Consider the following 127,612-nt stretch of genomic DNA (forward strand, 5'->3'; position numbering starts at 1 on the left):
GAGCAAGGAGGACATAAAAAGCAGATTATCACAGACAAAGAATGCATTCAAGGTCAAAAATATTCTACTACTATCGAACAGGATTTAATCTGAGGAAGAAATTTCCGAGAATGCACGTTTTGGGCACAGAATTGTATGGTAGCGAGTCGTGGACCTTGGGAAAACCGGGGAAAAAGAGAATCAGTGATTTTGAAATGTGTCGCTATAGAAGGATGATGAAAAGTAGACAGAGCGATAAAATAAGAAATGGGGAGGTTCCCTGTAGAATCAGCGAAGAATTTTTTTTGGAAATTTGTAGTAAGTTCCTATGGGACCAAACTGCTGAGATCACTGATCTCTAGGCTTACACACTACTTAAACGAACTTACGCTAAGGACACACACACACACACACACACACACACACACACACACACACACACACACACACACACACACATACACCACACATGTGCGAGTCGAACCTCCGACGGGGTGGGAGGGGGGAGGCGGTAGGGGGGAGGGGGGGGGAGCGGCTCGAACCGTGGCAAGGCGCCCCAGCCCGCTCAGCTATTGCGCGCAGACAGCTATTTCATAAAACACTGACAAGAAGAAGGGACAAGATGGTATGACACGCACTGAGACATCAGGGAATAACGTACATGGCACTGAAGGTAGATGTAGAGGTTAAAAACTGTAGGGGAACACAGAGATTGGAATACATCTAGCAGATAACTGAGGATGTAGGATGCAAGTGCTACTCTGAGATGTAAAGACTGGCACAAAAGAGGGATTGCTGACGGCTCACATCGAACCAGTAAGAAGACTAGTGACTCAAAAGACACTGATCATTATAGCACTAACACAGGTCACCCATAGAATCTCACACAGCAGAGAAACTGGATCTTTCTTGTACTAATTACTGTAAACCTGTCATGTAGCTAATTGTAAGGTACAATATTCAGATGACTACGGAGAGGGACATCAATCGTTTTCTTGTGATTCTTTTGCAAGCCAGACTTCAGTATTATTTTTACAAACATAAATATTTTATTTTGACAATAGTCTATTAGTGAAAGAAGACTATATTATGTAGAATATAACTACTGTGGTTTGCACAAACTAAGATAAATCACAAAATGAACAGTGGTTTTAAGCGACAATACATCTCCTTAGTTCATCCTAAACATGTTATGTGTGTCATACCCACCATACTTGCTCCGGACACTGCGAGAGGGCTGTATAAGCAATGATCACACGCATGGCACAGCGGACACACCAGGAACCGCGGTGTTGGCCGTCGAATGGCGCTAGCTGCGCAGCATTTGTGCACCGCCGCCGTCAGTGTCAGCCAGTTTGCCGTGGCATACGGAGCTCAATCGCAGTCTTTAACACTGGCAGCATGCCGCGACAGCGTGGACGTGAACCGTATGAGCAGTTGACTGACTTTGAGCGAGGGCGTATAGTGGGCATGCGGGAGGCCGGGTGGACGTACCGCCGAATTGCTCAACACGTGGGGCGTGAGGTCTCCACAGTACATCGATGTTGTCGCCAGTGGTCGGCGGAAGGTGCACGTGCCCGTCGACCTGGGACCGGACCGCAGCGACGCACGGATGCACGCCAAGACCGTAGGATCCTACGCAGTGCCGTAGGGGACCGCACCGCCACTTCCCAGCAAATTAGGGACACTGTTGCTCCTGGGGTATCGGCGAGGACCATTCGCAACCGTCTCCATGAAGCTGGGCTACGGTCCCGCACACCGTTAGGCCGTCTTCCGCTCACGCCCCAACATCGTGCAGCCCGCCTCCAGCGGTGTCGCGACAGGCGTGAATGGAAGGACGAATGGAGACGTGTCGTCTTCAGCGATGAGAGTCGCTTCTGCCTTGGTGCCAATGATGGTCGTATGCGTGTTTGGTGCCGTGCAGGTGAGCGCCACAATCAGGACTGCATACGACCGAGGCACACAGGGCCAACACCCGGCATCATGGTGTGGGGAGCGATCTCCTACACTGGCCGTACACCTCTGGTGATCGTCGAGGGGACACTGAATAGTGCACGGTACATCCAAACCGTCATCGAACCCATCGTTCTACCATTCCTAGACAGGCAAGGGAACTTGCTGTTCCAACAGGACAATGCACGTCCGCATGTATCCCGTGCCACCCAACGTGCTCTAGAAGGTGTAAGTCAACTACCCTGGCCAGCAAGATCTCCGGATCTGTCCCCCATTGAGCATGTTGGGACTGGATGAAGCGTCGTCTCACGCGGTCTGCACGTCCAGCACGAACGCTGGTCCAACTGAGGCGCCAGGTGGAAATGGCACGCAAGCCGTTCCACAGGACTACATCCAGCATCTCTACGATCGTCTCCATGGGAGAATAGCAGCCTGCATTGCTGAAAGGTGGATATACACTGTACTAGTGCCGACATTGTGCATGCTCTGTTGCCTGTGTCTATGTGCCTGTGGTTCTGTCAGTGTGATCATGTGATGTATCTGACCCCAGGAATGTGTCAATAAAGTTTCCTTCTTCCTGGTACAATGAATTCACGGTGTTCTTATTTCAATTTCCAGGAGTGTAACTGCCCCCGGTCTACATAGTTGGTGCGGTGCAAGTTTCGTGCAGTTATCGGCCTGGATGACGGTGTATCTGAAGACGACATTCGACGTGTTAGGAACGAGATTTATTCGATGTGGTGATAACGTTTCCTTGATACACGGTCCATTCTTGATGGTCCTGTGCCCCGCCCAATCCTAAATAACTATGTCGTTGAATGAAGACGGGAACAGTAAGAGCTCGTCTGTTGAGGAGTTCCATGGTCAATAACGCTGAACAATTTTACCGAAACACTTAGCCTGCATCAACATTACACTCTGTCGCCCAATCTGCCACAAACCCTGCTTTACAGAATGGGAAAGCCTTTACCTCCACATTCCACGATAAGGGGAGGACGTCCAAATATTGTCACCCACATGTGGTATCGCCGTCCTTCAACCACTTTTTATGTATGTTCACGACAGTAGCACGCCAACATCTCACTAGGTTCTACGTTTCAGAACTATACAATCCCAGCCGCCGGACCATAACAACCCGCCCTTTGTCAAAGTCGCTTATCTCTGCGGATTTCTCCCTTCGCAGCCCGTCTAGTCGCTACAATGGTTCCCATCCGAAACCACCTGTCAAGTCAAAATTGTGTGCCGGACCGGGACTGAAACCTGCGACCTTTGCCTTCCGCGGGCAAATGCTCTACTGGCTGAGCTGCTGAAGGACGACTCACGACCCGTTATCGCAGCTACGCTTTCGACAGTACCTCTCCAGTCTCCAACCTTGCAAACTTTACAGACGTTCTCCTGTTTATCTTGTGGAACTAGGGCACCAGTGAGTTGATTATTGCTTCAACAGCTGGTGTACCGTCGCCGGATTCGGAGGGTACTATATCCCTCTACCAGAAGCAGCTGCCTAGGGCGGTGGATTTTAAGGGGTGGCTTATAAGCTGTTCTTCATAAAACATTTTTTTCACAAATCTTGAAAAGAGAAAGTGAACTTAACTCATAGTGAAACAGATATGAATAACACTGTAAACAATCAGCTCAAATTTCATGAACAGTCTGGTCAGGCAACAGAAAGACAGGTCTTGTTTTAGCAATGACGTTACGTCGTAACAATGCTTTATTCAATGTCGTGCCTTCTCATGTGATACATGCTAGGAACGCAAATGTCGTAGCTTCCAATAAAACTTTGTGACCGGAGACGCCCCTATCACTGCCATAGGAGTAGCCAGTGTCGTCACTCAAGAATGACCACTCAAAACTTCAAATTCAAAGAAAATATTACCGCTCATTCTAACAACCGGCCGACTGGCTGGCCGTTCAGTTTAGTTTGAAATGGTAAAGAGTGCAGTTATCTAGTGTTTAGTTGTGTTTTGTATTTTAGTAATAATTAAAGTCTTTGACAAAAAAAATGGCTCTGAGCACTATGGGACTTATGTTGCGAGGTCATCAGTCCCCTAGAGAACTCAGAACTACTTAAACCCAACTAACCTAAGGACATCATACACACCCGTGCCCGAGGCAGGATTCGAACCTGCGACCGTAGCGGCCGCGCTGTTCCAGACTGTAGCGCCTAGAACCGCTGGGCCACCCCGAAAGTCAGTGACAGTCGGAGAAGAGTAAGAGGTTCTCGGTCCCGGAAAACTCGCGAAAGATAAGGCAATAAATAAATTGCAAGGAAGAGTGGAAAAATGGATGTGCTGTTTAAAAATCAAACACAACCAGCTAGCTCGAGTTCGAGTCTGGAAACGTCAGAGTGTAATAATGTGGAGTAGTAAATAGTATCAAATATTAAAAACAATAATAATGGCTCGGAAACAATCATTTCAGTTGACCTAAATGACACATATAAAGCGAATCACAATAGTGATTCAGTTTCTGACGATTCTGCGAACAGGATAATAAACGAATACAGTTACTACGGGTTTGGTTCAATACCCTGCGGAAATTTCGAGACGGCACTACAGCTAATAGCAGAATTAGATCCTATTCTAGCTAAACATATAAAACATTACGGAAACAACGGAAATGAGAGTACAACATATCTTCTTTTCAAACGTGTGAAGAGTATATCAGTTCTGGCAGAAAGGGCGGTGTATTATATCGTAGATTAAGTGAAGGAAAGTAAATACACGCATGAAAAAAAAATCAGTACGCCGTTTTAGATGTTTCCAATTCACTCAACATTTGTTTTTAGATTTATTGTTGCAACAGTTCACAAGGAGAAGACGAAACGATTACATTTGCAGATCAAGAACACACGCGATGCTGAGGTACCAGGTATCGACCCGAGCTGAAACTCCCGTGTTAGTACGTAATGTAGCGGACAGAAATGCAGAGGTTGACTCTGGCATCCAGTCAATCGTATAGATGACGAATACTGTCCTGTGATACGTTATTCCACACCTGTTGGACTTGTTTACGTAGTTCTGTAAGAACTGTTGGTTTACGAGTTGCACGAATCACTTCTCATCCTATCCTACCCCTCACTTGCTCGATTGGAGACGGGCCTGGTGATCGCGGTGGCCAGGAGTTTTGTTGCACATCCTGCACAGCACCTTGAGTTTCACAGGCAGTGCGTGAGCGTGCATTATCCCGTTGGAACAACACGTCACCGTCCTGTTGCAAGAAGGGTTGAAGAAAGGAAAATGCTATATATACTTTCACTAATGAAATATTAAATTCTCTGAGTATTGGGAATTTTGTGATCTATCAAAGGCTTTTGATTGTGTAAATCATGACTTACTTCTAGACAAGTTCAAGTTCTGTGGTATGAATGGGACAGTGCTCAAATGGTTTAAATCATACCTAACTGGAAGAGTGCAGAAAGTTGAAATAAGCAGTTCACATAATATTCAAAAACCTGGCGATCGCTCAAACTGGGGAACAATCAAGAATGGGGTGCCGCAAGGTTCGGTGTTGGGTCCTCTGCTGTTCTTAATATACACTCCTGGAATCTGAAATAAGAACACCGTGAATTCATTGTCCCAGGAAGGGGAAACTTCATTGACACATTCCTGGGGTCAGATACATCACATGATCACACTGACAGAACCACAGGCACATAGACACAGGCAACAGAGCATGCACAATGTCGGCAATAGTACAGTGTATATCCACCTTTTCGCAGCAATGCAGGCTGCTATTCTCCCATGGAGACGATCGTAGAGATGCTGGATGTAGTCCTGTGGAACGTCTTGCCATGCCATTTCCACCTGGCGCCTCAGTTGGACCAGCGTTCGTGCTGGACGTGCAGACCACGTGAGATGACGCTTCATCCAGTCCCAAACATGCTCAATGGGGGACAGATCCGGAGATCTTGCTGGCCAGAGTAGTTGACTTACACCTTCTAGAGCACGTTGGGTGGCACGGGATACATGCAGACGTGCATTGTCCTGTTGGAACAGCAAGTTCCCTTGCCGGTCTAGGAATGGTAGAACGATGGGTTCGATGACTGTATGGATGTACCGTGCACTATTCAGTGTCCCCTCGACGATCACCAGAGGTGTACCGCCAGTGGGGAGATCGCTCCCCACACCATGATGCCGGGTGTTGGCCCTGTGTGCCTCGGTCGTATGCAGTCCTGAATGTGGCGCTCACCTGCACGGCGCCAAACACGCATACGACCATCATTGGCACAAAGGCAGAAGCGACTCTCATTGCTGAAGACGACACGTCTCCTTTCGTCCCTCCATCCACGCCTGTCGCGACACCACTGGAGGCGGGCTGCACGATGTTGGGGCGTGAGCGGAAGACGGCCTAACGGTGTGCGGGACCGTAGCCCAGCTTCATGGAGACGGTTGGGAATGGTCCTCGCCGATACCCCAGGAGCAACAGTGTCCCTAATTTGCTGGGAAGTGGCGGTGCGGTCCCCTACGGCACTGCGTAGGATCCTACGGTCTTGGCGTGCATCCGTGCGTCGCTGCGGTCCGGTCCCAGGTCGACGGGCACGTGCACCTTCCGCCGACCACTGGCGACAACATCGATGTACTGTGGAGACCTCACGCCCCACGTGTTGAGCAATTCGGCGGTACGTCCACCCGGCCTCCCGCATGCCCACTATACGCCCTCGCTCAAAGTCCGTCAACTGCACATACGGTTCACGTCCACGCTGTCGCGGCATGCTACCAGTGTTAAAGACTGCGATTGAGCTCCGAATGCCACGGCAAACTGGCTGACACTGTCGGCGGCGGTGCACAAATGCTGCGCAGCTAGCGCCATTCGACGGCCAACACCGCGGTTCCTGGTGTGTCCGCTGTGCCGTGCGTGTGATAATTGCTTGTACAGCCCTCTCGCAGTGTCCGGAGCAAGTATGGTGGGTCTGACACACCGGTGTCAATGTGTTCTTTTTTCCATTTCCAGGAGTGTATATTAATAACTTGCCATTCTATATTGACAAAGATGCAAAGCTGGTACTTTTTGCCGATGATGCAAGTATAGCTATCATATCCAACAGACAAGAATTAACTGGTGAAATTGTAAACGATGTTTTTTAGAAAATCATTAAGTGGTTCTCTGCAAATGGGCTCTCATTAAACTTTGACAAAACTCAGTATACACAGTTCCACACAGTCAATGGAATGACATCATTAATAAATATAGGCTTCGATCATAAATCGGTAGCTAAGGTAGAATATTCAATATTTCTAGGTGTATGCATTGATGAGTGGTTGAACCGGAAAAACACACTGAGGATCTGCTGCAACGTTTGGGTTCAGCTACTTATACTATTAGGGTCATTGCAAATTTTGGCTATATACATCTCAGTAAATTAGCTTACCGCGCCTATTTTCATTCTCTGCTTTCGTATGGCATCATATTCTGGGGTAACTCATAATTGAGTAAAAGAGTGTTCATTTCATAAAAACGTGTAATCAGAATAATTGCTGGAGCTCATCGAAGATCATCCTGCAGATACATATTTGAAGAGCTAGAGATCTTCACTGTAGCCTCACAATAAATATATATATATATATATATATATATATATATATATATATATATATATATATATATATATATATATATATATATTCACTTTTGAAATACGTTATTAACAATCCGAACGAATTCAAAAGTGATAGCAGTGTACATGGCTACAAGACTAGGAGAAAGGATGATCTTCACTACTCAAGGTTAAATCTAACTTGGGCTCAGAAGGGGGTAAATTATGCTGTCACAAAAGTCTTTGGTCACTTACTTAATAGCATCAAAAGTCTGACAGGTAACCATATAGCATTTAAAAGTAAATTAAAAGAATTTCTTAATGGCAACTTCTTCTACTCATTAGATTAATTTTTGGGTATAGTAAGTGGGTAATTTCCCCAACACCCCACAAAAAATTAAAAATATTTAGTGTCATGTAATATTTTGTGTAATGTAATATCTTGTGTAGACACCTTTTATTAACCTGACACGTTCCACATCATTACGAAGTGTCGTATTCATGATCTATGGATCAAGTAATAATCTAATCTAATCTGATTCAACAACATTCTGCGTGTACCGACCGAGCACTAGTTAGCATCCGTTCCAAAAACACCAAAGGGGAACGAGACTTGCAGCTTATCACATCGCAAACCATAAGGCCTCGGATATGGCCACTGTGTCTTGGACGAAAGCACTCTCCAAGACAGCACTTACCAGGTCTACGTTGTACCTGTAAACGTACGTTACTTGCGTGCAGGCAGAATTTAATTTCATCGCTGAATATCAAGTCACGCCAGTCCATCTTCCAAGTAATCCTCTGACGGCAACAGTCGAGCTGCGCACGACTATGTAGTGGCGTGAGTGGAAGACAGGCTAGAGGTGTGCACGACCGTAGACCCATTGCTAACAACCAGTTTTCAACAGCTCTTGTTGACAAGTCTGGGCTCAAAAACTCTCCTATCTTTGCTGTGGTATCCTTACGATCTGACACCGCTCCCTCTTACAATACGTCGATCCTGGCGAGCGTCTCTGCTGAGTGGACGTCTAGAACCTCGTCTACGGGTATGAGACAGTTCACGTGACCACTGATACCAGCATCGTTGCACAACTGACGCAGCACGTCCAATTCGTGTAGCAGTTCTCCGAAAGGAGCATCCTGCCACTCGGAAGGCCACAATTTGATCCCTTTCAAACTCGCACAGTTGGCTGTAGGAAACACGAATGAGTCTGTGGCATGGTTGCTTGCTTGCTTCACACATTTCCACCACTCTGAGTCTTCTGGCTTGGAGCATTCTCAATTAAAGGGTAAACAAAGACGGCGCTCTGGTAGCAATGCCACTACACTATCTGTTGGCGGACGACACTGAAACCATTATCAGTACATCTACTACACTCAGGTGGCATATGCCGTCATTAAATCAAAATCGACGTCATCTACCAGGAGTGCTAATTTTTGTCTGGTAGTGTAATTTTAAACCATATTACACTCCAATATTATATATGTGGATACCCCATCTTTTGTTGTATGGTATTTATCAAAAGATGGGTTTCCTGCGGAAAGATTTATCTGTTTTGTCCTCAATTCAAGGAACAACACGTAAGAATTAACTGATTCATTAATAAATTGATTAAGTAAATATGATTTGGACATTCACTTATGCAGGAGCCAGTCTTATGTCAATGCAAACAGTATGAGTGGTACTTAAACTGGTCTCCTAGCTAGAATTAACCAAATCAATCCTCTTGCTGTGTGTACTCGTTTGCTTCACACTCCCTTAATAGGATGAGTGCGTATGATGTCTTCAAGCGCCTTAAGTTTTATGTTTGTTGCAAAAATTTACACTTCCTTCTCTGCTTCGACGAGCCGCTGAAATATTTTGCTGTCAAAATTAAAGAGTTCAGTCTCCGTAAAGTGACCTTCAGAAACACGCTGCTCAGGGCTTCACCGCGTCTCAGTGTTACCGAACTTAGTAGAAACAGGCCCGGATCAAGAGGGCGGGGTGGGAGAGGGGAGGGGCGGCAAACCGGGGGGGGGGGGGGGCAAATTTGTATTTTTGGAGGAAAAAAAACTTGTTTCACAAAGCGCCTAGCATCGAGCGCACGTTGGTCTATCGATTATTCATATGATTTTGAGACGCAACCCAGTTGGTTTTTGAACATTTCTGAACACATTCGAAGTTGATTTCTGAACGAATGATAATTTGATTTTTGAATGCGTGCATAGCGTACGTAATTTCTCAGCCAGCTAAATGCCCGTCCATCTAGAAATAAAAAAAATTTTCCAACAGACGAAACAGGACGGGACTATACAAGCTGAGCCGAATAATCCTGAACGCGTGAATGCCAATCACTGTTTGCTTATGTGGATGACTGGGTGTGCGACTGATAAGTGTTGTTATAGTTACTAGTGAAATCCATAAATTCACACTATCAGAGTGGAAATAAGCGACTAACAAGAATAACAGGTAGGAAAGATTACATATTCTCGGTGTATCCAGGAAAATGATATTTTAACAGAAAATTTTTGCCAGATCGCTACACTACTAGCTGTACAGTCTCCGGTTAGCAGCTGCTTTAAGTTCTGTTCTCGGAATAGCACAGAAACACCGTTGTATGAACACGTAGTAACGCGTGAATAAGCGACGGATAACTGAATCGGTGGTTCTGGCAGGGTTAGTGAAGTTAACCGGAGAATAAGAGTTGACCGTGGCAGGAACAGTTACAGAATTAGTGATGACAGGATTGTTTTTTAGAATGAGGAAGGAGAAGAAACGGGGACATCAAACAAATTATACGGAAGAATATGACGATTCCAAATTTATATAAATTTCGTACTGCTATTTTTCGATCTCATGCTTGAGTAACTGGAGCATATGAATAAAATGTGAAACTGTTTCCTAACATAAAACGTTTCACTTGTGGTAGGCCTAATAGGCATTTGGTATTGGTTCTTCGTGGACTATGTTCTGTCGTGTTATTTATGTAAACGAGGTTGATAGAAATGACAGTTTGTGACAAAACAGTCGTTGTTGCAATAGCGACAATAGTAGCAAGGCCTGTTTCGTTTTATATCAGCTGACAGTGACAAAATAGAACGTCATCAAATCGAGAAACCGCATCAGTCTGAGGTGCTATTCGTATTAATAGCTTTTTCAGTATTAGACAACGACATTTTGGCTTTTCGTGTAGCAAAACGCATGCTGGACTTTGATGAGATAATACATTCTCTCCAGAAAGATCTCCAGTACTAATTGTGAGCTTTCCTTAAAGGGTGGGGGGGGGGGGGGGGTAAAATGTCAAACCGATCGACTGGGAGCAGGAGAGGCACCACAGGAGGACATTTTAATTTCCAGTGCCTTGAATATAGATTTGATGGCTTCCATTACAAAATTACACTTTTGAATTCCACAGACCAAAATACAGTGCCGTGCGACAGAAGAATGATGTATGAAAGAGGCGTGGCACTGCACTTTGGCACACTTAAGACCGAATAACATGTCTTACATTTCCTCGGACATATATGTTTTATATATCAAACTCTTCAGAAAGATGTGCGCTACTAAATTAACATATATTTGAAAAATCGATTCTCTTAAAATAAAGGGGGGGGGGGGGGGGGGAGCACTACCAAGTTTTTGCTCCGGTTCGGAAACATCCTAGATCCGGAGCTGGGTAGCAATATCAGCTTTGGAGGATGTTCAGGATGATAAAACTCAAAAGGCTTCACTAAAATACGTGGCGACTGGAATACTGAAGAGTCTGCAGAGTCTGGAGACTTCGATACTAACAACTTTTTGGACAGCGACGTGCAATAGAATAATACTGCAAATAAATTGTTGATACAGTAAAGTCAATAGAGATAACTTTGTACCACTTTTAGCATTTTTTAAATACCAGTACTGGACACAATGATTTACACATCACAATATACATTGTAACGTTTTACATGTATAGTTACAGAGTGCTTGGAAAGTGAAAATGGTGCTAACTATGCCCTATTAGAGCAAAATTTCAATTTTAATGCTAGTACAAAATTAGACTGTCATTCACGACAGCTTTAGAACAGGCTTAAGAAACAAAGAATTATCAGGATCAACGAAACGAGCAATAAAATAAAAATAATAATATCCTGGGTAAATTTAGATCGTGCCAGAAGGTAATCACATGTTAATGAGCAATAAAGGCAAACAGTGTTCATTCAGTTGCTGCAAGGCGTCGTTCAACTTAAGCCAATACCGGCAGCAGCAGCTCTCCTCACAGCCATTGCAGTTAAAGGATAATTACAGGCTTAGGAGAATGTAGCAAGTTGGAAAGACGATCGGCGAATTTGCTACAAAGAAAGTACGCCTTAAACAGCTTTGCCTAATTTGAGTGTGCTGAGTTCGATACGCATGTATTTCCTGTTGTTATTATTATTATTAGCAGGAGTAGTCAAGGTATTCAGTTACGAACAAATTAGTAAGTCATTAAGGGGTACGATTATGTTGAAAAGGGGGGAGGAGGGGGGGGGGGTGAAGTATTTTTCTCTGTCCATGGACGGCAAGTAGTAGATTCGTCCTTGTGTTCTCCCGATTTGACAGTAACAACCACAGTCTAACATAACAGTTGCGACCCTCTGTCTCGTTTTGGTTGTCTATAGCGATAGCAGCTCCCTAAGCGGCCAGCAAGCGACACTGCTGAATACGATATCGGATGTGTACGAGTACTAAAGCCTAAACTGATTTTTAACATAGTTTTTGTGGTGTCACCGCCAGACACCACACTTGCTAGGTGGTAGCCTTTAATTTATTTAATTTATTTACTGCACAGAAGAGAGCTGTTAGAATCATGAGTGGTGTTCATCCAAGATATTCTTGCAGAAGTCTGTTTCATAAGTTACAAATATTAACACTTACCTCTCAATTCATATTTTCTTTGATGATTTTTGTTTCTAACAACCTATCTCTTTTTAAAACTAATAGTGAATGTCATGATCATAATACTAGGTCTAAAAATGATCTACATAGGGATCTGAAACATTTAAGTCTTGTTCAGAAAGGTGTTCATTATTCAGCCACAAAAATTTTCAACTCCCTTCCATCAGGTATTAAAGATCACATTAATGTCTTACCTACTTTTAAATGTAAATTGAGAGAATACCTAATGGTAAATTCCTTCTATTCTCTTGATGAGTATCTACAGATAAAGCAATGATTTTTTATACTGATAAAAATTTGTTTGCTATAGATCACATTAACTGTTTAATTTGGAAAATGTACTATATTTCCTTTTTAGGTATTGTTTTATATTACTTGAGCTATACCTTTGATTTGATTTTAACCTACAAACTTATTCATAATCTTATGGTACATTTTTGTCATTTTATATATGTGTATTATATCTGTTGTATGTAATCATGACTCATTCCACATCCTTGTGATTTATCACAATACGGATTAATGGAATACGAAATAAATAAAAATAAAAAATAAAAAATAAAAAAAAATAAAAATCTGCAGCGATCCGGTAGTATACGTCGGACCCGCGTGTCGCCACTGTCAGTGATTGCAGACCGAGCGCCGCCACACGGGAGGTCTAAAAAGACTTCCTAGCACTCGCCCCAGTTGTACAGCCGACTTTGCTAGCGATGGTTCACTGACTTCTACGCTCTCATTTGCCGAGACGATAGTTAGCATAGCATTCAGCTACGTCATTTGCTACCACCTAGCAAGGCGCCAGTATCCGTACTATTGATATTGTGACTCATGTACCATAAACAGCGACGTTCTCCATTAATGATTAAAGTTAAGTATTCCACCAGTTACGTCCGTTTTTCTAAATTCTAATTCCCTTGTCATGTTCTAGACCTCACGCCAGCCTGCGTGAGCTGAGACGCGTGCATTTCGGCCTCCTTTAGCAATACGGTTGGCTCTCCTGCCAACCACAACAGTTTTTATAATAGGGAGTGCATTTAGTGTCATAAAAATCGACAGAAACTGAAAAATGATATCACTTTTGTCCTTCTTACCTTTCCTAAGGACACTGGGAGATACAAAACGGTACATTAATAAATGCGGAATCTACTAGCTTGTTTAGAAACAGTTTACACCATGACCAATGGGTGGAAGTGTGTCACACAGTTACAATGAATGAGAAATTCAATTCATTTCTACATTTATTTCTCAAAAATTTTGAAGCCTGCATCCCCCAAAGACAGATTAAAATGAAATCAATCTGTTGTGAGAGGAAAGGGCGGATAACAGCTGAAATCAAAATATTGTTCTAAAAAGAGAGACCTATATATAGAACAAAAAGCTTTTATAAACCTAACAATGAAACCACGTTACAAAAAATACTGTAAAAGAAGGCCAAACAAATACATTATGCAGAAAAAATCAGCTAGTCAAACAATAACATAAAAACCATATGGAACACCATAAAAGTGAGACAAACAGGAACATAATCTGAACGGGCAGGGACTCTACTGTCTTCTGGTGGATGTTCAGGCAAGAATAATCAAAAAGTTGCAGCCTCAGCTTTTAATCACTTTTTTCTCACTGCAGCTGAAAGAACAGGGAATCATAATAAACGGTCTCTCACAGAAGCCATAGAGCTACTACACTCCTGGAAATGGAAAAAAGAACACATTGACACCGGTGTGTCAGACCCACCATACTTGCTCCGGACAATGCGAGAGGACTGTACAAGCAATGATCACACGCACGGCACAGCGGACACACCAGGAACCGCGGTGCTGGCCGTCGAATGGCGCTAGCTGCGCAGCATTTGTGCACCGCCGCCGTCAGTGTCAGCCAGTTTGCCGTGGCATACGGAGCTCCATCGCAGTCTTTAACACTGGTAGCATGCCGCGACAGCGTGGACGTGAACCGTATGTGCAGTTGACGGACTTTGAGCGAGGGCGTATAGTGGGCCTGCGGGAGGCCGGGTGGACGTACCGCCGAATTGCTCAACACGTGGGGCGTGAGGTCTCCACAGTACATCGATTTTGTCGCCAGTGGTCGGCGGAAGGTGCACGTGCCCGTCGACCTGGGACCGGACCGCAGCGACGCACGGATGCACGCCAAGACCGTAGAATCCTACGCAGTGCCGTAGGGGACCGCACCGCTACTTCCCAGCAAATTAGGGACACTGTTGCTCCTGGGGTATCGGCGAGGACCATTCCCAACCGTCTCCATGAAGCTGGGCTACGGTCCCGCACACCGTTAGGCCGTCTTCCGCTCACGCCCCAACATCGTGCAGCCCGCCTCCAGTGGTGTCACGACAGGCGTGAATGCAGGGACGAGTGGAGACGTGTCGTCTTCAGCGATGAGAGTCGCTTCTGCCTTGGTGCCAATGATGGTCGTATGCGTGTTTGGCGCCGTTTAGGTGAGCGCCACAATCAGGACTGCATACGACCAAGGCACACAGGGCCAACACCCGGCATCATGGTGCGGGGAGCGATCTCCTACACTGGCTGTACACCTCTGGTGATCGTCGAGGGGACACTGAATAGTGCACGGTACATCCAAACCGTCATCGAACCCATCGTTCTACCATTCCTAGACCGGCAAGGGAACTTGCTGTTCCAACAGGACAATGCACGTCCGCATGTATCCCGTGCCACCCAACGTGCTCTAGAACGTGTAAGTCAACTACCCTGGCCAGCAAAATCTCCGGATCTGTCCCCCATTGAGCATGTTTTGGACTGGATGAAGCGTCGTCTCACGTGGTCTGCACGTCCAGCACGAACGCTGGTCCAACTGAGGCGCCAGGTGGAAATGACATGGCAAGCCGTTCCACAGGACTACATCCAGCATCTCTACGATCGTCTCCATGGGAGAATAGCAGCCTGCATTGCTGCGAAAGGTGGATATACACTGTACTATTGCCGACATTGTGCATGCTCTGTTGCCTGTGTCTATGTGCCTGTGGTTCTGTCAGTGTGATCATGTGATGTATCTGACCCCAGGAATGTGTCAATGAAGTTTCCCCTTCCTGGGACAATGAATTCACGGTGTTCTTATTTCAATTTCCAGGAGTGTATATCACATTGCAAATCACACCCAATACAGCACTTAATTTCAAAAGCACAACTCCTAAGAAATTTGAAGAAAATCATAAAATTACTTAAAAGCTCTGGATATGATGGAATATCAAATAGGATTCTAAAATCAAGTGCAGACTTAATCAGTCACATATTATGCTATTTACATTACTTTTCAAGATAGAGTGAAACATGCAGTAGTGATTCCCATCCAGAAAAGTGGGGGCAAGAAATGTACCATCCAATTATCGGCCCATCTCTTTGCTGCCGGTCTTCTCAAAGGTGTTTGAAAGAGTAGTTTATGATAGGATTTATGGCCATATGACACAAAATGGCTTATTGACATGTACACAGTCTGGATTCTCCACAGAGAGAGCTATATTTAACTTAACTAGATGGAAATCGAAGTGAATTAGATCTCAGAAGATATCCAGTGGCATCTTTCGTGACCTTGCTTAAGCTTTTGACTGTATAGATTATAACCCACTGCTAAAAAATCTCCCACACTCTGACGTCAAACACAAACCTTCGATGTGGCTAGAATCTTATCTATACAACAGTAAGCAAAGAGTTATGTTAATGGAGTCGATTGTAAAAGTAAACTCTGACTGGGGAAATGTAAAATGTGGAGCCCTCAGGGCTCAATACTTGGGCCACTGATAATCTACCAGCTACAATTCGTAACAGAGCAAAAAAAGAGTCATGTTTGCAGATGATACGAGTATTCTGATCAAGGGTCAACTCCACGATGCCGAATATAGCCCTGAAAGTCACTAATCAGTACACAAATGGTTCGCAGCAAATAGCTAAACCAGAGCAAATAGATCGACTGATTAAAAAACGTAGCACAGCATGTTTTGTCCTGAGAGCTATTTCTCAACTTGTCAGCAGAGAAATATTGCTTTTGCGATAGTTTGCATATTTCCATTCTATACTCTCCTATGGTACTATCTTCTTGGGAAATGCTACAGGGGTTGAAACAGTCTTCAAACTACAAAAACAAGCAGTGAAGTTGAAAAGTGAGGTCTCTAACTGAACATCGTGCAGAGGTATCTTTAAGACTCTCAGAATATTTACTGTTACAAATCAGTGTATATGATGTTTGTAGCCAGCAACACGAAATTATTCCAGTAAAACTGTGACATTCACAAGCATAACATAAGACCAGGGAAAGATTTCAACCACAGCCCTACAACTCCGTCAAAATTCCATAGGGGAATAATTGAGTCAGGAATAAAAGTGAATAAAAAGCTTCCCATTAGTATAAAAAAGGAAATTGATAACATGCAGGTATTCAAAAGGAAACTAAAAACATACCTCAGAGAACAATTGCAAAATTAATCAATTTTGACAGTATTAAGGCATCCTTTTGAGTAAAAATAAAGGAAATAAAATCTTTACTTATGTCATGATGACAAAATTGTGTACTTCTAACATAAATTATAGTGATGAAATGTAATGTTTTTTAAATCATCGATCAAATGTGTACTACCATTTATTTTACACTATTGAGTATTCATTTGAAATTACTTATGGGATAAAGATAAAAATTTTGTATTTTAATTTAAATCATAATGACAAAAGGTAAATTTCATTATTTTTTGTGACACTGTAATAAAAATGTGTGCTTCCATTCATTATGTTCTTTTAAGCATTCGCTTAAACTTATACCAGTAAAATGCAAATTGTCATGTTGTCCACAATCATTCATTCATAGAAAATAAGTATTGGTATGATATATAAAATACTCACACAATTTTGTATTATTTCATTTGACTTGTCCTACTTTACTAGTACATCCTTTGTGCAATATGTAATCAACAGTATCAAATAAAAAATCAAATCAGGACAGTTTATTCATGATTATTTTGTAATGTACAGAGCTTTTCTGAATAATGTCATTTCCCTTTAATAACAAAAAATTGGTAGTAAACACCAGAAGACCTGATCGTTTGTGGAAAGGCATCATGTATCTAAACAACAAAACAGATTTTTGTTTGCTACACTTTAAGCCAAATCAGTGATTGTGGGATTTAGGAAACCAATGTTGAATGTATTACCTATATTATTTAATGTTCTAAATAAGCCTCCACACTTGTAGATTAATGAAAAACCACACAGATGTGATAATAAATCATCAAAAGCAGTAAAACTGTTTCCCAACACAGACGAAAGCAATTCTACAATTATTGCTAAATTAGAGCTGCAAATGGTGAGAATGATCAAAACATTTGCTTCTGAAGAAAAAAATGGTTCAAATGGCTCTGAGCACTATGGGACTCAACTGCTGTGGTCATCAGTCCCCTAGAACTTAGAACTACTTAAACCTAACTAACCTAAGGACATCACATACATCCATGCCCGAGGCAGGATTCGAACCTGCGACCGTAGCAGTCGCACGGTTCCGGACTGCGCGCCTAGAACCGCGAGACCACCGCGGCTGGCCTTCTGAAGAAAAAGTAATTATGTTCAGAAAAATGTTCATGTATTAGGAAGCCAACTGAAGTTTACGAATGAGTGAATTATTAGACTCCACAAAAAACTTTTTAATGTCAAGGAAAGTGCCTATGATAATAACAACAGACAAAAACAGAAATACATGCTTCCCATGCACGAAATGTGTGTTTATATTCTCTTGCTTTCAGTGGAGTAAGCTGCAAATATACACATGTTAGAAAGTATTTCTTCATGAACAAGTTGTAGCTTATGCTGTTGAATCAGTGTGACTCAGCTGTTTTTAAATGTATTTCATGAGAACTCATGTATCTTGGTAATTGGCTAATGCATGGAATGTAAAAACATAGTAACTATTTCATTAATTAAGTAGAAAATAGTTAAACACAAACACTACACTTCCGAAACTTGTGACAGTCAGCTTTCTCGCCACTTGGAGTGCTAGTGTAGCTCCACTTTCACACCAGAGAGTGCTGTGACTGTATGTTTAGACTATAGTAGCAACTCAGAACAATGTTGGTCCCAAATGCAGCAGATGCCCCTGAGCCCCACAGGCAGTGAATAAATGTGTCAACCGTGAATGTGGTACAGTGCACCTGGGTGAAAATAGGATTGGACCCCTGTGGTCCCAAATAGGAGCGCCAGGGCTGTATCCGCAAGAGCAGCACTGGGCAGCCTAAAGCAGCATCATGCAGAAGTTGGATGTTGTTGTCATTTACTCAGCTGCTCCACAATAGTTGTGTCACTGACTGATGTGGATTTCACAAACAAAGCAAATGGGTCCCACTTCTACTGCCTGAGATATGTGTCCTCTAAAGGTGCACTATAGGTCATCATTTGCAGAGTGGAATAAAACAGAGGCCCTAACAGATATCTGTGTGCTATTTATCATGCAAAAATCTTCATAATATGGAATTGTAAATTGTAGTCTAATATCAGAAACAATATCATAGGAAAAAAAGAACATGATCTGTAAACATCTTTAATAGGGAAGCTGTTGTGATGTTGGCAGTAGAGAAATCCATAGACTCCATGCGTGAACATTTAAAAAATCAAATTAAGCAAGAATTTGAAAAAATTAAGATGTAGGATCTTCCAGGATTCTATCGAAACCAAGAATTTCGAGAAATCATGCAAGAGGGCACTTGCTGAAGGAATTGGCAAAGGTTTTGATATCTCTATATTTTGGTAGGACATGTTCTGAGGCATCAGGGGATCACAAATTTAGCATTGAAGGGCAGCGTGGAGGGAAAGATCGTAGAGGGAGACCAAGAGATGAATACACTAAGCAGATTCAGAAGGATGTGGGTTGCAGTAAGTACTGGGAGATGAAGAAACTTGCACAGGATATAGTAGCGTGGAGTGCTGCATCAAACCAGTCTCATGACTGAATACCACAACAAATAACATATTTAACTTCAACATAAAAGAACTGAGACTGCTAGTAGTACTAAGGAACTATCTATAAGTCATGGGGGATGGTGCATGACTGCTTCTTTAACCTGCACCATGTCCTCCTTCTTCAACAAGTTTCATTAAAATCAATCACCTCAATAGCAGTAAATGAGCAGTTTACCACTATTACGAATGCTGTTTTGCATTGTGCCTGAAATAATGTAAGAGAACACCAGAAGACCCTGATCTGCACAGGCGAAATAAACAAATAACAATAGTGCAAAAGAAAAGGGGACTGATTTCAAAAATGTCTTTAAATACAGAATATGTTTAGTTAGTGGTGGCCATTCTCTAAGTGGAATTCTTTTGCATCTGTAGGCCCATGTGCTGCCAAAGTTGTTTCAATTATGCAGCAGAAGTTTTCCTGGGAAGCCTTTACACATATCCATACAGTCCTACTCTCTCTCTATGTGATTATCATATTTTTAAAAGACACTCATGGTTATCGATTTGCTTCAGATGAAGAGATGCGCATCTGAGTACATCAAGGTTCTGTAGGCAATGGCAATCATTTTTCCATGAAAGCATTGACAATCTTGTGTCTCAGTAGTATAAATGTATTAACTCTTATGGTAATTACTTTTGAAAAAATAAACAGTGTACTTGCCTTTTTCCCTCTGTTCTGTTTACATTTGACTGTCTCTTAGGTATATAAACATTGCATATATTAGAAAACAAAGAAACAAGTTTTACATATGTATAATTTAACTGCAGACAGAGTATAAAACTTAGATTCTGCTGTACAGAAACAATGTGCATACGATAAAAGTGTAAGTCAGGTGGAATTAAAATGTTATGCACCCCATGATACCACATAAATTTCATAATGACTACATAATTTAGTACATTATAATTACTCTTTTGCTTTAAGAGGATTTATGCCTTGATATGTTCAAAAATTTCAAATTGCATATTTTACAAATTAAAGACTAATAATAGTTTTTTAGAATTAATAAAATTGTAAAAATAATAGATGTGGACAGGGATCCAAGACAGTCGAGAATTACATCCTCTAGTGTGCATAAGTTGAACTACAGGAACTGGAGAGGTTGTTAATGTTGCTTGAACACATTTGGGAATGCTTATAGAGAACATTTACAATCTTCCACCTGGAAATACTTTGGGCTGTAAAGGAATATATGAAATTTCCTAACCACATGTGTTACTGTAAGTGCTTCTTTCTCAGTCAGCTAATAGTTTTGTTACTTCTCTTTTTGCATCTTTGCTAAGCTATTGCAAGCTCCAGGCTATTTCCAGTACACATCCTGGGTACTTTGCTTTCTTTCAGGAGCAGCAATGTATGCAGAAGAGCTACTGTGTGAAGTCCGGATAGAAGGAGAGATGTACTGGCAGAACTAAAGCTGTTAGTCATGCTTCGATTGCTCAGTCTGAAAGAGTAATTATTCTTCTGTTGCTTCTTTCATATACAGGTTAATTAAACGGTAGAGTAAAAGGACTTCATACTTGCCTTCCATCAGGGACGCACCAAGAGGGTGACAAGTTCAGAGGTAGAGAGAGGAAAAAGAAAAAAAAGGACAAGAAAGAAAGATGGCACAAGAATTGACTGGGAGCAGTATGTAAGTTCTTCTACCATGCATATTCCTATGTTTCCCCTTGTTCATGACTGGAAAGGCATGCTGTTGTCATAATGTCATTTCATCCAAGTAACACCATAAAGAAGTGACTCCTACCAAACAGATGTCTGTTGCTAACATGGTTTGAGTGGAAACAGTATGTTCAGTGCAAACAACTGCCACCTACACAGCTTTCATGTTTAACAGCAATGTTCTTTCCACTACTTAACTACAGTATTGTAGGATATTGCAAAGGTCTATGTGCAGATGCAGAAGCACAATATGTTATTTGACTGAATGCTTCCAATTTTTGCACTCTGACAGAGAAGTGGAACAAAACACAATGATGGAGAAAGTAAACAAAAAAAAAAGGTTGAGGAGATATATAATTTTCATTCCCCTCTGGGAATTTTTGCTGCTTCCAAGTATTGGTTGGCACAATCTGCAGTATAATTAAAAATAATTCAAGTGTAAGCCCTTTGTGGCTGATTAGTAACATTCTGGGAGTTGTTAGTCATTGTGTCTATAGACAGCTATACTCTGTCAATCTATGTTGAGCAATCATGTAAACTAACATATGATCTCCCAACTGTTGCTATCTCAAGCTGTTAAATTTGACTTTAGTAACATAACCAATAAGTTTGCTTCACTCAGAGCAAAGAAATGCAAAGTAAAAACCATCAGTAAAATGCCATTTCTGGAAACACATACTTTCTCATTTCATTTTTACAGCACTTCTTCTTTTATTTGTAATTAACAGTTTATTCAGTATTAATAAATTTTGATGAGAAATATAATCTGTTATTTGTTGTATATACTTTATACAGTAGCTGCCACAAACAGTAAGATCTAGACTTTATTTTACTTTTAATAGAAATTTCAGCCAATTTGTAATTTATATATTACAACAATACATTGAATTTGTTGTAGATAATATTTTTATCAATATAATTAATGTAGCCAATACTTTTCAATAGAGTAATGCTTCATTTTTCCTTAACATGCAAAATTATAACATCTCTTAATCTATGGAGAAAAAAATGCAGGAAGATAGTTTTATGGGAGAAAATGTTTGGGCGGGAGGGGCATAGGTTTGGCCAGGGGCAAGGATGAATGCCATATGGCTCTTCCTTTAACAGTTGGTAACCAAGCATTCTCTCTTAGTCTTCCATGTTCATTATACCATCTTGTTGTATATTATCTACTCTTTTCTATACTGCACATTTATTTTGAGGGAGTTTTGAACATCTTGCACTACTTGACATCGTCGAACCCTTTGTGTAGGACAATATATTCTTCAAAAGTATGTTCATTATTCAGGAATCTTACTTTCACTATCAAGTGTAACGTCAAAACCATCTCTCTTAATGATTTTGTGTTTGTCAAAGCTAAATTAATTGTCACTTAACAGAATCTTGATTTTATTTTACAGTCATCTGTATATTATTCTCATCAGCAATTTGAAATCATGAGCTGTCATGCAGATTGTGCAGTAGTTCTCACATTTATGTGCTGTTGCTATTTTTATAATTGGATGGATTATATTTTCTTAAAGTCTAACGGCATGTCTCCAATAATATAGATACTACACACTAGGTTGAATAATCATTTAGTTGCCACTTTTCATAATGATTGTAGAAATTTTTAAAGAATATTAACTGTGTCTTCTATCTGATTTGATCAAAAGTCTTCCAAAGCTCTTCCAGTCTGACTCTTAACACTGGATCTCTTGTCCTTCAAATACTGGATCCCTTATGTCCTCCAAATTGACACTCATTTCCTCTTCTGTTATGTCCTCTCATAATTTTTCACCTTCTATGTGTTCTCTTTCCACCTCTCCTCACTTCCCTTTCTGTTGAAGAGTGGAATTTGCTCTGCACTTTTAGTGTTGACAACTTTTCTTTAAATTCTCTGAAAGTTTGTTTGGTTTTCCTATAAGCTGGATCTGTTCTTCTGACTACCATTTCCTTTTAACTTAACAACTTTTCTGCAGCTATTTCACTTTGACTGCCTTGTATTTCTTATTCTTTTTCTTTTTTCCTAAGCAATGCATATTGCTGTATTTGCTTCTTTTCCTGCAAATTTTTTGAATTCCTTCTTTTAATGATCAGTTGCAAAATTTCTTTCATTACTGACATTTTCTTCACTGTTACCACTCATATTCCAGTATTTGTCTGTCTTAAGTTTTTGTGATTAGAAAAAAGGAAGTAAACTGGCAATATACATTAGCTGAACCCAAGGAGGTGAGAATAGAGGCAGACACCCTTACTCCAAAAAGGTGAGGCCTGTCTCCACTATATTGCTGAGTCTTCGTGAAGTGTTTGTATTCCAGTGCTGCTCTTTCATTTTACTTAAAACAGGAATAAAACATTCAGCTGCTTTACCATGATGTACACTATGCTCAGTGAGTGAGAATTGGCATCAAAAAATTAAGTTTTCAACTGTACGATGATGAATATTTATGTACAAAAGTATATGATTTCAAATTACATACTCAGAACTGTCTGTCAGTTCAACACGTTAGTGCTAAGGGGCTAGGTTTAATGCAGGGCTTTAATGGAGAAATAGGAATTTAAGACTTCCCAAAATGATGGACAGGATTCAACTGATGTCTTGCTCAGCGAAGATAATGGTTTCTCCCCTTTGTTTTAACATCCCCAACTGTAACACTCAATGAAAAATGAACCAGTAGAAAAATTTTAGTTATTAGGAAATTTAGCTATTTTACACTGTCATCTCTTGAGATAATGTTACGCAGTTAAAACAGTTGGCTCCTGTGTTATTAATTCTTATTGAATTAGTAAGTATGGAAGTGGATGTTTTGCTGATTTCATTTTATCAGTTTTGTGTGTGTGTATGTGTGTGTTGTAGAGAGAGAGAGAGAGAGAGAGAGAGAGAGAGAGAGAGAGAGAGAGAGAGAGAGGGGGAAAAGGGGGGGGGGGGGTAACTGAAGGTATGCTTTGCTGCTTTACTAGGTTTCATTTCATATGTTCTTTTGGTTTACGTTATGCTGTTACAAAGTTTATTTCACTGGTGCATGAGGGGTTAATTAACCAACCATTTTGAGTGAAGTAGGGTTAACTGTCAGTGGTTCAGTTAAAGCCACAAAAAATGTGCCTTAGAACTCTATATTACAACGTCTAATCTTATTGCAAGTTTAAGAAGATCAGCTTCCACCTAAAATGTTGCTGGATTGGTTGGCAGAGCACTCTTCCTCATTTTCTCCAAACAAAATGCATGCAGTGCTTTTTAGGCGTGTGATTTGATCCCAGACCAGAGAATTGATTTGGATGTAAAGAGTACCTGTTAGCCTATTTGGCTGGGCAAATTTTCTGACTGAAATCTAAGTAAAGTATTTATTTGCCTTCTACTTACACTGCTGATGTTTCTGAGATTTTATTTCCAAGAAGAAAACAATATTAATGATTCTGACAAGCACTCCATCAAAAGCAGTCATGAAGAAGAAGGTCGATTAAAAGAAGCAAACTTATGTAGGAAAAAGTCAAGGGATAAGAAGATCAACAACTTAAAAGTAAGAGCTATTGGACTTGGAATAACACAAAGAGACTGAAAGATCTGATACCTATGAGACTAATGCTGTACTGAAATTTCCTAAACCAGTTCAGTTAAGATTTACTTATTAATTGTTATGTGGTTTTTGTTGATTATGTTATGTACAGAGCAATACATATACAATATGACTGACATATGAGTAGAACTGTAAACTCAACAAGTTTGCATTTTGTGTTCTAACAATATTCTATGAGTGCTCCTTTGCTTACATGACATATATCCAAGTGACATCAAGTTCATTAAAGATATTATGTAGCAACGTCCTGTCAGTGGTCATTTTGCTGCAGCATTAATGCATTCTCTGAATTGTTCCAGTATTCTTAGCAGTGGGGGTATGTGAACACAGTACTTAATGTACCCCCAAAGTAAGATGTCACAAGATAGTACGTTAGGTGACCAAGGGAGGAGAAAGAGCCACATCATCCTCACCACTATGTCCAATTCAGCAATGCAGAAATTCATTGTTTGGATAGCTATGAACAATGATGCTCCAATGAGGGAGTGCTATCAAGTTAAGAGGTACCCATCAGTCTTCTCTCAGAAGAAAAGTGGCCCATACATCTTTATCTGTGACACTGCACAGAAGGCATTAACCTCCAGGAAATCTCATTCATGCACCACAATTTCATTTGGATTTTCAGTGCCCTGTGTTCTCACATTGTGACGATTAACCTTCCCAGATAAGTGGAAGGTTGTTTTATTGTTGAATATCAGCTTGGAGGCAAAATTATGACCCTCAAGTGCTTCCTGCATTGTGAGGTAAAACTGAAGGCACTGGCCATAATCTTCTGATTTTAACTGTTGTGTGGGCCGCAGAGAGTAGGGATTGAAATGTAAATGCTGTCACAAAATCTTCCACACAATTTGCTGTGGTTTTTAAAGTTCTGATTTTTTCAAACTTTCATGTTTTATTGCACAATACAAAGACACATTTAACCTTTATGTACTATGAAAAACATAAATACAAAAAAAAAAAGAAAACATTGGCTCATTTAACTTACTTTACCCTATCCTCTTTAGAGATGTCTATTCCTCCTCAACTGAATAATCTACTGTGGCATTCAGTTTCATAATATCTATAACCACAGAGAGTTTTGGATACACACCATCATTCCTCAGTACTTTCATATACCAGTCCCTCATATGTTTGCTGTTCATAATGATTCTCTTAAACTTCACCCTGCTCTCCATTATTACTAAATTGTAGTCTGCTCTTGGATAAGCCTTACAATCCAATATCTGATTTTTTAATCTCTGCCTTACTATGATGCTGCTATCTTGCAGTGTCTGCTGCCTTTTTCTAAGTATTTATCCAATCAAAATATTCAAATAGGGTATTTATATTTTTCACTGCTATTCATTGTAGAACTCAAGGAATCTTATTCCTGTCTTATTCCTGTCTCATTCCTGTTGCTGAGCTTATTTTCTTCCATAGCTCTTCTTTTTATTCCTTCCTCTGCAACAGCAAAACATCCCCTATGATACTAGACTTTCATCTCACTTTACATATACAGTATTAGTCTCCCATACTAAGACGTGAACTTTGTTTCCAGCATATCCTCTCATTCTGCACTGCTCTCCTCCCTCCCCAGCTTCTATTTGTATCTCTCATACCCAATTTTCGTATGTGGCACTTCTGAAATTCTAATAACTACTTGTTTGTATACTTTTTTCTCTATCTTTTTCAAATTTCTCTTTCCCTTCTCTTTCTTTTCCTCAACTGAATTGCTCTTTTTTTTTTTTTTGTTCTACTTCTTTAAATACAGTTCTGTTTCTCACTCTGTCCCTTCACCTCTGACATGAAGCTAGCATGGAACTTTGTGACTTCAACACCCTCCCCACCTCTAACCTCTCTCTCTCTCTCTCTCTCTCTCTCTCTCTCTCTCTCTCTCTCTCTCTCTGTGTGTGTGTGTGTGTGAGTGTGTGTGTGTGTGTGTGTGTGTGTGTGTGTGTGTGTTTGTTTGTTTGTTTGTTTGTTTCAGACACTTTTTCATTCATCTCTCCCTCACAACTCAGCACCTGAATCATCTGTCCCTGTTCACCTTTTCAGCCTCCCACAATTAACATCTTTTAGTTGTCCGTGAAGAAAGAACAGTTATTCAACTGAAGTGTTTCTATCCATAGTATTGAAAATTTCTCCTCCTGAAGGTAATTTCTTTTTTAAAACTTTTAGCAGATTCAGTTGTAACATATGCACACAGATTTTATCTTTTCAAAATCAGCTGCATACAGTGGAAAGAGTTGTTTTGTAGAAATGTTAAAAAGGTCCATTTATTCTTAGCCATTCAATTTTATTTACATTGGTTAGTGTAGCTAACAATCCAGAACTGTTGATTCTGTATAAATAATTACTACTCTTAGGAAATATTTCACATTTTTTACAACAAAATATTTTTAATTTAAAATGATGCTGATGTTGATCATAGTTTAAGCTCATAGGCATGCATCACATGCACACACCTTATAGTAGTCCTGTGAATTAATTCATTTCCTTTTTTTTCATTTTATTACTGTATGTACTGTTATTTTTCTGCTATTTTGGAGGTAAGCTTCTAACAGGATCACTAACTGATGCTTACAATGAATAGCAGATACCAAAGATTCAGACTATTTGATGATATTACACTTTTTAAATACAGTTGGCTTTTGTGATGAGATGGCACTTAATAAAAACTGAGTAGAGAATGTGCATGTACCTAAGATAATTGAGAAACATCAACACTGTGTCAGCATTAAATTTCACATATTCCTTATCTTAATCTTGTAGCATGCAAGGATCTCTTTAGCAGAAAAGAACAGGTCTTATCTCAAGGACAATGATGCTGCTGGCCTATCAGCAGGCAGTATTTCTACAACTGGGCAGTAGATGCCCAGCTGTCGTGTAGAGAACTCAGTCCAGTAGCTAGCACACAGTGTCCCACTTGTTTCCACCATGGAGTGTACAGTACCACCACCTGACAGACTCCGCAGACCCCTGGTTATCCCATACAAGTACATGATGAGTGCCGGCCCTACAAATGCCTCTGCACGTGTTCTTCATGCTCTTTCCAACCCTATTATTGGTCCACTACATAAGGAAGCATATGAGGTGAGTCTAATTTACAAGACAGTAGAATTAATAAGCACACAAATGGTACATTGCAGCACTTTGAAATATGAGGCTTATTTGCAAGTTAAAACTGCATCACTTGTGCTCAGTACATTTTTAAAATGATAATAATAATAAGAAGAAGAAGAATAACAATAACAATAATAATAATCTTTAGTTTCCTGTAATAACACTTACAGTCTTGAACATCATCATTTTTGTACATTTACATTAGGAAATTAGTAGTAAAAGTAGTAGATGAATTTTGCTATTTGGGCAGAAAATAACTGAAGACAACTGAAGTGGAGAGGATACAAAATCTAGACTGGCAGTGACAAGAAAAACATTCCTGGTAAAAAGAAATCTGTTAACATTGAATATAGATTTAAGCATTAGGAAGTATATTCTGAAGATATTTCTGGAGTGTAGCCTTGTACAGAAATTAAATGTGGATAATAAACTGTTCAGATGAGGATAGAAACTTTTGAAATGTAATGCTACAGAAGAATGATGAAGACTATAAGAGTAGATCATGTAACTAATGAGGAAGTACTTAATATAATTGGGGAGGAAAGAAGTTTGTGGCACAGCATTCAGAGAAATCAAAGGATCACCAATGTAGTTTAGTATTTAGGAGTAGTGTGGAGGGTAAAAATTGTGGAGGGAGGCCAAGAAATGAATATATTAGGTTGGAGTATAATAAGCTCATAGCATTTTTCCAACAATTTAATAATCACAACAAATACACATAACAGAGACTTTAATTATCAATAATATATTCTCCTTCACTATTTACAACATTCTGCTTAGCTGGGGTAACTTTTTGATTCTGTGACTGTGGAAACCATGTGCTTTTAAGATGAAGAACTTGTCAAACCATGTTCAGAACATATTTTCATCCAGTGAGGAAGTTCCTTGAAGGTTGTTCGATAGAGAGCGGAAAGGGTGGTGCAAGATTAGGTGAATAAGGTGGGTGAGGAATGAGTTCTCAACCCAACTCCTCTATAGTGTTTTCTGTCAGTCTAGCAGAATGTAGGTGGACATTTCATGGAGTAGGTGTGGCACTGAGTCAAATGATTTTCAGAAATCAAGAAATACAGTATCTGCTTGACTGCCTTGATCCAAGGGTTTCACTGTGTCATGTGAGAAAAGTAAGAATTGGGTTTCATGTGATCAACATTTTTGAAATCCATGCTGGTTGGCATCAAGGAGGCTATTTTGTTCAAGAACCACATTATGTATGAGCTCAGAATATGTCCTAAGATTCTGTAATAAATTGGTCTACAGGATATTGGACTGCAGTTTTGTGTATCACTTCAAGTACCCTTCTTGTAGACTGGTGTGGCCTGTGCCTTTTTCCAAGAACTGGGCGTGGTTTTTTGTTTGGGGCATCTGCAATAGATTACAGTCAAAAGAAGGCAAGCTCAGCCACAAGTTCAGTATAGAAACTGACAGGGATTCCATCGGGGCCTGGAGCTTTGTTCCATTTTAACAATTTCTGCTGTTTCTCAACTTCACTGACTCAAATACTTATTTCATTCCTCTTTTCAGTGGTACAAGGATTAAATTGGGGCAATTTTCCTGGGGGTTCCCTTTGTAAAGGAACATTTGAAAATGAAGTTAAGCATTTCAGCTTTTGCTTTGCCTCCCTCGATTTGTTCCTGTCTCATTCGCTAGGGACTGGACACTAACTTTGGTACCACTAACAGCCTTTCCATATGACCAGAATTTCTTTGGGTTCTGTGAATGATCAGTTCACTGTATTCTGTTATAGTAGTCATTGAAGGCATCATGCATTGCTCTCTTGACAGTCAAATACGTTTCACTCAGAATCTCTCTACCAATAGGCCTACACTTTGTTTTACACCTATTATGTAGTAATCTCCATTTCTCTAGATATTTCTATGCTATGAATGTTTCTTCCCATCTTGAACTGTTCAACTGCATACACATTTTTTTCCATCCAGTACATGTTAACTATTCTTTTAAACTTCACCCAGTGTTCTTCTACATGCTCCTGACATGTGCTGAGAGTTTCAAGTTCCTCATTGAGGTAAGACAGTATTGATTTTTTATCTATTTTACTGAACATACATATTTTTCTGCTTGTTTTAGTTGTCCTTTGTACTTTGGCACTCATTGGTGCCACAACTGTGTTGTGGTCACTGATACCAGTTTCTATGTGGACATCCTCAAAGATGTCAGGTCTACTTGTTACCATTAGATCCAATATATTTCCATTGTGAGTGGGGTTCATAACTATTTGTTTTAGGTAGTTTTCAGAGAAAGCATTTAGTAAAGTTTTAGAAGATGTCTTATCATGCCCACCACTAACAAAACTATAATTTTCCCAATTAATTGTTGAATGATTAAAGTCTCCACCAATGATTATAGTATGACTGGGGAACTTACGTACAAGTAAACTGAGGTTTTCCCTAAAGTTTTCAGTTACATCGGGAGATGAGTCTGGTGGGCAATATGTGGATCTCATTTTCATTTTATGTCCACCGCGATGCTTTGTCTTGCTCAAACAACCTCACATGCAGTTTCAGTTTCTACCTTGATGGATCTGAGTTTCTTGCCTACTGAGACAAATACATCACCTCCATTTCCCATTTCCCTATCCTTTCCATATACACTTAAATTTTCTCCAAAATTTCAGGTATGACCAGCACATACTTAGTATCTTTCAGTTCTGACTGAACTTCATGCAATGAATATGGTGATAAAACGTTCACTAAAATCGACTCACATTTTGTCCTAGATCATATGAATTTGTTCTCAAATAGGTCTCAGATGAGAAGAGCTGTGCAGTCCACTGAAAGGAAAGAATGATTGTGTTTTGCAGTGCAGAGCACAAACAGCCCTTGTTTCACAGTGATAAGTCTATGTTCCTCTCTTTGTAGTTTATTTGTACTTAAAAAGAAATTTATGCTGTTAGAAACTGCCAACAGGTGCTTCTCTTTCTTAATGTGCTGCATTATATCAGCATGTCCTCCATGTTCAATGGAAAAAAGTGAATGACACACTGTACATTCTAACTTCATAGTCATGGTTTCCTTCAGAAAAGGGAACTCTTCTCTCAAGGTTTTTGAGAAAAACACTTCCTTTTCCCATATTAATGGTCATAAGTTAGTTTCACCCACAGCAAACAACAGACAATGGAGCGCACTAAAGCAGGCTTGCCAAAGCTCGCCAAAGCCAGTGTTGAAACTACTGCCTTCTTCTCATTGTTGTCTGTAACAGTCCAAAGACACTGTGCCAGTTACATCTATTACAAATTCATGTCATCTGACAGTTAACAGCTAACTCGTAACTACAAATACAATTGAGTATTGCTAGCCCTATAAAGTTATTTAATGAAAACTTGTTACATCTGTCCATCATTTTTGCATTAGCAAATAGTTCATATGAATTGCAAAGCTCATGTGTAAGTCACTGACACTGAACATTATGATGAAAACTCATCTGTTCATATCTCTCCTCATCCCCTGACCAAAATAATACTTCTCTATTCGATCATAGCATTCAAGAAAACACAAGACTCAATAAATCTTTAAAAAAACTATGTCTGTGACTCTACATTGACATATAAATAAATAAAATCAAAAAATGAAGCAAAAAATTGAAGTTTATTGGTGATTATGAAGAAACAAGGCTTTTGCATGACACTGGGAAATGGAACAAATAATAGGACAGTCCCGTTAAAAACAGGATGTTTGGTCACCCAAATCTATATTGATACTGACAGGATATTGGTCCCAGGAATTCCAAGACCATATCAACATCTCTACAGTAGTTCCTCAGATTAGAGATAGGCAAATTAGCTCTTTCTATGGAACTATACCTTTTGAGGTAGTTACTGTGCTAGTTCACAGAGCTAGTTCAAAAGAACTGCACAGTTCATTTTTATTGTTAAAGTATCAATAAAGAAGAACAATTAGAAAAATTCTTAAACTAATAAAATGAAAAACAAAATTTTATAATTGTATTGCCTACATTTTTTTTTTTTTTTTTTTTTTTTTTTTTGTCGAAATGGGCAGTGAGATTTCAGTTTCAATTAAAATTTTGTCTTGGGAAGTCTGAAGCACTGAATATTAAAAATAATAATAATAATAATAGTTCACAAAAATTAATTCTTAAGACGGGAAAGAAATATTTAGGTACAGATACTGGAGACTGAACTGAGCTAAGTGAACTAACAGAATTGTTTAAGTCTTCCAATCTGGTGCTGTTTGTACAATTCACTGTTCACAGTACAGAACTATGGATGCTGATCCTAGGAGTGAGGAGTATTCACTATCAAGAGAAGTGAGATTCATCTGTAAGCATTCCAACTTTCAATAGATAGGGGAAGTGAGGAGTACATGACCTGTAGTTCACTAAAGGAAAGACCACTCTGAACAGTTCCTCTTCCAGAATAGTTCATAAACTATACATCTCTACCTCAGGCTAGCTCAGACATACAAGAAGAATCGAGCAGTGGACTTCAGTTTATCTAGAGAGAGAGAGAGAGAGAGAGAGAGAGAGAGAGAGAGAGAGAGAGAGAAGATTTAATAAAATGTTTTTTATTTAGACTAAAACCTAACTATGACTTACGTTTTATGTTTGCAGGCAGTAATGTTCACCTGATGGATGATGAATGCAGTGTACATTCAGATAACAAACTGTTATTTCCTTATGCGATATAATTACAATTTAACAAGTTTCAGATTTGTTACTTGTACTGTGACATTTTACTTTCTGCAAAAAAAAACGCTTTATAGGTTTTGATGAGTGAGTTTGCAAGTATCAAAAAATGTGACATAATGACCACATTTTTCGATTGCATTTTTTTAGAATCTTAAATTACACCATAAAGGGACCATAGACTTTAGTAAGTGACATAAATTTGAACTTGATACACCAACTTGTTCCAGAGGAAAAGTGGTTTTAAAACATGAACAGACAGATGGATGTAAAATGATAAAATAGTTTTTGTGATAATTAATTACAAATTAACAGTATTCGGATTTTTTCCTTTACTTGTAGTGTGAAAATTTGCTTCTTGCCAAATTTCATGATTCTAGGTCAACGGAAAGTATCCTAAACGTTTTCATGAGTGAGTTTACGAGTATTAAAATATGTAACACAAATGGCCATGTCTTTTCCCCCACTGACTTAAGAGTCTCAATGTTTTACACTGGCTTCAATATCGGACATAAATTTTAACTTGATACATCTGCCCATTCCTAAGAAAAAGGGTTCATAACAGTTGTACAGACAGACAGATGGATGGAAAACAAAGTAATCCTACAATGGTTCTGTTTTTACTACTTGAGATATGGAACCCTAAAAGTTAAGTAAACTGTTTATTATTCCGAAAGCTATCACCATAACTGTTAATATATTTATCCCACTGTGAAACAAGATGGTCAATGCCATCATAAAAAAATGTTTGCACTTGCCTACAAAACCATGATTGTACCCAGATGTGCATCTCTTCATCTGAAGCAAATCATCGAATTTACTCGAATCTAAGCCGCACTTTTTTCCGGTTTTTGTAATCCAAAAAACGGCCTGCGGCTTAGAATCGAGTGCAAAGTAAGAGGAAGTTCTGAAAAATGTTGGTAGGTGCCGCCACAACTAACTTCTGCCATCGAATATATGTAGCGCTACACGGGCATGCTTTGCAGGCACAAAGTTACGTACTGGCGCCAAAACCTCTGAGTCAGTAAATAAATTTTTAAAAAAGGTGGAAGACGAGCTTTTTTTCTCCGCCCCAAGTTTTGACTACTGCATTTTCATACATTATCCAACGAAGTAAATACAAATTCCGTATTGTTCATCTTCGAATGTAGCAGCATTTCGATGTACTATGAAAATCCGACTGGCAAGACTGTTTGGGATGTTTGTCAATATGGCCAACTCTATGTTCTGAATTTTTTCCTACCTGTGAGAAGAGATGGTTGCTAATAGGAACTTTTATGAATTGAGAATCACATGCAGTATTCTCTTCACCATGAGAATAATACGAATATAAACATTTTTCCATGTATTCTTTCGTGTTTGCTGCTATCTCATTTATATCCTGTCTGCCTAATAAACTACGAAACTAGTGCGAGACAACAGCAACGCGGAAGAATATACATATCATGTCATATTTATATTCGTATTATTCTTATGCCTAATAGCGATACAGTCAGAAATGAAGCACGGCAATTTACTAGATTTTTAAACCTAAGATGACTAATTTCTGTGCAGAATGTAATGCACAAAAGAGGCGCCTGCAAAGATTTTCAAACGGCGAAAAATTTTCGCTAAACTCTCGTTCAGAACATCGTCTATCATACGCAGTCTATTATTTGGCTCTTATTGATCATTCTCAAAGAAAGCTGCAACAACAAAAATCGTAGTCTCTTGCCATTGTTTCGCTTATGAGACAATTCCTCTCTTTTTTTATATAGTAAGCGGCGGTAGCGCACACAAAAGCAAGCCATGCCGCGAGCGGCAACTGGTCGTGAGCACACATTATCAGAAGGCGACAAACAATGCATGACAGTACAATAATGCATTTTCAGCTTAGAGTGACGTAAACCCCTATAACAAAGAGAGCGGCACTTATGAGATCAAAAAAAATAAGCAATCGATTCAAACCAGACGAAGCACGTGAAAAAGGAAGGAATTCCGTATAAATACGGACGGAGCGCCTGACGCATAGCAATGGCTACCTGGTAAAGCTTACGACTCGAACCAAACTACTGTAGCTGTATCGTCATTCATTCGACCTAAATTGTGTCTCATATTACAATGGACCAACTTTGTTTCGATTTGCAGGTGAAGCCTAAAACTTTTCTCTCTCTTGAATTTCGAGTCTCAAATTTCAGAAGCGGCTTAGATGCGGGAAAATTTTTTTTCCTTGATTTCGAGTCTCATTTTTTAGGTGCGGCTTAGATTCGAGTGTGGCTTAGATTCGAGTAAATACGGCAATTGCCACAAATGTCCTTCTTCAGGACTCCAGAAATGTAAATCACATGGTGGGAGAGTAGGCTTAATGGAGGATGTACATTGGTTTCCAAGTGAAACTTCAGTATCGTATCGGAAACAATTTTGGGAACATATGGGTCTTCCAAAGCTGTTTCGACTTCAATGCAAAAGTTTTGTGGGAAGCCCTTAAAAGCCCTCCATACAGTCCCAATCTCTCTCCATTCAGTAGCCCTTTCTGAAGCCCTGAAGAAAGACATTCATGGCCATTTATTCACTTTGGACATAGAAGTGGATGCCTGGGTGCAATTTTCGTTCTATACATAACTGCAAACATTTCTGCGTGAAGACATAGACTAGCGTGTCTCACAGTGGAGTAAATATAGTAACACATATGGCAGTTACTTTTGTAATAATAAACTTCTTCCTTAGTTTCTTTCCATCTGTCTCATTTTCATTTGGCGGCCACTTATACATCACAAGATACAGCCGGAATGGAAATATCACTGATGCAACAGGGAAGCAGAGCCATTGCAGCTGTAAGGATCCAGTCACTTCACATCCAAGCCATGGACATGTTATGGCTTGTGTGATCAGAACTGATGCAGTAGCAAAACAAGTACACACAAACCAGTGTAAATAACCCTCTTCAGACTCCACAACTGCATGCTGTGACACTGCTGATGGTGTCACGTCCAATGCTGTAGACGTATGTCCTCCAGCTGGCAGGTTACTTCAACTGCTGCCATCTTCCACCCTGGGGGTCTCTAGTTCCCATATGGGGCCACAAAGCCATTCATCCATCATCAACTGTATGGGTGGACTTTGCTGTTGGGAGCTGCCACTTCTGCACAGGTTCATTAATGTGATCATGTCTGCCTTGGCTGTCCTCACCTGGGGCTGCTAATGGCTTCTAACAGGCACAGCTGATCCATAGATCCTCTCCTGGTGGGTCAGAGGCCTTACTGTACCATTGGCATCTGCAATGGCAAGTTGCAGTGCCTTCCCTGCCAGGGCATGTGCGGTTCGTGCCCCATGAGTGTTGGCATCGTAGGGCAACACGACACATGTACTTGGAATAAAAATGATTAGTTCTCCATTCATTCTCATTCATCTAACAGGCACCCATTCACTATGCCACTGCAATCCACACCTGGGTGGACAATTCCAAAAATCCAGCTAGTCCACCACCCACCACAGCAGCTGACCAACTTAGTCATTGTATTGGTATTGGTTTTGGTATAGTATTTATTGGTCCTGTTGTCTACAACAACATCTTTTGCGTAAGACATTGGACAATTCAAGTTATAAGTACAGTTTTGAATGTGATTTCTAGGCATACTTATTTAAGGTTACAGTAAAACACTTCACGCATTAAGTATTTATATAACACACTTTATAAATTTAAATATTCTTCAATAAAGTAAAAGCAGTGGTGTTATAAATATGACTTTGGAGATTTTCCAAAGGTTTTGACCTCAGTAATAGCTTTTATGTTTTCAGAAAGTGTGTTATAAAGCTTAACTCCCATGTTGGAAGTACCTTTTTGACACAGAGATGTGTTGATTTGGTTATATGTAAATTTTTTTTCTGTAAAGTGATCATGTATATACAGTTTTCTTGCAGGCCGCATTCCTTTCCTATTACATTTATTTTAAAGAATATAAGGGTTTCCATAATGTATACAAATGATAATGGGGGAATACCAGATATCTTAAATAGAGGCGTGCAAGAGACTCTGGATTTGTGTCCAAATATGATTTTAATGGGCCTTTTTTGTAGTCTGAAAATGCTGTTAGCCGTTTTAGTGTTTCCCCAGAAGGTGACTCCATATTTAAGGTGAAAATGAATTCGTTACTGTTTTCTCGCTACAGAATGATTTTAGTGTCTTGCTCAGTTCTGCAATAGGGTATTCACTATGATTCCATTTTACATTCATCTGCAGCCAAAGCCCTCCAGATTTAGTTTCAGTACTGTTGCTAACTAGTTCATCATTGTTAGAGACCAATGGGATAAACATGGCATTGTTTGGACCACTGTGAAATTTTACTGCAATGTTTTTTTTCCTATTTATTCTAAGCTGATTATTCTGTGCCCCACTGCTAAGTTGTCCCATAACTGATCCTTAGGGTACACCACATTTAATTTGTTTATAGTCTGATAAGTGTTCAGATATAGTTTTAGGTGGATATTTGTGTGCTTGATGCACACGTCCTGCTTATGATTACTCAGAAAGCAATTTATCCAGTTATTGGACAGACTTGAATACCATATTTTTCAAGATTTGACAGCATAATCTAATTGTTCACCATGCCAAAAGCTTTTGACAGGTCAATAAATACTGTTATTGATCCCCGTTTCTTGTCACTCAGGCTTAATATGGAGCTGATACACTAATAAATAGCAGTTGTTGTTGACCTCTTAGTTCTGAATCCATGTTGTTCATTGCATAGTATATTGGTTTTATTTACAAATTTCATAAGTTCATCCTACATAACATTTTCTAATACTTCACTATGATTCCATTTTACATTCCTCTGCAGCCAAAGTCCTACTAATTTAATTTCAGTACTGTTGCTAACTAGTTCATCATTGATAGAGACCAATGGGATAACACACCCTTGTTTGGACCACTAATAAACTAATACACTAATAAATAGTAGTTGTTGCTGACCTCTTATTTCTGAAACCATGTTGTTCATTGCATAGTATATTGGTTTTATTTACAAATTTCACAAGTTTGTCATACATAACATTTTCTAATACTTTTGAAACGCAAGAGGAAATTGTGATGGACTCTAGTTATTTATGGTATCTTTCTCACTGTTTATATATACTAGAATGACTTTAAATGTCTTCAATAAATCAGAGAAAATGCCTGTCTGAAGTGAGCATTCAAAAAACTGTATAAGTAATGCAATTAGGTTTGACGAACTCTTCTTTAAGATTGTTGAAGGGACACCATGAATGTCTGCAGAGTTGGAAGATTTTTGTCCTTGTATTGCAGTAGCTACTTCATCTTGTGAAAAAGAATTGATGTACATTGGCCCCCTACAAGCACTTGTTTCGTATTCATTGCCTTGGGTACTCCTGTGAAACTTTGATTGTTTCATAATATCAGCAAAACTTGTGAAAAATTGTTTAAAGTACTGGCTACTTTTAAGAGTTTTGTTACTTTTTTATTTTTTTGTGATAGTGCTATATTTCTGCAAGATGATCTGTGTTCTCCAGATTCTTTTTTATAACACTCCACACTTTATTATCTGACCTATAAATGTATTTGTCATTATGCATTATTTTTGCCACTCTTATTTATTTTAGTAGTATTTTCGAGTAATTTTTATAGTATATGTGTCTTTCAAGTGAGGAATTTTTTGATTTACACATTTCATGAAGTAGTCTTTTTTTCTAGCATGAAACCCCTATTCCCCTTGCGATCCAGCTATTTGGTCTAGAATTCCCCCTTATGATTATAGTATTCAGTGAGAAGGTAGTTTGAAAGAAATGGGTTAACGTATCACTGAGTGTTGGATTTTTCATTGATATCATTAATTTTGTAAACCTGTGACCATTTTTCTTTCTGTAATAAGCTGTTGAAGTAATTTACATTATCATGAGTGTACCTTCTGCTTGTAGTTCTTAAAGACATGTTGTTAATAATATTGCCTTTCATTTTTAAGTCTAAAATTTGAGCAAGATGATCACAAGGGCCTCTCCATTTCTACTGTTTGTGAGGAAATAAGTATTGAAGTCACCACAGATCATTAACTCACAATCCATTTTATTTGCCTTGTTTCGCAATAACTCCATTCTGTTTAAGAAAAGTTCAAAATGTACAGATGGTGATCAGTAGACTGTAGCAATAAACAGGTTGAACTGAATAATTTTTATAGCTGGAATTTCACAATCCTTTTCAAAATCTGTTCTATTTAAGTCAGGTAGGTTAGTAAAATCTATATTCCTTTATGTAAATTGCCCCCCCACCCTTCTTGCTGTTTTTCCTGCAGTAGTAGAATGACAAAATGACTCTATTTATTTTCATATTCTAAATTAATTCTGGGGTAAGCCAGTGTTCAGAAACGCATAACAATGACATATCTTTTAATTCATCAGTTAATAGTATGGTAATTTCATTGATATTATTACACAGGGATTGCACATTTTGGTGTTAAATTTTTAGAGTGGGTGTATTCACAACTTGATGGTTGGGAATCATAGTTACAGCATCTCATACCTTTAGTTTAAATTAGGATCACCAGCTGTGTTGTCTTTTCATTTTCCTTTCTTGCTCAGTTGACTTTCCACACTTTTGCCAGTGGCATGTACAGGAAGCTGATAGATTGTTCTGTTCCTTAAAAGTCTTCCATTAATTATTTTGGGAACATGATCACTAACAAACCTTTTCACTTCATAGTTTTATGCATTCCATGCTTCATGCACAGATTTTGATGCAGCTTGCTTACATCCTGTGTATTTCACTTGGCATATTGTGAACACAGTTTCCTTATTTTAAAGTTTGTTTTCTGAATTTCTTTGTTTACACATGAACTATAAATTATATCATGCCTATGAGGCAGTGTGGCCATATTATATTGGGAATCGGCCTTTTTGGAATCTATATTGCAAGTTTTTCACCAGACTGTACTTACAGAAAAAATATTGTATTTGATCAAGAATTACTCTTTAAAATAACTTGCCAAATACTGACAAGAGCAAAATTGATGTATAATTCTTTGTGTCATGTGTTTCTTCCTATTTATACACTGATCATAGGTCAGTAATTTTTGATAGGTCAGCAAACGTTGTCTTGTCAACTGAACTGTAAACATGTTACTGATTTTATTACTCCATTTTTGTATTCTTCATTAAGAAATCTACTTACCAGTGACTAGATTTTTTTAATTTTATTTTTTTTATTTTTGAACTTTGAAATAATTTTCATGGAATTACATTTTATAAAACTCATCAGGACAAATGAACTGAACTGGTTGAGAGTTTTTGTTGGTGTTGATTCATCCATATTTCTCTGTAAGTGTTTTATGCATCCATCCATTCACAGTGTGTCTAATAAATCCTGTCATGAAGAAGCACTAGCTGGGAGGTGAAACAAGTCAAGTTATACATCAAGAAACAGAAGCAGCCACTGCATGCTACTGCTGTAAAGCATACTGACAACAAATTATGCTTATTGCTAATTTAGCAATATTGATAAATGGGAATTACTTAACACATGGTTATGTATATTAGGTGAAAAACAAATACTTTGGGAAGAAAAGGGCACACTGTTCCTCCCCATCTAATACTTAGCTGCTGTTTCCCTCAAATTCTCCAGACGAAGTATTTATGTAACTTTATACGAGACACTATTAGCTGTCTACAAACTGGCGAAATCAAAACCTGTTTAGCATAATCAGAGCTATGCTGAATTTGCATCCCTGAGTCTAAATATTATAATAAATTGGAGGAAGATATGCTAATGATGTATTCTCTTGTACTTTGGTTTTGAATTTCTGTGGATTTTCTGTTTCCTGTCTGTCTGCTAGTTACCTGTATACAACTACATTAACTACTAAATACAGACACTGCTACCTGTTTGTTTAAAGTATGCTAATAATGAATCACAAATAGTGCTAATCTACTAATATTGATAATTATATGGATTTCTTCCAGATTACTTTATCGACATACACAGGCGTTGAACAAAAATATGGAAACACTGCAAGAAACACATGTTTGACCATAAATGCAGAAGCTAGCTAAACTTGCAGGTTGTGCTGTCATATTTGACCATGAATTGCACCTATGCAATGTCCTCTTTGCATTGCATGTGTCATTTGTAGTTATATCAGTGTTCTATGCAGTTGTGATGCATTATATCGGAGATAAGTGAATCCAGTGTGGGCACATTGTTGGTACTCCTACGGTGGGTGCTGCCATAACCAAGATACTAAAGATTTATACTATATGCAGGAAAAGCAGAAAAACATCACCTGCTAAGTTGCAAAGCAGACAACTGTATGTTGAGGGATCATGGCGTATAAGCATTGAAGAGGATTGCAATCCAAAATAAGAGAACAACAACTGCAAAAGTCACTGCAGAACTGAATGTCACACTCTGGAAATCTGTCAGCATCAAAATAATGTGAAGGGAGCTCTCTTTGCTGGAAATGCAGGGTAAGCAAGCATTCCAAAATCACTAAGAAGTGGTGCAAATGTCCATAACAGATAAACTTGGTCCTGCAGCCATAAAACATGTACTGTGGAGCAATGTAAGAAAGTCATTTGGTCAGATGAGCCCTGTTTTATGCTTTTTCAACTTCTAGACGAATTTACATCTCAAGAATGAAATAAAGACAGGGTTTGGTGATGATTTGGACAATTGTATCATGGTATTTCATGGGCCCTATGATTACTCTATAAGACTGCATTACTGCCAAGGATTATGTGACCATTTTGGCTTATCATGTACATCCCATGGTACAATATTTGCTCCCAATGGTGTTGCTGCATTCCAAGACAACAGTGCCTCTGTTGATACACCTTGCATTGTTGAGGACTGCCTTTGTGAGCACAAGGATGAATTTTCATGTCCCATAGCCACCACAATCACCAGATCTCGAAATTGTTGAGACTTTGTGGTATAATTTGGAGAGAAAGGTTCATGATTGCTATCCACTGTCTGTGTAGTTGCTTGAACTTGCCACTGCTGTTTTGGATTAATGGCTAAGAAACCCTTGAAAACCAAACATTACCTGCATTTATCCAATCTGAGACAGTTGGATGCTGTTTTAAATGTCAATGGGTTTCCTGCACTATATTAGGTTTTTGGTGTTTCCATATTTTTGTCCAGCCCCTTGTAAGTTACTTCAATTTTTTTGTAATTTTACATACAAGATGACCAGCTGGCTACATACTGGTAAAGATAAGATCTATTTAACAATAATGGAAATTCCTGGATGGGAAGACACATGAAATGAGATAAGAGTAACCATTCACCTATAGCAGACTGATGTATGCCACATAGAAACATGCAACAGAAAACAGTATTCACACTAGCTTTCAAGCTCTTGCTCTATTTCTAGCAAAAGTACACACATTCACACATACCGAAATGTAAACTCCTACAGCCACAGCATAGAATCTGAAACCAAGATGGGAGCCCACAGTCCATATGGAAATTATATTTTTTATTTCTTGTATTGTGTGTCAGTAAATTTCACAGTTCATCCTAACATCACTCTTGCAGTAGTAAGTACAAATACTATAAGGGAGTAAATGTGTTAGTACATAAACATAAGAACCCCAGTGTCCCAGGAAGCTTCTACAAAATGTTCAGTTATTAACTTAACATAATACACCTTAACTGCACTGTACCAGAAAATTATGCCATAGGACTGTACTGAGTGGAACTATGCAAAATATGCCAACAATTCTGCTTTCAAGTCAATATAATGAGAGAGATATCTAATGTGAGTGCAAAGCAGGCAAAAAGGGCTATTTTGTTAACTTATGTACATTTTGTGTTATCTCTGTTGTCCACCTATCTGGGTGACTAGTAATTTCACATATGGAACCTCATAAAATGTGTACTCCTTTACCTCTACTTCTTATACCTGTAAGTCATTTTTATTTATTTGGAACTGCATAGTATTAGCCATCTTTAAGAACAAGCTTTTAGCTGTTTGATATGAACGAGTTTTAACTCCGATTTCTGGCTGTATCTGGTATGAATTTGTTTAGGTCATTTATCATTCTCTTTCTAGCATCAGATTTTGAAGAACCCTCCAGTTCCTGTGGTAAATCATTTGACTAGCTCAAAAACGAATGTGCGAATTGCCAAAGATTGTGGGCCAACATACTTAATGCTTTCACATTTTGAATTTATTTTTTATTCATCTGGTAACATTGGTAAATGTGTATCTCTGTTTCCTGTTGTTGAGATATGCCATCATCCATGTAGGGGGGAGGGGGTCATTTTAATATCATATTTTCATTTCCCTTGTAGAACTGTATGATCTGCACAAATGAAAGCCTTGACAACTCACATAAAATGCCAACAGGGTAATTTTCTTCTTCTTTAGTTTTATCAGTGTTGAGCTCATGGGATCACATACTGACTTCTCTGAATGCTGACTGTATCGTTTAGTGTCCATGACCCAAACTGAATTTCTGTAGACAATCCTTTACAGAAGCCAAATTGAATACTTGTTATTATTATTGACAGAAAAGTGGTTCAATATTTTGTTATAAGCTACTGTCTCCTAAGATAATGAGAACATTGTAATGAAAGAGATTGGCCTTCATTCACTTGCTTATTTGCACTTTGGTGAATGAATGGTACCACCAAAGACTTCAGTATTTCAGGAAATATAGCTGATTCCAAAATGAACTCAGAGTGGTACTACAAAGTCAGGGCTAGTTTTCAGTACTTTGGTTGAAACAGCTTTGTAGCCAGAAGAGTTACTAATTTAAAGTGACCTGACAGCTTTTGTGGTCTTTCTGACAGTTGACTTGGTGGATCTGCTTTTTATGGCTGTTTTTTTGTCCCTGTGTATCCAGCTAGCTTTTGGAAGAATTAATTGAATGAATGGCTAATTATTTGCATCTAACATTGTCTCACAGGCAGTGTCATCTTGGAATTGAGTCACATTTATGTCTTCTTTTTTTTAAACTTTTTTCCATTGTTCAGCCAATAATTTCTCTCTGAATAGTGTGTGTGAATGCTTTTCCCTTTGCAGCTGATTTGATTGATGAGGATGCTTTATTGCTGCCTTTTGACTATTATGGACACACACCTATTGTATATCGGGCTCATATCTATTTGATGAAAGATAATTGGATTTGGAATAAATTACCAATTGCTGCTGACTATTTCCTGTTCTTTTTTGGGATGTTACTGTGGATTTTAAATCAGAGTTAGACATCACTAGCTATGCATGCCCTGAATCAGTATTATTTGATGTGAAGTATCTGCTTGTAATATCTTTCCAGTAATTTCTACTAAATCTAATTAGTACTGTCTATGGTTGCCTGATGAAGGTGGCATTTACTATTGGAGGTGGTACACTCTCAGATGCCATGTCTTTTATGCTTATAAGTCTATTACTTATGTGGAGCACTTGAAAAGTTGTTGCCGGTCACTGTGGCTGAGTGGTTCTAGGTGCTTCAGTCCGGAACCACGTAACTGCTATGGTCGGAGGTTCGAATCCTGCCTCAGGCATGGATGTGTGTGCTGTCCTTAGGTTAGCTAGGTTTAAGTAATTCTAAGTTCTAGGAGACTGATGACCTCAGGTGTTAAGTCACATAGTGCTCAGAGCCATTTGAACCATTTTGAAAAGTTGTTCAGTGCAGTGGTTCATTATATGTATGGCCTCAAATGTTGCTTTACTTTATATGTACACAGCCAATCCTTTTTTCTTATTTTATGCCTATAGTAATGTGATACTGACTCGTATCAATCTAGGTAGATTTATCCACTTTTTGTCACTGCCAAATGATGATCTGTTATGAATAACACATATGTAGAAATGTGTTCACATTTTCAGGTTCCTAACTAGTCTTCTTATGTTTTGATGAAAAAGTCTAAGTGTATTTTGTTTTGTATGTTTTAAGCTGCAAAAACTGTAGTTTAATTGCTTCTCCAATAATTACTACAACTATGTCTACAGTTATTGGAAATCATGTCTTTTGAAATATGTATCCTGTGAAACTATTGGAATTATGAGGTTTTGACAGACAGTACTCACATTACTCTGAATGCTCTGAGAAATATGTTGTCCAAATAGCTGGATACTGGAAACATTCAGATGCAGAAACACACTTTGTTGTAGACTGTGTGAGGGATGAATCAGTCATGCCCACATGTGATCACTCCAGTTCTGTTGAGCAACTCCTGAAGATCTGCAGTTATGGGTTTCCTAGAACATTTCACTCAGGACTTATTGTATCACTCAAAGAATGATATAATCTTCACCTTAATGTGATGAGCTTTCTTAATTGTGTGCCTGATGTCACCCTCAGAATAATAGATGAGATCATTGAAACCACAGTTCATTTACCCCCTCCCCCTCTCCCTCACCCAAAAGTAATCACTACATGATTTTCTTCACCAAGATCTTGCACCAGGGAACCTAAATGACAGGTGAAATCCCTGAGCCCTACAGTTCACCTTAAAACTACTAGTTACTTGGTGTTCACCTACCAGGCTCTGAGATCTGCACTAACTCTGGCTTTCCCCTGCCTTGACCACTTACCAACAAAAGGACATTCTTTTAGTCCTCTGAGAGTTATTATCTCAAATTTGCACTTTCCCCCCATGTTCTTGGACTGTTCCTGGACTCTTTAGGTTGGAGCAGTTTATGCTCAATGATAATGGGAATATGAATACTGAATTGATCTTATGCACACCCTGGGTCCCATATTGCTAGTATGAAATAAAGAAGATAAGAAAGGTAAACAAAGACTCTTGGGTAAGTAGAAAATTCAGATGAAAGTACCTCCAAAGCTGAACTACTGAGCAATGGTAAAATAACCAGTAGAAAGAATGACATGAACACCTCATCTATAATATAAATGAAGTAAAATCTAAATTTATACTGTTTCAGACATATTAAATGAGTACTTTGCAAAAAATTCCATGGAGTCCAACTGACCCCTCTCCTTCCATTAATGACAAATATTCATTTAAAAATGTGTGCAGAGCATACCCTTTACACTTCCATTGAATTTCTTCACTTTGCATAACAAGATTGGTTCCATCTAGTAGCTGAAAACAAGTCACAAATGTCTCCACACCAGGGTGAGATAGGTCTTAAGAAACTGTTAAAATTTTTTGGAACATTGTTCCAGAAAAAACAGCGATCTATTAATATTATAGCTTATTTCAATACCGTAAGTCATGATCACATTAAAGTTGTTTATTTTTATTTTTAGATGACTAATATTGATCTTCTAAGAGAGAATCTTCAGATAGAGAACACTGCTTGAACAGTGTTCTCCATGCCTGCACAGATGGATCTGCTCCATGCTAACGGTTCCTACAGCCATCAAAGAATGTAAGATTTGGAGTTGATCTCATAGAAGATTGAAACTGATCATTTAAAACTAAAATAAACAACTTAAATGCAATCATGACTGTGTGTATTGAAGTAAGGAGCTGCTGCTCAATACAATATAGTCAGTATATATGTAGACTGAAGCAATAGGTAAATTTATACCAAGGCCGGGATTCGAAACTGGATCTCCTGCTTATTAGGCAGAAATGCTAAACACTACACCACTCTGGTGCAGTGGCTTTGCACAACTGAAGGAACTACCCTGCCATGCCTCCTCCCTCCTCAGTCCAAATTCTCATTCACACCTCAGCCCACTTGGTATTCCCTATAACCTCAAACAACATTGCAGAGGATCTCCAACTATACTGGTATAGCACCTCAGCATCAAACGTAACAGGGAACCCTACCTAAAACCCAGGCATAGATGCTTGAACCAAATAAAACTATGTGGTCCCAGAGACCTTCTCAAGTCTCAAATACCTATGATGTATATCTATAGACTGTCTGTCCCCAGTAGCTGAGTGGTCAGCACGACAGACTGTCAATCCAAAGGGTCCGGGTTCGATTTCCGGCTGGGTCGGAGATTTTCTCCGCTCAGGGACTGGGTGTTTATGTTGTCCTAATCATCATCATTTCATCCCCATCGACGCGCAAGTCACTGAAGTGGCGTCAAATTGAAAGACTTGCACCAGGCGAACGGTCTACCCAACGGGAGACCCTCGTCACACTACATTTCATTTCATCTACAGACTGAAGCAAATGGGTGAAAATTTATACCAAGACTGTGATTCAAATCCTGGTCTTGGTATAAATTTTCATTCATTGTTTCAGTCTGTAAAGATATATTATAGATGTTTGAGGCTTAGAAAGTTCTCTGAAACCATATAGTTTGATTGGACAACTAGTCAGAATCTCCTCATGATTTCCTTTCATAAATCTTCTTCTTCTCCTCCAACCCCCACCCCCTCTGCCCTCCCTCGTCTACTTCATTCTTCCTCTTTCTCTTTTCATTTTTCTTCTTAATTAAAGTTGCTGACTCTCAATCACAGAGCCATGGGTTCAATTCCTGACTGAGTTGTGAATTTTCTCCATTCAGGACTAGATGGATGTGTGTGTTGTCCTCATCATCATTGGTGCACAAATCACCAAAGCTGCAGCAACTAAAATCACTTGAACCAGACTAAACTTCCAAGAAGGAGCTCATGGCCAAAGATGCCATACACACATTTCATATTTCCTATCTCCACCCTCCCCCTCTCCTTGTAACAAAGCTGCACCCACAGAAACAGCCCCTATGGTATACGCCCTAACTGCCATACTCTAGCTAAACCAATGGGTCTAACTGGATTACAAATTTAAATGTAGTCAACTCAAGGACAATGTAATCCACACACAGACGCACGCACACACACACACACACACACACACACACAGCAAGGCATGTTTTGCTTTTAGAATTCTCTGTAATTCTAGTGGCATGAAGGCCACTACATTTTGCTCTCTGTTATCTTATGAAGTTATCTTCTGCAGCAATGTAGCTAAAATAAATAAAAACCAATCATGTAGTTAAGTGAGCATTAAGAATACTGCAAAGTAGACAAGCAGGGCTGTAATCATTCTTCCTGCACTCCATTTGCAAATAAAAGGGAAGAACCCATAATTTATTATACATTGAAAGTACCCTCTGCCATGCTCTGCACAGTGATTTGCAGAATATGGAATCAGATGTACAAACATCCATGTGGTCATGACAGTATTTAGGTGGTCATGACAAATAAACTGCAGCTATTTACTATAACTGTTGATGCAGTAGATTTTTTTCAAGTGAGGAAAAATGTGCTATGTAATATTCAACTTGAGTAAGTGTAATTAGCTTATAGCAGTTTCAAACTCTTTCTCTTTGTTAATGTAGTGCATGGCTTGTTCAGTACCCCTGAAAGTTCTCCTTTATGGTGGGATCTATGGAACAGGGTGAATAAGTGAGTGTGTGAGTCAGTACTGTTAACACATTAAGATTGTGCTATAATGATAGCACTGAAATGTGTCAAAGTCCTATAAAATTATATACCCTAAATTAGGTTCCCTCAGCCCATGAAATACAGAATAAATCAAGAGGAGACATTACAGCAGCACACAGAAGAAAACTGGCAGCAACATGTTGCCATCTCGTGTCTCTTTCTTGGCATGATCAATGAATGGTGTACTTCTGGGTGTTCCATTTTATGGAAACAACAATTCAGCTGTACATCCAGAAGTATAACATTAATGTGGCTATCTTGTTTATTTATTTTTCATGTTATTTCCATGGTCATCAGTGAGTGAAAACTCCTCGTGAGAAACAACTTAAATCACTTAAGAAAGGCAAGTCTTCCGGTCCAGATGGTATACCAATCAGGTTCCTTTCAGAGTATGCAGGCACAATAACGCCTTTCTTAGCAATATGTAGTTATTGTATACGTGTTCAACAGAGCTTAGAGTCACTGTCATGAAGGGAGGATCTCTCCTTGCTGATCATTCTCTACAGCACAAAAGTAATTGCCATGCCTGTTTCCATACATGGGTATGTGGCCTCATCCTCATAGGTGAGGAATATGTTATTTGTTTGCACCACTCACATGGTCATGACTTATATTTATCAGTCCTGTTGTTATCTACTTCCTTTCCATTCTCATTCCCACATTTCATTTCTCCTGTAACTTCACTTTGCACAGTTTCCTATTTCCAACTCCTGCTTATATTTAGTTGCCTCCCTTGTCTTTTCTTTCTTTGGAAGCATTTTCACCAGAACTTTATTCCTTCTTGTGAAACTCAGTTTGCTCTGTTCCTCCATGAGATACATAGCACTGTAGACAACAATGCTCAGATTGACCCCAAGTCCTTTGACTTCAGAGAGGCATTTGACACCCTCCCACGCTACTGTTTAGTGAAAAAAATATGAGCTTATCAAGTATGGGGCCATATTTGCGACTGGATTCAAGACTTCCTTGCAAATAAAATTCATGTTGCCCTGAATGGAATAAAATCAATGTAAGCGTAATTTCTCAAGTACCCAAGGGAAATATCATGCATCAACATCTGCATACATACTCTACAAGCCACTGTATGGTGCATGGTGAAAGATACCTTGTCCACTACCAGTCATTTCCTTTTCTTTTCCACTTGCAAATAGATCAAGAGAAAAACAACTGTCTGTATGCCTCCATATAAGCCCTAATCTCTCTGATCTTATCTTCATGGTCCTTATGTGAAATTTACATTGTTAGTAGTACAATTGTTCTGCAGTCAGCCTCAAATCACAGTTCTCTAATTTTTCTCAATAGTGCTCCTCAAAAAGAACATTACCTTCCCTCCAATGATTCCTATTTGAGTTCCTGAAGTATCTCTGTAATACTTGTGTGTTGTTCAAAACCACCAGTAACAAATCCAGCAGGCCACCTCTGAATTGCTTTGATGTCTTCCTTTAATCTGACCTTGTGCAGATCGCAAACACTCTATCAGTATTAGCAATGGTTAGTATTAGTGTCTTATATGTGGTCTCCTTTACAGAAGAACCATACTTTCCTAAAATTCTCCCAAGAAACTGAAGTAGATCACTCACCTTCCCTATTACAATCCTTACATGCTCATTCAATTTCATATTGCTTTGCAATGTCATGTCTAGAAATTTAATTGATGTAACTGTGTCAAACAGAACACTACTAATACTGTATTTGAATATTATGAATTTGTTTTCCCAACTCATCTGCATTAACTTACATTTTTCTACATTTAGAGCTAGCTGCCATTCATCACACCAACCAGAAATTTTGTCTGTCATCTTGTATACTCCTACAGTCACTCAACAATGACACCTTCCCTTACACCACAGCATCTTCAGCAAACAACTGCAGATTGCTGTTTATCTTTGTCCACCAGAACATTTATGTATATAGAAAATAACAGTGATCGTATCACCCTTCCCTGGGGTACTCCTGATGATACCTTTGCCTCTCCCATTCTGGATTGTGTTACTTAAGAAGTCTCTGGACCACTCACATACCCGAGAAGCTATTCCACATGCTTGTACCTTTGTTAACAGTCAGCAGTGTGGCACCATGTCAAACACTTTATGAATATCTAGGAATATGAGATCTGTCTGTTGCCCTTCATCCATAGTTAGAAGGATCTCATGTGAGAAAAGAGCAAGCTGAGTTTTGCCTAAGTGACACTTTTTAAAACCATACTAATACATGGATAGGAGCTTATTCCTCTCAAAGAAATTTGTTATATTCCAACCAGTATATAGTCAATAATTCTGTAGAAAACCAAAATTAAAGATATTGGTCTGTAATTCTGCATGTGTGTTCTTTTACCTTTATTTATATACAGGAGCCATCTGCCCTTTTTTACAGTTGCTTGGGACTTTACACTGAATGAAATATTTGCAATAAACACAGCCAATTCTGTAGAGTACTCTTTGTAAAAACCAAACTGGGATTCCACCAGGAGCTGGGACTTACTTGGTTTCAACTCTTTCAGTTGTTTCTCTATATCAGTGATGCTTATTACTGTGTCCTCCATGTGGTGGTCTGTGCAATGTTCAAATGCTGGTATGTTTGTATGATCTCCTATATGAATGATTTCTTAAATGAGAAATTTAAAACTTTGACTGTACTTTTGCTGTTGTCTATTGCCACACCAGACTAGTCAATGAGTAACTATACAGGGTGTTACAAAATGGTACGGCCAAACTTTCTGGAAACATTCCTCACACTCAAAGAAAGAAAATATGTTATGAGGACATGTGTCCGGAAACGCTTACTTTCCATGTTAGAGCTCGTTTTATTAATTCCCTTCAAATCACATTAATCATGAAATGGAAACACACAGCAACAGACTGTACCAGCATGACTTCAAAATGAAAGACAAGAGGGTTGAGGTCAGGACAGTATGGAGGCCATGGAATTGGTCTGCCTCTACCAATCCATCGGTCACCGAATCTGTTGTTGAGAAGCGTATGAACACTTCAACTGAAATGTGCAGGAGCTCCATTGTTCATGAACCACATGTTGTGTTGTACTTGTAAAGGCACATGTTCTAGCAGTACAGGTAGAGTATCCCATATGAAATCCTGATAACCTGCTCCATTGAGCATATGTGGAAGAACATGGGGCCAAATAAAGACATCATCAACAATGCCTGCCCAAACGTTTACAGAAAATCTGTGTTGATGACGTGATTGCACAATTGTGTGCGAATTCTTGTTAGCCCACACATGTTGATTGTGAAAATTTACAATTTGATCACGTTGGAATGAAGCCTCATCCGTAAAGAGAACATTTGCACTGAAATGAGTATTGACACATTGTTGGATGAACCATTCACCGTAGTGTACCCGTGGAGGCCAGTCAGCTGCTGATAGTGCCTGCACACACTGTACATGGTACGGAAACAACTGGTTCTCCTGTAGCACTCTCCATACAGTGATGTGGTCAACGTTACCTTGTACAGCAGAAACTTGTCTGATGCTGACATTAGGGTTACCGTCAACTGCACGAAGAATTGCCTCAACCATTGCAGGTCTCCTCGTCATTCTAGGTCTTCCCCAGTCGCGAGTCATAGGCTGGAATGTTCCGTGCTCCCTAAGACAATGATCAATTGCTTCGAATGTCTTCCTGTCGGGACACCTTCATTCTGGAAATCTGTCTCAATATAAATGTACAGCATCACAGCTATTGCCCTGTGCTAATCCATACGTCAAATGGGCATCTGCCAACTCCGCATTTGTTAACACTGCACTGACCGCAAAACCACGTTAGTGATGAACACTAACCTGTTGATGCTATGTACTGATGTGCTTGATGCTAGTACTGTAGAGCAATGAGTCGCATGTCAACACAAGCACCGAAGTCAACATTATCTTCCTTCAATTGGGCCAACTGGCAGTGAATCAAGGAAGTACAGTACATACTGATGAAACTAAAATGAGCTCTAACATGGAAATTAAGCGATTCCAGACACATGTCCAAATAACATCTTTTCTCTCTTTTGTCTGGTACACAAAACATTCTAAAAGTTTATGGCTGTATCAACTTTTGGATGTTATTCTACTTCCTATGACTTTACAAATAGCAATTTATTTCATTTTAGTACTCATTTCTGCATAGATTTTTAGCGAAAATGTGAGAAATAATATGCAGACAACATAATTACTGTCGTTTATTCTCATTTTACACTTACACTGAGGTGACAAAAGTCGCAGCTGGGCACATCAATAAGATTCTCACAATTATAGCTTTCGGCAATTAAGGTCTTTGTCAATAATACACACACACACACACACACACACACACACACACACACAAACGCAACTGCAGCCATGTGTGTGTTTGTGTGAATATATGTGTGTGTGTGTGTGTGTTTATTTTTGACAAAGACCTTAATTGCCGAAAGCTATAATTGTGAGAATCTTTTTGATGTGCCCAGCTGCAACTCGGCGTCTCCGCTCTAATTTTGTTACATTCCTTCCTGAACTTTCCATTGTTTGACTCATACTATAAAAATTTTGATTGTGTCATCTAGAAAATCTTGTAAGTATAGAGCTATTTAAATAACTGAGCATGACAGGTAATTTAACAGATCTGTTGCTGTTCTAATTTAGGTGCTGGATGATATAAAGGCTGGTTTGCAGTATGTCTTCCAGACAAAAAATGAGATGACTTTTGCAATGTGTGGATCAGGTACTCTAGGAACGGAGGCGTCTATAGTGAATCTGTATGAACCAGGAGATACAGTTCTTGTTGCCTGTAATGGAATATGGAGTGAAAGAGCAGCAGATATTGCTGAAAGACTTGGTAAGAATAATAATTATTCCTAGCTTATAAAATAATTCTCAATGTTTTCTTGCAGTCTGCTCATTATTTCTGTAGAAAATGTATTTCATAGCTTTTCTCTTATTAAATCATTACTGCTAAATTAAATTACTTCTAACTGCATCATTCAATAATGTTGTTATTGTTGTTGTTGTTGTTGTTGTTGTTGTTGTCTCCAGTCTGAAGATTGCTTTGATGCAGCTTTCTATACTACTCTATCCTGTGCAAGCCTCTTCATCTCCAAATAACTGCTGCAACCTACACCCTTCTGAATCTGTTTAATGTATTCCTTTCTTGATCTTTTCTTTCAGAAAATACTTCCTGACTTTTGAATCTATTTTGATGTTAACAAACTACTTTTCTTCAGAAACGCTTTTTTTTGCCATTGCCAGTTAACATTTTATGTTCTCTCTGCCACCATCAGTTATTTTGCTACCCAAATAGCAAAACTTGTCTACTACTTTAAGTGTCTTGTTTCCTAATTCAGTTTCCTCAGCATCACCTGATTCACTTCAGCTACATTCCACTACCCTTGTTTTACTCTTGTTAATGTTCATCTTATAACCTCCATTCAAGACACGGTCCATTCCATTCAGTTGCTTTTCCAAGTCCTTTGCTGTCTCTGATAGAATTACTTGGTTTCCTTCACTAGTTGTTCCATGTACAGCCTGAATAACATTGGGGACAGGATAGAATCCTGCCTCGCTCCCTCCTCAAATATTGCTTTCCTTTCTTTTCCCTCGACTCTTATAACTGCCATCTGGCTTCTGTACAAATTGCAAATACCCTTCCACTTTCTGTATTTCACCTCTGCTGCCTTCAGAAATTCAGAGTATTCCAGTCAACACTGCCAAAAGCTTTCTCTGCACCTACAAGTGCTATAAACATAGATTTGCCTTTCCTTAACCCATTGCAGAATCAGTATTGCATCATGTACTCCTACATTTCTCCATAATCCAGATTGATCTGCTCCAAGGTTGGCTTCTGCCAGCTTTTCCATTCTGCTGTTAAAAATTTATGTTAGTGTTTTGTAACCATGTATTATTAAAGTGAAAGTTAGGTAATATTCACACCTGTCCACACTTGTTTTCTTTGGACTTGGTATTATTTTATTCTTCGTTAAATCTGAGAGTATTTCACCTGTCTCATACATCTTGTACACCAGACAGAAGAGCTTCTTCATGGCTGGTTCTCCCAAGGCTTTCAGTAATTCTAGTGGAACACTGTCTTCTCCTGAGCCTTGTTTTGATGTAGGTCTTTCAATGCTCTATCAAAATCTTCTCACAGTATCATATCTCCCAAATCATCTTCATCTATATCCTCTTCCATTTCTATAATATTGCCTTCATGTTCATCCCCCTTGTATAGACCCTCTATGAGCCATTAGGCTACAGAGTCAAAGAACTTGCAATGATGGAGATATGTCATTCGTACTTGTCGATGCCACACAGACACACCCCTGCAGCATGTAGCACAGTCTGAGCACAGTGGAAGGAGGGCATTTTGGGCAGTGAAGGCAGTGAGGGAGATGGCAGTGATGTGATGGGGATGTCAATCTCTGGAGGTTATCATGGCAGGGACCATGGTGGGATGTCGACATGGAACTCCCGTAGGTGGTGTGGGCAGATAAGGCATCGGCCCCTGTGTGAGGATGGAGTGGTGTGGAGAGGGACCGTGTCCCCCATGAGATTGACTGGCAGCATTTGAACACCCTCCCTGTGGGGGTGACTGTAGCTTGGAGGAGCATGGGGTCGACCCTGGGTGGGAATGGGTGAGAGCCAGCGATTAACTGATGAACTGGGTCCCCAGTTAGGTGGGGCGAGTTGTCTTGTATTTGATTTGATTTTAGCAGGGAAGCTAAAACAGTTTTGGTCTAACCTGCCACTGCCTCCACCAAAACCAAGTTTATTGTGCAGTATCACTTCCTGTATGTCTAGTAAAGCCAACCAATGCCCTTAAATAGTGCAAGGAGTCCCTTTACCAGTTTCTTCAGGTCTAATTGTCCTGAAAATTATGTGTCTCTTGCTCTCCAGTGCAGTGCATTCTAAGATTACGTGTGATGCAGTTTCTTCATTCTCATCACAGATCCTACATTTAGAGCCTTCTTCTGTTATACCCATTGCATGTAGGTGTGTTTTGAAATTCCTATGGCTGGTCATCAGTCCAACCATGAGTTTCATCTCTTTCCAGTTCAAGCCCAGGATTACAGAGCTACTTTTTACAACATGGCTTAGGCATCAGTATCTTGCAGTGTTGTAAGACCTTGGTTCAGTATTCGACAAGCTGTCTTCTGAGCTAGTTTTGTAGTTCTAGCTTAATCATAGCCTTGGTGATTGTCAGGACAGGTTCCAGTCCAATGAATGGATTCTTTGCCCCCATCCTGGCCAATCTGTCAGTTTATTCATTGCAACTGATCCCTGAGTAGCCACGGACCCACACTAGGTTCACCCTGTTGCCTCCCCCCTAGCTGCACCAGAACGCTGTGTCATTCTACAACAATCTTAGATCTTGTTGCAGGAGCTGTCAATGATTTCAGGACTGTCCGAATAGATGCAGATGCTACGACCCTTGTAGCACCTATGCACATTCTCCTGCGCACACATCCTGATGTCAGCTTGGAGTACCGAGGCCAATTTTCCTACAGAGCTGATGCCCTCCAGTCTTGGCTGAACTCTGTACACCCTGGCCCCAGTGCATCGGTCTGATTTTGACCCATCAGTGAACCAGACATTGTACCCTGTACAGTGTTGAACTTTTTTTTTTTTTTTTTTTTTTTTAAATGCTCGCTGCTTACAATTATTACATCGTAAGGCTTGTTGAAGCAGTTGGGAGCTACTATATAGTCAGGCAGCATTTCACCAACCATTCCTATATTTGCCTCACTCACTATTTTAGTGTGTGGTTCTGGATACCCAATGAGATCCAGTTTTTACCAGTTTTGAGTCTGCATACACCACCTGCTGCCTGCATCTAGGCCCAAAGGTGTAATGGAGGGATGTCCAGCATGGTTTCCATCCCAGCAGTTGGTGTTTTGCTAATCCCACCTGTTATGGCTAAGCAGGCCAGTCTCTGCACCTTAACAAGCTCCTTAGCTGCAACCTGCTGTTCTACTTCTTCCACCACACTACAGCCCCATAGAAGATCCTAGGTCTAACCGCTGTGGTGTATATCCAGTGCATACGTCTGGGGCTTAGGCCCCAGTTTTAGCCAGAAGCTCTTCTGGTACATGCTACTTTCACCCTGGTGCATATGCTCTTAATGTGAGGGTCCATGTTAGTTTCTCATCTAAGGTTACCCCTAGATATTTCACTGTCCCCTTCATAGGTAGAGTTTCATTGAAAATCTTTAGATTCAAACTTTGAGTGTTGGATATGCTTCTTTGTGAATGGTACCTCAACAGCTTTGTGAATGGTATCACAACAGTCTGCTTAGAATTAATCCTTAGATCCTGTTTCCTGCATCAATCTTGCACAATGTCCAGCACACTTTGTGCCATATTCCTGACTGTGTCAGTAAATTTGCCAAGTTTTACTATGAGCAGGTCATCTGCGTATCCTTGGCAAAAGCATTGTCTGGAATTTAGTTTCTCAATGAGTGACTTCACCAGTAGATTCCACAATAAAGGTGACAAAACTCCTCCCCTCCTTGTGGACAACCTCTAATGGTGTTAATTACCATCTTTTCAATCATGATGGTGGCCTCTACCTTCCTTCCACTAAGTATGGCCCCAGTCCACCTACATATAGTGGTCCCTAGATCATGCACCTCTGCTGCCCTAACCATGGAATCATAGGTTGTGCTACTAAAAGCCCTCTCACTGTCCAGGAAGACGCAGAGGGCTATTTCCTGAAAGTGAAGTTCTTTCTCCACCTTCCCAATGAGTTGGTAAAGAGCTATCTTACACGATTTACCTGGTCAATATGCATGTTGGTTTGAATGAAGAGGAGCCCTAGATAGCCTCCTCTCCCCTACATATACATTAACCAGTTTTTCCAATGTTTTAAGAATGAAGGAGAACAGACTCATATCCTTGGCCTTGGTATGATCATTCTTCCCTGGCTTTGGAATAAAGACAACCTTCACTGCCCTCCAGGCATTGGGAATGATTCCTGCAGCTAGGCTACCCCTGAATAACCTGCATAGGACTCTTATAAGATTCTCTACTGCTTGTTGCAGGAGAGCTGGAAAAATTCCATTTGGGGCAGATGACTTGAACGTTTGGAATGATCCCACCACCCATTGGATTTTTCTGAAGTCGACACACTCCTTGGCCGTTTCCCAGTCCTCTCTTCAAATGCCTGAGAATCATTGTCTCTCAGGGGTTGCATTCTGGTCTGTGTTATCTACCAGAGTACAATGAGGGAAGTGAATTTTGAGGAGCAATTCCAGCATCTCATCTGCTGTCTTTGTGTATTCCCCATCCTCCTTCCTCAATGTACCTCCTGGATTAGTTGGTACTATAGTGAGGATTTTGCAAAGCCTGGCTTGAGCAGCCATGCCCTCCATTTCCTCAGAGAATTCCTTCCAGAAAGCCTGCTTTGCTTACCTAATTGCAAGGTTGTAGTTGACAAGGGCCTCACAATATTTTGCCCATTGTCCTGTATGTTTCACAAGGTTAAACAGTCTCTGTTCCCATCTTCTTTATGTTTCAAAGTTGTTGTTACACAAAGACACACTCCTATTTGTGCACTTCTTGGTTACTGAGCAGTTGTCCTGGTATGACATAATTATGGCAGAGGTTACAGCCTCTGCTACTTCCTCACACTCTACTTCCTTATTGAAGTTTTAGTTTCCAATAAGGTTAAGTCAAGGTCCCTCCTATATGTCTCCCAGTCTGTTTTCCTGGGATTCCTACAGGCCATGGTCTGTTTCATTCCCATTTCAACCTTGAATTTAATATACATGTGGTCCAAGGAGGATGGCTCTGGTGCCACATTCCTTTGTTTGACATAACTGACCATCATCATGAAACCGAAGGTTTTGTCAATTACTTCTTCCCTTCTGCTGTTCCTGAATATATGTTCATCACCCCTGTTCAGGACCTCCAAGTTGTTGGACAAGAGAAATTCAAGGGGGTACTCGTCTCTACTGTTGGTGTCCTTGCTGTCCCGCACTAGCTTGTGGGCACTGGCATTACATCCATCCAACAGTTGGTCACGTTGCCGATGGCAAGCTTCTGTCAGTCTTCTCATCTCAAGAGGAGGAGGAGAGCTGTCTTTGTAAGGAAGGTATGCTGAGGCCAAAACAATTGCCCTCGTGATACCTTCCTCACGTTGCTGCATCCTGATGGTCAGCCAGTCCCTAGAACAGAAATCCATCACTGGCATGAAAGAAATTCCATTTCTCACATAAATGATTGTTCTGGAGTTTCTTAGATTTCTGTAATAAATCAACTTACCTCCTGTACCACTGAGGCCCAATACACCTCCTTTACATAAGTAGGGTTCTTGTATCAGGGCCATGTCCACTTCCTGTCTCCCCAGGTGATGGCTCAGGGCAGCAGAAGCACCTTTACTTTGCTGAAGATTGATCTGCAGCACCTCAAGTCTCCATCTTGCAGCTATAATTGGTTTTGAGGTCTTTGATTACCCTGACAGCAACCTGCAAACCCTAAAAACAATTCAGGTATTACTCTTGTATCACCTTCAGGGACTCCTCTCTGACCTCCAGCACCAGGGTTCACCCTTCCTGTACAGCCTTCTGGTTGATTACTTTCCAATCCTCTGTCGAGACTTTTGGGTTGTGGAGCCCTATTTTCTCGATCCTTGGTACCCATTTTCATATCTTTGCAATCTTAAGAATCTCAGCTGCCATCTTGACCAGCGGCTTTGCATCCTCCCACAGGGATATCATGAGCACCTTGTCTTTGAGCCATTCCACTGCAAGCACCCCCTCGCAGACAAAAATGAGGGCACCATTATCTAGATAGACCCTTCTGAATTTGTGTCCTGCATCAGATCCTCCCCCCCCCCCCCCCCCCCCCCCTCAATCTTTTCACAGACGGTCATCTGCACGAGCTCCTCCTGCTGCCAGTTGATAACCTTCTCGGGTAACTGCCATCCTAAAAACTGAGACTGCAATACTATAGGTCTGTTTCCCTATTTCTTGCCTTGGCTTTTTATGGATTTGTTATCCTGTGAGGAGGGTCTTAGATTCCTCCCTTATCCTCATGCTGACGTTGAAGGGGTCTGCATATTCCCTTCAATCTGAGACCGTTTTTTCTTGGGGGTTTTGGGCTCAAGGCCTTTTTACTCTCTCCTCTTTTGTTTGGGAACCTATTCTTTTCCTTCCTTTTGTTTCTGTTCCCTGAGAAATTTCCTCCTCTGGGCCCCAGACAAGGCTTTAATCTTGATCTGGTCCATCTTCTCAGCTACAGTTCCCACTTCTTGCTCAGGTCTACACCCTGATTCAGTAGTGGGAGTGCATTCCATCAGTCCTGACCCCAATGACTGGGTGTCTGAGGTCTTAGTTTGCCCCTCAGTTTGTTTTAAATCGTTTTCATCAGTCGGGTTCATCTTGCTCCCACAAAATTTGGGGATCTACGTGGTCCATACCACGGAAACCCCGTACGGTGTAAGGCTCCTTACTCAGGGAGGTCGCCCGGTATCCCTAGACTTCATTTGCAACACACCTTCACATGTGCCATGCACCCCATGGCATGGATCACATCGTACCTTGGGTTGGGAAAGGGAATTGGGTAAAGACTAGGAGTGGATAAGGAAGACCGGACATTGTGGGACACTCTTAGTTTGATCCATCAGCTAAGGCCTTTCCGGCAGTAGGTCTTCTACCTTCAGCATAGCCCTCAGCTTCATGAGGATATGCAGGCCTCTCCACCCACATGGACAGTGTGCTTTGTTAAGGGGTGTCTCCCAGAGAGGTGCAGCAGGAGGAAGATGTGATTGTCATCAATAAGGATGGTGATATCCTCCACACGTTCGGACAGTACATCGATTTCCAGAACCACTAGAGGAGGTAGAAGGGATGAGGTAGAGAGAGAGAGGGAGAGTACCCGAGGAATGGCATTGATGGTGATGCAGATGCATGTTCAGGCAAAGGTTGTGGAGGCAGCTCTGAGGGGTCATAGCTTGAAGATGAATCCTTAGTGCTAGGAGGCTGCATAACATCATCGGACATGAAAGAGACTGGGTTGAGGTGTGCCAGTTTCTAGCAGTGGAGACAAACAGTGAATGGCGTATCTTTAACACAGAAGTCTATCATGTTAGTTGTGTGGTTTATGGGGCTGAATATCGTGGGGCAAATGGGGCCCAGACTCTGGACAGAGTCATCGCAGAAAAAAAGGAACTTGCACGAAAGGAGATCAGAGGGCGCGTGGGAATTGGAGGGACTATGGCTAGACGAGGGTTAGGAAAATGTTTGCAAAATGCTTTCAGATCTGTTTTATGAAATTGGGAAGAGAGGTGGAATTGTTAGGGGAGGATGGTTGTAACAGAGAGGACATGATTTCACCATAGATGAACTCATTTATGGTGCCCTCGATATCTGGTTTGTATGATGACCACAGGTCAAGGAGTACCCATGGGAGAGCCTTGGTCCAAAGATTATCGTGACACTGCAGTGCTGTCTTGGAAGTGGTTGGCAATTGTGTGACATTTGTTGCTGGCATAGTTGGGCAAAAAGTGCTGATTCAAAGAGCCAGCCCTGGTCAGTGATGATGGCAGCAGGGCAGCCAGAGCAGGAAGTCCAGGAAGAAACAAAAACATTAGCCACAGTTTTGGCAGTTATGTTGGTGAGAGGTAAGGCCTCTACTCACTGAGATAAACGATCAGTGCAAGAAAGGACACAATGAAAGCCCTCTGTGGGGGGAAGGTGGCCGATAAGGTCCAGGTGCACATGGTCAAAGTAGCCAGATAGAATGTCGAATTTACAGAGATGTGGAACAGTGTGCCTTGTGACTCTGCCGCACTGGCAAGTGATGCATTTCCAGGCCTACATCTGATAATCGTGTCTTATGTCTCCCCACATGAATCGTTCTGACATGAGGCATGTCAGTGGCTTAATTCTGGGGTGTGCTAGAGGATATAGTGTGTCAAACACTGAATGGTGGAGGGGGATGGGGATGAGGGATTGGAGGGTGCCAGTGGGGTCGCACCTGACTTCTTCTTGGACGCCAGCGAATTTTGCTTTGGTGAAAAACACCAAAGTGGAGATGCTGTCGAGAAGTTGCTGTGTATCCTCATCCTGCTTTTGTAGGGATGTGAGGTCGGAAAGGTTGACAATCGTTAAGATGGTGCTAATGCAGAAAAGGAACTTTGCAACGACATTGTCAGCGCCTTTGATTTGGTGGACATCAGTAGAGAACTGATAGATAAAATCTAAGTGGCAAAAATAAGGGGGGGGGGGGGGGGGGGGAAGGGATGAGAGGCAGGTTGCATATGGCATCTACTAATAGTTTATGATCAGTCAGGATGTGGAGAGGTCAGCCCTCGACATTGGGGCAGAAGTGTTTCACCTCCTCATAAACCGCTAAAAGTTCACAGTTGGGTGTGTGAAAGTTTCTTCGGAAAGAACTGAAGTGGCATGACCACATTGTTGTGGCATTGTTGTAGGACTGCACCTACCATAGAGTCACTGGCATCCATGGAGATGAAGAGTTCAGCATCCAAGATTGGATGAGCGAGAGCGATGGCTCATGCAAGAGAGTTTTTCAGGGCCTGGAAGGCTGCGCGCATTGGTTCCATCCAGGGAACACATTGTGTCCCTAAAGTTTGCTTTCCAGTGAGGGCATTAGTGAGAGCGGAGCTGTCAGGTGAGGCGGATGAAGGCTTGGGTGTTGGTGCTGCCAAGCAGTGTGAATTGATGTGGGCGGTGATCACGGCAAGCTCATCCTTGGCATGTTCAATGTGATATTTCAAAACAACGTTCTCACAGTGGCATTTTTCACCAGGAAGCAATTCATGGTTGCACAAGCCCTGCTCACAAGAGCCATGCACTGATGCACTAAACAGTTAATGGCATTTACACTTGGAGCAGGTGGCAGAGCTCGGTCACACAGGATGTGAGAGTTAGAGGTGTGGTGAAAAAGAGAACCTCGAACAGCATTTGAAAACAGTTGTTGATGTGATAAGAAGTCGGTTCCCAGGACTGGTTCTGCGATGTCCACCACATGGAAGATCCAGGGGAGGGAGAGGCCATCAGAGAGGCAGCATTGAAGCTTGATGGAACCAAAGGTCTGGAGTGTAGATGAGTTCACAGGTTGCAGGAGAGAGCATGTGCATGTGAGGGGCATGTGAACATCAATTTAGGTACAATTGAGACATGCATGGAGCAGCACAGTAAAATGCTCCCACCAGGCTGTTGACATGACAAGCCAGGGCATGTTTGGAGGTGCAGAAACCACAATTAGTATCACTATGTGGCACATTTTTCACATCAGGAGGGGGCCTGTAAAGTGCACTGGGGGGCACTCACTGGATGCAGAAACTGGTCTGGAAATGTTCGTGATATACGCTGGGCATTGTTCACTTTGTAAATTATGAAGCAGTAAAGCACTCAGACATCATGGGAGCATGATTGGTATACATGGTCTGTCCTAATAAAGGTGAAGTTGCACATGGCACTGTTGTAACAGTCGCCTGGGCGGCTGGCATCTGATGCATAGTTTGTGCATGAAATGCAGGATCCACGTCAGCATGATGAAATGCAGGAACTTTGCTCTTCTTGTTATCATTTTTGAAATGCACATGTTGATGCACACTCACTGGAGAGGCAAAGCCTGAGTCTGCTGTCACATGTTGCATTGTTGAGTGGCAACAGTATTGAGGCATGAAACTGCAGGAAACATGTTGTAAAATCTAGGTGGTGGTGAAGTGACAAAAACTCCTGCTGCAGGTGCAGCAGCTTCGATATTCACGTGCTGCATGGCAGGATACATGGCCAAGCAGAATGAACGAAGGCATAAACAAAGCCAGTGCCATAGACATGAAAATACTTGCACTACGAGGAAATGGCACGTGAATTCTTACTTGGAATTGGCAAGCTGTCTGCTTTTTACCTCATAGTTGTACTTCACTGTGTGTGCACTATCATATAGCATGATAGTATGACTGCAGTTGTGAACAGCAGTTTTAATGATTCAAGTTTATTTGTTTGTTCCCTTTGCATTTTACAAAGAGAAGCTGATGGCTGTGAGGGAGAGGCAGCAAGTGGTTGGGCACTGGTGAACTCACTCCAATGCAGGCTAGGGGTGTTGCATGTAGCACACACTGGGATTGAGGGGATGAGAGGGAGTGGGATGGGGGGGGGGGGGGGGGTGGAGAGGAACAGGTAGAACAGAGAAAGGGAGAGACATTAGAGATGAGAGTGTAAGAGTAGAATGAATGAAGTGGGTGCTTAGGGACAGAAGTGGAGGTAGATGAAGGACTGGGCCATGGAAATTGAGGTCATGGGGACTGCAGGATTGAATGACATGTGAAAATGATAATTTACATCTAAGTAATTCAGGGACATTGGTGTTGGGGAGTTGTAGGATCCAGATGGCATCGATTGTAAAGCAGGCATTTCAATTTAGCATTTTACACTCAGCAGAGTGTTCCACCACTGGGCGTGCAATTGTGTTCTTGGCCACAGTTTGACAGTGGTCATTCATGTGGGTATGTAGTCATCCCTATACAATGGCTGAGCAAAAATCACAGAAAATCTGAAAATGATTAGGAGGGTATGTGGAACATACGCAAACATACATCCATTTTTGTAATATGTGTGGATTTCAAACTTGGTTCGTATATGGTTGTGTTGTGGTGCTAGTTGTTTACAATAAGCACCATCTCTCGGGCATTGCAATTTAGCATTTTGCACTCAGCAGAGTATTCCACCATTGGGTGTGCAACTGTGTTCTTGGCCACAGTTTGACAGTGGTATTTCATGTGGGTGGGTAGTTGGTAGTCATCCCTATACAAACGGCTAAGCAAAAATCACAGAAAATCTGAAAATGATGAACATTCTGTCCACAGATCTTCCTCTTGTAAAATGGTCCAGCACCTCCAAATCCTTTGCTATGTGGGCTACAGCCTTATGGAAGACTCAAATGCAAGAAATGTCCTATGCACCCATCCAGCTCATCCAATTCCAACCCAATCACAAGCATATCCTGCCCTACTAGAGTCAGGACCACTTGTGAAAGCACTCGTACTGCATATCAGAACTGCTTTTCTCCTCTAGTTAATTGAAATTTTTGAACACAGGGATGTGAGTACTGCTTAACACTAATGCTCATGTTTATTAAGTCAATTTACAAATTTTCCAGGTTATAGATAACTGATACTTGTCTATGACATCAGATAAATTACATAAATGCTTAGTACAGAGTAACTGATGAAACCAGCACCTGCATAGTGAAACAGGAGAAGCTGTGATTTATTTTAAAATATCTGGTTCCTTCCAATATATATGTATATATAGTAATTACACATTGAATTAACCATTGATGTGTGTACTGTCGATTCATAGTGTCCAACAAGCACAATATTTCAGCAGTCAGTTGTGTTGACATCAGGTGTGCTGATGAACTGACTTCCTGGGGGCACTTACCCAACTTATATCCTCTTCCCCTGTGAGCCACTCCATACACTATCCACACTCAATGCAGTTGATGGCTGCCAAAGAGATGATTATGTCAGCATCTGTGGCTGACAAGACGCAGTGGTGTGATCCAATTGCAGCAATGTGGATACATGACACTGTTTGTCAACACAGTCAACAAGTCTATATATGCAAAAGTCAGTATAATCTACAAGACCTGGACTGTATGGTGACCTTGGTCAAATTGTTAAATTGTTGGCACTATTTCACTACAGTCTGTCAACACAATGCATTTTGTCCATGTACCACTAGAATTTCATGTTGCATCACAGTTTATAAGTATTTCCTTCCACCATGGCCACCAGCTCATTGTGTTTGCAGTGTGTCTTCTCAATCTTATCCAGTGCTGGTTCCCAAGCCTTGTTGAGGCTATAGTGACAGTCTCGGTTGATGAGATTGCACCTGGTACATATTCCAGTGGCACCTCTAATGATACTGCACCAGTGCTTATTAGGATACATTAATCAAGAGTGCCAATGATGTTTCTGGCATTGATTTTTTATTGTGAGTACTGTTTGTCCAAACATGTGACACCATATTTGCATGAAATTTGGTATACTCCGGTCCTCCATAATTATTGCCCACAAGAATTGTACTGCCCCATATCCTTCAGCTTTGGAGTATGTTTCCAGTTAGCATGCCTTGTCCAAACATGTGACACCATATTTGCATGAAATTTGGTATACTCCGGTCCTCCATAATTATTGCCCACAAGAATTGTACTGCCCCATATCCTTCAGCTTTGGAGTATGTTTCCAGTTAGCATGCCATTTCACTCCCAACACTGTGATGCACCTTCATTTATACCACGACATAGCTGTGGCTCTTGGAAACCCAGAACATGTACACTGTTTCAACGCATAACTCTTGTTGTGCAATAGTCTCAGCATGAGATGACATGTGCACCTTACTTTCTGAAACCAGTTATCAATTTTCTTAGCACCAACCATAATCTGTTGTTAGTATACTTCTATTAAAACCCCCCAAGCTCAGGGGTTGTAATATGTCAGAATGCTTGAGAGTTAAGGTTTGGGAGAGAGGGGTGACTCATGCAAAAGCATGCAGAGAAACATGGGCAAATGTATAATTGACTTTATTACATTGAATGTACACAACAGGCTTTCCATTGAACTTGGTGATGCACAGCATGCATGCATGAATCAGCACCAGTGACAAAGCTGGAATATGCAGCATATGCATCCGGTTGCCCAGCAATGCAGGCATACCACTCCTGCTCACACCACACCTAAGTGACCACTGTGTGCATTAGACACACCAATGGCCTGGAACATGGCTGACTGTTTCCTCAAGTGCAACTTATGCATCCCATGTAAAGTGCTGAAGGGAAGCAACTGACCACTGTGATTTTAGTGAGCCTTAGCAGCTCTGACTGTCCACCCGGAGCAGCTCAATTAGTGATCACAGACAGCTCTACACTTAGAAGGCTGCGAATTCATGCCCTAGCTCTGCCCCTGCGGATGGCAGTTTGCAGTCAGACATTATCACCCAGAAAGTGGAGGCCATCAGTCCTCTTGTTATCAAACCAGTGCAGCTGCAAGGTGCAATGCGCCCCACCACAGCTATGATGAAACTGTGCAGCAGAAGTTGGTGGTAGTTTCAGTGGGCTGGTTGGCACTATAAGGTCATCATGGTTAGCCTGCAACTTCACCAGTGATCATTCTCTCCACTTCTAGACACAGACAGACTGATGACACAACTGCCTCCTCTGAGCCTCTGGGCTCACTTATTTATATGTCTTTTCCCTACACCTCTGATGTATCTCTTCTGGAGGTGACAAGTGGAGTGCCCTTTAATAGTTAGATGTCAGGTCTCCTCAGCCTGCTTTGGTCCCTACACACAAGTCACTATGCACTGTTGCAATTGCAACATATGGGTTCTTCACAGCACGTCAGTGCCCAGTGCTGCCCTGATTACTTCACACTTGTATACTGCCGCTGGGTCATGCCTCTCCACCTGCGAGTGGTGTTGTAAACCTGTCTCACAGAATCATTTGTTCAATATCAGCACTGCCCGTGCCTGCCATCAGGTGTTCCAAATCAGTCCCTTAACTACTGTCTTCCATCCATAGCTGCACAATATTTACAACAATTCTCCAAATCCATGCCTGTAGATATTCATGGCACAGCATACCTCCTCCCTTCTGAGAAGATTCATCCCGAATCTTTAACATTGTACTCCACTGATGACTGTGGTATCCCCTCTATCATTCCTTTTGACCAGTGAAGCCATTTCCACAACCTGGTATGGTCCCTGGTATTTTGTTAAAAATTTCTTCATTTTTGCCCTTTGACTTATAGGGACCAGTGACCATTAACCACCACCTAACGCAATGTTACGTCAATTTACACATGCATCTGTTCAGTTGTTCATGGCATTCTAACCCTCCACGTTTGTCTTTGGTACATTCCTCCAAACTTGTCTAATTCTCCGGGCAAACTTCCTCACCAACTCACCATCTTGTCCTAATTTAGGAATCAAAACATCAAAATGAGATAGCATTTTCCTCCTGTACACTAACTCAAATAGCAACAAATCTGTTGCAATATGAACTTTTGAATTATACGCACACTGTATGTAAGGTAAAATAAGTGTCCCAATCATTGTGCCTAGAACCTACTTAGTAGCTCAACATCTTTGTGACTGTCTTGTACATGTGTTCCAGTCTCTCATTGGTCTGCAGATGAAATGGGCTCGTCTGTACCTTCTGTACACACAACACATGTCATAGTTGTTTCATCAATTCCAAGACAAAATTTGTACTTATGGTCTCAGGCAACCTGGACTTTAATACCTAGTTGTTTACTAAGCTTGTGCTACAGTATTAGCCTGCTGGTCCAGCATCAGTACCATTGGAAAGAATGAAGAAAAATGATAAATGATCATGAGAAAATACCTATTTCCTGCAGGTGCTTTGTTGAATGGGCCAAGGACATTCAACCTTACCATAGAAAATGAAGTGGACACTCCTGGTAACCTTTGTAGCAGCACTTTCTGATACGTAAAGTCGACCCTCTGTGTACAAGGCACACAGTCCTTAACATACTGCTCCATGTCATCCTTCCATTCCTCCACCAAAACTGCTCTGTTACATATCTGTCCATTGCACATTGCCCACCATGACCTGACAACATAAGATTGTGAGCTTGAGGTGAAACTTCCTTCCAAACACCCTCTGGAACAACCACATGTGGTCCACACATCACTTTTCTACACAACAAACCCTCATGCATAATTAAATATGGCTGTAGCGTAAATGCCTGACACAACTTATCCCTTTCCTATGCCTGCTGCTACTTTTCAGTGCTCTTCTTTGGTGTACTTAACATCACCAACCCGCAGCTTTTGCATGTGCATGTGATCTCCCTGGCTTAAGGATCACCTCATACTCAAATTCACTAAGTTTACCTACCTGCCTGCCAAGTTAATCTACTAACTGGATCTTTCAAAGTGAGCAATGATTTAAATGAAGCTTGGTCTGTCATGACCTTAAACTTCCTACAACACAGATAACACTGAAAATATGTAATACCATGTATGACCACCAACATCTCTTTTTCTGTCATTGAATAGCTACACTCCATTTTGTTTAACTGCCTTGAAGCATAAGCTATTGGATGTTCCTAACCATGTACCAACTGTCCCAAAACACAACCAATTGCCTCATTTGAAGCATAACATGAAAGGATAAACTCTGTCTCAAAATCTGTAAAAACCAATACTAGATCTGAAACTAAAATTTCTTTCATTTTTTCAAATGCCTCCCAAAATTCCTGTGACCAATGGAATTTTGTCCCCTTTTTCAGTAGCTTGTTGAAGAGTACGGCTATTACAGCAAGAAACCTTCACAAACCATCTATTATAATTACAGAGGCCAGTGAATGACTGTACCTTCTTACAATATTATGAAAGGAAAGTTGCTGCTTACCATATAGCGGAGTCACAGATAGGTACAACAAAACGACTCTCAGAATTAAAGCTTTGGCCTTTGTCAAAGCTTTGGCCTTTATCAAGCTCCGCCAAAGTTATTCATACTAATGGGAATCGTCTATTCCCCATTAATGTCACTCACATGCACTAAACTCTTGCAGATAAAACAGTGTGAACTATCCAACAGCTGGCCACTGTGGCCAAGCGATTCTAGGCACTTCAGTCTGGAACCATGCTGCTGCTATGGTTGCAGGTTCAAATCCTGCCTCGGGCATCAATGTGTGTGATATCCTTAGGTTAGTTAGGTTTAAGTAGTTTAGGTCTAGGAGACTGATGGCCTCACATGTTAAGTCCCATAGTGCTTAGAGCCAACACTTCATTGTTTAAGAGTAGGTCAGTCACATATAATGTGTCCCTCTGCTAGTTGGTTTCCACTGAAACCCACACTATCTTTCCTGTACCTGTTGGTATTTTATCCTGCTGATTGTTCTTTACTGAAAATGTATGCAGTTTAGTTGGTCTCACCCCCATGAAAGGTGAACCTTTTGCCATTGTCTCAGTTGCAACTGTTTCCCCCAGTTGAAACAGAGTCTCACTGAGTTCCACTGCGCATTGCATAAGATCAATCTTAGTGTGATGCTTATTGAGAAAGTGTAGCCCAAGACTCAATGAATAATCTTTGCCTAAGCATGACAACATCTCCATGTATTCACTGCACTTAATTTTCCTGATCAAAAACTCTATTGCTGCTGTACCCAATGATCCACCCTTTATCACCAACACCACGTAACCTATATACTTTGGTGGCTCTGGTCTCCATTTTCTCATGAGGTCCAGACTGATAATGGACACATTCACACATTTGTCCACTAAAAATCTCTGTTTCCTGCCACCTACTAATCCCTCTAAGCTACATTCTGTCTGTGCATTAACTTATGCTGTATTATGGTTTACTGGGTCTGCCTCTTGATGGTTGAAGCAGTCCCATTTGCATTTAATGGCTGCTTGCCTTGTCGGTGCTTTCCGCTCTTCCCACATCTAAACTCAAATTACCACTGGTTCACTATGCCAAATGCGTAGCACTCTGGTTGCTTACAGTGCTTCTGTACATGCCCCTCCTGACCACATTCATAAAATTTGATTTCAGCAATGAACACGCAGTGGCCCACTCTCCGCTTTGTCACCATGTCTACCTCCTTTATAAGTGTTGTGATCCTAAGAACTGACTCTTCTGGGTTCTCCATCCATACCTTCTTTGACATTTCAAGAAGTATACCAAGCAAAAAGGCCCTTGCTCTATTTTCCACCTCCTGTAACGGCACCCTATTAGCTCCTGCATTCTGGGTCTGTACATATGTCTTTGCATTTAGTTTATGGATTCTATCCAAGAACGCTTCCACAGACTCATTGCATTGCATCAACATCTTACTTAATTTCTCCCCAAAAAATCGCTCACTGTTCTGCTTGTGGTACCTCTGACACAATCCAGTAGCCCACTCCTAGAATGCATGTTCTTTGGTCGATGTCTCATGGTAGACAACACACGCTTTGGCATCCTCTGACAAATGCATGTTAGCAACATATGGGGTTACCATCCATGTACTTAATTAATGTTGTCACATCCTCCATTACCTTGCCCAAGAAGGGATTGACCAGTGTGATCACTGCTGGGTCATATGAAACCGAAGGCACCCTTAGTCCAGACTTACTTTCCTGTTGTGACTGACCATGACCCTCCTTAAGAGCCTCTAACACACAATTAAGTTCAACACATCTCTCTTTCATGCTCTCAAATTTCTCTGTTAATGCTTGCACTTGCTGAGTTAAAACTGCAACTGCATCTAAGGTAGTAGCACATGTTTCCACCATTTTGTGTCTCTATTTCCACCTTAATTCAACTGATATTTTTTAAACACAAAACATGAACTCCCATTTAACCCTACAAAAAAATGCAATCACATATCCATTTCTCTAGTGAATCATCACCCATCTACACTCAGTTCAACTAACAGACAGATTACCAGTATGCCTACATACAGAACAAACATCTGCTACAGCTCTGGTAAACAGCAATCTGTGCCCAGACAAACTGCAAAATGAATACCTCAATGGCACTAAATTACCACATCCATCATTACCTCTAAAGAAAGATAAGTCCGCAGGTTCCTATGATTTCGCAAAAGTAACTCCAAACATCTTGAAACCTAGCTCACACAGCTAACTCTGACAATGACTGCAGACATCAAAAAAACATAAATAAAACTTAGACTCACAATACTGCATTGTGCTGAGCTGGTACCTACAGGGTGTTTCAAAAATGACTGGTATATTTGAAACGGCAAGAAAAACTAAACGAGCAGCGATAGAAATACACGGTTTGTTGCAATATGCTTGGGACAATAGTACATTTTCAGGCGGACAAACTTTTGAAATTACGGTAGTTACAATTTTCAACAACAGATGGCGCTGCAAGTGATGTGAAAGATATAGAAGACAACGCAGTCTGTGGGTGCGCCATTCTGTACGTCGTCTTTCTGCTGTAAGTGTGTGCTGTTCACAACGTGCAAGTATGCCGTGGACAACATGGTTTATTCCAAGTTTTCAACGGAGGTTTAATGTAACCAAAGGACCGAAAAGCGATTAAATAAAGGATCAGTTTGAAAAATTTCAACGACTGGGAACGTGACGGATGAACGTGCTGGACAGGTAGGGCGACCGCGTACAGCAACCACAGAGGGCAATGCACAGCTAGTGCAGCAGGTGATCCAACAGTGGCCTCGGGTTTCCGTTCACCGTGTTGCAGCTGTGGTCCAAATGATGCCAACGTCCACGTATCATCTCATGCGCCAGAGTTTACACCTATATCCATACAAAATTCCAACACGGCAACCCCTCAGCGCCGCTACCATTGCTGCATGAGAGATATTCGCTAACGATATAGTGCACAGGATTGATGACGGCGATATGCATGTGGGCAGCATTTGGTTTACTAACAAAGCTTATTTTTACCTGGACGGCTTCGTCAAGAAACAGAACTGGCGCATATGGGGAACCGAAAAGCCCCATGTTGCAGTCCCATCGTCCCTGCATCCTCAAAAAGTACTGGTCTGGGCCACCATTTCTTCCAAACGAATCATTGGCCCATTTTTCAGATCCGAAACGATTACTGCATTACGCTATCTGGACATTCTTCATGAATTTGTGGCGGTACAAACTGCCTTAGACAACACTGCGAACACCTCGTGGTTTATGCAAGATGGTGCCCGGCCACATCGCACGGCCGACGTCTTTAATTTCCTGAATGAATATTTCGATGATCATGTGATTGCTTTGGGCTATCCGAAACATACAGGAGGCGGCGTGGATTGGCCTCCCTATTCGCCAGACATGAACCCCTGTGACTTCTTTCTGTGGGGACACTTGAAAGACCAGGTGTACCGCCAGAATCCAGAAACAATTGAACAGCTGAAGCAGTACATCTCATCTGCATGTGAAGCCATTCCGCCAGACACATTGTCAAAGGTTTCGGGTAATTTCATTCAGAGACTACACCATATTATTGCTATGCATGGTGGATATGTGGAAAATATCGTACTATAGAGTTTCCCAGACCACAGCGCCATCTGTTGTTGACAATTGTAACTAATGTAATTTCGAAAGTTTGTCTGCCTGAAAATGTACTGTTGTCCCAAGCATATTGCAACAAACGGTGTATTTCTATCGCTGCTCGTTTCGTTTTTATTGCCGTTTCAAATATACCAGTCATTTTTGAAACACCCTGTATGTCAAGTGCCACTGCCTCACTCACCACTCACCAAAACCAACTCTCCCCCCAGAACTTAGTGTTGGGCATGGACGAACACTTTCTGACCCAATATTTTGTATTGGAAAGCAAAACAACCACTTACTGATCCCAAATTATTGCAACCCCCCCCCCCCCCCCCCCAAACTCAGGGGTTTTAATATGTCAAAACAACCAGGAGAACCAGGAGGTATAGTTTGGGAGAGAGGTGTGACTCATGCCGAAGCATGCAGAGAAACACCAGCAAGTGTGTCACTGACTTTATTACTTTGAAGGTACACAGCAGGTCTCCTACTGAACTCGTAGATGGTGCCGCACAGTGTGCATGAGTGGGTCAGTGCAAATGCCAGTGCCAGAATCTGCAGCATTGGCCTTCCAGTCATCCAGCCTTGTAGATGTAACACTCCTATTCGTGCCACGACTAAGTGGCCGTGGCCCTTAACATGGCTGACTGCTCCCTCAAGTGCCACTTGTGGACCCCATGTAGAGTGCCAAAGGGAAGAAAGTGACCACCATTATTGTAGTGAGCCTTAGAAGCTCCAACCATCTACCCAGGGTAGCTCAGTCAGTGACCGCGGACATACAGGAAGTCGTGAGTTCACTCCCTATCCTAATCCCTGCTGATGGTAGCTTGCAGTCCAGTGGACGATGTCACCCAGAGAGTAGAGGCCAGCAGCCCTCTTGCTCCTCTTGGTGCTGTGGCTCCAAGGTGATGCAGCAGAGGTTGGAGGTACTTTCAGTGGGCTCGTTGGTCACAATATCCATCATCAAAAGTTCATTGTCGTTGGCCTGCAACTTCAACAATCATCATTCTGTCCAGTTCTGGACATGGACAGAATGGTGACACAACTGCCTCCTTTGAACCTCCACACTCAGTTATTTATATGTCTTTTTCCTATATGGAGGGGAAATATGGAGTGCTCTTTAATAATTACAATGTCAGTTTTCCTCGGTCCACTTCAGCTCCTACACACAGGTTGCTAGGCACTGTTGTAACAGCAATGTATGGGTTCTTCACAGCATGTCAGTGTCTTGTGCTACCCTGATTACTTCACACTTGTAAGCAGTGCCCGCTGGGCCATGCCTTCCCACCTACAGGCGACGTCACAAACCTGCCTTGCAGAATCATTTGCTAAATATCAATATTGCCCACACCTGCCACCTGATGTGCCAATTGGTCCCTTAACTACTACCTTCCAGCCATAGCTGCACAAAATTTACAAGTGTTCCCCAAATCACAAAGAAGTAATCTGCTGCTTCTGACTGCTAATGTACAACCTTGACTCATTCCTCTTTCTTCATGGCTCTCCTTTATGGAGGGATTTACAGAACACAGTGTATGAAGTAACACATTGATTGTCAACACATAGTGGTGGATGTTTCACTGCCAGGTCAAGGCAGCCACAGCACCAGGTGTGAGGCTTTGCTGTGGCTGCCAGTGGACAAATGGTGTCAAGTGTAAGGTTCTGCTGTAGCTGGCCATGGCCTTGTGGCAGTCAATATAGTAATGAAAATTAATTAAAGATTGAAATCTAGCTTCCATATTCTGAGTAGAAGCTTTATCACTCAATTGAGCCACAATGCAAAGCTTGACAAGTTTTATTGTGTATTATATAATATTTTGTATTATATAATATTATATATGTAATATTATTTTGTATTTTGTATTATTATGTATATTAAACACTTTGCTGGATGACTGTTATTTGTTTCTGTTGGTCACAATCTTATTCAGTCAGTTAAAAATGAGTCAATAGAGTACAGCTTCAGCAGTTGGTGAGGAAGTTGATCACTTCTTTCCCAGCATAGTTTCTAGACTTTAATTTTCACTTTCGTTTAGAGTTTTTAAATACAATTTTAACTGAAAAAGTATTATACGTATTTTAAGTTTCATCATTTAAAAGAAAGTCTGTATGGTTATATTTTTCAGGAGCAAATGTACATACAATAGAAACAACTCATGGAAAGACATTCACTTTAAAAGAGATTGAAGATGCATTACAAAAGTATAAGCCACAGATATTTTTCATAGTGCAAGCAGAGAGTACAATTGGAGTTTTTCAAGATGTGCAGCATATTGGACCACTGTGTCATAAGTATGTATTTGCTAAACAATTTTTTTTCTTCTAATGTGTGAAATGCATCAGATTGAAACTAAGAAAAGTACAGCACTACTTTATTATCAGTATTACTGCTGTACAATAGCTGTATTGTTCTCACTGCTGACTGTAGCTCTTATGAATGTATTTCATTGATTTTTCTTTGTTTGTATTTTTAAAAAAATAGATAAATAGAATCATTAACAGTTGAAGTTCATGTATAATTTAGTTCTGAAAAAGAATGAGTTTCAGTTCAAAGCAAACAGTTATGATAATTTGCCTCTTGGTTAGAATAAACAATTTAGTTTTGACAAAGAGTGAGTTTTATTTTTGAAGCAAACTGTTATGATAATTTGCCACTTGGTTAGTCTAAATTGTATCACAGAAATTTTCTTTGACTTAAACTATAAAGCCACATCATAGTTTCCTGGTATATCTTACACTAATGTCCAAAAATAGACCGAGCACAAGCACCAGACATTACTGCCATGAGCATGGCAGTATCTTCCAGATATAACTGCTGCTTCAGTTTCATTCCCAGCCAATAAATGATGTTAAATTTGGCACTATAGGGCTCATCTTCATAACCTTTGTTCTTCTTACCAATGGAAAAATAAATTTCAACTTTCTTTGTGAAAGAGTGGATCAAAATAAACTTTTCAAAATTATGAAAGAAAGCAAAAAGACAGAAAATCAGGGTTTAATACAATGTTAATGAATGAGTCATTGGAGACAGATTACAAACTTTAATTGGAAAAGAATGTGGAAGGAAGTCAAAAGTGCAGTTTCTCTTGGTATAGATGTATTAATTACTGAAAATTAAGGAACCTCAAATCTGGATGGCCAGATAGGATTTGAGCATTTTTCTTCCTGAATGTAATTTCAGTTCCTTAACTGCCATGTCACTTTCATTATTATTCTCCTGGTGCTATATTATAACAGCCATTGTATTATATGAAACTATATTAAAGATCCAATTAATTGTCTCTATTCTCTCATATACATTCAGCTATTACTGAATGGCTCTGAACTAAATTGGAATCCACTGAATACTGGCAGTGCACAGTGAAATTGAATATTCAGATGTAAAGAAGGACAATAAATTACAGATATCTCTGACTGACTGCTGTCCTCCTTTAGATTTGAATGGCCATCATTTCAAGAAAATAACATCAAAAATCCAAAGACTGCTTTGTGAAAAACTCAGTTGCAAGATATGTTCCAAGTAGTGCACCAGATCCCATGATATCAGCATGAGGTACACCAGCTCTCACAGCAGTAACAGCTCAGTTTTGTGCATTGTGATTAGGTTACATTTTTATGTTCTTCTGATTGGAAGTAAGCAGCAAATAGTAACTGTGTGTTTGTAGTGCTTTTACCATATTTCTAAGATCTCACATATTAGGCATGAAATGTATTTCAGTGCAGCTATTAGCACAACTGTTATCAATTGTTTGATACAGCAACCAGAAGTATCATTTAGTAGTTCCTCATGTGCCTAGGGATTCTGGCCATCATGAGGTCATGAAGAAGTTGACTACTGTTCATGGACAGCTGGAAGCTGGCTTCATAATAGTACTGCCTACTGCACCAGTAATGGAATAGCAGTGCAATTTCCCAATGGAGAAACACCCGGTCTGGCATTGTGTGGTCAACTGATGGTGGCTGAAAAGAAGTTTTCATGAGGAAGGCTGTACGTAGGTGATTGCCAGAAGTCTCTAGCAAATAGTCTTGAGACATTGCTTGCTGTTGATAATTAGAAAGAGCTAATGAGCTTTGTCTCTCCTGTTTATGTAGTGGTCTTTCTTCTATGATGGTCAGAATACCCACAGAGGAGGAAGAAAAGGCTGATAGTGGTTGTCAGTCCCAATGCTGGTCATTTGATGGCTCCCCTTAGGGAAATACCATCACAGGAGAAAATCAGACCAAATATGCACTCACTGTGTATTCCAGGAGAAATTGTCCATCAATTGGAAGATGCCATGAGTGACAGTCGTGCTGTGTTATGAGTGACAGTCGTGGTGTGTTGGAGTAGTACAGACCTGACTCATCGACCTGCTTTGCAGGATAGCTTATCCACCATCCCCCCCCCCCCCCCCACCCACCCACACACAAAAACACTCGGTTTTCAAGTTTGAGATGGATAGAAGAGGAGATGGACAGAGAGGGGGTAAAAGAGGTGAACAAGGAACACGGAGAAAGGGGCAAGAGGAGTTCAACAGAGAGAGTGGGGGGGGGGGAGGGGGGGCAGGAGTGGATGAAGAGAGATAAGGGAAAAGGAGGACAGGGACAGTGAGAGAGACAGCAGGAGATGGATAGAGACAATGGAGCAGGAGGAGATTGACAGAGAGAGAGGGGGTGGAGGAGATGGGCAATGGGAGAGGGGAGTGGAGATGGACAGAGGGAGATGCGGGAGGAAGATATGGGTCAGAGAAGGGAGGCAAGAAGGAGATGTACAGAGGGGAGAGAATTTGCTGACAGAGACATGAGGTTAGGAGGATACAGTCAGTAGGAGATGGTCAGAGAGAAGAGGAAGTGGGGATGGGCAGAGTGGGAGGAGAAGGAGATGGTTCAAGACTGGCAGAGAAGTAAATGTGTGCAATACATATGTCATATGTACACAGGTGAAGTCACAGAGAAAAGGCTAGTGTATGAAGTATATAAAGCAGACTATATGTATGTATGTAAGTATATATGTCCTGGATGTCCTCTCAAACTCCTGGATTGATTTCAACCATATTTGGTACACAAGCAAAATTTACAAGTATCAGCACTGTGGCTTTTATAACCTCCTGGCTCCAATTGGAGCAGAAATACTGGCAGAAATGTGTTTTTAGCTTCTGCTAAATATGCTTTTCTGCATCACAGCTCGGTATCTTGTTGGAAGTAAAACCACTAAGCTTTATCGATCTGCTTTCCAGGGCAGCCTAAACATCAGTGGCAAAAATTTTTGACCAGCTCATGACGTGTAGGCTGCCCTGCACAGGAAGTGTGTTGTGTGGAGTAGTATCAGCGAGTTTCAGCCTTCTGTTTTGCAGGTGTTATATTTGTGGGTGGACGTGGCAGGGCAAGTTTGAGATGGATAGAGGAGAAGATGGACAGAGAGAGGTAGGCTGGAGGTGATGGACAGAGGGAGGGGGAACAGGAGTGGATGGACAGAGGGAGGGAGGGACAGGAAGAGGGGGCAGGAGGAGGGCAAAGAGGGGAAGATGAGGAAGAGATGGATAGGAATTGGGGGAGGAGTGCGTAAGTGAGTAGAGGGTGAAGGAGGAGATGAATATGGTGAGATGGGAATGAGGAAGTGTGAAGAGGGAGGGGTAGGAGGAAATGGATAGAGAGAGGGGAACAAAAGGACATACACAGAGAAACTATGGCAGGAGGATGCAGACAGAGACAGGGGAAGGATAAGATGGACAGAGAGAGCAGAAGGAGGAGGAGGAGGGAAAGATGTGCAGAGAGAGATGGAGGAGGAGGAGTGGATGGACAGAAAGGGGAAGGAAGAGGAATCAAACATTGAGAAATGAGGAGAATTTGATGGATTCAGATGGAGGAGCAGGAAGGGATAGGCTGAGAGAGTGTGATATAGAGGAGATGAGCAGAGAAGAGTGGAGGAGGCAATGGGCAGAGAGATGTGGATGAAGATAATGGACAGAAAGGAGCCAAGAAGAAGGTGGGCATGCAGCAGGGGAGAGAGAGATTGGTGAGACAGGGGGCAAGGAGGATATGGACAGAGGAGGGAGAAGGGTACTAACAGAGAGAGGGGAAGGAGGAGATGGGCAAATTGGGGGGAACAGGTGAAAGAGATGGACCAAGAGTAGAGGGAGAAGAAGATGTGTACAGTATGTGTGTTGAACACATATGCAGGTGTAGCTGCTGGGGGAAGACTAGTATATATGTATCAAGCTGGCTGGGTGGTGAGGGTACAATTTTGAAATATTTGATGGGAATCCCCATTTTTTATTGCATACTATGATTCTACGGTAAAATCTATGTATGTTTTGTCTTAAGAATTTTCTTCAATTCACCACAGATGGTGCTGTAATTGGAGGAATAAATATGAATACACAATTGTAACTTACAACATGCTACTCAATGACCCTCGAATATCCAGTAGCACAGAGGACCCCACCTCCATGCTGCATGGGTAGGACAGGCAAGTATTTCATAACTTCTAATTAGAAAACCCATTTGCAATGTTATATTCCTCTGACATATTGAACAGGGAAGTACTCGGTGCACCATCGTGCCTGTGTAGCGAACTATGATGTATTATAACAGGCAGTACATTGTAACTCAAGTTCGTGTATCGTGCAGACACATAAAAGATAATGGCTCTAAATATTACAATACTGGCACAGTGTTTATTGCATTCACAGCTACTTATCATTTTCAGAACAGACATCCAAGTGGACAATGAATGTTGCAATCACAGAATAAAATATTGAAATGATTCTGATCTACAGAGAATGTAGGAGAAATGTTGAGCCTGACTATTTTCTAGAGAATGCTCACTCTCATTTGTTCTTTTACATTGTTGTGAATGCCTTTATGTTTGATGACAGCATACAGACCAGCAAAAGGAAATGAAGCAAACATGTAACAGGATAAACTAATGAAATAGCTGTAGTAGCAGCAGTGTTCCACAACCCACAGATAAGTGCTCAGCTTGTACCAACTACACCATGTGTCACTGCATCAAGAACTTCATAGCATTGATTTCCATAACCAGGTAGTGTTTTGTGAATGGGCACATCAACAAATGCACAAACAACCCACACATTTTTTGTGGAGGTATTATTTTCCAATGAGTCTCTACTCAAAAAACATAGTAGCATTATCCAGCATAACATGCATTACTGGAGTGTAAACAGTCCCCACTGGATGTGGCAATCTGACCATCAACATTCTTGGTTGGTTAACATATGGTGTGGTATCAGGGGGAACAAGTTCATTGGTTCATATTTTATCGGAAGCATGCTGAATGGGCACAAATATCAAATGTTTCTGGAACAGGAACTACTGGTATGACTGCAGGATGTTGGCCTGATCATTCAACAATGTGGCTTCAGCAAGACAGTTGCCCAGAGCATTACGCAATTGAAGCACGGGAGGTATTAGACTATGTTTGCACTGGTCAGTGGATAGGCAGAAGTGGCCCTATTATTTGACCCACTATGTTGCTGGATCTGACCACCATAGTTCTGTCTGTGGGAATAGTTAAAAGATAAGGTCTACTAGCAAGTGCCAACACCATGAAGACATGGTCAACCCCACCAGAAACACTTGTGCTGACATTTGCATAGAAATGCTTCCATTCTGTGTATGGTCTTTTGAAAAGTAGATCATTAAGTGTATAGAAGTTGGTGGCACTATGTTTGAACACTTACTCTAATTGGAAAAGTAGAGTTGCATTTGCTTTGAGCCATGGCCACAGTGATGCATCGAGTAATCCCTTATTCAATATATTGGAGTAATACAATGTTGCAAATGGGGTTTCTGTCCTACCCTTACAGTGTGGAGTTGGGATCCCATGTACCAATGGATACTCAATGGCTATTGAGTGGCATGAGGTAAATTATGATTGTGTACCCACTTCTGCTCCTCCAATTACTGCACCATCTGTGGCGAAATGAATCAAATGTTTCAGACAAAACATATGTAGATTTTGCCGCAGAATTGCAATCTGCAATAAAAAATTGGAGTTCCCATTGAAGATTTCAATGTTGCTCCCCCACCACCCATGTATGGGGTGGGGGTTGAGTGTAGTATCATTGGATGTCCCCCCACTGAGACAAACTAATTGGAATTATAACTTTTTTTGATGGGCAAACATATTTTTTCAGCCCCTGTCGAACAGGATGCCCTGCATGACAGTTGTGTTGTATGGGAATAGTATAACCTGCGAATCGATGTGCTTTAGAGGGCAGCCTAAATGTTAGGAGTAGGAAATGGTTGTCCTGCTCTTGACAAGCAGGCTGCCCTGCACTACAGGTGTGTTGCTTTGGAGTATATCAGCCTGCTTTCATCAATCTACTTTGCAGGGATTACACATACAGATGGGCACAGTTGGGAGACACTTGAGATGGATAGAGGACAGGATGGGTGGAGTGAGGTGAGTCCAGAAGGGGATGGACAGAGAGAGGGGGCAAGAGGAGAAGAGCAGAGGTGGGGAAGGAGGAGATGGTCAGAGAAATGGGCTGAGTGCGGAGAGGAGGATTTGGACCAAGAATAGGGGAAGGAGGATATCTATGCAATATATGTGTTGAACACATGTCTGGGCAAATCTGCAGAGAAAAAGCTAGTAAATATATGTATTTACCAATCAATAGATTCTGACACCTTAGTCACAGTATCATGTAAAGACAGCCTAAACATGATGGTATGGAAACACCCTGACCATATGGTAATAGCAGGTGGTGACTTTAATCAGCCCAATATACACTGCTAAAGCTACATGTATGTTATCAGCAGCAAGGGCAAACAGACTTATAAAGTAATAATGGAAATGTTGTCTCACAACTGTCTCAGACAACTAGTCCAACAGCCCATACCAAAAAAATTGACCTCCCAGTTATAAACAGAGCCAATCTTTTCACGATTTTCAGCAGTAAAAAGAGGGATTCATGATTATTATGCTATTACTGGAACAATTATCACCAAAGACAAAACATTATGAAAGTTTGGGAGGATATTCATGTTCAGTCAGAGCAACAGAATGTCACTGTCAACTTACAAAAAGGATGATCAGAGAACATTTAGTGAACATCTGACAACCTCAGGACAACTGTGGCTATAGCTGGAAGTACATCCCAAGTAAAGTAATAAAAAACCAACATGGTTCAATAACATCAATCTGAGAATATTATGACAACTACTGCATGAAAGGGAGGAAGATTAGAGTGTAATGTCCTGTTGACCACATGTCATCAGAGATGGAGCACAAGCTCAGATTAGGAAAGGTCCTAAAGGAAATCAGCTGTGTCCTTTCAAAGAAACCATCCTGGCATTTGCCTTAAGCAATTTAGGGAAATCACAGAAAACCAAAATCCGGATGGCCAGACAGGGATTTGAACTGTTGTCCTCTCAAATGAAAGTCCAATGTGCTAAACACTGCGAAACTTCATGGGAACTGATGGGAAAAAGTTAATAGTAACTCATTTAAACATAAGAAGGCCCATGCATGAAGTCTGCAGGACTTTTCAGTCAGATCCTGTGAAAAGATTTATCATTTAATCCAAGGAAGTTCTGATCATGTGTAAAATGAGTGGACAGGTCCAAATCTTCCACTCAATCTCTCTAGTGTTGAAACAAAAAACAGCAGACAGAAAGCAGAAATACTAAAGCCTGTAGTGAAAAATTTATCCACAAATGAGGATACTACCACATCGATATCTGACCACTGCTTAGCAGCATAAATTATAGATCCTGGTATCAGCATTCCCAGTTTTGAAAAACAATTCAGACTACTCAAAGCAAACAAGGCACCAGGCTACAAGAGAGTTCCATTTGGAACTTACATTAAATATGCTGTGGAATTAGAATCTGTCCCTGCTTACGTTTATGGCAAATCTCTTGCATATTGAATAGTCTCAGATGAATGGAAAAGGATACTCCTGTCTACAGAGAGCAAAAAAGATTGGATGCACAAAATTGCATGTGTCTGGAGCAGGATCCTCAAGCATATTCTAAGACTAAACATTACAATGTTCTTGGATGAAAACAATCTTATCTCATGGAACTAGCACTGACTCAAGAAAAACTTGCTTTATTCACTTATGTCATCTTGTAAGCAACAGACACAGATGAACACATTTACAAAAAGCATTCAGTGCTGCACCACATTGTTGACTACTAACCAAGATATAATTATATGGAGTATCTTGCCAAATATATGATTTGCTCAATGACTATTTGATTGATAGAATCCTATATGTTGTTCTGGAGAATGAATATTCTACAGAAATGAAAGTAACAAAGGATGTGCCCTAATAAATAATAAACAGTTCATCTGATAGGTTCAGCAGCACTATAAGAGCAGTTTCTATCAATGCTGTTGTCTGGCAGTGTATCATTGTTGGATCATCAAAAGATAAATGTGAAGAGACTTGGCCAAAATTTCTGTTTTGTAATGAATGGCAGTTTTCTTTAAGCAGGGATGGATGTAAGGTAACACTTGTAACAAAGAGAACAAGTGTGATAGTATCTGATTAAAAATAACTGATGAATATCTGGAACATGTCACATTGAATAAGTATTCATGTTAAATCAGTATTACAAAAGTTGAATGTAAGACTTAGATTTGGAAAGATTTCGATAGGGAAAATGCAGTGCATCTCTACAGGAAATCATATACAAGTTGTTAGGCTATGGCATTTTCATGAGCATTTTTATTATTGTTGTAGTTATTATTATTACCAAAAATGCATCTTGGACTGGAATTCACATTGACAATGTATACTAATGTTTCTGAATGAGGATGGCTACACAATGCTTTTTCACTGCATTCCCACAGATTGCTGCACTTACAAGAGTGGGGGCAAACTTCCTCCAGCCAGAACACATATGGTATATATACAGTTACAGAACATTCCAGTACAATGATTCTTGCCATATATGAATACTTCTAGAATGTATTCGGACTGAATATAGAAATTAAAATTTTACTGTTCAAGTGAGTCTTGAACTCATGACCCTCGATGAAACAAATTAGTATCATAACCACTACACTATGGTGACTGTGCTGTTCAGCTTCTTCTGCAACATTGTTCCCTCCTTAAGAGAACAGCATCTCGGTGTTACATCCTCCTAGTCAACCAACAAAGTGAATGATGGTCTGTAACCACTGAGAATGGCTTTCCATAGAGATAATGTCAAAATTTGCACATGACCCAGATCACAGCAAGATATTCTCTTTCTGTAGTTGAGTAGTTTCTCTCAGCTTTTGTAAGTGTCCTCTTTTCCTTCAGAAATCTGCACCAGAACAGCACCGGTCCCCTACCCACTGGCATTTGTGAGTAGTTCTGTGGGTGCTCTCTCATCATACAGACAAAGTACAGGGTCAGTCGTGAGAGCTTTTCACAGCCCATCAAAAGAATCTTATTGAGCACTGCCTGAAATAAATTTAGCATCAGCTTTTAACAACTCTTGGAGTGGCCTGGCTCTGATACAAAAGTCTTTGATAAAATGATGGTAATAAGAACATAATCCAAGGAAGCCTCTCACATCTCTAATGCTTTTAGGAATGGGAAATCCCATTATAGATCTCACCTTTCCTGGGTCTGGCTGCATACCTTCGATTGGCACAAGGTGACAAAGTATTTTGATTTCTTTTGCTCCAAAGAGACATTTTGTGTTATTAAGTTTCAGTCTGCATTATTGGAGACATTTAAGAATGGCCCTCAGTCTTTTTATGTGTTCATCAAATGTCTCTGAGAATACTATAATATCATCTAAATAACAAAGACACATCATCCACTTCAGGTGCCTTAGAAGATTATCCATCATCCATTCAAAAGTTGCTGGTGCAAAACCAAATGGCATTACCTTAAACTCATACACGCCCTCAGAGGTGATGGATTCAGTTTTCTAGTGATCAGCCTCATCTACTTCAATTTGCCAGTATCCCAAGTACATTTCCATGGTTGAGAAAAACTTAGCCCCTTCAGACAATCTAGTGTATCATCAATTCATGGGAAAGGGTAAATTTCCTTTTTAGTTATCTTATTAAGCTTCCTGAAATCAACACAAAAGTGCCAACTGCCATCCTTCTTCCTGACAAGAACCACTGGTGACGACCATGGGCTCCGCAAAGGCAGAATGATGTCATTCTTCATCATTTTCTCTACCTTGTCATGAATTATTCAATGTTCTGTTGCTGACACACGGTGTGTTTTCTTGCTTATTGGTTGATGGTCTCCACTGCTAATCTGGTGCTTCACCATCAATTTCTCTAATTTACTCTTCACCTGTGGATTGAAGCAGTCAGAGAACTCCTAAAAATGGCAAATAGCTTCCTCTGTTGTTCCTTATTGATATCTGGTGATAATTGGGCTAGAAGATCTTGTCTCATAGTGTTAGTGTTAATTTCATCCACAGACTTGACATGGGAGGTTTCCATAATGCTCAGCTGTTATGTAAAATAACAACTCAGCGTTTGCTATGCACATGGATCTTGGAAGGATCTGCAGTTCTTGGTGACAGTTAACTATCCACAAATCACTGAATCCATTCTTAAATGAGATGGCAGAGGTTGGGATGATCAAGTTATTCTTCAGTGGTATGCTTCTCTTACATTCCACTATGATCCATGGGTTGATGTATGGCATGACACATGACAGTTACCTTTCTAGCACTGACTGCAGGAATGATCACTTCATCCAGCACACATAGTCTCCACACACTCGAATGCGCATCTTCCTGTCCACAGTATCTCATCTTGTATAACATAGTCTTTGAGTGACCATACTCTATAATTGCCTGAGAAGCTTTCAAAAAGTCCCATCCGAGAATGACGTCATGACTACAATCTTGTATGACGATGAATTCTAAATGCTGTGTATGGCCACTTATACCCACACAAATGGCACATCTTCCTGTAGGTTTTACATATTTCCCATTAGCCCCCTTCAGCAGAGATGTTTTGCTGTCAACGAATACGGTTTTCTGCGACTGGTGATGGTACTTCTCCGAAATGACTGAGTATGATGCTCCAGAGTCCACAAGAGCTTGGGCTGGTCAGCCATCCATGATGATGTCAACGTAGTTTCCAATCATTTTTGTAGTGATCGATGGTGGAGGATTTTTCTCTTCTGTGGCCTCACCTCCGAGGAAGGTTGCACCATTTAGTTTTACAGGTTGCAGTGGCTAGGTGATCGGCTGGAGCTTCTAAACGGCGGCAGAGACATTGATCGGCGTGTTGGTGTGCCTTCTGAACTTTCTCTCTCACTATCTGATGAAGAACACTTGTGAAATCACTTTCTTCCTCCATCACAGACATCGATATGACGTTTGGAAGCCATTCAAACTTCTTGCATGTAATTCTTTTTTGATGCATTTTCTCGATATACTGGCACCATTTTAAGAAGTCGTCTACTGTCGAAACCTCCTTCAGGAGTAGGGCTTGATACATGTCTTCAGCAACACCCTTCATGAGATGTGCAACCTTATCTTCCTCTTTCATACTAGGATCCACTATTTTACACAGCTCCAAGAGGTCTTGAATGTAGGATGCTGTTGTTTCTCCTGGGCGCTGTGCTCTGCACTATAATTTATCTTCAGCCTTGCACTTCTGTCATTGTGTGTCGCTGAAATACTTGTGCAGTTCCGCCTGGAACACTTCCCAGCCTGTGAACTTGTCCTCATTGTTCTCATACCATTGCGTGGCAGTGCCCTCCAAGTAGAAAAATACATTAGCCAAACACAGGGTGTCATCCCATTTGTTAAATTTGGCTATACGCTCATATACTTTGTTATACTTGTTTGGATCTTGGCCACTGTCACCAGAGAACCCAGAAGGATGTCTCATGTGGTGGCACACATTTACTATCATTGTGATGTCCTCTTCTTCTTCTGTCTCCGATAGATTGCGATGTGTTGAATACAGCTCTAACTCAGGTTTCTCGCCATGTAAAGGGTGGCTCTGTCATGGCCTGATGTAAGTCACTGTGTCATTGATAATGTGTGGTAACACAAGTTCCAATACCCAGCATCTCCACCAGAATAATGTCACATACAAGAAGGTGTAAGTGTATTAATGATGAACACTAACTTCACTTAACATTGATTTATTCAGCACTGGCATGTACAAGAGCATGGAGCGAACTGCCTTCGGCCAGAACACATATTGTATACATACAGCTACAGAACATTCCAGTACAATGATTCTTGCAATTTGTGGATACTTCTAGAATACACTCAAAGCGAATATAGAAATTAAAATTTTACAGTTAGGGTGAGTCTTGAACTCATGACCCTCCATGAAACAGTCTAGTATCATAACCACTACACTACAGCAAATGTGCTATTGAGCTCCTTCTGTGACAATATATAATAGTTTAATTACTTCAGAACTAGTCTATGATATCAAGCCTTAAAGTCCTACAGCATTGGCTTGAAATTGCAACACCCTAGACATTATTGACCAACACAAATGTATACTCAAAGTATGGGAGTGAAAAGGCTACCTGCTCTTGTTTTTAAGTCATCTGACTGGTTTGATGCAGCCTGCCATGAATTCCTTTCCTGTGCCAACCTCTTCATCTCATAGTAGCACTTGCAACCTATGTCCTCAATTATTTGTTGGATGTATTCCAATCTCTGTCTTCCGCTACAGGTTTTGCTCTTTACTGCTCCCTCTAGTACCATTGAAGTCTTGTCCTGGAGTCTTAACAAATGTCCTATCATCCTGGCTCTTCTTCTTATCAGTGTTTCCCACATATACCTTTCCTCTCCGATTCTGCGCAGAACCTCCTCATTTCTTACCTTATCAGTCCACTTAATTTTCAACATTCATCTGTGGTATGGCATTTCAAATGCTTCAGTTTCTTTTGTTCCAGTTTTCCCACTATCAAACAATGCTGTGCTCCAGATGTACATTCTCAGAAATTTCTTTCTCAAATTATGGCCTATGTTCGATATTAATAGACTTCTCCTGGCCAGGAATGCCCTTTTTGCCGGTGCTAGTCTGCTTTTGATGTACTCCTTACTCCATCCATCATTGGTTATTTTGCTGTCTATGTAGCAGAATCCCTTAACTTCATCTACTTCTTGACCATCAATTGTGATGTTAAGTTTCTTGCTGTTCTTATTTCTGCTACTCCTCTTTTCCTTTGTCTTTCTTTGATTTACTCTCAATCTAGATTCTGTACTGATCAGACTGTTCATTCCTTTCAGCATACCCTGTAATTCTTCTCCACTTCCACTCAGGATGGAAATGTCAACAGAAAATCATATCATTGATATCCTTTCACCACAAACTTTAATCCCACTCCTGAACCTTCCTTTTATTTCCACCCTTGCTTCTTTAATACAAAGATTGAACAGTAGGGGTGAAAGACTACATCCCTGTCTTACACCTTTTTTAATCCAAGCACTTCATTCTAGCTCATCCACTCTTGTTATTCCCTCTTGGCTCTTTTACACATTGTATTTTACCCATCTCTCCCTATATCTTATTACTATTTTTCTCAGAATTCTGAACATCTTGCACCATTGGTGAATGCTTTTCCCAGATCCATAGATCATGTAAACATGTCTTGATTTTTCTTTAGCCTTGTTTCCATTATCAACTGCAACATCAGAATTTCCTCTCCGGTGCATTTACCTTTCCCAAAGTCAAATTGATTGTCATCTAACTCATCCTCAAATTTCTTTTCCATTCTTCTGCATATTATTCTCATCAGTAACTTAGATGCATGAGCTGTTAAGCTGATTGTGCAATAATTCTCACATTTGGCAATTCTTGCAGTCTTGGAAATAGTATGGATGATAGTTTTTTCTAAGTCATGTGGTATGTTGCCAGACTCTTATATTCTACACACCAACGTGAATAATCATTTTGTTGCCACTTCTCCCAACGATTTTAGAATTTCTGATGGAATGTTATCTATCCTTCTGCCTTATTCAATCTTAAGTTCTCCAAAGCTCCTTTAAATTCTGATTCTGATATTGGATCCCCAATCTCTTCTAAATCGTCTCCTGATTCTTCTTCTATCACATTAGACAAGTTTTCCCCCTCATAGAAGCCTTCAATGTACTCTTTCCACCTATCCACTCTCTCCTCTGCATTTAACAGTAGAATTCCCAGTTCGCTATTAATGTTACTACCCTTGCTTTTAATTTCACTGACAGTTGTTTTGACTTTCCTTTTTGCTGAGTCAGTCCTTCCAAAAGTCATTTCTTCTTCGATTCCTTCACATTTTTCACATATTCATTTCATTTCTTTTTCAATTTCTTCACAATTTTCATTCATCCATTTTACTTTAGTTTCCCTGCACTTCCTATTTATATCTTTCCTCAGTAGCTTGTATTTCTTTACTCCTGAATTTCCCTGAACATGTTTGTACTTCCTTCTTTTATCGAAAAACTTAAGTATTTCATCTGTTACCCATGGTTTCTTCACAGTTACCTTATTTGTACTTATGTTTTTCTTTCCAAGTTCTGCGATTGCCCTTTTTAGAAATATCCATTCCTCTTCAATTTTGGTGCCAAATGAGTTATTCCTTATTGAGCAATTCCTTATTGTTGTATCTGTAGCCTTCGAGAACTTCAAGCATATCTTGTCATTTCTTAGTACGTCTGTATCCCACTTCTTTGCATATTCATTCTTCCTGACTAATCTCTTAAGTTTCAGCCCACTCTTCATCATTACTACATTGTGATCTGAGTCTGTACCTGCTCCTGGGTATGCCTTACTATCCAGTATCTGATTTCAGAATCTCTGTCTGAACTTTATATAATCTAACTGAAATCTTCCCATGTCACCCAGCCTTTTCCAAGTATACTTCCTCTTCTTGTGGTTCTTGAACAGGGTATTCACTATTGCTAGTGCAAATTTATTACAGAACTCAATTAGTGTTTCTTCTCTCTCATTCCTTGTCCCAAGTCCATATTCCCTTGTAACTATTTCTTCTGCTTCTTCCCCTACAACAGCATTCCAGCCACCATGACTATTAGCCGCAACTTGTAGAACATTATCCTTTCGTTGGTTATTCAATCTTTTTCTCATGGTTATATCCCAATGGAAAGATCATTATGACACTTATTCAACTACAGGCCACATGCCCTGGGAATACACATCATGTGTGTTGGTTTCCATTGCCTCCTGCAGCCCCATGCCATTGATAATTGGTGATTCTTCTGCCTTCAGTTTCCCTCCCTAAGGTCAAGAGAGTGACTCGAACCTAAATTCACTCCTCCGCCCTCTCTCACAAGGCTGTTGGCGATATGAGGGGGACTTCTTATCCCAGAAGCCTATGGCCACCACTGCAGATTATTAATCAAAATTTAAGCAATGGCAGGGTTCGAACCCAGGGCTGCTGATGTTTTGATTACTAATCAAAGATGCTACCCCTGCTACAGCAAGTTTTTTCTTCCACAATGACATATGTACTCATGGTTGTGTTGCTTTTAGAAATTGTGTACCAGACCACACCCAAAAGCATTTCAAATATGTTAACAGATATCCTGTAGTACTCAAAAATCTTGTCTGAACTTGCATTCAGTTTGCTGTGTACCAGAACATATAATCTCTTTATTGATCTCTCACTTAATATTGAATGGACCCTGTATTTTTTTCATGCAGTCATTGCTGGCACCTACGGAGGAACTAGTGCACCATATAACTAAAGGACGACATTCCTATTAAATGAAATCCTGCTCATAGTTGGTACTAGCTGTATACAGTAAATGTTGCTTCAGGTTGCACTGACTCACTTGTAATTGGATTTACCATGGTTTCATGTGCATGAGAAAAGCACCCTCATGGCCAGCGCTGTCACTGATACCCATTTTGCATAAAACAAGTGCCAGCCACTGCATGAGAAACACTCCTGTGTGGCAAAGGCCTTAGTGAGACGAATTCTAGAGTATTTTTCCTGTTTTTGGAGTCCTTATGAAGTAGGCATGGAGACAGATGTTGAACAAACTCAGAGATGACTTTCTAGGATCATAACAGGTTTGTTAGCCCATACGAAAGTCCAACAGAAATGATGCGGGAACTTAACTGGGAATCGATGGAAGAATGATGACATAATTCTTTCAAAATCCTGTGGGATGACTTTAGGGGACTTGTATTTGAAGCACACTCCCTTCCCTCCAAAGTACACCAAAAAAGGACAATAATACTGAGGTGCAGTGACTATGATGGCAAGGGTGGTGCAACAATTCATTCAGCACAAAACCTGTCCTGAATGATGTGTGCTGTGTGAACAAGGGTTCTGTCATCTTAGAAAACAACATCACCATTGAGGAACAAACATAGTACCATCAGCTGAAATTGTCACATAATTGTCAGAGCCCAAACCATCACCAAACCTCAACCATGTTTCATTCTTGGTATGTTAACTTGGCTAGAAGCTGGAAACAGTGTAAAACATGACTCACCTGACCGAATGGCTTTGTTTCATTGCTCCATACTCCAGGTTTTATGGTTGTGGTACCATGTTTTTCTGTTACGGACATTTGCATCACTGATGAGTGGTTTTGAAATTCCAGCTCGCCCTATAATCTCCAGCTTATGGAGCTCCCTCATGTTGTTTTAGTGCTAGCAGGGTTCATAAATGTTTCAGTTCTGCAGTGTCTTTTGCAGTTGTCATCCCCTTATTTTCAGTCCAGTCCTCTTCCTTTTCAGTGACTGTCTGTTACAATCAATCAACAAACCCTCTCATCTGTCTTGCAACTTAGCAGTTGCTGATTTTCTGCTTTCCATGTATGTGGGATAAATCTTTGATAAGTCCCTCTTGAAACACTATACATCTACATCTACATCTCCATTTATACTCTGAAAGCCACCCAACAATGTGTGGCGGAAGGCACTTTACGTGCCACTGTCATTACCTCCCTTTCCTGTTCCTGTTGCATATGGTTAGCGGGAAGAATGACTGCGGGAAAGCTTGAATCTCTGTAATTTTACATTCATGATCTCCTCGGGAGGTGTAAGTAGGGGGAAGCAATATATTCAATACCTCATCCAGAAACGAATCCTCTCGAAACCTGGACAGCAAGCTACACCATGATGCATAGCACCTCTCTTGCAGAGTCTGCCACTTAGAGTCTGCTAAACATCTCCATAAGGCTTTCACACTTACCAAATAACCTTGTGACAAAATCCACTGCTCTTCTTTGGAGCTTCTCTATCTCCTCTGTCAACCTGACCTGGTATGGATCCCACACTGATGAGCAATACTCATGTATAGGTCAAACGAGTGTTTTGTAAGCCACCTTCTTTGTTGATGGACTACATTTTCTAAGGACTCTCCCAATGAATTTCAACCTGGAACCCGCCCTACCAACAATTAATTTTATATGATCATTCCACTTCAAATCATTCTGTACGCATACTCCCAGATATTTTACAGAAATAACTGCTACTAGTGTTTGTTCTGCTATCATATAATCATACAATAAAGGATCCTTCTTTCTATGTATTCGCAATACATTACATGTTGGTTACCTTGGTTATGAATGCTCCCATCATGTGAGCACCAAGAATTAGTACAGGTTCAAATTCACTTAGCTCCAACATAATGCCCTTGCAGCTGAACAGAATAGTGTTCTGACCATAACTGACATTTTAACATATTGAGCATGTTGCACAGGTGTTGTTCATGCTCAGTTACAACAGTGCAACCTCCAGGCTTGGCTAGCATCAGCATTTATGTGCAAGCATGCATGTCTTGTGGTCTTTCCATATTTTTGTCCTGAAATTTATATCTTGCATAGGGATCTAGAGAATAAGGTTAAAGGTATTAGGGCACATAAAGAAACATAAAAAACAATAACTTTCACCCACACCATACATGAATGGCATACAACATAAAATCAATGAAACTGGGTCAATGGACCTTATTCTATGCACTGTACAGTGCCTTGCAGAGTGTCCATGTAGACATAGAAATATTCACCTACCAATTTTTGTTCCATTTCTGTCACTGACACTTTCTGTACAATTAGAATTATGGCCATTAATGAAACAGTTATAACTGCTTTAATTTATGTTATTTCATCTAAATTATGACTGTATTATTCAAATATCTTTTGCTTCCCATATTTTGGAAACAAAAATTGTTATGCATTTCTCAGATTCAACTACATTTCGCTTCCCATATTTTACAAACAAAAATATCTATTTATTTCTCAGATTCTTTGAGTTTGTGTGAATCAAAGCTGTTTGATCATGAAATGAGTACCTACCTAATTTTCTGAACACTTGTAAAAGAATTAGTAAAGAACTGAAATTAAAAAATTAAAACACAATTTTTTCAACAGTGCATACAAGTAACAAATTCATTGCAGTGAAAGTTCCTAAATTATTGTGAAGAACTCACATTCATCATCCCACAAGCAAGGTTTTCTACTTTAATCTAAATGTGGTATACTATTTAAATTTTTCAGTTCTATATTAGAATCTTACTGAAAGCATAACTTGTAGAATATGTGTAATTTTATGTCCATTGATTGTGAAAGTCTTAGACAGATGCACAAAATTTTTTTGTCTTATAGTTATATATTTTGTAGATTTATTAGCAGATGTGTGCTTATAGCTTCATAATGTACTTACTTCTCAATGGAAAGCAGTTTCTTAGTTGTCAGTAGAGTATGAATAAAACTGGTTTATTTTTGCACAAGTCTGTAATTCATTCCTCTACTAACTTCAGCATATAAACATGACTGTTAAGCCCCTTTTTGTAATTTTGTTGATGTTCATTAAAATTTTCTGAACCATGAATAAAGCAAAACATTGTGCCATTTATTTATTTCTTGAATCTTTTCTTACTCAGTTCCTATTTAGCAAATATTTTCATAATACACTGCACAATATACACTTTCACTTGACATTTTTGTTGTTGTTGTTTCAGTTATGTCTCACAGTAGGTTTAGCGCAGTTTTCCATTCATGTTCCTCTTCATTTTAACATAACTTCTGCATCATACATTAGAAGATATATGTTTTAGACACTTACAACTATTTCTGCCACAGTAATTCTAACTTCCACAATCCCTATAAGTACATTTTTCAATAACTATTCATGCTGTAATGTGGCCCAATCATTCACTCCCTTTGATATATCATGTTATTTGTTAGGGACAATTTATCACTGACTCATTACAGAATATATTCATTCCTTACTCAGTTTGTCTGCCTGGTCATCAATACTCTCTCATAAATCACATTCCGAAGACTATTAGTTGTGTCATGCCTGTCTTCCCACTTATCTTCTTTATGCACCCTTACAAAGCTATGCTTATTTTGTTTTACTTATTTCTTACACCATGGATCCAACTGTGAGAAATTCAAAGGGATGTAGTGTGTGTAAATTTTTACATTGTCCATGACAAGTACTTATACACTATGTTTACAAGTAAAGATTAGAAAGTTACATAACTACTACAACAATCCATAACACAATATGATGAAATGAAAAAGCTTAGACCTACAGATTGCAAAGTATAAAACATAGTAAATTAAGTATGAAAAGGCCATATAACCCAGAGAGTTAAATATAAGCAGTTAATACTAAATGAGTTACATATGTGACAAGATTGTACAGCTTAATGTTCAATTTATATGATAATACATCTTATTTTATTTTAAGGCAGTTTCTCACAGCGTTTCATAAACTCTTCCAAACTGTAAAATGATGTGGCTAAAAGAAATTGCATCAGAAGCTCTTTAAATGTAGATTTGTGGGCTATTTCACATTAGATTTCTGGAGAAAGAGCATTAAATATCTGTATACCAGAGCACTGTACACCCTTCTGCACAACCTTCCAATTTTTACCTTCAGTGTGGAAGTCATGTTTCCTCCTTGTGTTGTAGTGATGGTATTCATGGTCACATTTGTATATATCGGTGTTTTTACTTATGAAACACATAAGTGAATGTATTGAGAAGCAGTTGTAAGAATTTCCAGATTCCAGAATATACTTCTGCAACTACATCTAGGGTCTACACCACACATCACTCTTACAACACACTTCTCAGCAATGAATATTTTCTTTGCAAGAGGTTGATTTCCCTAATAAACAATTCAATATGCCGTCAAAGCATGGAAGTAACCATAGTATGCTGCTTTTTTAATGATTAAGTTTGCACTGTCAGAGATGATTCGCATTGCAAAAATTGAAGAGCTGAGTCTCTTGTAAAAACCTAAAATGTGATGGGACCAATTTACTCTACAGTCAATCTTCATGCCTAGAAACTTCATGATTTCCACTCTTTCTATGACCTGTGTGGCATATTTAACAGTTATTTCTTTCTCGGTTTTGGCAGTTGGGATGGACTGAATATAATTTGTCTTACTAAGGTTTAGTGAAATACCATTTGCAGTAAACCATTTCATTAAATCTATAACAATAATATTAACAGACTCTTCAACATTTCCCATTTATGATCATTAACCATTATGTTTGTGTCATCTGCAAAGATGATAAAAATACACTGTATCATGGTAATAAGGTAAATCATTTATAAATAACAGGAACAGTAAAGGACCAAGAATAGAGGCCTGTGGCACTCCATTCTGATGAAATCATTCCCCCACACAAATTGTCTGACTTACCTAAGACTACTTTCAGTTTCCTATCTGTCTAGTATGACTGACACCAGTTGTTTGTTACACCACTTATTCCTAGATGGTCTGTCTTTAGTAACAGTATTTGGTGGTTCACCATTTTCTCATTTAGAGATTCCAAAACCTTATCAATAAAGGCATATATGGCTTGTTCAGTTGACTGACCTTTCTGGAAACCAAACTGATGTTTGCTAAGAATATTGAATATATGTACGTGTTCTAAAAGTGTAGAATACATATGTTTTTGTAGTACCTTTGAAAACATAGTCAGGAGAGATATTGGTTTGAAATTTGTAACATCAGTTTTCTACCCTTTCTTAAAGAGAGGCTTCATGATAGCATACTTTAGTCTATCAGGAACAATTCCTTGTTGCAAAGAGGCATTGAAAATATGACACAGTATACTGCTTACAGGCGTACAATACTGTTTTAACAATTTACTAGAAATATTGTCTACTCCACCGGAGTTCTTGGTTTGATGGAGGCAATTGTTCTTCCACTTTCTAATACTGTCACAGGCCTAATATGCATTTGAATGAAGTTGTTAGGGACAGCAGTTTGCAAAAAGGTCAAGGCATCATTCTCCCTTACAGCCTATTTGCTCAGACATTGGCAGGAAGCAGGAAGTGTTTTAATAGATTTCAGCTATGATCTCAGGATTTTGCAGAAGATTCACTTCACGTTTGATTTTGAAGTTTTCTACGGCTCTTTTTTTATTGTTCCCTGCTCCTTGCTAACTATTTGCCCGATGTCTTCATTTTATTATTGGAGTTATCAAGTTCTTTTAGATAATACAGTGCTTTTGATGTCTGAATAACTTTTTTTAGGATTTACAATACATTTTATAATGGCTGATTAATTCTCTGACCCTGGACCCTCTGGTTGCAATATAAAGTTCCTTCTTACATTTACATGACATTCTAATACCGTTTGTGATCCATGACTTCTTTAAGGATGAGGAAATCTTGTTCCTAACAAACTTTTTAGGAAAAGCTTCTTCAAAGCAGGATATGAATTCATTTATAAATATGTTGAACTTTGTATCAACATAATCTATTCTATGAACTGAATTCCAGTCTTCATGCTACAGCTTATAGTTAAAAATTTTGAGGGACTCTTTGTTCATAAGTCTCATTGTCTTCCAGGATGGGACTGTTTTCTTGAGAGGCCTGAAGTCATGTAGAGTGAGGAGCTGATATGCCATTTCAGATCGAGGTGACAGTGAAGTTGCATCATGCAGCCTCGCAGGCGCTCAGCGGCCAAAGTGGCACTACGTTTTCAATTTTTTTTAAATTGTTGCATCCTTGAAACCCCGTTCACCAGACGTACGTCTAGTGATTGGCAGCTGATGCTATGGATCAGACTTTATTAACAATTATAGTACAGGGTCTTGTAAGTGATGACAGCTCGGTCAGCGAATGATTCCAATCTAGGTAGAGAGGCATTCACACATCGGACGATAGCGAGAGTAAACCAACCACTTCCAGTACTATGCCCTGTGGCAATGTTGAGACTGAAATTAACTCGACATCTGCGGAAAAAAATCGGACCATTCTAAATGACACTTTGTGCAGTTCCATTTGTGCCAAGTTTATTCTCCAGGCTTATAATATGTTTGTAGACAGGCACGTGATGGCGATGTTGATGATACACACGTTGACGAGGCACAGTGCTTCAATGCTGTTGCAGATGTAGCTCATAGCGGAATGATTCCACTGGTCTATGTTGGCCGCTTTTATACTGAGTGCATGGCCTTGATTACATAAGAGTGCTGATAATGGACTTAGCCACTGCGAGGGCCGTACTAGGAGCACGCGTACCCACGGGCGATACGGCCCAGTGGATTGCATCATGCAGCCTCGCAGGCACTCAGTGGCCAACGCGGCACTATGTTTTTGATTTTTTTCCAATTGCAGCATCCTTGAGCCCCCATTCACCAGATGTACATCTAGCAATTGGCGGCTGACACTACAGATCTCACTTTATTAATAATTATAGTATACGGTTACATCACCAGTTACAGTTACATTCTCAGCAAGTACACCAAGTCCTTTCCTCCATACATGTATTTTTTCATCATTACTAACTTTACAAATATATCTATGGATGAAAGGACTTGGTGTACTTGCTGATAATGTAACTGTAACTGGAGATGTAGCCCTGTATTATAATTATTAATAAAGTCTGATCTGTAGTGTCACCCGCCAATCACTAGACATACATCTGGTGAACGGGGGCTCAAGGATGCAACAATTGGAAAAAAAATTGAAAACATAGTTCCACGTTAGTCGCTGAGTACCTGTGAGGCTGCATGATGCAATCTGCTGGGCTGGCTCACCCACAGGTACGCGTGCTCCTAGTACGACTAGAGCACGCATACGGGATAACGCTCCCGCGCCGGCCCTCGCAGCTCAGTAAAAAAGTGGCCAATGCAAACCAGCGGAATCATTCCACTGTGAGCTATATCTGCAACAGCATTGAAGCACTATGCCTCATCGACATGTGTATCATCAATGTCACCATTGCATGCCTGTCTACAAACACATTATAAGCCTGGAGAATAAACATGGCACAAATGGAACTGCACCAAGTGTCATATTGAATGGTCCAATTCTTTTCTGCGGATGTTGACTTAATTTCAGTCTCAATTTTGCCACAGGCATGCCTGTCTACAAACACATTATAAGCCTGGAGAATAAACTTGGCACAAATGGAACTGCACAAAGTGTCATATTGAAGGGTCCAATTTTTTTCCACAGATGTCGCGTTAATTTCAGTCTCGACAGTGCCACAGGGAGTACTGGAAGTGGTTGGTTTACTCTTGCTATCATCCGATGTGAGAATGCCTCTCTACCTAGATTGGAATCATTCGCTGACCGAGATGTCATCGCTTACAAGACCTGGCATTGTGGAATAGATGTTAAGACCCAATCGAGACCATGTTATGTATATAGTAACATGCCTTTTACATTGTATACCAGCTCCTGTCGTAAAGTTTTTAATTATGAAAAAATACATGTAAGGATGAAAGGACTTGGTGTACTTGCTGAGAATGTAACTGTAACCTGATTTCCAACACTTGTAATTTTGTAGCGAGAGTGCATAGCTATCATTGTACTGGCTACTCCTTTGGCATGCCTATCTCCTAATATACATATTTCACTTTTATCTGGCACTGAATTGACATTAAAATTCTTCACTGTAGGCTACTTGTTAAGCTCACATATTTGAGGTTGATTTTTTCATCAATGGCAGACTTAAACCTCACATTCACAACATTTAATTGTTCAGTAGGCCTATATGATAACAGATTGCTGCACTTGTTGTTAGTATTTGCTGAGAATAATGTTAACACAGGTTTTGAATGGATCTTTTCTTTAGGATCAGGGAAACGATTACAAATAATACTTTCTTTTGAATTTATTCTTTTTTCAAGTACTTATAACTTTTTCAATGTGGAGGAATATTTTTGTGTGTCTGTAAATCCTGTTTTAAGCAATCTTCAATGGATTCATTTTGACCATTTAAAAATTTTGAGAGAGAAGTTACTTGTGGATCACATTGCGCCTGGCCACAACAATATGAGTGATCAGTCATATTTATTTTACACAAACACAATGAGTGAATCCCCCTATTAATCACTGCACACAATCTGATACCTCCTATAATGTATTCATTGTACAATATGCAATTTATAGTTTTCATTAATCTTTTTCTGATCTCAGGGTTTATAATTTTGGTGATAAGTGCTGTTTCATTTTACATAAAGTCTTTTTGCCTTAAGCACTGCATGCTACTACATTTTTAATTGCATCTTCTTTCTCTGTCCATTCAACTTTCAAGATAGCAGTACTGAAACACATCTTTTATGTTAATGTTTTTTCCTTGATTTAGGACATGTCTGAATGATATGTCATATTTATTGGCTTTTTCATGTTTGCACTTGAAAATGGCTTAACAGTTAAAAAATCATGGTAGGAAAATAAATTAATAATAAATATTTAGTCAGGTGGTGGTAATGGCTTCATTCAAAAATCTCTTTTAGGGTCTCTTTCCCCAACTTCAACCATCAGCCATCCAACAAATCCATCTGCAGCAGACACTGTTACCTTAGTTTAATTTTCACATATTATCATATTATACCCATAATGTGGCACATGTTCCATTTCATAAAGCTCTCCACTCAATTCCTGTCAATTTTCAGAAACTCCTACCATACTACCAGCAGACTGTGTCATAGTAAATTCCTGTCTGTGACAAAGAACACCTACATCGAGATAACCCTTTACTTCCCTCACTGACTCTTCAATATGCAAATCAAATACCAATAGGGACACTGAGAAACCATACCCTTCATCTTCGCTTGTTTTGCCACCATGCATCATTCCACCTGTGCAGACTACTCCAGTCTGCTATGCAGAAAGAAAATGTATCACTATTCTATCCTTGTACAAGGGTAAGTCAATTATTATCTGCAAAGTAGTTATAAAATTTTATTGTAATCAAATAGAAAATTAACATCATTTTTCAACATAGTCTCCTTGCATTTTAACACACTTGGTCCATCATTGTACAAGTTTCCTGATTCCCTCATAAAAGAACATTCTCGGTTGAGCTGCAAGCCAGGAATGCACAGCTTCTTTCACTGCTTCATCCAAGGCAAATCGATGGCCCCTTAATGCCTGTCTGAGTGGACCAAACAAGTGATAGTCAGAAGGGGAAAGATTGAGACCATATGGAGGATGATCCAATACTTCCAATTTGAGTTTCTGGAGTGTTTCAGCAGCGTGGCCAGCAGTATGCAGACAGGCATTGTCGTGCAACAACACAACACCTTTTGACAGCAACCCTTGGCATTTGCTTCAAATTGCAAGCTTTAACCTGGCAGTAAGCATCTCACTGTAACATACACTGTTTACTGTTGTGTCCCTTTCCCCATAATGTTCCAGTACTGGACCTTGTGTGTCCCAAAAAACCATAAGCATCAGTTTTCCTGTGGACGGTTGGGTCTTGAACTTTTTCTTGCTCAGCAAATTTGGATGTTCCCATTCCATATTCTGCCATTTACTCTCCAGCTTGTAATCATGGAGCCATATTTTGTCACCAGGAATGATCCTGTCTAAGAAGTTGTCCCCTTCATTACCATAGCGATCCAAATGTTTTTTGCAGATGTCCAAGTGCATTTGTTTATGCAACTGTGTGAGTTGTTTTGGAACCCATCTTGCACAAACTTTATGAAACTCAAGTCTGTTGTGGATGATTTCATAGGCAGAACCATGACTAATTTGCAGATGATGTGCCACTTCGTCAATAGTTAATCGTCTGTCTAAGAGAATCATTTCACGTGAACACTCAATGGTTTCTTCATTTGTGGTGGTAAACGGTCGTCCGGCTCCATCATGTGTAACACTTGTGCGACCATTTTGGAATTTTTCAGTCCATTCATAGACAGTCCGTTGTGGCAAAACACTGTTCCCATGCTGTACTGAAAGCCTTCACTGAATTTCGGCCCCTGATATGCCTTCTGGCCACAAAAAATGGATCACTGAACATTGCTCTTCTTTGGTGCAAATAGACAGTGGAGCAGCCATGATTAACAGCACAGCAGCAATAATGAAACTAACCTAGCAGCTTGAAAATTGCAAAGATTAACAACAAATAAACAAAGCATGTGTCATCAATGGAAAATGAAAGTACTACCAAAATAAACAAAAATATAACTAAATTGCAGATAATAACTGACTTACCCTTGTAGTTGATCACCCACTTCCTAAAAATGCAAAATGTTTTTAGAAGGCTTTTGTTAATGTGAATGAAATAAATTCCATCCAGATTAATGAAAATCTTCACAAAATCTGTGAAAGTACTGTATATTCCCATGTTTCTTCTAAATCTTCCTTTTTTTAAAAATAATAATAATAATAATAATAGCCACAATGCTAAATTTGCTCGTTCAGTGCCCCTACCTTTGCTAAAACTGAACTGATTCTCTCCCAATGTACTTTCAATTTTGCTCTCCATTCTTCAATAATTAACTTCCATATTTCTTGAGACCTTTGTAGGCCAATTGTGCAGAAACTTTCATATGTACCAATTCTTGCTTGCATAGAAAGTATAAAAATTAAATTATTTTCATAATCTCATACTACTCCCCTAGTTTCTCTTACTCATTTCTTTGGTCTGATGCCTATAAGAGTTCCTCATCCTCATTTTCAATTGGCTCAATTTCTATAAAGCTCCTCCAAGTTTCATTTCCGTCTACTTACCAAATTTCTTCTTCCATTACCCAGTCACCTTTCTCATCTCTTCACCATTCCCCTTGTTCTTACTCCCAAATGTGATTTTTATTAGTGTATGTGCACAATTTATATTACCATGTTTCGATTTTGTGTCAATTCTTCCTTACCTATTCTATGTTTCTGGCTAACTTCATGTCTGAGAAAGCTACATTTTTGATGTACACTTTCAATATTTTTGTTGTTTTTTATGAATTCCAGTATATCACCTGTTATCTATGGTTGCCTTTTTCAGTCGTAGTGTTTTTCTGCTGCCTGTACTACACCCTTTTTAATGTCATTATATTGTTTTTCCATGCTAGTAACACTGTGAAGTATCACTGTTTCTTTTCTCACCAAGGAAGTCAGAGTTTTTGGTTCATTCACTTTCTAGGTTCTTTTGTGTAATGTCTTGAATTTCAATTGACATTTCGTGTAGCCATTTGCTATAAATAGTAGGTTTCTGGAACTTACTTGTACAACTAATACAAACTAGTCCATATGTTTTTGTAATCTCATTTCTCAAATTCCATATTGATGTATTTTGCAGATACAATTGTCTTTTGATTGTGGATACAGTAGTTGGAGTAGGTGGAGTTCCAATATTTGTTGACAAATGGGACATCGATGTTGCTTTTGCTGGCTCACAGAAGGCACTTGGAGGACCAACTGGTCTTGCACCAATTACTTTTGGTCCTCGTGCAGTGTAAGTAGAAACCAAATTTTCTTTGTTTTCATTTTCCTGTATATTTCAAATAAGCATGTATAGTGAGTGCAGGAAACAACTTTGTAGTATTAACTGTAGCACCAATGGGAGCTGGTTACGAATGTGACAGTTTTGGTGCATCTGGCTTTGCCTCTGATCTCTCATACTACTGTGTGTTTTGATAAGCATGATTTGGACATTTTGTCTTCACCCAAGCCTAACTGGTGGACACTGGGACACTGGCAGACACTGAGTGGCAGCTATGAATCTCTGAGCAAAAGATGAAAATAAGTATTGGCTCCACACCTGTCACCTTACACCTCACCAATAGATACAAAGTTCTGTCCATTGTTGAAAGCACAGCTGAGCCAGGAAAGGATTCCTCATTTGTCTGTACCTTCGACCACCTTCGCACAAAGTCTGGAAAAGCTCAGAAAGTTGGTCATTAAGCAAGTGATGGTGCCACTGAGGGAAATAGCTGGCAGTTTGAAAAGGGAGACTATTGTGCACTACGCATTACAACATCTGCTGCCTGTGTCCAAAAGCCTTCTTCATTTCCAGTACATAACTGGCTGAACTGATGAAGATAGCTAACTTGTAATTTGAAGCTTCATACTCTGAATCAGCTGTGGTGCTTGTGTTTGTAACGTTGAGAGCTGAAACCAAATCCTCAGATGAGTATGCAATTATCTTTGATTGGATTTCTTGATCTTCCATAGGTCAAGCATGCACTAGTCAGAGGAGCTACTCAGCTAGCAGAGTATGTGTGGCATGAACATGTGATTACAGGAGCTCAGTGTTGAATTAAGCACAGTATTCAGAAAGCACATTAATCACAGAGAAGAACATTATTCACAGGAAATCAAAAGAGGAAATGTTAATTAACTGTGGGATAATCCATGGTAGGGTCCCAGAAATATTCTCAATACTGACTCTAATGCTCACATAGTCACAGGAATAGAATGCTGGTTGAAGCCAGAAATGGGCAATAGTGAAATCTCGGAGTTACAATTGGAACACAAAACATCAGTGGTGCGATAGGCTAATACCAATGGCATTGGTGCACTTATTGCCATAAAGAAAGTCATAATATCTAGTGAAGTTGCAGCAGGCACTGAATGAGAAACAACCAAGGCTAAGGTAAGTCTCAAAGCTTGCTGAAACATGGTAGTCTGATGCTTTTATAGGTCACCTGCCTGAGGAGTTGAAAAAGTTTTGACCTTACCATAAGTTCAGTAAATTGATCAAAGTTATTTATACAGTTACTCAGTGGTCATGCACCAAAATGGAGGTTGGAATAGAGGTGGGCTGTTTAATGAATACAATCTTCCACAGTTATTTCACTGTGAAGATCATAATACAATCCCTCCTTTCAATCCTCACACAAATGCTGAAATTATATATATTGAAAAGTGATCATGAAATAGAAAATCAACTAGTCACTCAGCAGAATAAGGTCACTGAACCTGTTGCAAACCTATAGAATATTATGCAGATTATTAAAAAAATGCTCCACTCCTTACAGCAGTTTTCAAACACTGCCGGAGAAAAAATTGCTCCAAGTGATTGGTCTAAGACTCAGCACACTCCTGCTTTCAAGAAGAGACATTGCACATATAAGTACAAGAATAAGTTAATAACAAAGAAATCAATCAGTTCTAGAACTGTGAAAGAAGTTTTATGCTCCCACATTATGATTTTTATGGAGACCAAAAATATCTTCTGTAGAAGTAAACACGGGTTCTTCAAACAGCAGCAATATGAAACTCAGCTAATTATGTTCATCCATGAGATTCAGAAGTCAATAGATACCAGTGCTCAGGTTGTTCAATTTTCCTTGGCTTTCAGAAGGCATTTTAGAAAATTATCCACTTTCACCTAGTGAACAAATTACTAGCTTACAGAACATCATATCGACTTCATGACTGGATTCAAGACATACTGATAGATAGAACTCAATATATAGATAGAACTCAATATATCAGTCCCAAGTGAACAAAATCATTGCACACAATTTTGGGTGTACTTCAAGGAAAGAGTATTACTGTTCATAAAACATATACATAATTTGCTGGATAACATCTGTGAAGCTGCTTCAGATGCTGCTGCTGTTTATAGAAAAGTCAAAATGCCAGAAAATTATAACAAAATAGGAAGATCAGCAGAAGACTGGCACTTGATACAGAAACTGATTGTGTAACTGTAGCTCATGATAGGTAAATGTAATGCATTTTGCATAAATACTCAGGCAAACTCTTTATTTTTTCACTACATAATTGATAACAAACCATTCGAAATAGCAACAAATGTAAAATATGTAGTAGGATGAGCCCAGAGTGGCTTAAAGTGAAACAACTGCATAAAAGTTGTTGGAGGAAAAGCTGACTTCAGACTGAGATTCACTGGAAGAATCAGAAGGAAACAATATGTCTACAAAAGAGATAGCTTAGAAAAATCCTCATCCAACTGACCCTTGAGTACTGTTCATTAGTCTGAGATTTTAACATGTAACATCAATAGAAAAATTAGAGATGATCCAATGAAGAGTATTACGTTTCTCTATATGTTTTCTTAGAAAGCACTAGAGCATCACAGAAATGATCACCCACATCCTTTCATCTTTCCTTTTCCTTCCCTCTTTCCTGACGAAGCAGTCGCCGGTTGCGAAAGCTCGAAATTCTGTGTGTGTGTTTTATTCATTGTGCCTATTTACCGGTGCTTTCCCGTTTGGTAAGTCTTGGAATCTTTGTTTTTAATATATTTTTCCCATGTGGAAGTTTCTTTCTATTTTATTTACATCATCATTAATTTGAACCCAACAATTAAGTTTGTTAAATAATTTAGTTAGATGTGAATGTATTGAGGTGAACTTCTTTAGCCAGAAATTTGCTATTTTATCTTTTCCAGGGGCTTTCCAATTGTGAGTAGAATTAATTGCTTTGGCGACTTCATGTTGCAAAATTATCACTTCAGGCATTTGTGGTATCATCTTGTACGTATCTGTTTCTGCTTCTATCCACCGTGCATGCCTCTTATGTTGTACCGGGTTTGACCATATGTTGCTCCAGAAGTGTTCCATGTCTGTTATGTTTGGTGGATTGTCTATTTTAATGTGTGTGTTATCTATTGTCTGGTAAAATTACTTTTGGTTTGTGTTGAATGTTTGGTTTTGTTTCCTTCTATTTTCACTTTTTTTGTATCTTCTAAGTCATTTGGCCAATGCTTGTAATTTCTGCTTCTTTTCATCTAATTGCTCTATCGCTTCTTGTTGTGAGATTTTACCTAACCTTTTTCGTTTTTTTTTTTTTTTTTTTTTCTGACATTTGATGTCTTATAAATTGTGTTAGCTGTCCAATGTCTTTTCTCAGTTTTTCTATTCTGATCTGTAGCCTGTGTTGCCATGCTGGTTTTGTGGGTTTCTTCTGTGTGTTGGTTGGTTCTGATCTCTGTCTAGTGTGTATTATTAGTGTAGTGAGTGCTCCTATATAAACCAGTAGTTGTAACTCTTCAATAGTTGTGTTTTCATTTATTTTGTTGTGTATGATTGTGTTGATAGTTTTTATTGTTGTTTCGACTTGTGGGTTATTTGGCGGTCTATGCATGAATGGTCTAATGTCTGTATTTGTGTCTTTGTATTCTATATATGTCAGCTGAAATTTTTCTTCTATATCTAACATGTGTGTCACTTTGTGTTCTATTTGTACTTGTTCTGGTGGCAGTCTTGAGATTTTGTTTTCCTCTGATTGTTTAATTGATGCGTGTTGTTCTTTGTTTGTTTGTTCTGGGATGTGTGAGTCAATTACTGTATTTTTTTCTTCTTCTGATTGCACATTATTTTGTTCCAGTATTTGTTGTACTTGTTGTTTGATGTTTTCTAATTCTGGCTGGGGTATCCTGTTATTTTTGATTATTACACACATCTGATCAGCTAGTCTTTGTTCTGTTAAAAATTTTAATTCTGGGTACCTGGTAATAAATGTTGTGTATACTTGTGATCTGTATCCAGTTGTGTTGGTTCCTAGATTTGTTGCTTGGTAATAACAGAACATGAGGTGTTGATTAACTTCATCTGACCATCTCATCCTCTGTCTGTGTTTCCTTCTAGGGTGGTTGCAGGAAGCATATCCTGCAAAACACCTCTATTTGGATTTAAATCATTTTCCAGTTGGTTAGCAGTGTCATTACCATTGTGGGCGGGCATAGGGTTCAAGCGTCGTCCCCGACCATGACGGTGCTTGTCCGAGGCTTCTTTAGTTGTGTCCTGAACCAATTAATCACACTAAAAGGGGGTTAGCCCTATTAATGGTTCGTTCTTTTCGTCGCCTTTTACGACTGGCAGAACATACCGGAGGCCTATTCTTTTCCCGGGCCTCCATGGGGATTATTGTTATTATTATTATTATTTAGTTAAGTAGATCAGCGTGAATAGTTGTGGGTATTAACACACTGCTTCCTGAATCCAGGAAGCATACTAGCCCCACATCAAATCCGCCTGGCAAGTTAATAGTGAGGATTGGTGTGCCAGCCAGCCTATATGTGGTTTTTAGTCAGTTTCCCAGATCCAACTAGATCAATACCAGGCTGGTACCCACAGCTGCCCTCATTTACATGATTCACAGGCGGTGACAGGCCACCCTCTAAGATTAATATTGCCAAAGTGAGATTAACAGACTGACCCTGAGAAAACATGGGATAAGGCCAGGAAAAAGGAGAAGATTATTTAATAAAGTAATTCAGGAAATAATGGTTTGCGACTATTTTCATGGATGAGCATCAAGTGATGAAGGGACATATACACCAGAAAAAAAATGTTGTTTTAATTGATCAGAAATGGTGACAATCTTACACACATGAGCAGACAGACAGCTCCATTTTTGTGAAGCGACAACTTAATTGTTAATTGAAAGCACTGAGATATGCCTTACGGAGGAAAGGAAAGAGAGAAAAAGTATGGAAGGAAGAAATAAACTTGAATGTATCTTTATCAAAAAATGTGTAAGAGATAAATTCATCTTAGCTGTAAGTCTGCAGTTATACATAAAGCAGCTTGTTCTATATGCCTGAGCATTTTCATTCATTACAAGGTTGCTGAACAAAATGTATGAATCAATCGCACTAAAATTTGGATGAATGCATGAAGAAGGCAGGTGTTAGATTGTGGCAACATGTGGTATGTCGAGCACAAAAGAGTTCTCAAGAGCTTCAGTCATCAAGAGTGTAGAAGTGGCAAAGTCCCAAGAATTACATTGTGTAGTGTACTCAAACAAAGGTTGGTCCATTTAATGTGTAATCTGTATAGTGGTGACTTGTTAGTCTCATTGAGAATTTATTGATAATTACTTCTACAGAGAATGCATAGCACTGATGGCAGCATAACTACTATATTTCACATTATCTGGTGACTTGCATTTACTAATCTAGTGCCAGTAGTGCATGCAGCAAGCAGATTGGGTTGTGGTGAGTGTACTGTTGGGTGGGGTGGTTAGAGGGTGAGAAAGGTGGGAGGCAGGGAGAGGGATTGGGGGTGGGCAGCTAACAGCTTGGAGGGAGGCAGCCAGTTTGCTGGCTAGGAATGCAAGAAGGGAGGGTTGCAGGTATATGGACTAGGCATTTGATGCATTGTTGTCAGAGGTGGTGGGAGCGGGCTGCACTGAAGATGACATGCGTACATGAATTAAGAGGGGGTGACAGGATGGTGGAATGGAAAACTGGTATGTAGAAGGTGTGGGGACAGTGAGTTACTGGAGATTGAGGCCAGGTTGACTATGGAAGGAGAAGTTGTATCATAAGGATAACTCCCATCTGCACAGTTCAAAGAAGCTGGTGATGAAGGGAAGGATCCAGATAGCTTGGAATGGGAAGCAGCCTTTGAAACTGAATATGCTGTGCTCAGCTGAATCCTGTGCCACCAAGTGGTCGACTTTGTTCATGGTTACAGTTTGGTGGTGTTCATTCATCCTGGTGGGAAGCTAGTTGGTAGTCATACCAACATAAAAGGCTGTGCAATGTCCACAGTGGATTTAGTATATGTTATGTACAGACCAGATTATATGCAAGACAAAAAGCTCAAAATATGCATGCAAATATGTGTGAAAATGCTTAAAATATCCATAAAAACTGTCAATACAATCAGGAAAAAGTAATAAAAAGAACAGTAGTTACTGCATGTGATATATCTCAGTGCTGGACCTGTGCATATCGATTTTGTGGAAGAGCAGTGGCCAAACAAAAAAAATGGGACATTTAGAATGCTGATCTCATGATCAATATTATCTGTATAATTTGTGTCAGGGGTTAGGTAAGATCCTTTATGAGAATAGTTTTTAAAAAATTGCAAAAAGAAGATGCACACTGTGTTTCAGATATAGTTGTATACCTGTATACTTCGTGATAGGGGTTAGGCACGGTCCTTTTTGAGTTTAGTTTTTTTAAAATTGCAAAAAGAATATGCACAATGCATTTCAAATACTGTACTTTCTTTGCTATTGTTTTCAGTAACAAGTGAATGTGATGCAAGTCAGTAGCTGTGAAACAATCAATATACCGGTACACAGGTCCAGCTCTGAGACATATCACACGCAGAGGGGCATGCATGAGAACGCCATAATATTTTATTTCAAAAACAACATACAATCAGGAATTTTTTGAACAATGTTAATGTTTAAAGAATATTATCAACTGAATATCATTTACAAATTATTTTACATTTTGCTACTATTGTAAAATAACAGTCAGTTACTGCTCTAAGTGTTCGGTAGTAAGACTGTGTCTTCAATCACTCAAAATATTTTTTCAAGCAGAAAAGGATCATACTTTTCTGGCAGAAGTTCACACATCTCATTTCGGAGTAGAGCTCAAAGCTGGGGTTGTTCAAAATGCTGTCTTTTTTTATTTTTTTTAAAAAAATTGCCTGGGAATACCTCTGGCAGTGAGGAGTTCACTAGACGTATTTTATTCATTAACTGAACAGATTCATTCAGCACCAAACCTTGAGTTTCAAGCTTTTTAATGCTCACATATATTTGGGAAAAATGAGTGATAATCACAGCTATGTTTTTTTTTTACATTGGAATCATTAAATGCTTCCTCAAACTGGCATATTGCCAAAGCTTCTGCACTACCAATGTCATTTACTATTCCTTTGATACCACTGAAATGTTCATTGTGAAAACATCTCAGCTTCAACCCATGAATCCCAATGAGTTACCACTGGTTCAGGAGGTAAAAGGCACATTTGGTGGTTTTCCATTTTAGGTCTTGATGCAAGAAGGTGCCTTAGAATAAAACCAGATTTTTTGCATTCTGAAATGTGCATTCTGCTTCTTCAGGAAGGTGATTTACTGCATGGGCAAAACACATCACATGAATCTAATTAGGATAAAATACTTTGAGGGCTTTTCCTGCTTTGATTATATAGGGCACAGCATCTGAGAGAAACACAAATACCCTTTCATCTGGAGAAGATTCTGGAAATATTTTTCTAATGCCCACATTCACAAATCTAGTGATTTGTCTTTTCAAGTTCTTTGGAGGCCACTAAATAGCAGGAGGAAGGCTGTTGTTTTAATGCACAAACAATTAAATTTGCAATGTAACAGCCACAAGTGCCAGTAGTTTTGTCAATTGAAATCCAAGTAAGGTTGCCTTGAGTTCATTGTATATTTCTTCCAGAACCTGTAGTCAAATTGCTGGTATGTAATTTTTATGCAATGTTGATTCATCTGGTATGCTTTGATTTAAGCAATATTCATGCATGAAACCTTTGAGGATATGGTCTGTACATTTGTGAAGACAAATATTGCCTGCAATGAATGCTTCACATAGATCCACATTAAACAATTTTTTTTGTTACCTTTGGAGGTTAAATTCCTGCTACTGCTACTTGCTACTGTCAGAAGTTGTTGTCATGGACCTTTCTTCTGCATTCCTGTGACATGAAGACTTGTCTTGGCAAGCTGGTCTACTTGAAACTTTTTTTAAGCAAAACATTTTTCTCACTTACTCAACAATATCAATTTTCGTCATATGTTAATGTTCCAGGATGGTCATCTAGCCACAAAATGACATTTCTTTTTTCAGGCAGGATGGTGCACAACACATTACACATTACACATAAACATGTTAAACTTCATATAAATAAGAAGAAAACTAAATTGAAGCAATGTACATTTGACTAACAACTTGTGTAATTTACTTTAATTGTGGCCAAGGTGTGCAGTATGACAGGGGAGGGGATCAACTGGAGGCACAAGCACCAGACGCATAGGTTCAGGTACCAGATGCATTGACTCTGCCTGCCTATTCCTGTTCAGTAATGAGATCATTAGCCAGTAGCCTCTCAGTTGGCGATCGCTTGCAGTTGTAGGTCGCAGTCACTCTGTGAGACATGAGATCGAGCTAGATTTTTAAAATATTGTAAACATAGAGAGAAAATATGCATCATTATTAGTTTTTGGTTAAAATATGCAATAACACTGAAAAGGAACCAAATATGCTGATGCATATGCGACCTGCAAATGCATATAATCTGGTCTCTAATGGTATGGCTGCTTTCACAGATGACCTGGCCTCTAATGGGGCATGATAAGCCTGTGACAGGACAAGACTAGGAGGAGCTAAGTGGGAGGATTGGGCAGATCTTGCACCTTGGTGAACTGCAGGGATATGATTCCTGTGGCAAGGGGGAGTGGCACAGAAATGGGCAAGGGTGTTGTGTTGGTTGGGTACATGATGGAACACCACTTTGGGGCGGTGGAAAGGATCTTAGATAGGATTTCCCTCATTTCAAGGTACAATGAGAGATAATCAATGCCCTAACAAAGGATACGGTTCAGCTGTTACAGTCCAGATTGGTACTGGGTGATGAGGGGGATCCTTGCCACAGTGATCACATCCCTGTGGTAGACCAAGGTGCAAGACTTGCCCAATCTACCTAGCCAACACCTCATGATCCAGTCCTGTCACAGCCTTATCCTACCCCATCAGAGACCTGGCCTCCTGTGAAAGCAGCCATGACAAATACCAGCTCTGCTGCACACACTCCACAGCCTTTTTGTCAGTATGACTGGCAACCAGCTTTCCACCAGGATGAATGGCCACAGCCAAACTGTTGTCAAGAACAAAGTTGACCACCCAGTGGCACAACATGCAGCTGATCACAAGAGCACAACGTGTTCAATTTGAATGACTGCTTCACAACCTGGGCCATACAGTCCCTTCTCTCCACAACCCACTTACAAAAACTATCCAGATGAGAGTTATTCTTATAATGCATCCTCCACTCCCATAATCATCGTGGCCTCAGTTTCCATCAAACCACTGTCCTCACACCCTCCACCAAATGGTTTCCAGTTATTCCAACCTCTCACTCCCTCCCAAAACATATCTTCTATTTCATCTTTAGCATGTTGCACTACCCACTAGCTCTGGGAACTGTGCATCACATGCCTGTGTACCTGCCACCCCTCCCTCTCTGGTTCAGAGCTAGCAAATTGGCTGCCTCCCTCCAAGCTATCAGCCACCCAAACCCAATCCCTACCTGCCTCCCACCTCTCTCTCCCTCTACCAAGCCCAACTGACACTACACCCACCACAACTTAATCCACCTGCTGAAACACAGCACTGGAATTGTTTGGCCAACCAGCACCATGGACTCAACATTTCTGCTTGTCGTGAATGGTCTCCTTTAATCCAAGAATATTTACATTCTACCAGAGCTTTCCTACAACATTAATAGCTTAAATGTGTACTGTAACAATAACTCAAACAAACCTAACTGTGTTGATCTATATGAGTACTCATAAAGGAATATATTTTTTTCTATTCCAGAAAGAAGATGATGAATCGTAAGACCAAAGTCCAGAGTTTCTATATGGATGCTTTGGAGTTTGCTAAGAACTGGAAGAGCTTGGGACCTGAAGTTCCCAGAGGGTATGTGCTTTAATTTAAAATATTTAGTTCCATGTTATTCCAACTCATTAAGATTTCAGTCATGAATGTTTTGAATAATGAAATACATAACACCCTGCTGACAGTTATTTCAGAATGACAGTTTAATACAATAGTGTTAGAACTATAAGAACTGTTCAAATGGTTCAAATGGCTCTGAGTACTATGGGACTTAACATCTATGGTCATCAGTCCCCTAGAACTTAGAACTACTTAAACCTAACTAGCCTAAGGACATCACACACATCCATGGCCGAGGCAGGATTCGAACCTGCGACCGTAGCAGTCGCGCGGCTCCGGACTGAGCGCCTAGAACCGCTAGACCACCGCGGCCGGCTATAAGAACTGTTGATGAAATCCTTATTTTCCATGTGCAGTTTTCAGCACAAGTGACAAATTCCCCCTGCTCTCTCTCTCTCTTTCTATTAGAATAACTGATTATAGGACTTATTCCACAACATGAAAATAATTACTTAAAATCTAAATTGTGGGCACTTTCTCCAGTTTCTAATAATACATTGTAAATTGAGAAAGTTACTTTGCGTATAATAGCTTTAGTCCATGGCCTTAAAGATGTAAAGCCTTCTATCAAATATAAAAAATCCTGCTAGTTAAATAATGAGCTGCTGCCTGCCAAAAATTCTGTTCCTGAACAGCATACCCTGCACAGTAAGTTCTGCTTGATAATTCAAAATTTGAGAGTTTACAACAGTAACTATGTTGAGGAAAATACCACAGCAATTTTAAAGTGATTATGTGGCTAGGATACTACAATAAAAGGAGCACAAATACACCTTTCCCCCCACTTACTTTCCTTTGTGCAACCACAAGAATAGAGATATTAACAAGTCGAGGGTAAAGAAAGTTTCATAAAAGTGGTGAAAAATAAAATAACCAGCCACATGTGTACCCCAAATTACTCAACATATGAGGGACTATTTACAGTGACAGACAAAATGTGTACTGTGCTCAATATGAATGGTGGCATTATAGTTTAACTTTCAAAGTGACAGCAGATATGTATTGATTTATTAAGAAGTACAGACTCAAAGAAATATCTATGTATCTGTGTGTGATGTGCAGCCATAGATCACTATGCCTTCTCCTAGGGGAATGTTACATAGATCTGTAGAGGTGACATTCTTAATGTCTGCACAGATGCTTACACTAGTGTAATTAGTGATGACTGAATCTTATAAAGCAAAGCTACATAAATAAATTGTACTTCTCTCACCAGTGAACATCTTTAACTGCAAAAAATTCAGGACACAAAGCAGCCTGCTCATTCTGCTGAGGTGAAACACAGCCTACCAACTCTATGATACTTTCAGGAGGCTGTTCTCTGTCAGTCTCTCTTGCTGTTATGAGTACAGGTCAGTTAGAAAAAGGGCATTCACTTTATGGAGACCATAGTCATCATCATTAACAGCAAACCTCACTACAGAGTAATCACATTACTTGAGCTATTTAAAACTAACACATTAATTTTTCATTTTAAAATAAAGTCTCTTTTCAAAACCATGTTTTATTTTTGCCATATTTTATCCAATTTTTATCACATTCTACACAAAGTGAAGTCATCTGAGTTGTTGTTTTTGTAAGTCTTTCTTGATTTATATAAGTCAGTTTATAATGACAATATTAATACACTTTGTGGGAATATACATTGTATTTTAAGTATTTGCTTCTAACATTACAGTATAAACAAGTGCAATATCAGAACTGTTTTTCTTTGCGTGCATGTTTATAATTTGATGTGTATCAGAATATACGATTATCAGGGGTTGGATCAGCTTTTAGTTAAAGATTTAAGAGAGATAGATATTTTGATGATGTGGGACTGTTAAGAGAGTGACTTAAAGGTACATATAATATGAAATAAGACATTTGATCTCAGGCAGATGAGTACTTGGGAACCTGATACTTTGCATGTTCCTTTCTGAAATGTAATTTAGTACACTCTTTTGCTGTGCATACTTGGTAAATATTTACTCTTGTTTTTGTTTCAGGTATCACTATACTTTGTCTATGAATCTTCTTTTTGCACTGCGTGAAGCTCTAGCTGAAATTGTAGAAGAAGGCCTGGAAAACCGATGGAAAAGGCATCATGAAACTGCTGAGAGAGTTCGTGCAGGTGTTCGTAAGCTTGGTCTTGAATTGTTTCCACATGAGGGAGAAACCCCTCTTAACTGTGTGACAACAGTCCGTACAAAGCCAGGAATTGATTGGAGGAAACTAAGACATTATGCAATGGATGTGTAAGTATTCGTTTTCAGTTCCAGCATTATTGTCAAAAGTGAAAAGTAATTGTGATTTTTACTATTGAAGGTGGCACGTAAAATATTCAAATGTTTTCCAGTAGCCACATACTTGATTACATTTATAGGAATTTCCCTTCATGATAGGATTCCAGTATAATAATGATAGCTAATAATTTTCTCTGGAATTTCTTTAAATAATACATACTTCCTGAGGAACTAGGCCTATTCACAAGAAAACTTGCTTTACTGAATATCGAACAAAGGAAGATGGTTTCCCTCTTACCTCAGACTTTTTAAGTGATTCACTAGCAGGAAGCATTTGATATTTCATTTGAAATGTGAACAATGAAACGGCTTTGTATTACACATCTGTATGAAGGATTGTCAAATGTGAAATTGACATCAGTGGAATTTATGATCTCTCTCATTTCTGTCTTGATGCCCTGAATGTATTAGCAAACAGCCCATTGTTCACATTTCTATAGCTCACATGGCCAGAAGACTCTACTCGTATTTCAGAGTAATAATAAGTGGCATTGTGTACAGGAGATTGGTGAGTGACAGCTATGTGCAGGGAATAAACGGCAGTACTAAGGAAGAGTGCAACAAACTAGGAGTCATTCTCATTGATCCCAACAAATTTCTAAGTGCAAAGTGTCTTGCCAAAGATGGTCTACATCTGAATAGGTTGGGCTCAAAAATATTCAGTAAGATGTTCCTGGATACTTGTCAGGTCATAAAATATAAGGGAAACTGGTATGTAGTGATGGGTGTGAAAGACTTACGTAGCATTAAGAAAGATAAAACCAAACCATTATGTGGCAACAAATGTGCTCAAGGCCATAACTAATAGTCAAAGTAGGTATGTTATCCACTGGAAGATAAATGGTTTAAACCCTGATGCTTCAATCAATAAAAGCTCCAAAATAGATGAATTGAAAATCATTCCACCAGGATCTGCAAATATTAGAGTTATTTGTTTAAATGAGCACTGGTTTACTGAGGACACAATTAAAATTCTAAACAAAATAGGGAACTTCAGATTAGCAAGTAGCTTTTGCAGGAGAAACAAGTCACATGGAGGCTCATGTACACTTCTACATAGTGATATAAACTATGAGACCAGAAACTGTTTTAATTATTTAAATGAAGAATGAGTGTTTGAGAGCTGTTGTGTAGAAATAGTAGAATCACTAGCAAATGTTATAATAATCTCAATATAGAGAATTCCAGGGATGTCAACAGCAGAACTATTCTTATCTAAGCTTCATATTATGGTAGAAGACCCTTGTAGAGGAAAAAAGAAAAAAATTGTAATAGCTGATGATTTTAATATTGATATCACATGTGATAATAGCCATGCTTCAAGATTCACTGACTTAGTAAAGAAATATGGTTTCAAATTTAATTTTTTTGAATCTACCAGAGACAACGGGCAATCAGCAACATGTATTGACAATGTTCTAATTAATTATGTATATGAAGACATGTATAAATTTTGTCTAGATCTAGGTATTTCAGATCATTGTGCATTGTTCATTGAGCTGCCACAGACAGACGGGAACATTTCACATATGAGAACCCATATGTGCTGGAACTTAGGAAAGAAAACTTGCTAACATTTAGTGAGAAGCTAAAAGAGACAACGTGGCCTTTTGATCATTGTAACTCAAGTGATGAGAACTTTGAGAAATTCCTAAATAGTTTTCTTGGTGCCTTTAATGAAACATTTCCACCTAGATTTTACAACAATAAAATAACAAATAAAGTAAAGTGGATTACCCAGTGCATAAAAATTTCCATTGTAAGGAGAAGGCAACTGCACAGAGAACTAAAATATAATAAACATACTGATTTCATTAAATATGTTAGACTCTATAAAACCACATTTAAAAGAGTTGTCGGGGCAGCAAAAAACCGGCAAATGACAGACTAATTTTAAATCATAAAAATAAGACATAGGCTGTGTGTTCAGTCATTAAATCACAGTTAGGTTCAAAAATACTGTTGTAAATATAATTCAAATATCAGAGTACTTTAGTGGATTCTTTATAAATGTAGCAAAAGTCTAATGTAGATGTAACAGATTATCACAAAAAAGTAAATCCCTTTGGCCTAAGTAAAAACTCTGAAAACTTTACAAAACTCTTAAAAGTTTCTTTGGAGGATATAGAAAATGCTTCTCCAACATCAAGAAACAAAAAATAGGCAGGTTGCATTGGAATACGCACCAAAGTTATTATAGTGGTACACAATAGAATTGCAAACCCACTAGCTCAAATTATAAATCAATGTTTTTAAGAGGGCTGTTTCCCAGAGAAAAAATATGCTGAAGTCAAACCACTCTTCAAGAAGGGATCAAGAGAGATCATGGGAAATTATCATCTTATCTCGATTCTCCCAGTCCTATCTAAAATATTGAAAAATTTGCTGTTGCACAAATCCAAAATTTCATTGCAAAATATTCTGTTATTCTACACAATCAATTTGGTTTTCAGCAGTGGAAAAACACCATAGATGCAGTAAACAGTTTCACTGAGAAAAAAAGTACATCATTAGACAAGAGAAATAAGGTGGCAGGAATTTTCTGTGACCTCTGTCTCTGTAATCCATGCCTTGCTTATTTACAAACTTTAAAAGTATGGCTTTAGCAGCAGTGCCCTACAATGGCTTAAATCCTACGTGTCCAATAGAAAGCAAAAAGTTAGAATCTCTTCAAATGGTGCACATTATTTTTCTGACTGGGGATAAAAAAGAAAAGAAAAGAAAAGAAAAGAAAAGAAAAGAAAAGAAAAGAAAAGAAAAGAAAAGAAAAGAAAAGAAAAGAAAAGAAAAGAAAAGAAAAGAAAAGATCTCAGGGTGTTCCGCAAGGCTCCACATCAGGCCCAGTCCTATTTCTCTTCTATGTTAATGACTTGCCATTAAATGTCAGCTCCCCATTAGTTCTGCTCACAGATGATACTTCAGTCTTAGTTGAAGATCAGGACTCATAAAAAATTCCCAAATCTGTGATCAGTACTCTCAGTACCTTAGAAACTTGGTTTCAGATAAATGGGTTGAATCTAAACATATTTACAATTCACGTGATATAGTTCAAAACTAAACAGTCAAAATGTGAGCAGATTAAGATTGTACACAAGAACCAAAACATAGAAGAAGTTGACTCAGTCAAATTCTTAGGTTTAAATGTAAATAAAAATTTGAGCTGCTAGGCACACATTGAATATCTGGAAAACAAACTGAGCAGCATTGCCAGCTGCAACAGACATGGACACACAACAAGCAGATATACAAGCTACTTTGAATCCATTATTAGGTATGGTATTGTTTTTCAGATAAACTCGACAATCACAGTGAGGATACTAAAAATACAGAAAAAAATAACTCGAAATATGTGCACTGCAAATCACAAAGAACCATGTCAACCATTATTTAGAAAACTTAAAATATTAACTCTGCCATCCTTATAAATATATTAGATTATTATATTTTTGTACACCTGACATGAATTATTTGAGGGAAACCATTTTGTCCATTCACATGATACTAGAAACATAGATAATTTTATGTTCCCCACCCACCACCTCAGACTGTATGTGCAAGGACCCCAATACATGGGAATGAAGCTTTGTAATAAATTAAAAGGGAAAAAGTTGATGCAGATGAATTTAGGTTCTCTTAAAAGAAAGCTATATGAGGTACTGACTCTGGAGTGTTATTATTCAGTGGATAAATTCATGCAGGACAAACTGAAAATTTTAGCTGGATACAATGTGTTACACATTCCAAGAAATATCCTTATAGTGTTGTTATTTATTGTAGTGCTATTAATGTAAGAATCATTGTAACAGAATTACAAATTTTTGACATGTCTCCTGTACGCAAACCAAATGGATTGCAAATGTACGTCATGAGATGAATAAAACACAATTCACAATTAGAAGAATAATTTACCTCTGATGTTATCATTGCTTACTGGAGATAAGAAACTAACAATGTGGTCACTTACTGTACTTTACAAACATTCACATCAAAATGTAAAAATTATCCAGTAGTTTCTGAAACTGCTATGAAAGCCACTTCTTTCTAGTAAGGTAAATGTAACAGGAATGCTTGGTGAACCTAAATTGAAATCCTTGGAAGAAAACTGATGTAGCTGTAGCAAAAACTGTTGGGCACATTAACAGAACTTGCATCCAAAACAGCCTGTGCAATCATTATTCTGCCACCAATGTATCTATGTATGTCTTGCATACGAACTAAAATAATAAGATAAGAGAAATTTGGGTGTCATTTTTCCCTTGCTCAATATGTGAACTGAATAAAAAAAGGAAACTGATAATATTGGTATAATGTACCATCCACCATGCACTGTACAGTGGCTTGTGGAGTATATAAAGAGGTTCTAACCTGAAACTCTACATCGTCCCGGCTGCAAATTTTACATAATACTAAATAGTATAGGGCAGTCAGTTTCACAACAGAGGTGGAAATATTGTTCTGTTACAAAACAAATTCATTCGGTCACTAGATGTGTATTGTAGAGACTTGTACTGCAAGGAAGCAAGGGAGGGAATGTTGTTATGGGTGGCCGGTATCCTCTTTCTACTCTGACGGAACAATGGAACACCATAGGCATGCTACATCTTCATGTGTTACCCCTCATGGAACAGTATCGTAATGCCACTTTTCAACAGGACAGTGCCCATCCTCATATGGCACATGTGTGTGTGAATTTTCAGTGTTATGTTGAGGTACTCCCATGGCCAGCGAAATCCCCAGAACTGTTTCCAATAGAACGTGTGCGGCCAGCTCAGAAGTCAGCTTTCTCCCAGTGCCAGTACCCAGGACATCAAGGACTATGAGGACATTTACAACACTTATAGCCCAGCTTGTGTCAGGAGAGGGTACAACAGACTTATGACACCCTTCAGTGCATGTGTCCAGGCTAGTGGGGGTGCAGCATCAAACATTAAACAGGCTCATACTACCAAGTTCTTTGTACATTTGGCTCAATTTTATAATACACTTCAGCCAATGAAGTTTAATTTTGTATCCTTTTTCCCTTCTGGGTGCTTCCTTTTTTTGTCAGGCAATGTATATATTCCTAAATGAAATTTATGATACATGTCACTTTTCAAACAAACAGCTCAGTGTGCGTAATCAGTACTAGAAATAAGGACAATCTACCTAAAGACCTGAAGTCAATTTGGTTCAGAAAGGTGTCCATTATTGAGAAACATTTAACTTGCCAGCAGCTGTAAAAAGTTTATCGACTAATTAAGTTCAGTTGAAGAGGCTACTAAAGAATTTTTTGGTACACAACTCCAACTACTCCTCTGACAAATCTCCAGGTGGAACCAAACGGTATACATATGGTTGTTAATAATTCAAAATGATATATAAAATCACATATCTGCACACCTGAAGTGTAGTAATGTCTCAGAAAAGTTGTAAGCTGCTCCCTAATTGATGATGCACAACTACAACAGCCTAAGAATTATCTAATGCAATGCAGTGTATATACATTTACATGTGTATAGCAAGTTTGGTATGATTCAGATTTAATACTTCTTCCAAATCCATGAGGACAATTTCATTTAGGACCTGCTCTCTCAGGGCAATACTGAGTCCATGAGCATATTTCTCTCATACAGCATTATATTCTGAAACATCTCTCTCTCCTTTCTGATGATATTACAGACTTGAAATTCCATATGAAAACAGAATGTATGCTATGAGCAATTTTGCTTACATTTATAGACCAAAGTTGAGTTTGCAGTCACTCAACATGTGTTCTGCCACGCACATTTGTTAGGGGAATAGAATGGGGAGGAGAACACTGTTGAGCAGAAACAGATTGGTCAAGGCAATCAACCTTGGGTCCATAAAAATAAAAGCTGTACACAGACAAATTAATTTTCAGTACAAGTAATCATGGGAAAGCTGTAAGGGGGTTGGGGGCAGTGCATCTTGTTAAATGGTAATTGAACTGTTATTTTCTCCTTCATTAATTATATTCCACGTTCATGCTACAAGCTATTACTGTGAAAACTTTCTTATCTTTCTTGCCTGGAATTTGCTACATTGTTGTTTTCACCTATTAAGGCAACAAGGATATTTAGCAATTCTGCTACAGACGAGTTTAGACACTGTGCTGCTTAAGACTTTCCCAATGTAGTAACCGCTTTATTGGTTCATGGGTGCTTCATCAGATAATGTTGTGGAAGTTGCACAATATTTCAACAAGACAGATGCCCGTCATCTTCAGGTGCTGCATCTGAAGATGAGGAGTAGCTGTCTCATCGAAATATTGTGCAGCTTCCACAACATTATCAAACATGATGTCAGTGAACCAATGAAGTGGTTTAGAAACTACCTCACATTCCTAATAAGGACAGTTTTAACTAAATTAAGCTCACAGACCCAGGCACTTTCAAGTATTATGGTCAACCTCACTTAGCTTATAGTTAGGTAACTAAATGCTGTCTTGTCTTGACAGTGTATGCTATTTAATAGTTTTTGCACCTTCACAATTAAGAAGTTTCTTGATGTGATGAAGTACTGGTTTTCACTCTAACTACCCAGTCCAAGGGAACTTACTGTGTAAAAGAGACAATGATTTGATCAGTGCACCTGTCTATCTTTGTAAATATATCTCTCGTATCATCCTTTTTTAAGATCTGCTTGTGAGGACATAAAACAATCGATAGGCAAGAGAAGGAAGCAAAACTGCATATGGTCTAAATTGTGTGAAAGCTATTTATTTACTTACTTACTGCTTTCATGAATTTCTCACTTACATTGCACAGTCATTAACATTGGGATGTGTCTTCTGTAGTCGGAGAAGATGGTCACATACTCTATCATACATCAAGGGTTCAGACTATTTCAAGAGGCTAGATACAAGCTTGGCTTTTCTCTGATCAGTCCAAGATTTCTTATAAAGTAATGAAGCAGGACTCAAGACCACAACAACAACAACACAATCAAATAAGGAGACATAAACCAATTTGTATTATATCACATATCTCATATATATACTTGTATCTGAACCTGTATGTGCTTTACATTCATTTAGTTATTAGTGTCATTATTTTCAAGTACATAAAAGCCTTACATCATTCTTATGTTATGTTACAGTTACAAAATGGATTTGCCTGGAGGATTTGGCAAAACAGCAAAACAGGTACACAGAATTGGTCTTATGGGAAGCAATGCAAACCCATACACTGCTGATTTCACTCTGGAGGTCCTCAAGGATGCAATAGAACATTGTAAAATAAGTGAATAATCTAAGCAACAGAAGTATTCTTAGTCACAAAAACTTCCAAAGCCAGTTTTAAATAATATCTGTGCAAAAATATGTGACTATTCATGTAAACTATTTTCAGAACCACAAAAAAAGTTCACTAAACCTTTCTCCTGCTAATCATGCCAAAGAATGTGTAAAAAAAAGTCTGTTTTTTACCAAAGGAGAAACATTACCCAAAACAGTTGAACTATTTGGTTCCCTTCATAATGTCATGGATGAATTTTCTGCATTAGCCTTCGCTTATTTTGATATGATGTTAAAATAGATCAAAAATGTAACACTACATTACCAAAATGTGAAAAACAAAAGGAAAAAACTATTCAAATAAATCTGTATACAAGAAATAGTTATGTCTTTGGAACCCCATAAATCCTCTATTGCCCAATTGTGATATTATTGGAGAGTGGCATACGGGAAATGATCTAACTTCAGAAGAACTGGATACATCAATTACAAAGGGCAAGTAATGATACTACTTATCTTAACAGTAGGACTGGAGAACTTGTGCAAGCCAGATGAGTGACACCTGTTTCAGAAGTTACTTAGTTATATGTTCTATAGATCATTTGTATAGTTTATATGAAAAAGTGAAATGAGTATGCAATATTTGTTTGTGTGCATGCATGTTGGCTGTGGCAATCACAGGCCACCAGTAACTGCTGACTGCCATGTGCAAAGTAAATTGTCTTTGGACTCAGTGTTCTTTGGTTGTTGTGTGCTTTTGACTCTGGTGTAAATGTTTGATTTGTTATTGTCTGTAATGTTTTTCCTGTGTCTCACATAATTATATGTGCCATAATAGAAGTGCCTGATCCTAATCAGTTGGAGATTTTTGTGTGCTGTCAGTTGCTATAGCTAGGAAACCCCCGAATTGTGAAAATACATTGCATTTGCTCACTGTGTATCACCGGTTTCACACCAATAGATAATGTCACAACCCACAGTTTTTCCAGCAGTGCACATTATTAGATTAGATTAGATTAGATTTACTTTCATTCCAATTGATCCATGGTAAAGAGGTCCTCCAGGATGTAGAATGTGTCAGAAAAACAATAATTCATGAGAAATATTTATATCTAAAACAATTAAGCTAATGTAACCACCCATTTACTAAGATATAACCACCCATTTACTAAGATAGCATTAATACACTGAATTTAAAAAACTTTTAAAACAGCTTTTTTTATTTATAAGTAACAAACGTATAATAAAACTACTACAATACTTACAATTAACACACACACACACATGAGGGTTGGCACTTAAATAGTGACAACTACTTATTCACAACCGATACAAAAGAGTTACATGTTTGTACCTGTCACTGTCCTTCAGAGTAGTCACCAGCGTTGTGTAGAACCTGTTGCAGCTATGTGGAAGGGGTAGTATACTGTTAGCACAGCCTGTTCCGTTGATGGTCCCAATGAAGTAGTCTATAGTTATGGTGATTCTCATGTATGACTGTGATGGTGTTACCCTAATGAATTACTTTCCTCCATGGCAGACCATCAGTCCACAGTATTGCTGTCCATTTTTGGAGCATCACCTGTGACCAGCTTTGCGAAAGAAGAGGCGACACTTTCTGCACACAACCCACTCATCATTTTGCATAACAAAGCGTGGGCGCATACAGTGAAAGTTGTAGCTGCTCTGTTCAGTTGATGGGACTGGGAAGTACTGTACTATCCACCATACTCCCCGGAATTAAGTCCTTGTGACTTTGATTTGATTCTAAAGATGAAGGAACCAGTTTATGGCATTCACTTCAGAACTGTTACAGAGATTCGACAGGCAGTAGACTGCTCCATTCACCATCAACAGTACAGGCTCTGCTAATGGTATACTGCACCTTCCACATCACTGGCAATGGGTTCTACACAATGCTGGCGACTACTCTGAAGGACAGTAACAGGTGCAAACATGTAACTCTTCAACCCTTGTATATAACACACACACACACACACACACACACACACACACACACACAAATCAGTTGGTTCTACCAAGAAATTCATCAATGGAGTAGAAGGAGTTGGCCACCAATAAATCCTTTAGATTTCTCTTAAACTGAATATCATTGATTGTTAAGATTTTTATGGCTGCTGGCAAGTTATTGAAAATGTGTGCCCCTGAATAATGCACACCTTTTTGTACAAGAATAAGTGACTTTAAATCCTTGTGAAGCTTATTCTTATTTCTAGTATTGATTCCATGACTGAGCTGTTGGCTTGAAAAAGTGATATATTTTTAATGATAATTTTCATCAAGGATTAAATATATTGGGAAGAAGTAATTAGTATCCCTAGTTCCCTAAACAGGCCTCTGCAGGATGGTCTTGAGTTCACACTACATATAACTCTTATTGCACGTTTTTGTGCCCGGAAAACTTTAGCTTGGCTTGATGAATTATCCTAAAAAATAATCCCATATGACATTATGGAGTGAGATTATGCCAGCTTTTTCATTTTTATATCCCCTATGTCTGACGGAATTTCCATTGCAAATAGAGATTTGTTTAACCACTTCAGCAGTTCTGTTGTGTGCTCCTCCCAGTTGAATCATCATCTGTTAGGCATATACTCATGAGACAACCCTTTCAAGTTCTGAACTGCATGTAGTGTGTTTTTTCCCACCATAATCATGGAATGGACCTTAGACTGTGAAGCACAATGCGTTACCCCATGTGCTACTAATACACCAGGAACGTTCGTGTCTCCAGTGTTTGTTTCGACAAGCCAGATGACCCAAACCTCTGCGCACACCACACCGGGTCTTGTACACATAGGTGCACACATCTTCTACAGCATTCTAAGCTTGACAGGATGCTTCTCCAGCACAAGATTCCAGATTCCTCTCACCTAAGTTTCTACTGCACTCCAACTTGGACCACATGGCTGTCCAGTTTCGGAGTCCACACGCATAGCTGCCCTCTCCTCAGCGAAATCTATCATTTAAAGTGTTCCCCTCCATGATGGTCAAAGGGATGCTCTCATCAACTACGCTGGGCCACCCCACCCACGCCTCAAGTGACACACCTTACATGATTCTGCCCTGTCACTCAGCGCACAATCGCGATTTCACACCTATGTTTGAGATTTCGTCTGCAGCAGCCATTGATCCTTCCATGCCTGCCATGCCATGCTCGTGGTGTGACCATACAGATTTCCTTCCTACAAGGACTGGACACCATGTCTCAACTGCACAGCTACCAGGTGTTCAACACACCACATTGCCTGACACCGAGCCACAGTTTGTGTCAGTGAACACTGTGCAGAGCCCCCCGCATGATTCATGCCTTTCCTATACTCCTGCAAGCACTGGCCCCTGGCAATTTTCCGAAGGTGCCACCATTACAACAGGACAACCCAGAGATGTTCACCTTGATGGACAACATGTTGGACATACAGTGCATTGCGGAAGATGGCACTTGTTTTGTGTATTCAGTAAAACACCTGCATGACCATCCTGATCTTATCAGTGACTTGTTGCTGGACCCACCTAAGAGCACTAATCATTAAACATCTGTCTCATCTGCCATCCAATACTATTCACACCATTATTTATGATGAGACTTTAGATCTCAATCACAATCATTTTCTGAGCACTGCTTGTGAATGAAATAAAAATTTAGCTTCTACAGGAAATCACATAACTTTCTTGGCAAATGCCTTTCCGAGATTAATGTCTGAAATATTCCTCTGTGATACAGACAAGAGGGAGATTCAGTCAATAATTAAATCACTGAATACTAAGGACGCTCATGGTTATGATGGAGTGTCTAGCAGAATATTAAAGTACTGTGCTGCACATGTTAGCCCTGTATTTAGCCATATTTGTATTTTTTCCTTTAGGAATGGTCAGTTTCCTGCGCAAGTAAAGTAGTCAGTAGTAAAGCTGCTTTATAAAAAGGGAGAAATGGATAATATAGATAATTTTAGACCTATTTCTATGCCATCAGTGTTTGCACAAGTTATTGAAGAGGCTGTGTATGTAAGGTATTGATCATTTTATATCACACAATTTGCTATCAAATGTACATTTTGGCTTTAGAAGTCATTTAACAAGTAAAAATGCTATATTCTCTTTTCTCTGTGAGGTACTGGATGGGCTAAACAAAAAGTTTTGAATGCTTGGCGTATTTTTTTGATGTAACTAAGGCATTTGACTGTCTTGATCACAAAATATTTCTCCAGAAGTCGGACCATTACGGAATACGCAGAGTAGCTCGCAATTGGTTCACCTCTTACTTTAGCAACAGGCAGCAAAAGGTCAATGTTGATAACGGCTGTGATGTGGGATGTGAGTAGGGTACTGTCAAGTGGGGGGTTTCCCCAGATATCAGTGTTGGGGCTGCTCGTGTTCCTTGTTTATATAAATGAAATGCAGGATCTTGTTCAAAGACTTAATACTGCCATTTTTACTATTCGAACGGTATCAAAAGTTAGTGATACTTTGACACGTAAATTAGTCTACTTTGCTTATTTTATTGTTGTTCCTTATGTATATAAATGATTTTGGAGACAATCTGAGCAGCCATGTTAGGTTGTTTGCAGATTATGTTGTCATTTATCAACTAATAAAGTCACCGGAAGATCAAAACAAACCGCAAAATGATTTAGAAAAGATATCTGATTGGGGCAAAAATTGGCAGTTGTCTCAAAATAATGAAAAATGTGAGGTCATCCATATGAGTGCAAAAAGGAATCCCTTAAACTTTGGTTATGCGATAGATCAGTCAAATATAAAGGCCATAAATTCAACTAAATACCTAGGAATTACAATTATGGACAAATTAAACTGGAAGGAATGCGTAGAAAATGTTGTGGGGAAGGCTAACCAAAGACTGCATTTTATTAGCAGGACACTCAGAAGATGTAACAGATCTACTAAGTAGACTGCCTACACTATGCTTCTCCATCCTCTTTTAGAATACTGCTGCACAGTGTGGGATCCTTAACAGATAGTATTGGTGGAGTACATCAAAAAAGTTCAAAGAAGGGCAGCATGTTTTGTATTATCGCGAAATATGGGAGAGTGTGTCACTGAAATGATACAGGATGAGGACTGAACATGATTAAAAGAAAGGTATTTTTCATTGCAATAGAATCTTCTCACGAAATTCCAATCAACAACTTTCTCCTCCAAATGCGAAAATATTTTGTTGATACCATCTTACACAGGGAGAAACAATAACCACAATAAAATAAGGGAAATCAGAGCTCTTACAGAAAGACATAGGTGTTCGTTCTTTCGGTACACTATATGAGATTGTAATAATAGAGAATTGTGAAGGTGGTTTGATGAACCCTCTGCTGCACACTTAAATGTGATTTGCTGAGTATCCTTGTAGATGGAGATGTAGATGACAGAACCCGCTCCCAGTTGTGATGACACTTGTGTACACAGATCACTACTGAGATCTTGCTGAACATAGCACTCTGGGCAGTGTGAAGCAGCTGCAAGAAATACAATTACATTTGCTTCCCCATACTGCAGCTTTGCTCAAGGATAAACCATGGCTGGCAGACCAGACATATGCCATTATCCAGCACCACCACTTCTCTTCGTGTAGCACAGAGGCTAATACTGCCAAGATTGGTAATACTGTGACTATACTTCTGCCATCGGACAGTAGTGGCCGAGCACATGTGTGTCACAGACAGCACTTGGAACAGCAGCCACATAGTGGCCAAGATCGGAATCACAAGCAGTTCAGTGCCAGCCGCTCCCCACCTGAATCAGGCTAGTGCCTGACCTCCTCGACTTTCTTTTTCCTGGTGCTTCGGCTGGTGGGATGAGTACAACTGACTAACGCATATACTGGTTCCACACCACTTATGGGGATGCTGCTAACAACTGTTGCCTGCCCCGTGCATTCCCAAATACCTCACATGGGCTGCAGTAGTTGCCATGGTTCGAAGGTATATGGAAGGGCACCTACAGATGCATTCTGTCAGATCCTCCACCTCACGAGGTCATCTGAACACCTTGGATTTAGGTTCACACCAGTATTTTCTCGTTGACACCAGAGCAGACATTAGCATCATACCTCCCTCATTTACTGTAATGGACTTGACACCAGCCAAACTGTTTCTTCAAGCAGCAAATAAATCACCACTTTATATCGCTGGTTTTGGTGAGTTACCTATTGAACTCTTACCTGGCAAACTTTTCACTTGGTCCTTCTATGGCGTTCATGTAGAAGACCCAATATTAGGCACTGACTTGATTTTTCACTTCAGTCTGTCTCCAGATCTCCAGTTGGCTGCATTGTTGCATCATGCCTCATCTAATCATATTGTGTGTTCAGGCACCTAATCAACTCCTCTTCCCCCTCAGATTCCTGATTATTTTGACAGGGCTCTCATCAAGTGCTCTTCACTGATGGACAGCCTCATGGCTTCCATTGCCCAGCTTCCATCTGAGCACTCTGCAGTTGATGATGTCTGCACTTGCAGTGCCGATCTGACCTGCGCCATATCATCGACTGTCAATGCCACCGCCCTGCCACTGGTGACACACCACATGGGTCTTTGACACCGCTGCCACCAACACTGGCGACGCACCTCGTGGAATTTTGATGCCACCAATGTGGACAGCTCCACCTGCATATCAGGTTAGTAACTCTTGTGTGCTACTGATTCCCATTTGTGATGGCCCCCGAGTAAGTTCATCAGCCCAGCTGAACTCTATCACGAATGGAACGACACACAAAATTGTCACAAAAGATAATCTACCAGTGCCTCATAAAACACGCGGACTACCACCACATAAACTATGCCTTGCTAGGGACACAGTGGAGGAATTTCTGTGGGCATGTATTGTCTATCGATCGGCAGTAACTGGTCTTCGCCCATACATTTAGTTCCCAAAAAGG

At 39.7% G+C, this 127,612-nt stretch overlaps 1 protein-coding gene across 1 annotated transcript; it reads left to right on the top strand.

Moving 5' to 3' along the window:
- Positions 1 to 27,338: 27,338 nt before the first annotated feature.
- Positions 27,339 to 121,081, top strand: LOC126353750 (alanine--glyoxylate aminotransferase-like). Its single transcript, XM_050002798.1, has 7 exons — positions 27,339 to 27,622; positions 52,280 to 52,472; positions 73,772 to 73,937; positions 101,056 to 101,211; positions 111,040 to 111,141; positions 113,169 to 113,417; positions 120,564 to 121,081. Exons 1-7 carry the CDS (start codon positions 27,467 to 27,469, stop codon positions 120,712 to 120,714), a joined length of 1,173 nt encoding a protein of 390 aa, XP_049858755.1. The 5' UTR covers positions 27,339 to 27,466; the 3' UTR covers positions 120,715 to 121,081.
- The last annotated feature ends 6,531 nt before the right edge of the window (positions 121,082 to 127,612 follow it).

This window comes from Schistocerca gregaria, chromosome 3, assembly GCF_023897955.1.
Source record: "Schistocerca gregaria isolate iqSchGreg1 chromosome 3, iqSchGreg1.2, whole genome shotgun sequence".
In the NCBI taxonomy this organism is placed as follows: Eukaryota; Metazoa; Arthropoda; class Insecta; order Orthoptera; family Acrididae; genus Schistocerca; species Schistocerca gregaria.

What these genes read in the sequence shown, in the direction of transcription:
- LOC126353750 (XM_050002798.1), top strand. Translation starts at nt 27,467, where the DNA reads ATGGAGTGTACAGTACCACCACCTGACAGACTCCGCAGACCCCTGGTT. An exon ending in TACATAAGGAAGCATATGAG is followed by an intron (nt 27,623 to 52,279) that starts GTGAGTCTAATT and finishes GTTCTAATTTAG; the next exon opens with GTGCTGGATGATATAAAGGC. An exon ending in AGATATTGCTGAAAGACTTG is followed by an intron (nt 52,473 to 73,771) that starts GTAAGAATAATA and finishes TATATTTTTCAG; the next exon opens with GAGCAAATGTACATACAATA.